The sequence below is a fragment of the Camellia sinensis genome, chromosome 14, assembly GCF_055761805.1.
Source record: "Camellia sinensis isolate YWXY chromosome 14, ASM5576180v1, whole genome shotgun sequence".
Classification (NCBI taxonomy): domain Eukaryota; kingdom Viridiplantae; phylum Streptophyta; class Magnoliopsida; order Ericales; family Theaceae; genus Camellia; species Camellia sinensis.
In genome coordinates, this window is record NC_138974.1 from 80,251,948 (window position 1) to 80,373,843 (window position 121,896).

At 37.4% G+C, this 121,896-nt stretch overlaps 2 protein-coding genes and 1 long non-coding RNA gene across 7 annotated transcripts in view; all 3 read left to right on the forward strand.

Annotated features, from left to right (window-relative positions):
* The window catches only part of LOC114266816 (GABA transporter 1), an 11,991-nt gene extending 6,809 nt beyond the window's left edge, over positions 1–5,182 (forward strand). The window contains exons 3-7 of the mRNA XM_028207753.2: positions 1,248–1,345; positions 1,945–2,131; positions 2,509–2,639; positions 3,264–3,497; positions 4,606–5,182. Coding sequence (XP_028063554.2) covers positions 1,248–1,345; positions 1,945–2,131; positions 2,509–2,639; positions 3,264–3,497; positions 4,606–4,986 — 1,031 coding nt within the window. The 3' untranslated portion in view covers positions 4,987–5,182. The remainder of the gene's footprint in view (positions 1–1,247; positions 1,346–1,944; positions 2,132–2,508; positions 2,640–3,263; positions 3,498–4,605) is intronic.
* A 74,037-nt stretch (positions 5,183–79,219) lies between these two features.
* On the forward strand, positions 79,220–121,429 carry LOC114281048 (uncharacterized). 5 transcript variants are annotated; one of them, XR_014350590.1, is made up of 3 exons: positions 79,228–79,382; positions 81,380–81,633; positions 120,851–121,429. It is a non-coding gene; the product is annotated as an uncharacterized LOC114281048 (long non-coding RNA). The 5 variants fall into 5 exon arrangements; XR_014350588.1 differs by lacking the exon at positions 120,851–121,429 and adding an exon at positions 106,466–108,117; XR_014350591.1 differs by lacking the exon at positions 120,851–121,429 and adding an exon at positions 106,535–108,117.
* Positions 91,660–93,144, forward strand: LOC145807864 (uncharacterized). Its single transcript, XM_082906834.1, has 3 exons — positions 91,660–91,975; positions 92,061–92,117; positions 92,360–93,144. The coding sequence occupies exons 1-3, from the start codon at positions 91,660–91,662 to the stop codon at positions 93,085–93,087; spliced, it is 1,101 nt and encodes a 366-aa protein (XP_082762960.1). The 3' UTR covers positions 93,088–93,144.
* Positions 121,430–121,896: the final 467 nt, after the last annotated feature.

Genomic DNA, 121,896 nt, shown 5'->3' on the forward strand with positions numbered 1-121,896 from the left:
GGCCTACAAGGGATTCCATTTCGATAATCTGAACCATTCAATATGTAGAGCTCGTCGAATATTTTATCCCTTTAAAAAAATTATGTTGATCGGATATTGATAGTTACTTGATCGTATCATATTTTTATCAACAATTTATTTTGAAAATGATATTTACCATTGACAGAAATCTGATCCGATCAAGTAGCTATTGATATCTGATCAACGTGATTTTTTATATGTATAAAATACTCGACGAGTTCTATATATTCAGCGGTTCAAATTATTAAAATAAAACATGTGATGAACCTCTATAGACTCAACAACACGTTAGTCCAACCTCAAATTGAAGAGCACCCGGCCCAATTAGAAAAACTATTGCTAATGGGTTTTTCCAACTGATTTTTTTTTGGGTGGGGCAATTATTTTGGACTCAAAGTGTGTAGGGCCACCGCCCGTGCTCGTCCAAGTGAGGATCCTCTCCTTGCAGCTTCCGTGTTTGCGCCCGTTCTTACAGGCCTTCGGGTCTATTTTTAGGCCCAATTTTAATAATCCGAACCGTTCATATTTTATGATTTATTCAGTATATCATACCTGTAAAAAATCAAGTTAATCGGATATCATAAAGCATATGTTCGGAAAACTGTTTATTAAATTCTTTAAAAAATAGTGTTTAGTTCAATTTTTCAAACACATACTTTCTGATATCCGATCAACTTGATTTTTTACAGGTATGATATACTGAATAAATCATAAAATATAAACGGTTTGAATTATCAAAATTGGGCCTAAAAGTAGACCCGAAAGCCTGCAAGAACGGACGCAAGCACAAGCTTGCAAGGAGAGGCTCTTGACTCTGCTCGTCCCCCCTTGTGTCCGCCTTTGACAGGACCCACCTCAAATCCCTATAAATCTACTTCTGTCAGTAATTTTCTCAAAAATATTGCATTATTGAGAAAATATCTAGGTGCAATGCATTCTTATGTTCCCAAGCTCAAATAGCTCAGACTTTTCAAAGAAATGATCTTTAGGTGTGAAATAAATCCCACTTTCAAGTCTTAAAGTTGATGCAGATTTTTTATTTTTTAATGTTGTTTTCAAATTATGTATTAAAAAAAAAAATAATTAAAAGTTATAGTGTAATGGGTTTGAATTATTTGCATCTGCTTGCAGTTAATTTGTATATTATTGTGATCAAGATTACAAATGGTAATTAAACACTTCATTTAATTTCATAATAATGAAAATAATGGAATTGGAATTGACAGGGCCAAGATGGGGTCGATATTATGTGGGCCCAATTCAGTTCATGGTCTGCTATGGTGCAGTTGTTGGTTGTACTCTTCTAGGTGGACAGTGCATGAAGGTCATTCTTTTCTTTTCTATTCCTTTTTCTTTTTTCTTTTGACACCTGAAAAATAAAAATAAATCAATAATACAATGTGAATATATAATAGTAAGTGACCAATTTTTGCATATTTAAGTAATTTTCTTCAAAAATGATCATATTTCTAAATTTCGAAACCTAATTTGCTCAACTTCTCATTCATTTAAGGCACCGTTTGGGAAGTAAGTTTATAGGCTTTTTTTGACTATTTTAGTCACAAAAGACAAAATAGGCTATTTTAGTCACAACAAACAAAACATCACATGCAACCTATAATCATTACACTCTTCTCTCACAAAAAAAGTTAAAAAAGCCAAAAAGTCAAAAAGTCCTTCCCAAACTAAGCTTTTTAGCCCAGGCTAAAATAGTCAAAAAAGTCAAAAAGCCAAAAAGCCAACCCACTTCCCAAACGGAGGCTTAGACATTTCATCCCAATTTCCATAGGCCACATTTGATTTTCAGATTATTTTTGTGGGGATTGAATACTAAACATGGTCATTAAATTAATTCAAATTCAATTTAGAAGTATTCAAATGCAGTACAAGTTTGAATTCTTTTATTGTTTTTGTATTTTACAGGCAATCTACTTGCTATCAAACCCAAATGGGTCTATGAAACTCTATGAATTTGTAGTTATATTTGGAAGCTTCATGTTGATTTTAGCTCAAATACCATCTTTTCATTCATTGAGGCACATCAACCTTGTTTCCTTGGTACTCTGCCTTGCCTACAGCATTTGTGCCACAGCTGGTTCCATTTATATAGGTAAATATTGCCCCTATTTCATGACGTTTTCGTTTTCGTTTTCGTTTTCTATTTTTTGTTTTTTGTTTTTTGTCTTAAAAAATATTGAAAATTAAATACCTAAATACATTTGATAAACTGTTTTACTCTTCAAATTTTGTGAAAATGAGAATAATCTGTTTACTAGTTTTTTTAAAACAAGATTTTATTTCCTCCCCATGACGACTTGCCTCTTTGACTACCTCCCTCTCCATCTGGCTAATTCGCCTCCACCAACAACTCAATAATCATTTTATGTTTTTTTGTAAATAAAAAACTGACAATGTTACAACGTGCTACGTTTTAGATTCAACTCTAAAATCTCATGTCTTATTCTCTTAATTTTTCCTTTTTGGTAGGAAAATCATCCAATGCGCCAAAAAAAGATTACTCCCTGATTGGTAACACTGAAACTCGTGTTTTCGGTATCTTCAATGCCATTGCCATCATCGCCACAACATTTGGGAATGGAATCATTCCTGAAATCCAGGTTTCTTCAATCATTCTCAACCATTTCTTTCAACAATTCTGTTGTTATATGGCACATTTTCAATTACTAATTTTAATAAGAACATGCAACAAATGCACCCAGAGATTCTTTGTTCCCAAAATTCATGTCAAACACGGACTGGCACATGGCAACAAGGATGATGCGCCTCAAAAAGACGTATAGTTTTGGGAGTTTTACTTCACCATTTTGAGGTGCACCATCCTACTGCCTAGAAGGGGCCCCAAATCAATTCATATCTTTCCAAGGACGGATCTAGGATTGAGATTTTGGGAGAACTACTCTATATTTTGAAAAATTGGGAGACTACTCTATATAATTTTGAAAGTATCTAAAAAAAATTTGGAGTGCGAACTCCTATAATTTTAAGTTATTTAAAAATTTCTAATATAATATATGATATTTTGTAAATTTTTTAGGGTGCGGCCCCAGCCCCCCCCTCCATCATTGTATCTGTCTGTCATAATGCACTTTCTTATGAAATGATGAGAATTTCGAGACACAAGTGTGTTAGAAAATAAAGATTTTGGAGACAGAGAATCCCATTCCTTTCCTATAGGATATATCTTTTGGTAAGTTGAGGGTATGTTTTGACTTCATTTACAGGCAACACTAGCACCACCAGTAAAGGGGAAAATGTTCAAAGGACTATGTGTTTGTTATGCAGTAGTGACAGTGACTTTCTTCAGTGTAGCAATTTCTGGGTATTGGGCATTTGGCAACCAAGCTGATGGTCAAATCCTCACCAACTTCTTGGGAGATGGGAAAGCTTTGGTGCCCAAATGGTTCATTTTGATGACAAATATCTTCACTATACTCCAACTATCAGCTGTTGCTGTGGTAACAACCTTTCTCCAACTATCAACTCTACCTAATTGCTAGTTGCTAAGCCTTCTTTACCAACCCTTCGTACTTTTTTCAACTTCTTTCCTCTTCAATGAACTTTTTTTTAAAATTGTCAAATTGTTTTATGTTAGACTAGACTATCCTCAAAATTTAAATATATACCACTTATACTACACTACCCCCCAAAATTTATATATATATATATATATAGAACAAAAAATTCAATAAAGATGAAAATAAGCCTAATTTTATCACAAAAGAACCTATAAAAGTTGACTTATTTTGTCGTTACCAAATTTTATTTTCAAAATTAAAAAAAAAAAATTAGGCTTGTGTAGTCTAGATGGATTTAAAAAGTAAACTATTTTTACTAGACGACCTTGAAAAAAAAAAAGAAGGTTTTATTTGTTTTTACTAAATTTTTTTTTTATTTTAAATTTCAATTTTTAGGATTACCTTGTTTAGATAGATCTAAAAAGTAAGTTATTTTTACTTAGATGACCCTCTTAAAGTTCATTGAAGACAAATCAAACGTCTGTAACATTGATTTGTTTGTCTTTACTTAACCTTTCAAAAAATCTCACTTTGCTTGGTTAGAGTTTTTCAAAAATATTTTTAAAAAAATTTTATTTTTTTATTTTTCGTATTTTTTTTATTTTTACTGAACTTTTTAAATATTTTAAGCAATTTTTATTTTTTATTTTTAGACATATCTAACATAAATATATTTAAAAAGTAAAAAATTTGTGAAAAAACTTTTTAAAAATTCACTAAATACTAAAAATACAAAAAAAAAAAACGAGAATTCAGTATATTTTTTTATATTTTTATGTATTTATTAATTTTTTAAATATTTTTTTAAATATTTTTACTTTTTAGATTATATCTAAGTAAGGTACATCTAAAAAAAAAATGCTTAAAATTTTAAAAATATTTACTAAAAAAAAAATACGAAAATTAAAAAACTCAATTTTCAAAAAATTTAATACAAAAAACTCAAACCAAACACATAATTTTTAAGATTGTCTAATATAGACAAACCTAAAAAATAACCAGATTTATAAGCACAATAATTCAAAACTAACTGCACTGTGTTCTACAGGTTTATTTGCAGCCCAACAACGAAGTGCTGGAGCGAACTTTTGCAGACCCAAAGAGCAGTGAGTTCTCTGCCCGGAATGTCATCCCAAGGTTGATCTCTCGATCACTGTCTGTCGTCATCGCGACAACCATTGCTGCAATGCTTCCCTTCTTCGGTGACATCAATGCAGTGCTCGGAGCTTTTGGGTTTTTGCCACTGGACTTTGTTCTGCCTGTAGTTTTCTACAACCTGACATTCAAGCCATCGAAGCGAGGCCCGGTTTTCTGGATACATGTCACTATTGCTGCAGTTTTCTCGACAATTGGTGTCATAGCAGCAGTTGCAGCAGTTAGGCAAATAAGTCTGGATGCCAAAAATTATAGGTTGTTTGCAAATGTCTAGCTAGAGGAATTTGTAAAATTTTATTTTCATTCTCTATATTACACTGAGAAGTGTGTGTATATATAGGCACTCTACTCCTTCATGAGGAGGCTTCACAGGACAGTTCTCTTCAACATTTACCCCAATTCATATATGGGTCAATTAAACTTTGTAGTATCTATGCATTTTTATTGTAATCTCATTTTTAGTTCATCTATGTTTATTTACAACAGTTAACCCATATATTTTAGATGAGTTTTTTTTTTTTTTTTTTTTTTTAATTTAAAAAGTTTTTAGTTTCTAGTATCTACTCAGACAGATTGGAAAAGTAAAAAAAAAACTAAAATTTTTGAAAAAATGACCCCCCAAAAAAATCAAAAATAGTTATTTTTTATTTTTTTTAGATTCGTTTGCACAAGACAATCCAAAAATAAAAAAAAATAAAAAAAATTATATTTGACATAATTTTTTAAAAATATCACTAGCTTTCTTTTTTTTTTTTTTTTTTTAAATGACTTATTTAGATGTCTTTTTTAGTGATATTATTTTTGCACTACTCAAGCCCCGTTTAAAAATTTACTATTTTAATTATTTTTTATAAAAATATACAAAAAATAAAAAGAATAATATAATAACTTACCATGATTTTTTAATTTTTTAACTATAAATCCAAATCCCAAAACCGGGCTCAGTATGCTTTAGAGTATCCGATCGCACATTTTATAGCTCTGTTTCGCCACCTCAATTAGGGCTGTGCAAAATATCGCACAATCTGCTAAAACCGCACCGATCCGCATCTATCCGCACCGTTCTAACTACTAACCGCGGTTTAAACATTCAAATTTATAATCCGTTAACCGAACTGCTCCGTTATAGTTAATACATATATATTTTTTAACCTCTAATGAAATATCAATGTAAAAATGAGTGTGATATAAATTTAAGATATGAAATTTATTACAAATTAGTAGTTATGTATATGAAACATATTGTATGTAAAATTACTTTGCGTTATGTATCTAAAAATATTATACAAATTAGTATTATATATTATGCAAATGTATGACAATTAGTTAAAATATTTTTCAATCCGCCAATTCGCCAAAAATCGCCCAAACCGCAATTTGTCAATCCGCTAATCCGCCAACCCGCCATTCGGTTTGTAAATTTACTTTCAAACCGCCCGAACCGCACCGCGCACACCCCTAACCTCAATAATTGAAGCCTCAACAAATCAAAAAGAAAAAAAAGTTACATTCGTTCACAAAAATAAAAGTACAAAAGACTGGATCATTTTTTTTAATCTGGAATGATAATTCTATTTATAATAAAAAAAATTTTATCAATTTTTAATGATATAGGAATATTTACGCACAGCAAATTAGTGGATACAATTCGCACTTGAATATATTGAATATGAAAATAATGAACTTGATGAGTGAATCACGTGCCTCCGAATCACCAGTTGGAATCCCAGCAGTGAAGTGATATTATAATGCGAGTAACACGCACACAAATCACAGTACAAAGGCCTATGTTCTTCAATGACAGAGAGATTGAAAGTACATATATTTTTACTCACAATATTACGTTTTGCTTCCCCAATTCAATTACATAATAATACGTATATTAATAAGTTTAATATATAAAGATATGGGTAACCACCCATCCTTATCTCAGATAAGATTAGATGGTAAGCTATCCTTATCTCTTAGGATAGCTCTGAATTTAAATTCAATTTAAATTTAGATGGGTCTTACATGGGTCATGAGTCATGTCACCATGGGGGTTCAAACCCGAGTCCGAAACCTGACTCGTTTACCAACATCTCCTACTCGCAAATAGATTAGCATGACGCTGCTGCATCTTTATCTCAATCTGCCCAAATTTAAAACAAACTCATACTGGCCAATGAATCATGCGACCACTGAGAATACCTGCATGTGGGAGCTCTATACTAGAAACTCGAAACGAGCCAGAATAGATATATCAACCTAAAGATAACAAAAACAGTGTCTCATGTACTGCAGGCCCATCTAATTACACCAGTCCAAAACATCTCTAATCCCTCAAAGAGCATGTTTGACCCTCTCAAATCTTGCATTATATTCACACTCAATCGCATCCCATATAGACCAATGTGAGTTGTTGACAGTGAATATATAGCAGAGTTGTAGAACTAAATGATCTTCCATTCGCCCTCATGTCACTTAATTCAAAATTGATAGTTTTCCCAGTGATGTCCCTTAAGGCCGAATCATACATGACAGTAGACAACATACCAAAGTAGCAGAACATCAATTCTTCACCGCATGACATAATTAAAGTCACAAAGGGCACAAAATAAAATGGCCTTTAGGACTCACACGGTGAGGAAACATGGATCTATTCTTTCACCTCACTAACTAGTCGGCAAGCACATGTAGTATGAACGCATGCTAAAGTGGAGTAAGTCTTCCAAAGAGTGATGTTAGACTATATACACCATACAGATCTTAGTCTAGTCACTTATAGAAGCACAGGTCGCTTTTAGCGCCTAACCCGAATTCTCTATTTGTTCGCTTTCAAAGCACCAAATGAGATCTCGCATCTAGCTATACAGAATAGGCTCACCATGGGCTATATGGGTACTACTTTCCATGGTTGATCCTTAATAGGACCTCATCTTGGCTCCAACCAAGGCGACATAAATTGTGGATATCTTTGAGCTCCTCTCAGCTTTAATCTATAAACCACAAGTCTCATCCTTGCTCGTTGTCAAGCGTTAAGGGTGATTGCTCGTGTGAGTGAGCCAATCTTGGCTGCTAATATCTAATATATTTTTTCTGTGTGCTAATTTACAAACCATATCAATAAGCAATAAACATATATGTAAAAACAAATATGAATACTGATGGTATAAATATCCCATAAAGTCAAAAGCACGATGTAAGTGTTCAACCCAATCCATACTCTTGATCGCTTCCTCTGAGCTTGTCCTGGATTGGTAACTATTCACCAACTCGATTGCATAACAGATGTCTGGTCGTGTACACATCATAGCATACATCAAGCTTCCAACAACATTCAAATAAGGTATACGGGCCATCTTTCCATCCATTGCAACATTCCATTTTCTACTAGCGGGAGATGAGAGAGCCTCATTGAAATTCTTAAGCTTCATCTCATCATTTAAACCAATCATGAATGTTTCCCTTCAATCCCAAAATGACGATGGGGAATGGTTCAATGCTTGCTTCTACGCAGTTAAGAACCTTGAGAATCATGTTCCATTGGATCCAATCTACGGACAGGAAAATCGCTCTCATTGTTCCTATGAGCTTGAGGAATTTCTTTTTCATTCTCTACTAGGCTATTAGGTGCGCCATCCTGTAGATCCTCCATCTCATAGAGGTTTACATCTCTACTTACTTCACATCTGCTAAGGAAATCCTCCTCTAGGAAATCCACATCTCGTGACTCAATTTCAGTCACACTTCCATCCGGTTGCTCCCTAATAAACACATAACCCTTAGAATGCTTACTATAGCAAATGAAGATACACTTATTTCCTCTAGGGCCCAACTTTCCAAACTTATTAGAAGCATTGTGTATGTAAGCTGCCAACCCCCACGAACGTAAATTGCCCAAATCAAGCTATTCGGCAGTCCACATCTCATATAGGGTAAAAGGTACTGATTTGGAGGGCATATGATTAAGAATGTAGGCCACAGTCAATAAGGCATCTCCCCAATAGGAAATGGAAAAATTAGCTTGCACCATCATCAATCTAACCATGTCTAGCAATGTGCAATTCTTTCGCTCCTTTACACCATTTTGCTATGGAGTGCTAGGAATTGTTAATTGCCTAATAATCCCTTTTTTCTTCACAAAGCATTTTGAATTACTCAGATAGATACTCACGCCCACAGTTATTCTGTAGAGCCTTAATGCTCTTGTCTAATTGATTCTCAATCTCATGAACATACTATCTAAAGCAATATGCTTCTGGCTTGTGAGAAATCAAATAGACATAGCCATAACGCATACAATCATCTATAAATGTGATGAAATAAGGAGCTTCATGCCTTGTCCTCACATTCATTGGTCCGCAGATGTCTGAATGAATAAGTTGTAATGGGATAGATGCCCATTTGGCTTTCCCAAATGGTTTTTTTTGTTGATTTTCCAGCAAGACAGTGCTCATATGCGGGCAAAGTGACTCTAGTGAGTGGACCTAAAAAGCCTCATCTAGCCAATCTAGTTATCTTGTCTTGTGTAATGTGGCCTAATATAGTATGCCATCTCATAGAATCACTATCACAAATAGATGCAATATAAGAAACAAAGCCATTGGCATTATTATCAAAACTAGAATCATCCACATCTAAAATCAATAAACCGTATGCAAGATAACTAGAACCATAAAAAATTGCACCTAAATAAATGCTGACATTTTTATTCTCAAAATGAAAGCTAAAGCTTCATCATGCTAACAACTAAAACTAAGTTTTGCCGAACATCTGGAGCATAAAGAACATCATGAAGATATAAGGTGCGCCCATGTCATATCTCCGGTTTGTACGTGCCAATACCAAGAACCTCTACACTATACTCATTCCCCATGTAAACTTTTCTACTTCCAACAGGCACACGGCAATAATCCATGAACCCTACTCTGCTCCTTGCAATATGGTTTGTTGCTCCTGAGTTTACAACCCACAAATGAGGAGAATGAGCAATTAATGCTTTATTAGATACAAAACATTCAATGCGAGAACACAAGTAAGGGAGTACCTTCTTCTACTCAAGACAATTTCGAGCGAAATGTCCTCTTTTGTTACAGTTAAAGCACATTACTATAGCCTCTACTTTCTTGCCACATCTCTTGCCCTTGCGCTTAAAAACTTTAGCGCCATTGAGCTTCAGTGCAACAGCTCCTAAGTTCATAGGAGCGCTTGGCTTTTCCAAAGAGGCAATACCAAACTTTTGTTTGAGAGCTTCCCACATATGAAATGCAGTTGGTTTACACACAAACTCACTAATCAAGTCATCGTACATGTTGCTTAACATGGTAAAGCACACACACTGATCTTTCTCATGCCAAACCTGTATTTCCCTTTTCAGGTTTGACCATCATTTGGTCAAGTGTGTGCAAAACCTCTTGCTCATCAAGGAGATATTGGATCTTATGGCGACAAATGTCATAGTTATCGCCATCCAATTTCTCTCCCTTAGTTAAGCTTGCCACAACTGTCTTAGCTGCCATGTCTAAATATCGAGGAAAAATGCGCAAGGGTTATAAAATATGGCAACTAAGGATGAAATTGGTTTAGTTTGGCCAGTTTTTTCATAGATTTTGAGCCGAACCAAAGTAATCAGTTTTCTTTTTTTTTGAAACCAAACAAACCACAATACACCTGTAAACCAAACCAAACCAAACCAAACCGTTTTATGTGGTTTTGATGCAGTGCTACGGTTTTGGGCCTCACATTTTAGGCCTATTTTTATCCATTACAAAAATGAATTTAGGCCTTGGAAACTAAAGTCTAACAACACTTAAGCATAATTTTTACAAAAAAATTAAATAAAATGAATTGGGCTTTGAAATCTTTGTCCAGTAAGAGCTAAAAAATTAAAAAATAAAAATGCATCTAACAAGCATCAAACATATCCGACAAACCAAACATACCAAAATATATCAAAATATATACAGTAACTATTGTTTTTGTTCAAAACAAATAGGAACCATATATCAAGCAAGGTTTTTTTGTTTTTTCAAAACTAAGTAAGAACCATATATCCATAACCAAATATTACAAACTATTAATTTTAAAAAACTGAAAATAAAATGTAGATAGAGTATGCATTTTCCAACCAACCAAGCAAAAGAGGTCCTGCCAAAATAAATAAATAAGATTATTATCATCATAATTGAATTTAACATAAAATAAAATAAAAAAATCTAAATGAATTATGCAATGTCTTACCTTTCTGACTATGAATACTCAATCTGAAAAATCAAAAGCTGAAATTATAGAAATTTGACATATTTTTCAAGCAACAAAACAAAAGAAGTCGTGCAAAAACAATAAAAAAATTCTCATAAGAATTGAATTTAACATAAATAAAAAAAATTTAGATCAAATATTCAACTTGTTACCATTGCTTTCTAACATCAATTAATGATGTTGACATCCTTGATGCCGGATCCTTCCATATGCACTAAAAAAATGAAAGAATGAAAGAAGCAAAACATAAGAAATTCAAGTGTTCAACATATAACTCTCATAAAATATAAAAGAAAGAAAAGAAGAAATATTTATTAATCAAGGAGTGTACCTGATTCAATCTCTTCCAATTCATCCAATTGATCTCTAAGACTGATTTGATATGAGGAACGTAACATATTTTGTGTACAAATGAGGGCCTCTCCCCTAATGGGTGATAAAGAGCAACGGAATGGATCAAACACATGGCCTCCCATGCTAAAAGTAGATTCTGAGGCTACCGTATACACGGGGATAGCTAGAACATCCTGAGCTATAAGAAAGATGATGCGATATTTAGTGGAATTAGCCTCCACCAACCCAAGATATCAAAATCATTATTATCTTCTTCACAATCATCCACCAAAAACTTCTCCAACTCAAATTTGTTAACCATGTTACTTTATTTCTCCAAACACATCATATACTTGGATTTCATTTTTGCTCAAATATCCATGTCATATTCTTCATCCAAATCCATTGCCCTTGATAACTCCCCCGCAGTTTGTATTTGCACACTACCACTTTGAACATTCAAAGCATACCAATCATATAATAGAAAAATACATTGTCAAAGGTTTTTTTTTTTAATTTTTAATAATAATAATAACAAGAATAAATTTTAACTAATAGAAATTAAATCATTCATTTAAACATAATAACTAATAGAAAAAAATCATGAACCTTTTGTGTGTGTCAATTTCTGACCACACTACCAAACAAGTACTCAGCTGGAGAACACCGGCAGAATAGATTAAGCTTGAACGACCTGTCAACAAAAAGATAAGATTCTGACGGTGGTTCGTCCACCCGGGGGCACTCCAACGATCAAGTCAGTTATCTCTCAAAGATAGCAAAAGTGCTTAACTCATTATTCAAAATACAAAAAGCGTACCTTAGACCCATGAGAGTGCCTTTCTTTTATAACCAACACTGACCTAATCCCAATAGAAGCCTAGCTTCAATGTACTCTGGCTCAATGCTAATCCTAAACTCCTAGTTAGATTGGGATAAACTCTCTAAGAGTCTTATCTTTATTCAAACTGAAGTCTTCTCTCATTTTAAGACTCTTGCCCCTTATCCGCTTATCCCGGATTCCAATATCTTCGTAGATAACCTCGGCCTATCCGAGATTATCTCGGTGTCATGACCAGAACACGTGGCACCTCGGCTGGCACTTCGGTGCCACCTCGGCCACGTGTTGCTGCCCAAAAAATGTGTCCCCACAACTGCCCCCTAAGTTCTATTACCTTGGCATCCTGAGGGAATGAAACCTATATCGTTTCTTCTATTTAGCACGTCGGCTAAGCTCGCTTTGTCTTTCATTACCGAGGTCATCATTTGCCAACTTAATACGACCAAGACTTAGTCTGTTTTGTCAATGCCTTAGAACCAAAACCCAAGTTTTTTCAAGTTCTTTAGCCGAGATCATACCCATAACTGAGGTCTTTGCTTCATTAAATCAAGAACTCCAAGAGTTCAACACGCATATGAGCTATTACGCACAGTATTTCAACCGTTTTTGCCACGCATCTTTCCCCCATTAGACTGTGCCTGACACGCGCCTTTAAGTCGCATTGCACCTACGTGCGCCTAGGCACACTAATTGCAATTCTGCCGCCATTCTGTGTGTTTGATCAAAAATCATCCCTCTTTCTCAACGCAAACGTCGACGTCGAACCGTAGCCGTTGCCGAGATGGGTCGTGAGATGGCTGTAGCAGACGACCTTTTCGCCGACATCCCCAACACTGTCACCGCACAACCATCACCATCCCAGTCTCAGCCAAAGTCGAAACCAAAAAGGCTGAAGAAAGCACAACCCAAGGCAACGATAACTCAGATCGACTCTGAGGACATCTTGCCGATCTCCAAAATTGCTGAGGCGGAAAAAAGTGCCTCAATTGTCGAAAAGAGGCCTGCCGAGGCCGCACCCTCTGAGTCTGATGCCCCGTGGGCTCTCCTAATTACAATTGACGACAAACCGGTCAGAGTTGGCGACAGCACCGACGATAATGAAGTCGGTGTTGCCCTCTGTACCTCCTTGCTCTTTTTCAAAGATCTCGATCGCAACGCCGAGATGAGCGAGTACGAAACCTTTGCTTTGATGTTGCAGCACTTCGTACAGGTAAGCCCTCATCACTTGGTACTCTCCACTCTCTATTTTTTTATGCTTTAGAGAGTTTTTACTAACATTTGTTTTTTTCATTTCTTCTAGGAGATCCAGCATGGCCACTCCTTCGCGATGCAAGCCTTCAACATTAGGAAGGAGTTGGCTAACAAGACCAGGGAGTCTTCTGGCTTGCAGAAGACCATCAACAAAGCAAATGCAAAGATGAAGTCTTTAATAAATCAGGCCGAAGAAGCCAAAAAAGCTCAGGACGAGGCCGATGAGAGGGCAGAGGCTGCTGAGGCCATTGCCAAAGTCCTTGAAGCAGAAAAGAAAGAGGTCGAGGCAAAAACTACCGAAGCCCAGGCCGAACTCCTTGTTGCCCTTGCCACAAAGGACGCCGAGATCAAAGCGGCGGATGAGAAGGCGTATGCCGAGGGGGGAGCCGATGTCAAGGAAGATTACAAGAAACAAGTGAAGCAGGCATGCAACAAGGGTTTCACCCTTGGTTGGATGACTGCTTTGAAAAAACTGGCTATCCCTGAGGACTCTCCGCTAAAAGATGAAAGTCGAATCGTCCCGCCATTCCCTCCTACTCCAAGCCAATCCGAGGACAAGGCTGAGTCCGAGGAGGAAGCTGAGGCCAAGAAGAATGAAGAGGTTGTTGGGGCCAAGTCCCCAAGTCTAAATAAGCAAGTCTTGGACTTGACTCAGGATGAGGAGGGTGAAGTCTCAAAGGATGCCTCCTCCCAGAAGACAAACTCCGAGGTGCCAATCGCTGAGAAGAGCCTTGATCAAACTTTACAGGAGATCGATGCTGAGCTCGAGGCTGAGAAGGCTGCCAAAAAGTCTTCTTAACTGTCTTCTGGGGCCGAGACATAGTCCGCCGTTGACGCTGAGTAGTCTGTTTTGATGTTTTTCTTTGTACCTTGTACTTTTTTCCTTACTGTTGAAACGATGCTAGCTTTAATTTGGCCGACGTGCCACCTTTATAATCTGAACAAGTATTTTTCAATGTCAGGCTGAAGTGCCTTTTCTCCTTTCTGAATACATTCTCTAATTTCTTCTTTCAGTGTGATTGAATGTTTGTCTTCCTTTTACTATCTTGTATGATTCTATACTTAGAATAACTTGCATGTCTTCAACGTACACTTTAACTGTGTAATCTTCTCGGTGTGGAATACTTCGGTTATACCCACTAACAGTTTATCTCGTCTTTGGCCTAACACTTGAAAATATTTTTTATAATATTTTCACAAGTGTTTTTTACAACTTGCCACTTCACTCTTTACTTATCAGGACCTTTGTCGTCTATTATTTCAACATAACCTCGGGTTAACTTCAACTTGTAAACTTTTCTTAGAATTTCAACAAGTGTTAAACATGACTTCGGTTTAACTTCAACTTGTAAATTTTTCTTAAAATTTCAACAAGTGTTAAACATGACCTCGGTTTAACTTCAACTTATAAATTTTTCTTAAAATTTCAGCAAGTGTTAAACCAACCTTAGCTTGTAAATTCCAACTCCCAAGCATTATTCTCCAACCCTCTGCCCCCTAATGTGAACTTAAGTTCCACTTGGGTTCTCATTAAGCATGTGGCTTTGACCTTGTCGCCGAGGTCAGATTCAAACAAAGACTGGCCGAGGTTACCAACCTTGGTCTCGCTGTTAATCTGACTGACATGTACTTAGTTCCAATCTGTGTTTGACTCTGTCGATATGACAAGTCTAGGTTAATCCAACTTAGTTCAACTCTATTATATGCAAGTATAATTCTACTCTACCATATAATAAGTCTAAGTTATTCGTCATGTTTCGCTCAGAAACATTGCTAACTTAGTTTAACTCTATTATATGCAAGTATAATTCTACTCTACCATATAATAAGTCTAAGTTATTCGTCATGTTTCGCTCAGAAACATTGCTAACTTAGTTCAACTCTATTATATGCAAGTATAATTTAACTCTGTCATATAATAAGTTTAAGTTATTCGTCATATTTCAATCAGAAACATCGCCAACTTAGTTTAACTCTATTATATGCAAGTAGGAACTCTGCCATATAATAAGTCTAAGTTATTCGTCATGTTTCAATTAGAAACATTGCCAACTTAGTTCAACTCTATTATATGCAAGTAGGAACTCTGTCATATAATAAGTCTAAGTTATTCGTCATGTTTCAATCAGAAACATCGCTAACTTAGTTCAACTCTATTATATGCAAGTAGGAACTCTGTCATATAATAAGTCTAAGTTATTCATTATGTTTCAATTAGAAACATCGCCAACTTAGTTCAACTCTATTATATGCAAGTAGGAACTCTGCCATATAATAAGTCTAAGTTATTCGTCATGTTTCAATCAGAAACATCGTCAAGTGACTGGTTAGTCAGATTACACAAGTTTAAAAATCAAGCTAAAACTTTATTATTACTTCGGCTAATAACAAAAAAACTTAAAAAACAAGAAATCTAATGATAGAAAAACTTCAAATTGCAAGTATTCCAAGGTCTTGGCAACTCTTTGCCTTCACTATCTTCAAGCCGATATGCACCATTGCCCAGGACCAAGATGATTCTATAAGGTCCCTCCCAGTTTGGCCCAAGCTTGGCCTCTCTGGGATCCTTCTTGTTGCCGACGACCTTTCTTAGGATGAGGTCCCCAACTTGGAATTTTCGTGGGTTAACCTTCTTATTATAAGCCCTGACAAGCTGCTGCTGGTATGCCCCCAGCTGAATTGCTGCTTTCTCCCTTCTTTCTTCTAGCAGATCCAGATCTCGGGCTAAAAATATATCATTAGTCCCATTCTCCACTCCCTAGGTTCTGATCCCTGGGATGCCGACCTCTAATGGGATTACTGCCTCTGTGCCAAAAGCCATAGCAAATGGGGACTCTCCAGTTGATCTTCTCGGCATAGTCCGATATGCCCAGAGTACACTGGATAACTCATCCACCCACTTTCCCTTAGCTGCTTCCAGCCTCTTCTTGATCCCATCCAAAATGACCTTGTTGAATGCTTCTGCTTGACCATTGCTTTGAGGAAAGCTTGGAGTAGAGTAATAGTTCTTGATCTTGTACTTTGCACAAAAGCTCTTGATTAGCTTACTATCAAACTGTGTACCATTGTCTGCTATTATTGCCCTTGGGATCCCAAACCTGGTGATGATGTTCTTCCATATGAAGCTCTTCACATCAACATCTCAAATTTTTGCAAGGGGTTCAGCTTCCACTCACTTGGTGAAGTAATCTGTTGCCATTAGCAGGTACTTCCTTTGTCTAGTTGCTTGAGGCAGTTGTCTGACAAGATCCATGCCCCATTGGACAAATAGCCAAGGGGTGGACACTGGGTTCAAGTCCGCTGCTGGTTGGTGTATCAAAGGTGCAAACCTCTGACACTTCTTACATTTTCTGACATAGGCTTCAGCATCTTTTTGCATATAGGCCCACCAGTACCCCTAAGTAATGGCCCTATGAGCAAGTGACATGCCCCCAATGTGGCTTCCACACACTCCTTCATGTATCTCATACAAGAAGTCTCCAACTTGTGAAGGATGCACACACCTCAAAAGGGGTCCAGTAAAAGATCTTCCGTAGAGATGTCCTTTTGCTATCAGACTGAATTTTGTCGACTTCAGTCTAATCTTGTGTGCCTCTTTATGATCATCTGGCAGTTTTTCCTCTTTAAGGAATACTATTATTGTATCCATCTAGCTTGGTCTCATCTCTACACACATTGCTTCATGCTCTGTGTTCAGTGGTTCTATGCTTGGACCTGACAAGTAGTCCACCATTATCGTCATTGCCTCTCTAGGTTTCATTGCACTAGCCAGGTTGGCCAGAGCATCAGCATGGTTGTTGTCATCTCGGCTAACCTGCTGTAGTCGGCAATTTTAGAATAAGCCTTCTAGTCTGCCCACCTCCTTTACATAGGCCGACATCCTTTCATCTCGGGCTACGTATTCGCCTGTTGCCTGGTTGACGATAGGTTGGGAGTCGTAAAAGACTATTACTTCATCAGTTTCCATTGTTACTGCCAGTTTTAATCTTGTGATCAGTGCTTCATACTCTGCTTCATTGTTTGAGGCTTTAAACCCCAAATGAATGGATTGTTTCAGTATCTGCTCGTCTGGAGATACTAGCACTACTCTTGCCCCCGTTCCTTGTTAGTTTGAACTCCCATCAACAAACAGCCGGAAGGAGTCGCCAACGTAAATGTTGCATGGCCTGAGTTTCTCTTCTTTCCTCTGTTTGGTTATCCCCAATTGGGTTTCTCCTTGTTCACCTGGACCTCGGCTCAACGGAGCCCGATGTATGATGGCGCCTGGTGTGAACTCGGCCACAAAGTCAGCCAAAACTTGGCCTTTGATAGCTATTCTGGGTCTAAATTCCAGGTCATATTGGCCTAACACCACTGCCCATCTGGCTATCCTACTTGTCATATCTCCCTGCTGCAACAGAGACTTCAAGGGATGCTCAGTTAACACCACAATTTTGTGGGCTTGAAAGTAATGATTCAGCTTCTTGAAAGCCATTACTAAGGCCAGTGTTAGCTTCTCCAAGGGCAGATATCTGGTCTCTGCATCTGCTAGGGTTTTACTCACGTACTTTTTTTTTCTGATTACTATTGCACTCACTGCATGCTCTAAACCTGCCAAGTATAAGAACAACTCCTCTCCAGGTACTGGATTTGAGAGAACTGGAGCTGTGGTCAAATACTTCTTCAAGTCGGCCAAGGCGACTTCGCACTCTTCTGTCCATAAGAACTCTGTGGCTTTCTTCACCAAGCTGAAGAAAGGTTTACATTTGTCAAAACTTCTATTGATGAATCTGTTTAGGACTGCAGCCCTTCCAGTCAGCATCTGCACTTGTTTTGCCGACGTTGGGCTCTTCAATTCTAAGATGGCCTTGATCTGATCCGGGTTAGCCTCAATGCCCCTTCTGGTAACCAAATATCCCAAGAACTTACCACACTCAACTCCAAATGCGCACTTTGATGCATTGAGTCAGAGCTGATATGTTCTAAGGATGTCAAAAACCGCCTTTAAGTCTTCCAGATGATCCTCAGGTTCCTTGCTCTTCACGACCATGTCATCTATGCATACCTCCACTGTTCTACCTATTAGATGCCTGAACATCTTGGTCACCAATCTCTGGTAAGTTGCTCCTGCATTTTTCAACCTAAAAGGCATCACTCTGTAACAATACAGCCCTTTTGGGGTGATAAATGCAGTCTTCTCCTTATCTGGGGGGTACATAGCTATCTGATGGTATCCCCTGTATGCATCCAGGGAGCTCATCATTCCATGCCTTGAAGTGGCATCCACCAATTGGTCAATCTTAGGTAGTGGGAAACTATCTTTGCGACAAGTCTTGTTCAGGCTGGTAAAGTCCACACAGACCCTCCACTTTCCATTCTTTTTCTTCACAACCACCATGTTCGATAACCATGTCGGGTAATTTACCTCTCGAATGGCCCTCGCCTCTAGAAGTTTATCCACTTCCTCTTCTACTACCTCGATATGCATCAACGTTGGCCTTCTTGCTTGCTGGATGATAGGTTTAGCCGACCTGTCCATATTCAGTTTATGACAAGTGACCTCGAGGTCAATGCTAGGCATCTCGTATGGCGTCCAGGAAAACACCTCAATGTTTGAAGAGAAAATAGCCCCCATTGCATGCAACCATGGCCTTCCTAAAAGGGCCATTATAAGGGGAGGGAGTGTCAATTACTGTGAACTCAGTTTTTATTTTCTTGGTGCCAGCTTGCACTTCCAAACTAATTGTTCCCATGGGTCATGTCGGCGTTCCATTGAACCCGACCATTGGACCATTGGATTGTTCCAGATCATCTTGATGAAGGCCAAGCTCCTTGTAACACCTGCATACATGATGTCACAAGAGCTGCCTTGGTTAATTAAGATGCGTTTCACTTTGCATTCTCCAATCTAGAGGGATATTACCAAGGCATCGTTGTGTGGATGTTGCACCATCTTTAGGTCGTCTTTAGTAAAGGACACTACTGGTCGCTGGCACTCGTCTGCCCTAGGTCTTTTCTGCCGGACCTGGTACACATGCTGCAAGTGTTTCACCTTCTGAGTCTCCTCACGTATGTCGTTCTCATTGACCTTCGAGTGAATCACATTGATTACTCGAGGTCCGCCTGCCTGCGGTTGTGGTGCTGAAGGAGGCGGTGCTGCCGGTGCCTAAGGCAGTCTTGTTTGCTCTTCCCTTGTCCTGGCCTCGTTTACAAGGTCTCTTAAATGACATTGTCTTACCAGGTCTTTCAGATGTGTCTTCAGGGCTTTGTACCCCTGTGTCAAATACCCATCTTCATTGTGGTAAGCACAGTACTTGCCAAGGCTTCTTCCCATAAATTCGCCCGGAACCCTTACTGGTGCTCTGTAATAGAGTTGATTTCAGATTTTCTCCAAGACTTTGTAAACTGGGATTCAGAATATGGTTGTGACTACCTGCGCAGCCCTTAACCCTGTCTCTTTCTTGTTATACCCGCCATTACCTCAACCTCACTTCGACGAGCTGTTTCCCTCCTTTTGTTTCGATGCCTTTGTTCCCGGCATGTCTTCTTCGGCCCTAGCATACTTCTCAATTCTGGCCATCAGTTCCTCCATACTTTTTGGCAGTGTCTTTGCCAATGATTTTTAAAGCAAACAATCATCTTTCAGGCTGTTCTTAAAAGACACGACTGCCACCTCTTGGTTGCATCCTAGTATCCGGTTGAATACCTCATAGTACCTCTTGACATAGGCCCTAAGGCTTTCATCCTCACTGATTCTCAAAGCCATCAGGGAGTCCACCCTTAATGATTGTAGCTTGTTTGTCACAAACCTGGCTACGAACATCTCGGCCAGGCCTTCCCAAGTTTTCACAGTTTCTTTCGGTAACTTGTGAAACCAGTCCGATGCAATTTCCCCGAAAGACGAGGGGAACACCTTGCAAAGCAATGACTCGTTCTCGGTGTATAGTGCCATCGAGTTCAGGTACAAGCCGACATGAAAGTTGGGATCCGACTTACCGTCATATATCTAAAATCTCGGCATACTGAACCTTTTCGGGGCCTCAAATTTGTCCAACTCTACCAAGAACGGCATTCTCGGCTTGACTGGGGAGGTTACCAGCATCCTGTCGCTTCCTCTAGAGGTAATCCCTCAGATCCTCCTTGGTCCGTCCAGGAGCTCGGCTATCACCAGATTTCAACCTCTTCGGTGCGCTACTTCCAGTGTCATTATGAGTCCTTTTGAACCTCACTCTATTGGTCGTGTCGAAACAGAGTTCCTTCCCTTGAACCTCCTGATGTTCTTTGGTGCAGACTTCTTTGGTTTGGCGTGTCTTCTGGGATTCTCTTCTCGTTGATTCTCCATGCCCGACCTTCCGCGAAGGCCGATGAGAATGTCCCTTAATCCTGTCGTGCTGGGGGGCAACATGGACTGCTTTCTGCCCTCCTTTCTGGGCATTATTCTTGGCCGCTGGAATCGGTGTGTCTTGGAACGGGAACGGTGGCTGCATGACGTTGTTCTGCATTATGAAATTAACGATCGCTTGCCAATTTATTCGCCATTCCCTTCATCTTTTCGTCCCTCCGCAGGCATCTATCTTTCCATACCTGGAGGTCATCCTCGTTATAATACCCGCTTCGGTCTGATTTCTTTGGTACATCGCCTTCCTTGCCGACGTCTTTTTCTCCGGGATTCTTATCTCAAGTTTCTTCATTGCAATTCTCCTCCTCAATGTTGGGATCAAAGTGCGTACCACTCCTAGTAGGGATGTCGTCCCCAGTCTTTTCTTTCTGTCCGTTGTTGGCCATCTATTCTTCTTTCTTTCCCACAGACGGTGCCAAATTGTGTGTGTCAATTTCCGACCACACTACCAAATAGGTACTCAACTGGAGAACACCGGTAGAATAGATTAATCTCGAACGACCTATCAACAAAAAAAATAAGATTTCGGCGGTGGTCCGTCCACCTGGGGGCACCCCGACGATTAAGTCAGTTATCTCTCAAAGATAGCAAAAGTGCTTAACTCACTATTCAGAATACAAAAAGCGTACCTTAGACCCATGAAGGTGCATTTCTTTTATAGCCAACACTGACCTAATCCCAATAGAAGCCTAGCTTCAATGGACTCTGGCTCAATGCTAATCCTGGACTCCCAGTTAGATTAGGATAAACTCTTTAAGAGTCTTACCTTTATCCAAACTGAAGTCCTCTCTCATTTCTGCCAAAAAAATATGTCCCCAAAACTCTTATTAGCAGAAAAAACATATTACCACCACTAAAAGAAAAAAATCATAATAAACTAATAACAACACAGAATTATTTCGCAGCAAAAGAATCCAAATTATACAATAATAACATTACACATGTCACAAGATTGAAAATTTGCTATGCTTGTAATCATCTCTTGCACCACTAGTGACAATTATCAATATTTAATTTAACTCTATGCGCAATTGAACTATCAGTAGAGAATTCATAAATTCTTTCTCCCAAAAAAAAAAAAAAAACTCCCACTACTTATGGCATGTTAAAAAAATGACAATAATTAATTCAACATTCAGGCATTTCAAAAAGAACAAAAAACATACTATTATGTTTAATCATGGAATTAAAATAATTAGAATATATCATTCAATGTTTTGAATCTAAATATTCTATTAATTCTATTCATAAACAAAGAACTAAACATGTTATTTTAACTTTCAAAATATGCCATAAAAGTGTTTAATGATTTCTGTAATTTTTTTGAAATTTTTCTAAAATTTTAAGTAATTAAAATTACACAAAAAGTTCAAAATAAATAATACAAAATCTGAAACAGTACAAAACTCATACCTGAAAATAAAGCATTATTCCAATAGCGTACTGTAAAAAATTCAAGTCTAGAATCCAAGTCATGCTCCCCCAAGAGCGATTTAACGCAAAAATATTGAATTATTTATATATGAAAAATATTTTATTTTTTAGAAAATTCTTAAATATTACCAGATATTGTAGAAAATGAAATTACAAGTATAACGGTACCAGTCATGCTTCAATCGGAATTATAACGAATAATATACAAGCAATTAACGCAATTTTTAAATTAAAAATAAACAAACAGAGCCTTAATTGTCATATCACCTACGTCAGCACTTACATTAGCAGCTTGCATCATCGGATTGACATCAATGCGCGTCAGCACATATGTCAGTGCGTCAGTGCACGTTAGGTCACGCGCTAGCACTTGGAAGTGTGCGAGAGCGTGGGGCCCACGCGCCATCTTCTGGACTCCATCTTGGCTTCATTTTGGCACTATCTGATTTGATTTTTCAAGGGGAATCCAATAGTAGTCTCGGTTTTTATTTTTATTTTGACAAGTCTAAAATAGGGAGTGTAACCCACTCTCTCTCTAATGAGAGTGGGGGTGTAGATTTTCTGCACTTCATCTTCTACAATAAACCACTAAAAACATAAAGATGAACCTAAATTAGGGTTTGTGATTTCTTTCAATCCATAAGTCGAAAACATACGAATAATATATGGTTTCAAAGGTCTCAAGACAAGGAATCCAAATATAAAAGTTTCATATCATGAAAGCAAAGCATGAAAAAATTGCATGTAATTAAAGTTTCAAAAATATTAAATGGGTCACCATTTTTCTCCAAATCCAACCATCCGATTTTAATGAATCTTTGCAGATAAACTCTACATAATATGAACTATAACATATATGAATTTCAAGATGATCATAGATAAATTGAAAATCATTAATTTTCTTGCATAAACACACATGCACATATTCTAATGATATAAGTACGGTTTAAATCATATTTAATGCATAAAAATACGAAAACACTCAAGATGGCTCTGATACCAATGTCAAAATATTTATACACAGCGGATTAGCAAATTCAATCCATACCTGAATATCTTGAATCTGAAAATAATGAACCTGTTGAGTGAATCACGTGCCTCCAAATCACCAGTTGGAATCCCAACAGTTAGGGATGGCAATGGAGATCTTACTCTATGGGTACCCATGGAGACCCGACCCAAAAATATGAATTTTCTCCTTTTTTTTTCTTACCCGTCGGGTCGGTTAAGTGGTGTTTTTTAAATATTCACAAGGTATGGGTCGGGAATGGGTACCCGCCCATTTCCCCCATATGTTGTGTTTATAACATATGAGGATGGGTTCTCATTCCCCATATATTATGCTTGCTTTTGTTTCGATTTCTGAGCAAAGAAAAACACGTCAATTGAGTCGAATGATTTTCAGTTGCACTTTGTAAGCAAATTCTGTTACATCTTGTTTGGTTCTAGATTTGTTAAAGGAAAGGAAAATGAAATGGAAGAGAAAATCTGCTGTTTGGTTGCTTGCATCATGCATTTTCCTCTATGACTTAGAATTGTTATATACCTTTCGTTTGGTGGCCTAAAAAATTGAGATTTTGAATATTATGATTGCTTTTGTTTTGGTTCCTGAATCAAGGAAAATACATCAATTGAATTGAATGATTTTCAGTTACACTTAATAAGCAAATTATGTTATGCATTTTTTGGTCCTAGATTTGTTAAAGGAAAGGAAAATGAAAAAGAAGAGTAAATATGTTGTTTGATTGCTTGCATCATGCATTTTTCTCTCTGACTTGGAATTGTATTACATATCTTCTGTTTGGTGGCCTACAAAATTGAGGAGATTTTGAATCTTATACTTGCATTTTTTTTAATCGTCCACGTTCTTGTTTTTTTCAATTACTAAAAACTTATTTGCTTATCTCAAAATTATATATTTGATTATTTTAAAACAATCTTTTTAATTATTTAATTAATGCATATTTGATTTTGTTGTTGAGCCAAATAAAATAAAATAAGATTGAATGTATATTTAGCTTTGGTTGTGAACCTTTAAAAAAAAAAAAAAGGTCAAGTTGGGTTGGGGAAAATTCAAACCCATTATGAGATGAAGAGGGTAGTACCTATGGGGAATGGGGGGGAAAATTATTATAGGGGAATGGGAATGGGGGATTAATATCCACCCTATTAACCCTCATTGCCATTCCCAATAATGGGTCATGTATGTAGTCTCTTTCTTTCCCTCAAAACTCAACTCTTTCCACTTAGATCTTTAGATCTACTCACCTAGATGTATCTTTTCACCTTATTCCTTTGAGATAGATTATAGAACATGCCAAGAACTTCCTTTTGATCCAAGAGGTTTGTGGTTTCACCAATGTTGAGTTTTTTCGAGTTCTACTCTTCCACCCTTCTAAACTTGAGGTAGGGATTATCCGCACTTTTTTTATGATTTTTAACTTAGTTATTTGCTATTTCTAAAACAACATTGTAATTTAGGGATGTTTGGAAACGTGACAGTGGAAAATCATTGGAAACGTGAAACTGGGTTGATATTGGTGAGGATGGTGGAGTTGGGTATGTGTTACCACTCACATATTGGAATTTGAAAAGTTTATCTTTATGGAAATTATTTATCTATCTAGAGATATCTGTTTTGGGCTATTGATGGAGGATAACTTTGATTGTTGTAGAAATTGCATGAGGATTAGGTGAATTAAAACCAATTTCTCATTTATTTACATTGAGCATTGTCGCATATTTAATACATTGTAAATGTTATTGTTTTGAGAAAAATGAGTGAATATGGGAAGTAACTGTTGCCTCATTGAAATAAGTTGGCATGTGTGTCCATGGTGAAAGTCCTAAAAACTGCGCGTATACATGGATGCCGATCTCGCGGATGAAATTTCCATGAAATGGCAATAGTAGTGCTTGTATAGCCTATATTTACATGGGTGCCGATCTACAGTTTCCTACAGACAAAATTTCCCTAAAAGGTTGTATCTGTTTGGGATTTCCAAAGTTGTGATTCACTGCCCTGTTTTGAAATTTTCATGAAACGACAATAGTAGTGCTTGTATAGCCTAGGTTTACATGGGTGCCGATTTACTGTTTTCTACGGATGAAATTTCAGTGAAAGGTTGTATTTGTTTAGGATTCCCAGAGTTGTGATTCACTGCACTGTTTTCTAATTGAAAAGGAGATGTTTTATGAATTGAGATATAAACATGTCATTACATGATTTGAAAGAGATATAAAATGTTTTGGGCACAATATTGTATATGCATTCACTTTATAACTCTGTTACAATTCATATGCTGTGTTGGATTATTTCTACTGGGCTTTAGCTCACTCTATGTGGGAAAATCATTTTTAGGTGCTAATGGTATGCCTCTGCCAAGGCAATAGCTTGGGAGGACTTGGAAGCAAGAGCTTCATTTTGTTTATTTTGTTGTATTTATTTTGTACAAGTCTAAGGCTTAAACTTTATTGGATTTACAATCCATTTTGTCATAATCAAGCAATGTCTTGGAAAACTGTAAGCCTGCGGGGCATTTCTTATTTGCTTGATGTTCATTCTATTATGTAACATATGCTATAGATTCAAGGATAGGCTTGTGAATGTATATCTGCATATGTTACTCTTTTGTAAACTTATTTGGAAACTAATGGAAGATAATTACTTACACATGAGTTGTTGTTTAATGAATATGATGGATGGTTTATTGTCTTTTATTTCGGGGCGTTACAACTTGCTATCAAAGCATAACGGGTTTGAATACTTTGGGTATGTGAGAAGTGGTTCTTACCCCAATGGGTTTATCTCGCTTGATATAGATGTTTGTATATTTGATATGCTACGTGATAACATGTTTATATGATTAGATGGGTATGGAATTTAATTTCTAAGATATTGATTGGGCCTACAGGTTTCTAGAAGTCCTGTTAGAAGATCACTTGATCACTGTTATTTCTAACTAGAACTCTAGCAATGCTGCGGGACAATCCTTATCTAGAAAGGAAGTCCGTATGTGTTTATATGATTATGTGCTTACATAGAGTGAATTATCTGTTGTCCATCACATTAGGACGCTAGTGAGTTAGCTTTGGTGAATTTGTAAATTTGCTAATCTCTGGTGTTACCTTTATTAGGATGTTAGGACGTGGTCGTAGTGATGGTAGGTGTAAACGACATGAAATGTCATTACCGGAAGAAATTTCGGCAAAAGGGGAAGGGTTTGGTCAAGCCAATGTGGCTGAACCAATAGATCATTAGGCCATAGTCGCTTTGGCCTAAGAAATGGCCAAAGCTTTGCGGGAATCCATGGACATTCTCAGAGCTAAGAATCAAGTCCAAGCCCATATTGCTGAGACATGGTTGTTCTTCTTGATGAAGGAGTTCTTCTGGTTAAATTCGGATGAGTTCTTGGGGAATGAGTGGTTAGAACAAATGGTGAAGACATTCAAGATGCTTGGCATCGAGGACGATAGGCCGAGAGTGACCTTGGCATCCTTTCAACTAAAGGGAGATGCGGGTCAGTGGTGAAAGTATCTGTGAGGGCGAATTAGAGTGACTTGGAAGGCTTTTGTCAATGCCTTCTAGGACAAGTTCTTGCCTCCCACTGCTAGGGAGAAGATGAAGGAGCAGTTTTTGAAGCTCAAACAACTTAACACACCAGTAGCCGAGTTTGAGACAACTTTCACTATCACGACCCAAACCCATCCCGATGGGTTTGGCATCGTAACCAGCTAGTAATCAGTGATTACCAAAGGCCTACTTACAGTGACACAATAAAAGGGGCTGGTGGAAGCCAGTAATAATTAAAATATGTCGTTCAAAGAGCTGTGAAATTTACATGGAACAAAACAAACTTTGATATACCATCCATATGCACAGTCATACAAATCCACGCCAAACTTTTGTACAAAAACTTATACATAACTTAGGGAATAAAATCCCATTAACAAAAACAAACAAAAGTCTTGAGACAAAACTTTGTATCACTGGATCATAATTATAAAAGAGTGAATTTGGAATCACCCAAAAGCCTAGACACATGATAGGTTTGGACCTCACCGTGAGACACAACAGTTGGCTTCACAAAATAGGATACAAGTCGAGGTTGCTAAGTCTGGTCCTGAGCTGGATCACCTTCATACATATACTAAACAATTAGTTAAAGCCCAATGAATAATCTCAACATAAAGAGGTTAAATAAACGAGATCCATAACTTATAAAAATCAAACAATGTTTCCAGATACTTGTAATAATAAATGAAGTTCCTCAAACCTTCAACAAACCTTTCATTATTTCAGCGTTTAACATATAGCGCAATACTTTCTCAACAGCATTATTAAACCCTAACAAAGTATCATACCAAACGTACATGACGAAATGAAGCATTTATCAATTATGGTCTTCAAACCGTTCAAAGTTACTTACATTTCGTTGCATAACCAGTAATACCGAACAATTATGAGCAAAACAACCACAATAGATCGAGGGCATAGGCATAACGACCACTATGGATCGACATATACATAATGATCGCAACGGATTGACAAAGACATAAAGACCACAATTGATCGACTTAGAAAAAACAACCACAATGGGTTGACATAGACACAATGACCACCATGGATCGACATAATCATAACGGAGATTTTCGAACAATCAAGCATGTGTTCACGGTATCACATTCGGTAATCAAAAGGGAATCTAATTTATTCTTATAAAAATTTCATTTCTAGGAACATATACAATTGTTCACAATATAGAGTTTCAAAGCATAACTTACTGGTTTTAACATTCTTAATCAAACACTTACCGTATCAAGCATGACATAAAATAACATAGGTTCCACAAATTAACGAACCATTTCAGAGTAATTCATATATGAAAATATTTTTAGAAAGAGATTACTCATAGTGTTTGGCCGGATGATACTTCTCGTGCAAGTGACCTGCACAACACATTCAAGCACACCATCTCAAAATGCGTTCAATTCTTTTAGTCGGTTTTAAACTCATTTGATTCATTCGTTACTTATTCATTTGTTCATTTCTATTCTTTCTTTAATTTCTTTCATGTTCATGACATGCATATGAATTTGAAATATACATGAAAACCATGCAAATGGAGGCCCGGAAGTCAGAAAATTGAAAAGGAAACAAAACTAGGATTGCCCTTAAAACAGCACATGCGGAACCACCACCGCACGTGCGCCCCGCACATGCAATTATTTTAGTAGCCAAGCAAAAACAAGGGAAGCTCCTCTGCACATGCGGGGCCTTAGGCCGCATATGCGGTCTGGGTTCAAATTCATACCGAAAATTGCTCTTGTTTTAAAACTTAATTTGTGCAATTCCAAACTTCGTCTCCATGCAATTCAAGTCCCAAAAAATTTCAAGAACACATTAAATTTAACATATTAAGCTTTAAACAAAATTCACAACTTCAAATTGAGGCTCAAATTCATGCAAAAAGTCCACTCTTGATTTTATAAACAAAATCATAATCTATGCACATTTAGCTCCAATCTTTGAATTCCATGGAGTTTTCCTCCTCAATTTACAAGAATCATGCAAGGAATGATGTGTATGGCCAAAATGAAAACCATGCATGTCCATAGTTTGAGCTAATTCCTCCAATTTAGGTGATCAAAAACTCCAAAGAAATTATAAGGCATGAACCTTGTGTTTCAAAATTCCAATTCCAAAATTTATGAGGAAAACTCTTTGAAACCTTTAAACTTCATGAAGATTATGCAAGAAAATATGTGTATAAACAAAAATATCATGAATCCATGCCATGCATGTGAAGATTTGAGCTCAATTCCTACAATTCCTTTCTTGGTTGCTTATATAAACTCTTATCCTCAATTAACATCATTAAACTCCTAGTCATGCATAATCTCTTATTGATTCAACTTAGTTTCTATGATTTCATTTGTATTATAACTCAATTACATGGAATTAAAGATGAATTCCTACCTTAATTGCTCAAATTGTTGAAGATTTCCTAGCACTCTTCCTTTTCTCCTTCTTGAGCTTCTCCGTCCTCTCTACTCTAATGTTGACTCCAACATTTCCCACTAAACCTCTTTCATTCTCCTCTTTCGGTTTAAGTTGATGAGCATAAAGGATTATTATATCATTTCTAATTATACATGATTTATGTATTAACTTAAATTAAACTATATTTATTTCACTCAAATTAAATTAAGTCTCATCATAATCTAATTAAATTAGGCTAAACTTAATTATACCAATGTAGATTAGGCTCTAATTACCTATCCAATTATTTAATTCTAACTTGTTAGAATTTCTGAATCAGATAGGTTCAATTCATCTCTATACATATCTATTCACAATAACAATACGATACAAATCAATACAATGCATATAACACATGGCACCACAATTATCATATAAACACATAATCAATGCAATCACATAATTAGCTTAATTAATTAAGGAGGTGGTTGTCACATTCACTAGCTTCTCTAGATTTGCACCTGAGCTTATGGCGACGGAGGAATGTCGTTGTATGGAGTTTGAGAAGAGGTTGAGGACTGGGTTCATTTTTAAGGTGGCCGCGTCAATTATTAGGGATTATGGATGCCTTGTGAAAGTGGCGGCTTATCTAGAGACTGTGATCCAAACGGGGAAGAGCGGATGAGGGGCTCAAGGCAGAGGTCCCAAGATGTTCAAGGGGATACTAGGGATAACAAAAGGCAGAGGGGTCCCACCCCATAGCAGTCCCAGGAAGCATAGTCTAAATCCACCTTTTCTGTGCCAAGTTCGAGTTCAAGAAGAGGTAATCAGAGAGGTTTCACTTGTTTTAAGTGTGGCCAGTTGGGTCACAAATCTCTAGCTTGCCCACAGAGAGGAGGAGGGCAATAGTCTGCACCGTCTGCAGCTCGTTCTCAGAGCCAAAGTCAAGGGAGAGGGTAGTCGCCTACCTATTATCAGTGTGGGTAGTCGATGCATATGAGGAGGTTTTGTCTCCAGTTGAGTGGCACACCTGGGGTGTCGAGTTCAAGGCAGACATAAAGCCATCAGCCTACCTAGTCTGTACAAGCCTCGAGGCCCAATCAAGGGGCCTCTTCAGCTCAATCTATGCATCAGACTTATGCTCCGAGGGGTGTACAGGGCATGTGTATGTTGTTACCATGCCAGACTTAGTGCTAGTGTCTTTAGTAGTGAGAGGTAACTTTTTGTTGCACAATTCTATTACCAATGTATTGATTGATATGGGTGTATCCCATTCTTTTATCTCATCTGCATTTGCATCGGCTTTGGGATTAGAAGTGGCTCGGTTAACATCTCCACTCGAGGTAGAGTCATCTGTTGGTGGTGAGGTTGTGTTGTATCAAGCGTGTCAAGGTTGTGAAATAGAGGTTTCCGATCACTGACTTCCTTCTGCATTTGCATTGATTGATATGTTGAGTTTTGATGTTATATTGGGTATGGATTGGTTGTCATCCTATTGGGCTGTTATAGATTGTTACCATCAGAGGGTTACTGTATGTACCTCAAGTGGTGATTGTTTTTATTTCTTGGAGCATAGAGTTGATAGAGCTTTATCGCCAGTGTGTGATCTACGTGGTCGGGGTGAGCTTAGTCTGCTTCTTGCTACATTCCTAGATGTTAAGAGTGATATGGTCCTAGTTGAGTTACCGAGGGTAGTTTGTGAATACTCGGATGTCTTTCTCAAGGATCTCACTAGTTTGCCACCTCACCGTGAGATCGAGTTCTCTATTGATTTAGTGTTTAGCATAGCACCAATTTCTATGGCACCGTATAGATTTGCACCAGTCGAGTTGAGTGAGTTGAAGATTCAACTCTAAGAATTGTTAGATAAGAGTTTTATCCGTCCTAGTACTTCGCCTTGGGGAGCACTAGCTCTATTTGCCAAGAAGAAGGATGGCACATTGCGACTTTATATTGATTACTGAAAGTTGAACTGGGTAACTGTTTAAGAACAAATATCCAATGCCTCGTATAGATGATTTGTTTGATCAGTTGAAGGGGTCTTATTGCTTTTCTAAAATAGACTTGAGATTGGGTTATCACCAGTTGAGAGTAAAGGAAGAGGATATCCAAAAAATGACATTCCATATGCGATATGACCATTATGAATTCTTAGTGATGCCTTTTGGGTTAACCAACGCACCTGCCATGTTTATGGATTTGATGAACCGGATCTTTCATTTGTTCTTAGATCGTTTTGTGGTCGTTTTTGTTGATGACATTTTCATGTACTCACCTTCTGAGGAAGAACATGAAGAACGCTTGTGGGTTGTGCTTGAATTGCTTAGAGCTCACCGTTTGTATGCTAAGTTTGGGAAATGTGAGTTTTGGCTAAAGGAAATGAAGTTCTTAGGCCATGTGGTGTTCGGGTAAGAAGTGATTGTAGATTCTTCTAAGATAGAAGCAGTGTAAGATTGAGAACAACTTAAGAGTGCCTTTGAGATTTAGAGTTTCTTGGGGTTAGCCGAGTATTACAGTCAGTTTGTGAAAAAATTCTCTAGGTTGGCCTCACCTTTGACTATACTAACGAGGAAGGGGGTTAAGTTTGTGTGGAGTGAGATTTGTAAAAATTCATTCCAAGAACTTAAGATTAGACTTATCACTGCTCTAGTTTTGATTATTCCGAAGAGGGGTTTGGGTTATTCGGTTTATTATGATGCATCTCGAAAAGGTTTGGGTTGTGTATTGATGCAAGAGGGGAAGGTAGTTGTAGCTTAACTTTTCGTGCTCTTTTCGGACACGATAGCCCTCCAGTTCGGACTCCCATAGTTGTGAATCTGATTTCAAAAGTGCAATGTGAAATAGATAAACATAAAAGAGTCCAAATCCAGCAAATCTTTTGAAAAATCGATTTTGAATCAAAAATGCCGAAAATGGACTACTTTGCCAGATATAGAGTCGCCACCTAAATGTTTTTGGAAAATTTAGGAAACCCAAGACTCATGTCAAAGGCCACTTATCCGTCATCACCAAAGTGTCTCGGCTTGGGAACTTAGGTACGGGAAGGGAAGGTCATGAATTGAGCACCTCACTCGCACGATCAAATATCGACCTCTACTAATCATGATGTAATTCTTATTTATATTAGATGCTCTTGTTCCGATTTATTAGGCTAACTTACTATGTGTTGCACACAAGTATAGACTAATTTTCAAAAATTGAAACACTTTGATTTCATGTTTGTTTTGAAAAGTGTTTGAATATGTACTACTTAAAAAAGTGAACTCATATATACATTCATCAAATTATTCCAATTTGAGCAACTAGCCTTCATCCACAGGCATTCAAACAATTTATCATTTAAGCAATTAGTCTCATGGTAATCATGCTAGACAGGGCAACAATCACACACATGCGATATGCTAAAGCAATAAAAGCTTACCTAGTACTCCAAGGCAAGCCAAACAAAGCAAAATAATTAGAAAAATGCATGTTCCTAACTAATGCAACACATGCGATATGCAACTAATAAGCTCGGCTACTAGTTATGACATTTGAAACAACTTGATAGTATGCAGTTTCAACATGTATTCAACGAAGTATGCAAACTACAATGTTTTGTTAGAATGATAAAATAAACCTCATGTATGCAAAACAAATGGATACAAACATGGGAAATGCTAAAAGAAACATGATATTCTAAGCTACCCATCATAAGTGAGTAAATAAAAGAGCGAAATGCGTAGGGTTGGAAGACATACACAAATATTACATATTGGCCTTCGCACAAGAGGGTCCGAATAAATGTCCTAGCTAATTAAGCTAATTAACTAACCTATTACACCCCCAAATGAAATAAATTAACTATACTAGCTAATCATTACAATACCACAAATTAACTAACTATTTTAGCTAATTAATTAAGTACAACACAAAACTAACTAGCTATTTTAACTAAATTAACTAATTAGTTACAATTCTGCTACTTTAAGTACAACATACTAATATTATAACATTATTTCAATGGATCTCGAGAATCGAGAGATAGTTCATACATGGATGTGGATTTCCACCCGAAAAAGCCCCCGTTTTGCTACTGGAATGCCTCTGTTGTACAGTTAGAATATTGCACTATTTTTCCACCTCAGCCTCTGCTGGAAAAAGGACACTGCCTGGCTGGAAGAAGTGGCCGGCAAGCCAGAAGTGGTGGCCTGCTACCCAGTAAAAGTGGCCTAATGTTGGTTATTTCCTGTAGCAACAGAAAACAAACAGAGCACAAACAGAATATTCTCAGGGAATGTTTGTCCACCCTGCCCCTCCTCATTAGCAAATAGGTCAAAAGAGGGGTAGGCTTGATTCGCAAGCCATTAATCGACGCAATTTCATTGCGTGATGACTTATGAACCAAGGGATACAATTTCAATAAATGGTAAGGAAAGACCAACAAAACCTCCTCCCTATCATGGATTGGTCAAGGGAAGTGGTTGATCTTGGAAACTTGAACCATTTCATCACTTACAAGTATGAAATGACCCAAGTCTCCATGTGTTCAATTAACGTCCGATTGAACACCAAATCATTTTATTATCTTGGTCCATTTTATCCTAATTTTATTACCCCATTTTAATTACCTTTCATTCCTTAGTCAATTAAGTCCAATAATGAGCTTTAAGTCCACTAATGGAGAGAAGTACCAAACCAAATGTTGTTTTAGGCATGAGAAAGAGATCATGTCGTTGGTAATGAACCCCAAAAGGGATTAAACCATTAAGCACAATATCACCCCTTTAAGCTTAAACAACACTATTTTTGGAACAACTCTCAAAACAAAGAGAAAAAACCAAGAAATGAGGGAGATTGCAGAGATGCTTAGAGGTGAAAACTAGTATGGAAAACAAGAAATAAATACTATTAACTCAAATAGGTTGGTGGCTAAGGCTTAAACCACCAGTCTAAGAGGACCATTACACTACAAGCATACTATTCAAAGCATGAATGAAGCTAATATATAAAAAAATAGTCCTAAAACAGTCAAAAAAAGTGCTAGAATGAAGACAAAAACAACTACAACAACAAGCTAAAATATTGAGGGATTAACACTAGCACACAAGCATAAGGAGGAGAGGCTAACCCCTCTATTTTTGGGATTTCAAACATGATTTTAGCCTCTAAAAAACTCTAAAATTAAGGGGTAAAAAAGCTCAAAAATAGTTGATGAGAAGATGGAAAATACAAGGGCAAAGGCCTTAGAAGCAAGGTTCAAAGAAGGGTTGTCAACCCCTCTACTTTTAATGACCTTAAATCAAAAGTTTCAGCCCAAAAATACAAGTGAAAGATAACTCAAAAACAACAAGAAAAGATGAAAATGAGATGGTACAAAAGAACGAGAATGTATACCTCATGAAGAGGAATGATCCCTTGAATTCCCAAACCACTATTTCACACTCTCAAGTGCTAAAATGTAAGCTTAAGCACCTCAGCAAAGATCCCTCCAGATTTGGTTTAGAGTGTCTAGGAAAAGGTTATGTAAGTTGCAAGAAAGAGAGAGAATTGTAGAGAGAGATTTTCCAAACTTTTGCTCTCCAAAATTTTCTAAAATCAAAATTTTTTCTAACCCCTCAAACAAAAGAGAGGGTCATCTATATATACAAATATATGAGAGACCCTCAGAAATATTCTTACAAACACAGTTGGAATGATGCATGTATCTGTGGAGACAGTTGGCCGAAATATCTGGTTTTTGCACTAGTGGTCGGCAGGCCACACTAGTGGGTCTGCAGGTTCCTAGATGCTCAGGCCTGAAAAACTACTGTTTTGGTCCAAAACAAGGCACAAGGTTTGTAAGTTCAAAACTGAGGTTCCCTACGGAGGAAGTCAAGTATTTGACAAGCGTACACATTCATCATTGAGTGATCAATCAGTGGCGCCCAAGTCTTAAGGGTTGTCAAAAATGGGGTGTCTACAGTAGTACCTTATGGTTTGTGGCAGTTGAAAACACACAAGAGAAATTATCACACTCATGACTTAGAATTAGCAGTGGTGATATTTGCCTTAAAACTCTTGAGGCATTACCTTTATGGGGAGAAATTTGAAGTATTTTTCGATTACAAGAGTTTGAAATACCTATTTAAACAAAAAGATTTGAATTTGATACAAAGGAGATGGATGAAGTTTATAGAGGATTACAACTTTGAGTTGCACTATCATCCAGGAAAGACCAATGTGGTGGCCGACGCTTTGAGTAGGAAGTCCATTAGCAGTGTAGCTAGTATTGCCATCCAAAAATGGGAGATATTGGGTGCTATTGGTGAGTTTGACTTTCATCTTGGTGATTTCGTTAAGTCAGTAACTTTGTTTACTGTAGTTGCACAACCCATACTGGTGAACCGGGTAATAGAAGCACAGAAAGGTGATCTTGAAGTAGAGACCCTCCAAGAGAAGATCTCTAGAGGGAAGATAGAGAAGGGCTTGAACGTGTATTTTGACTTGAGTGTTAGATGCCTTGACTGTCTTTTCATGCTGAAGTTGTGTCGAGAGGAAGTACTCCGAGAGTTTCACCATTCACGCCTTACGGTACACCCCGGAGGCACAAAGATGTATCACGATCTTAGCTGCCAGTTTTGGTGGAGGGGAATGAAGAAGGGCATAGCCTTGTTTGTATCGAGGTGTCTTACTTGTCAACAAGTGAAGGCTGAACACCAAAGACCAATGGGTTTGTTACAACCCTTGCCTATAGCTGAATGGAAGTGAGAGTATGTTACGATAGATTTTGTTGTGGGTCTTCTGAGTACTCAACGGGGTAATGATGTCATTTGGGTGATAGTTGATCAGTTGACTAAGTTAGCGTATTTTGTATCTATGCTTACAAGTGACTCGGTAGATTATTTTGCCGACTTTTATATTAGGGACCTTGTTTGACTTCATGGGGCCCTTGTGACTATTGTTTCGGATAGAGTGCCGAGTTTTACGGTTCGATTATGGCAAAGCCTACAGAATGCCTTAGGCACTAAGTTAACTTTTAATACCGCTTATCATCCTCAGACTGACGGGCAGTCAGAGCGTACCATTCAGATTTTAAAGGATATGCTTTGGGGTTATGTTCTTGATTTTAAGGGATTGTAGGAGAGACACTTGTCTTTAGTGGAGTTGGCCTATAATAACAACTTTCAGGCGAGTATTGGCATGGCACCGTTTAAGGCCTTGTATGGCCGACCATGTAGATCTCATGTGTGTCAGGCCGAGGTGGGTGATGCACCTATGATAGGTCCTAAGTTAGTCTAGAAAACAACAGAGAAGGTTGTGCTTATTCATAAGAGGTTGGTCACTATGCCGACCGTAGGAGGAAACCGTTATCCTTTGAGGTAGGAGATCATGTCTTCTTGAAAATATCACCTAGACAAGGTTTGATGAGGTATCGGAAGAGTAGGAAGTTGTCCCCTAGGTTTATTAGGCCTTTTAAGATCCAAAAGCTGATTGGGGAGGTAGCTTGCTGTTTGGCCTTGCCGCCACAGCTTTCTGGGTTCATGACGTGTTTCATATTTGTATACTTCGGAAGTACGGGCCGGATCCATCACACGTGCTAGATTGGACCGAGTTAGAGGTAGACGAGGATGCCTCATCTGAAGAGAGACTAGTTTAAGTCTTGCAAACCCAAGACCAAGTCTTACGTGGCAGGACAATTCCTTTGGTAAAGGTGTTGTGGAGATATCACGGGGTTAAGGAAGCAACTTGGGAACATGAGGCGGAAGTCTGTGAGAAGTATCCGGACCTATTTGTTGATGTTTGAACTTGTATCAAAAATCTTGTCATGTTAATATAATATAAACATTGTATATATTTTGGAAATGTGAATTGTATATTCGGTAATGGGCATGTGTTTATTATGGTGATGAAAATGAATAACCGGTAGATGGGTCATGGTGATGAAATTGATTTGCTATCATTGTTGTAATTGGTTTAAATACGGTATTGTTGATGATTTAAAATTTCGGGGACGAAATTCCTTAAGGGGGGAGGTTATAGCAATCCAGGTTTAGACTCAACTTATTTATTGCTTTTGAATCCGGGAAATCATATCTGTAGCAATCGTTCTTCTTTCTTTTCATGTTTGGCTTTAACTTCAAGGGTTGACACCATTCTTAGTGGTGTCGACACTACCTTCCTTTTCTTATTTTGTTCTGTTCCTAGGGTCGACACTCGTCTTGGTGGTGTCGACACCGTCTTGTTGCTGTGTTCTTGGTGAGGTTATTGAAATTTGGGGTCGACACCAATCTTGGTGTTGTCGAAACTTGTTATGTTATTGGCCTCTGGGGTCGACACTATCTTGCTGCTCAATCTTGGAATTTGCTACTGAAATATAGGGTCAACACTATGGGTTCCTAGGGTTGACCCTTCTCTTGTTATGTTCTTCTGGGTTGTTTACTGAAAAATAGGGTTGACACTACGGATTCCTAGGGTCGACCCTTGTCTGCTACCAACATTTGTGTCTCATCATTTTTTCTTCTTGAGGTTTGACACCACTGTCTCGAGGGTCGACCTCTGTGAGTTATTTCTAGATTTTTGTTCGGCTTGGGCTCTACTTTTTGGGGATTTTTGACTTATTCTTTTCATTTGACTTTGGAGCTATTATTCTATTAATACCTAGTCACTATAAATAGACCCAAAAGCACTTTTCTCTCATTAGTTACTTCTCTTTTTCCCTCTTTACTTGTGACTTCTCTCTCTTTCCCTCAAAAATCAACTCTTTCTACTTAGATCTTCAGATCGACTCACCTAGAGGTATCTTTTCACCTTACTTCTTTGAGATAGATTGTAGATTGTGTCAAGAGCTTCCTTTTGATCCAAGAGGTTTGTGGTTTCACCAATCTTGAGTTTTTCGAGTTCTTCTCTTCCACCCTTTTGAAGCTTGAGATAGAGATTTTTCACACTTTCTTATAATTTTTAACTTAATTATTTGCTATTTCTAAAACAGCATTGTGATTTGGGGATGTTTGGAAAAATCTAGGGTTTTGGTTTAAAAATCAAAAGAGGGGTTTTCAAATGAATTCTTGAAAATGGTTGTGATATTGGAAATGAGGTTGAATTGTGATAAAATAGTTGGTTTTGATACTTGGAATTGATTTTGGAAGAAAATAGGTTTTGCCCTAAATCTCTCAAATGTTAATTTGGTATAAACAAATGAAATTGATATTAGAAATGTGAAATTGGGTTGATATTAGTGAGGAAGGTGGAGTTGGGTATATGTTATCACTCACATCTTGGAATTTGAAAATTTTATCTTTATGAAAATTATTTATCTGTTTAGTGATATCTGTTTTGGGCTATCAATGGAGGATAGTTTTGATTGTTGTAAAAATTGCATGAGGATTAGGTGAGTTAAAACTAATTTCTCATTCATTTGCATTGAGTATTGTGGCATATTTAACACACTGTAAATGTTATTGTTTTGAGAAAAATTGGTGAATATGGAAAGTAACTGTTGTCTAATTAAAATAAGTTGCATGTGTGTCCATGGTGAAAGTCTTAAAAACCGCACATATATATAGGTGCCAATCTTGAGGACGAAATTTTCATGAAAGGGCAATAGTAGTGCTTGTATAGCCTACGTTTACATGGGTGCCGGTTTACGGTTTCCTACAGAAATTTCTGTGAAATGTTGTATTTGTTTGGGATTCCCAGAGTTGTGATTCACTGCCCTGTTTTGAAATTTTTGTGAAACGAACAATATAGTGATTGTATAGCCTACGTTTACATGGGTACCGGTTTATGGTTTCCTACGGATGAAATTTCTATTTGTTTGCGATTCCCGGAGTTGTGATTCACTACCCTTTTTTCTATTGAAAAGGAAATATTTTATGAATTGAGATATAAACCTGTCATTACATGATTTGAAAGAGATATAAAATGTTTTAGGCACAAGCATTGCATATGCATCCACCTTATAACTCTGTTAAGATTCATATACTGTGTTAAATTATTTCTACTGGGCTTTGGCTCACCCTATGTGGGAAAATTATTTTCAAGTGCTAATTGCCTTGGGAGGACTTGAAAGCAAGAGTTTCATTTTATTTATTTTGTTGTATTTATTTTGTACGAGTCTAGGGCTTAAACTGTGTTGGATTTACAATCCATTTTGTTGTAATCAAGCAATATCTTGAAAAACTGTAAGTCTTTAGGGCATTTCTTATTTGCTTGATATTCATTCTATTAAGTAACATATGTTATAGATTTAGGGATAGGCTTGTGAATGTATATCTGCATATATTACTCTTTTATATACTTAATTGGAAACTAATAAAAGATAATTATTTACACATGAGTTGTTATTTAATAAATATGATGGATGATTTATTGTCTTTTATTTCGGGGCTTTACATAAGAAGATGTTTATATATATATATATATATATATTTAATGTTAAGTACTATATTTTAGTATTTTAATATGGGTGGAAAGGTAAAATCCATCCCAGCAATGATTTAGACCACTAATTTTGGTGCTCTAATGGAGCACTAATGACATGGCAATGAACAAAAAAAATAAAATAAAAACAAATCAAGATCAAAACATCACATCACTGTGGGTGGAACCCACTGCCAACTCATTAGAGCTATCTTTAGAGCTCAAAAATTAGAGCTCCAAAGCATTTTTAAATCCATCCCTACCCCCACTTTCTTATCGGGGAAAAATTCACGAGGGACTAGAAGGGAGAAAAATTATCATCTCTAATTGTAAGCCCGTGGAGTCATCATGTGTCTTACTCTGGAGATTTAATTTTTTATTTTGTTAGTTTTTGTGTATAAATTATTTATTTAAAAAATTAAATGTAATAGTCATAATGCTTTTTATCTTTGTCTAAAAAAAAATAAAAAAATAAAAAAAACAAGTGAAAACCCGTACTATGCACCGGATGTGAAAAAATTAATAAAATATGTTTATATAAAATAGTATAAATAGTTAGATTTTTGTATGTAAATTATGAAAATTAAAAAAATATATATTGAAACTTGTAATTTAAGTTTTATAATTTTATCACAATTTATGTGTTAATTTTTAATTTGTCACAACTTTAATAATGTAACTTTTAATCCCTTTGCTAAAATTGTAAATTTGGGCGAATTGAACCCAAACAACTCGAATTATGCCTGTAAATTTTTAAAAATTATGCAACATAATTTTTAATTCAGTGATAACTTATATAAAATTCAAAATTTTGAATAAATTTGAATGGACTTGGACATAGACATCAAATAACTTGAGCAATCGAAACAAAATTGTATATATAAATATAAAAAAAAAATTCTAATTTATTTTTTTTATATAATAAACAAGATTAATTAAAAATTTAATATTAATGAACAAAAGTAAATACACGTTTTAGAAACAGATCATTGAATAAGTTGATATTAAAAAAAGTACATTTTATAATGGCATAAAATAATTTACATATGATTTTTCAAAATTTATTTTTAATTTAAAAATTACAATAAAATATTTAAATATAACAAAATTAAATTTCTACGTAATAAAAGTATATGTATACAAAAGAAGGTAAGAAAAAAATTTAGAATGATATTGTCATTTGATTTGAAAATAATTGTAGATGACCAACAAATTATCACCTATAACCTTCATTTTTTTTAAATAAAAAAAGATATTTCATAAACCATAACTTTTATTAGAAAAATAACATTTATTTCTATTTGTTTTAGCAAAAGTCACTTTTTTGCTATTTGAGCCAATTTTTTTTTTTCATTTTTTATGTTAGTTGTTTAATTGACAACTAAGATTAAAAAAAAATTTAACAAGATCTACCATGTTTCACAAGTACTAAAAAAGTATAGATGAATAATTAGTAAAATGTTTGAGACCCACAAAAAAAATCCATAATTGTATCCACAATGATGTGGTATAATATGTGTCAACTCCCGATTTGCTATACACTCAATGACATGGGGCCCGACTCCCTTGCCACATCACTGTGGGTGAAAGTGTGGGTCTGTAACATTGCTGGAATAATAAATTATCACATGTAACTCCCATTTTTTATTATATAAAAAAAAATAAGTTTCACCAACTATCACTTTTAATAAAAAAAAATGTTTATTTCTATTTGATTTTAACCAAAGTGAAGTCTTAACTATTTAAGCCAAAATTTTTCTTTTATTTTAATTTGTTTAATTGACAATTGAGATAAAAAATAAAAAATAAAAATTAATAGAATTCATTATGTTTGGCAATTGTTAAACAAATCATTTATTTTCTTAATATTTTTGTATTTTGTTAAAAAAATAATTGTATTGAAAATTTATTGTTTAAGTCATTGTATTTTAGAAGGACATAATTTTTTTTTTATAAAATTTAAAATCAAAAATGACAAAAAATAAAAATATAAACTTTTAATAGTAATTAATAATTTGAATATGTGTATTTAATATTATATTATGTTTAGACCAATAATATTATGACACATATGAATATTGATTTCATTCTAATTGTAATAACATAATTTAAAAAAAGAATTTAAATTTAAAATTTTATTTTATAATTTAATAAAAGATGCATAAATTGAGGAATGAATATTGATCTTATTCTGGTAACATTATTTAAGAAAGAATCTAAATTTAAAACTTTATTTTAAAAATATATAATTAATATATAAACCAATATTGTGACACATATTAACAAAAATTAAACAAAAAAAAATTTGCAATTTTAAGTTTTAACATACCTCAAGACTCAGACGTCATCGATTGAGCGCTCGGTGATTGCACATGTTGTGCTCGTTCTGAAGTTTCGGAGTTTCAGCTGAGAGCCTTACCCCCGGACCTCGGGACCCTTTTGTGCTTTGCCTTAGTTTGCAAACCAGGTCTTGTTTTCTCTTCCCGAAGGGAGGGAGAGGTCTCGTAGACCATCTTTTAGTGGCGGTAGGCTACTTTTCGTGGTCGTAGGCCACTTTTCCCGTTTGGAGACCAGTTTTCGATTTTTGGAGCCGTCGGTCGTGCGCCTCGATTTGGGATTGCTTAACTTTCTCCGTTTGGCATGGTTTTTGGCACACACCTTGTTTCCTCTGTATAGAGGGACACTGTGGCCCGGGAGACCGCCTTTGTGGTCGCACACAACTTTCGATGCTTAACAGCCTATTTTCAGGGCACCCGGCTGCGCGTTTTGACTCCCGAACCCGCGTTTTGCATCCGTCTTGGTTCGTTTTTGGCATGGACCTTGTTTTCATTGTTTGGAAGGTGGTACAAGTGTGGGAGACCACCTTTTCTCTTTGGAGACCACTTTTTCCCTGCCGGCCGGTTTCTTTGTCAGGTAACTGGTCTCCCTCATTTTTGGGCCACAATTGCTGGTCTCCCACCACGCCACTAGCTTGCATTCAGTTGGGAGACCACCAAATGGACTGGACGACCACCTTTCTTTGACTTGATCCTTTTGAACTGGTCGGCCGACCACCTGAACTGGTCGGCCTACTCCCTCCAGTTCCGTCTCTGTGAGTTGTTGCCAGCTGTGCCAGCTGGAAGGCACAGAATGTATATGTATGGAGGATCTTCAACCTTGGTTTTTAGCTTCTTTAAGAAGCTCGGGTCCCTTTTGGCTATAAAGGAGAGCCTCCCTCTCATTTGTAAAGGTTCAGATTTTGTTTGAAGGCAAAACATATATATCTCTCTATACCTCTCTACTTTGGTCTCAAGTGTGCCTTGTTCTTGCACTTTTGCACACCACCTCATAGCCTAACACCTCCACCATTGCTTTGAGGTCCTTGGAGGTCATTTTCAGAGGTTGAAAGTCTAGGTTTTTGGTCTCAAAGTTGCTGTCTTGCTGAGCTTCAAGGGTAACATACTCTTTCCCTCTTTCTAGCATTATTTTGATCCTTCTTTTAGCTATATTTGCATGCATATTTGAGCTTTGTTGTCAACTGAAAAAAGTCCTGTTTTGAGGTCCTTTTGATGTTTGTTTAAGGTCATTTTGTTGTTGGGGGTCATCTACCCCTTTGCATGCTTTATTTAGCTTTGTTTTGTGCCATGCAATAAGGCATTCGAGCTGGCCTTTGCTTGGCCTTCCTACCAATGAAATCCAGTGGATTTTCAGTGGTGAGAATATGGTTTTGAGGGCCAAAATCAGAGAGGGGTGACCCTCTCTCTTGTTGTCTTGTTTACTAGCATTTTTGGCCTATCAAAGGAGCATACATTTGCATGTTTTCAAAGCTTGGTTCAGGCCCTTTTTGGTGACTTTTAGGGCCTTCCTAGGCTCTGTCCAGAGTTCGTTTTGTCACCTTAGGTGTGCCTCTTGCATGTGTAGAATAACCCTTCGTATAGCCTATCAAAGGAGCATGTCATTCTTGCATGCATTGATCATGTTTCAGTGGATTTTTGGGCTTTATTTGGCATGTCATGTCTGACTTTTTCTGGTTTAGTGGCCTCTTGAATGCTTCATATGCTTGTAGTAGTGTAATCCATGTTCACTAGCTCATATTGCATGTTATTTTGGCCATGTTCTAAACTGATTTTATTCATTATTTAGGCTGCCTTAGCTCTATTTTGAGGTCTCATGGTCGAATGATGCTTGCCATGTATGCTTGTAGTGTAATACCCTTGCTTAGCTTCGAGTTTTGGAGCCTCTTGCATGCTTAACTTGAGTTGTTTTCATGTTTTGGCATCATTGAACATGTTATTTCAGAGCTTATACTTGTGCCATATTCCCATGTTTTCCACTCTTTAAATGCGTTTGAGAGTTGTACTTGTATGCCTCATTTTTGGGCTATTGCATGAGTTTCATTTTTGTGTATTGCGAGCCATCATTTTAGTTCATTTTGCTACTGTTTCAGGTCTGCATAGGGACTTTTTGGGGTTGGTTTGGTCATTTGGGCATCGCTTTCCATACATCTAGTGTAATGCACTTCATTAGTTTCGATAATTGTGCCATCCAACATGCATCGGGTGAGTTGTTTGCATGATTCGGGACCATCTTGCATGCCATTCCAGAGCTGAAATATATGCCATTGTGTTCCATGTTTCATCCTTGCCATGTTCTTGGAGAGTTGTGTCTTGTGCCCTTGGCTTGGAGCCTTTGCATTGTGTATGTTTGTGTGTGTCTTGTCACTTTGATTTCATCATCCATTGACCACTGATTTGGGTGTGGCCGAGGCCCATCCATCTTGGTTTAAGTCCATCTTGCATTGTGTATGCCTTATAGTCCCTGTTATCGCATGTTTGATTATTGCATTGCGCATGCCTCGTTCATAACATTGCGTACGTTAGTGCATTGTGTATGCATACCATATAATCCATGTGCGTTGAGTATGCCATTGATTAGTTCATATCATTGTGTATGCCATTTGCATGCTTGCATGTCATCCTTTACATGTTTACATCATTTAGTCGCATTACATTTAAGATTGCATACTAGAGTTGTATTTTGTACATGCCTTGTCATTCTATTTGTTGCATTGTGTTTGGAGTAGGGTTTAGTCCAAACACGGGAAACGAGAGACGTTTCGCACTCAAAGTGACGAAACGTGCCTCAATTCCCAGTCGCCGACACTCTTGACCATCCATGAGGGAGTTGTTGGTTTTAGTTGCTTATATGTGCATTCATGTCCTATTGAGTCGTGCAATTCGACTCCTCGGCCATCATGCATCGGGATGCGTGATTGGTGGCCCAAGGATCGAGGACTACACTCCCTAGAGCTTATGCAATGATGGGGAGAATGGTCGGGTACACATATGTTGAAAATACCTTGCCTTCTCTCTCTTTTGCCTTTGTTGCAGAAAAAGCAGAAACTAGGAGAATGAACTGGTCGGCTGACCAGGTTTTCTGGCAGGCCGACCATCTTTTCTGGTCTTCACCACCAAGGGTGGTCGGCAGGTGGTCTCCCTTGTCCATAGCTTGGTCGGTAGCCTTCCCACAGCTTCCCTGGGTGGAGTTTCATCTCTCTGGAGTCTCGTGCAACTTTCTGAAATCAATTACAAACAAAGGCGAGTCGAGGCATCGCGATGGATTTCCCGACAAGGCGACTCGAGCATGCATGCATCCTTTATCATTCGGAACAGAGTCGAGGCAGTCCATTTCATGTAGCTTGCATGCTAATTTATTTACTTCCTTAGTTTAATTTATTAATTAATTAATGTTGTGTAATATTTAGCTGTAATTTGTTATTCATTTCGGTTGTGTAATAATTAGTTTAATTAGCTTAGATTAGCTAGTGGGTTCTGTATTATTTATTCGGACCCTCCGCGAGAGGGCGAACTTTGTAATAAGTGTGCGTGTGTGTGATGCATGTCTTCCAACCCCACGTCTTTCTCCATTTTATTTACCAGCTTATGATGGTTAGTTTTAGGGCATGTTTCAATTAGCATCTATATGTTCGCATGCTTGCACTCATTCATCTGTATTGCATGCACCGGGCTCGGCACATCACGCTAACTGCATCGTATTTCAATTTCAAGTTGAATACATGTTACCTGTAGCATCTCATATGCCATCTTAGAATAGCCGAGCCTATCTTAGTTGCATTCTTGCATGTGTTGCATTAAACATCTCAGCATAGTTAAGATTCATGCATGTTTTTTAATTAACTTCTTTCTTTGGCTTGGAGTACTCGATAAGTGTTTATGCTTTAGCATCCTTGCATGTGTGTGAGTGACTGCCATGATAGCATGCTTACCATGAGGCTATGTGCTTATGTAATATAACTGCCTGAATGCCTGTGGGTGCAGATTGGGTTGCTTGAATTGGAATAATTCGTCGAAACCCGTGTTTTAGCCTACTTGTGAGTAGCAAACTTCAATCCATTTTCAAAACAAACGGATATGCGATGCTTTGTTCCAACTTAGGCAATCCAGTCTATACTTGTATGCTATGCGCATCACATAGTAATTCTAGGCTAATAAACCGGAATAAGAGCACATGTGTTTTCAAAAACTCGATATCATGCTTAGTAGTGGCCGATCTTCGATCGGGCGAGCAGGGGTGCTCATGAAATGACCTTCCCCAATCGTACCAAGTTCCCGAGCCAAGGCAACTTTGGTGATGACGGACACGTGGCCTTAAGGACGAGTCAGGATTTCCTAAATTCTCCCAAAACAAAATATTTAGGTGGCGACTCTGTATCTGGCAAAGCAGTCCATCTTTGGCACTTCTTTCTAAAAATCTATTTTTCAAAACGATTTGCCGGATTTGGACTCTTTGGTGATTTATCGGTCTCGCATTGCACTTTGCGGGATTAGATTCGTAACCGTGACATTTGAGTCCGAACTGTAGTGAGCCCCAATGAACAAAACGGGATTTTCCTGAGACGTTCGGGGACTTCTACAGTTTCTGGCGACTCTGCTGGGGATTTAGAGAACTTGACTCGAACTTATGATATCTTGTTTTGACTACACTTATGTGTTTCTTTGCATTGCATTTGCATTGTTGCGCCTAGGACACCGTGTTTTCCATCTGCTATTCCTGAACGGTTTGCCGGAGGCTCGCTTTTATAATCGTGCCATAAGGCTGACCGGTTACGGGCTCTGCCACGATGGGAACACAAACCCCGGTTTTTACCGGGGCACCTTTTTTGACCATTCGACCTAGTGCATATTCGGAATCCATAGTGACCATCCCAAACTAGGACAGGTTGCTTACCCGATTATAGGTTGTTTGAAACCGCTGCGTGCATAATGAAACCCTAGCTCCTGACAAAATAGGACAGGGAAACCATACCCCAACATAGGGGTGTTTTGGTTCTCACTTGTTTGCTATGTGCTTTTAAATTGTGTTTTTACAGGAATGCATGCATCAGTTTGCAAGTTTGGGCACCAGGCCTGCGGGCACCAGTATTTTGGGAATCAGTTATCTGCGGGTATCAGATTCAGATTTGGGGGCAGTAATTTGGGAACAATGATTAGTGTTTGAGAACAGTGTATCAACTGCGTGTTGTTATACCCGACTGTGTGTTGTGTTTATTTAAGTCGTTATGCTGTCCATTTTCGTTTATTTATTTCCTTATTATGCTTTATTTATCTTTTTGCTAGGTTTAGCACAATTGCTTCCAACCAAGCAGATATTCCCCAAGCACTCTGGACTAGAGGTCGTCGACTCCATCGATCTAAGGATCTGGTAGACGGACAACCAGTGTTCTATTCCTTACCCCCAGTTGTCAGCCAGAGGTCGAGAAGACGCAGTGTATCAGTACCGAGATTGCCAGATCAGTGGTCTTTGACCAGTCAAGTTAGGATTCCCGAGGCTACTCCAGAGATAGACATACCGGCAGTTCAGTTAGATCAGGGCAGCATAGCAGGAATGGAAGAAATGATGCGTCGGCTCCAAGAGAGCATGAGAACCATGCAGGAGGACGCTGTCTGTCAAGCAGAATTTGCCAAACAGCAGGCCGTCGTCATGGCCCAACAGGCAGAGCTAATTACTCGGCTATAGCAGTAAGCCGAAGCCTCAACTTCACACCAAGCTCCTCCTACACCAAGAGTTCCAATACCCGAGGAGACGACGAATGTCGAGAATGTTCAGGAGGATACAGACATCCCAATAGGGCCGGCTCCACCCCCGATTCTACCTCAACTATCCAAGGCACCAACTCCTATCAATCAACCGGACTCTCCCTTCGAATTCAAGGTGTACCCCACGGCTCTAAAAGTGAGCAAGCTTAAAAAGTTATTCAAGAAATCTCAGGGTGTGAAGTACATCCCGGACATCGAAGATGGGTATACCGACACAGCCGTGACGCTGCTGGACAGATTTAAGATGCCACATATTGACCGCTTTGACAGGTCCGGGGATCCCATGGTGCACTTATGGTTGTTTTCAAACATATTAAAGCCGATGGGCCTCACCAGACTACAGAAGCTTTCTTTATTCAGCCGGACCCTGTCAGATGTGGCGGCCATCTGGTACGCAAAACTGGAAGACGATGTTAAGAGGAATTGGGATGAGATGGCCGAGGTTTTTGTCGCTCAATACTCCTATAATACACAGATCGAGATCACAACCCGTGATCTCGAGATGACTAGGCAGGAGCCTAAGGAGAGTTTTTTTGACTTCGTAACCCGGTGGAGGGCCAAGGCCTCAATGATGACCACTAGGCCCACTAACAAAGATCAGATTCGGATGATTGTGCACAATCTCCAGCCCAAGCTTATGCAGAAAATGATTGTTCTCGCCTTCCCCACCTTTTTAGATTTACATGAGATAGGGGTACAAATTGAGGATGCTATGAAACAGGGTCTGATCGACCAAGACAGAGAGCAACCCAAGAGAACCTTTAACCGCAACACCAATACAGGTACAAGCAATGCCGTAACTGCCAGAGCTTCAGAAGTAAGCATGGTCACCACCACTCCCCCCCCTCCCCCAAGAACCCTTGCGGCTACACCATTCACCGGTGCGTCCGGTAGCAACTCACAGACAACCAAGTACCAACCCCGAGGCTAAAGAACCTTCACCCCATTATATATGCCCCTGTCCAAAGCTCTGGGGGTTTTAATCAGGAAAGGGCACTTGAAGCCCCTGGAGCCGCGACCATTGCCAGAAACACTTCCCCCCTTCCATAATCCAGCCAAATATTGCGTCTTTCACCAGCAACATGGTCATGACACCGACCATTGCTTTAGATTGCGTCACGAGATTCAGGATCTCGTTGACAATAGGGTGATTGTGCCTCTAGAGAAATCCATTGTCACGACCAACCCTCTCCCACCACACAACCAAGCTCCACCTCCCAAACGCATCAACTTTATCCAGACCGGGGTCATGTCATACGACCCCAGCATATATATCACCCCATCTCACCTACCCAAGCCAGAGGTGTTCCTTCCTGACAGCATTGACTTGTGCATGTTAGACATCTCCCATCCCCAACCTGAACCAATGGTGGTGGCTGTCGAAGATAGAATATGGATGATTTCAGAGGAAAGTGGTACTGTGGATTTAGGGACCGAGGAATTGGAGAGCTTTGCTGAGGAGGTGTACAATCCGAGTGGCTACATTGCGTCAGCGTGTCAGATTAGGCCAAATGTGGAATTGCCGGTGGGGGCAAAAATCTGTGTACTACGGGGGGATGGACTTGATCAGAGAATAGATGACTTAGCAGTTCTAGAAGGGGACATTGCTGACCTTCAGATTTTCAACGAACAAGATTCGGGGGACATGACAGTCAACTAGTTCGATTTTGAGGAGTCAGCAGAGGTCACAGGGTGGCTTGATGACCAACTAGATATCGTTGAAGAATCTCAACTGGAAAAGGGCCCATCAGGGGCAAGGACATCAATTGTGCCCGAAAAGGCCAGAGATCAGAATACATCGCCGGAGAACGCCGGTGCCAAGAATTTCGCTTAGGATATGGGCATTTTGAATACAGGGAATGTTGAATAGCAAACTGTATTGACGCAGTTGGAACTAGAAGGAATCGAAGACTCTAAAAGAGCCAGAAAAGCCAAGGCCCCTGTAGGGACTGAAAGTGCTGTGTGCAGAAGAATAGAGGGTGTTGCGAGCATATGGACGGAAGGTACTGAGAGTACAATGATAGTTGCAACGAAGCCGGACAGGTGGCTGTCGGCTGCCAATGGCATGTGGTGGGAAGACGATGACCTATGTCTTGCCCACACAGACGAGGATTGGGGAAGTAACCAGCCGGATGATACCTGGTATATTGGTGAAGTTGACCATATGACTAGGAGTGGGCAGTATTTCAAGCCCCCTCACCTAGATCAACTAGAGGCGTACGGGAAGGACAAGGAGTCGGAGAAGCAGAAAGAGAAGTTACTTAAAGAAGAGGCCGTGTTGAAGCAGTTGAAAAAGATACAAGCAGACATCTCCATCTGGGGACTGCTTATGGCTTCACGTGTTCATAGACAAGCTGTCCTATCGGCAATGGACAAGGCCAAACTCTTAATAGACACCACGCCTGAACAGCTAGTGGGACTAGTTTTTCCGGGAGGGGCTTCCCCGATGTTAACCTTTTCCGACAAAAAACTGCCGCCTGAGGGCGCGAATCATAACAAACCGCTTTACATCTCTGTGGAATGTAGAAGCAAATAGATACCGGTGGTTCTTGTTGACACAGGATCCGCTATTAACGTGTGCCCGTCAAGGACGGCATATGCAATCGGGTTGAAGCCCGCAGACTTTGTGCCAACAGCCCAGGTGATAAGGGCATATGATAACACAAGTAGAGAGGTGATGGGGACTGTGAAAATTCAGACCCGGGTTGGTCCGAGACAACACGAGATTGACTTTCATGTCCTGGACGTTCCCGCGACCTTTAACCTACTTTTGGGGCGGCCGTGGCTGCACCAGGTAAAGGCAGTTTCTTCCACCTTGCACCAGATGTTGAAATACCCCCATGGGAAGGGGGTGGCTATTGTTTTCAAAAATTCGTCAATCCATCCGCCGCCAGAAGTGTCTACACCAGTTTTGGAAATCGAGCATGGCATGGAGGATGTGTTCCTGTCAGGTTTTACCCTAGCCGAGGCTCAGGTCGTACAGAACATCTTAGCTACCAAGGAGGGGGTGTATGTCAGCGCTTAATCAGTGTACCCCATGAACAAACTCCAGCATATCCCTGGGATGGGACTGAGAAGAAGTGGCCGGAAGGGCATCGCAGTATCGGCCGAAGTGCCGCACTACCCACATACCTTTAGTTTGGGTTATCTGCTCACCAAGGAGGACTGGGTGAGGAAAGGCAAGGAGATGGCTGGGAGAGCCAGAGCGAAGCAGGCAGGGAAGCCTTTTGAGTTGATGCACCGACCCATCCAGGGTACCCTAAACGGACGCTTCGTCTGGGAGGGAGAGGACTTTCCATTTTGTGGCTTCCCAGAGCCATGGCTGAATAACGAGAAGAGGCGCTTGCCGGGGTTTGAGATCTTCTTTGACCTGCAGTTATCTAGGGATGATGTTGCCGAGGAGCAGACAGACCCATCAGCCGAGGTTGAGCAGAATGGGAAAGTGGATTCTGAGAACGTCGAAATCGAAATGGGGGTAGCACTGGCTTGTCTACTTTCAGATCCTCCGATCGTACAGAAGTGCTTGGGGGATAACTTCTCGGTGTCCATGATCGGGAATGAAACGGCTGCGAGCCCACCGTCAAGCATTTTGGATGCATCCATTGCACCCTCTTTCATCTGCCAGTACGAGGAGGGATTTTTGTCAAGCAGCACCGGGTCAGGCAGTGAGCCGGAATTTGATTCCACCGAGTCTGTGGAGTTAGAATCAGGTTCCAGCTCGTCTGAGTCTGAGTCCGGTAATCCTGGGGGTGAAAACCTGGATACCACAGTCCTGTCTAGGTCGTCTTTTTCTTTCTCTTTTGAGTTTGTTGTAACAGAGGAATCGGACGATTTGGATGTACTTAATGAGAATGGAATGGCTGTGGTTTTTGAGTACTTTTCTGTGGCTTTAATTTATTGTATTAATCAGGACTTTCAAAATTTTGATGAAAACGACGAGGAAGAAATTCCTCCGATTTTACAACGTCTAATTGATCAAGAGCAGGAGAGATTTGTTAAACCCTTGGTTGATGAAATCACTACAGTTACTGTGGGCACTGAGGAGGACCCGCGGCTGGTCCAGATCGGGTCCACGTTGTCTTCGGAGGAGCGCAAGCGCTTAGTCGCTTTATTAAAAGATTTCAAAGATGTTTTCGCGTGGTCCTACGAAGACATACCTGGAATCGATCCTGAGATTGTACAGCACCGGATCCCTCTTGACCCCGAGGCCCGACCCGTTAAACAGAAACTCAAAAGGATCCGCCCGGACTGGGCTCTCAAGATTAAAGAAGAGGTCACCAAGCAAATTGACGCAGGGTTCCTGCTGGTATCTGAGTACCCAACTTGGTTGGCCAACATCGTTCCAGTGCCAAAGAAGGATGGCAGGATTTGGTATGCGTGGATTTTAAGGATTTGAACAGAGCCAGTCCGAAGGATGACTTGCCTCTACCGCATATCGATGAGTTAGTGGACTTCACAGCGGGGCATGCATTGCTCTCATTTATGGTTGGCTTTTCAGGCTACAATCAGATTGTGATGGCACCCGAAGACCGGGAGAAGACTGCTTTTACCACCCCGTGGGGGAGCTACTGTTATAGAGTGATGCGTTTGGGCTGAAGAATGCTGGAGCTACATATCAACGGGCCGCAACCACAATATTGCACGACATGATCCACAAGGAGGTTGAGGTGTACGTGGACAACATGATTGTCAAGTCCAAAGAAAGAGAGAGTCACTACACTGACTTGCAAAAGTTCTTCCAAAGGATCAGAGAATTCCGGTTGCGGTTGAATCCTCAGAAGTGTACGTTTGGTGTTACAGCAGGAAAAATGCTGGGGTTCTTGATTACACAGAGAGGTATCGAAGTCGACCCTTCCAAAATCAAGGCCATCTTAGAAATGCCACCACCGAGGACTGAAAAGGAGGTACGAGGCTTTCTGGGTAAAGTGTAATTCATAAGACGGTTTATTGCTAAATTAACCTTGACTTGTGAACCACTTTTTGGTCTCCTAAAGAAAGGAAAGAAGTTCCAATGGGACGGCCGATGCCAAGTTGCTTTTGAACAGATCAAACAATACTTACAGAACCCACCTGTGTTGTCACCGCCTGAGCTGGAAAAACTGTTGATTTTGTACCTTTCAGTGACTGAAACTACAATGGGCTACATGCTTGCACAGGAGTTCGAGGACAAGGTGGAGAGAGCTATCTACTACCTGAACAAGAAGATGCTGGATTACGAAACCCGTTACACTCCGCTGGAAAAGGCTTGCTTAGCCTTGGTATGGGCTACCAGGAAGCTGCGGCACTACCTGTTAGCTCACTCTGTAATGTTGGTTTCAAGATTAGATCCCATCAAATATCTCTTCGAGAAACCAGCACTTACGGGTAGGCTAGCCCGTTGGTTGCTTCTGCTTTTCGAATTCGATCTGAAGTATGTGACTCGCAAGTCAGTAAAGGGGAGAGCGGTAGCGGAGTTCCTAGCCGATCACCCAGTTGAGAGGGATGAAGCAGTTGAGTACTTATTCCCAGACGAGGCTATTTTGCATGTCGAAGATGAGTTTTGGACGATGTATTTTGACGGAGCATCAAACCAGTACGGCTATAGGATAGGGGTGTTGCTGATAGCACCTGACAATTCCCGTATCCCTCTAGCATTTAAACTCCGATTCAAAGTCTCGAACAATGAAGCAGAGTATGAAGCATGCATTGCTGGTTTAGAAGCAGCCCTAGAACTAGGGGCAAAACGGTTGGACGTCATCGGGGACTCGAACCTTGTTGTATCCCAAGCTAAGGGAGATTGGAAAGTCAAAGAAGAAAAGATAAGAATGTACCACCAGACCTTGGACCTGCTGATTTCTCGGTTTGAGAAACTGAACTTTGTTCATCTGTTAAGAGAAAACAACAGGTTCGCAGATTCATTAGCAACTCTATCCTCTATAATAGACATCCCTTTTGGAGTCCGGATGTGTCCGATCATCATTGACCAGAAGTTTGCACCAGCCTACGAGTCAATCGCTTCCATAGAAGAGGTTCAAGATGAGAACCCCTGGTATTACGATGTCTGGAACTTCTTAGAGAAAGAAGCATATCCACCAGGGGCAAAGGCCAAAGACAAGAGGGCAATCCGAAGAATGGCTGCTCAATTCATCATCTGCGGAGGAAAACTGTATAAGAGAGGTCATCTGGAAATGCATAAGCTGTGTGTTGAGACTAAAGAGTCGAAGTGCCTAATAGAGGCCATCCATGAAAGAGAATGCGGAGCACATATAAATGGGGTGATGCTAGCCCGAAAAATCCTCAGACAGGGTTACTACTGGTCCACCATGGAAGAGGATTGTATTGGCTTTGTTTGGGGATGCCACAAATGTCAGATCCATGCAAACCGCATGAACATCCTGCCGTCGAAGCTGTACAACATGACTTCGCCATGGCCATTTTCAGTTTAGGGAATCGATGTGATCGGGGCTGTCACTCCAAAGGAGTCCAATAGGCATGAGTTCATTCTGGTCGCGATAGACTATTTTACAAAGTGGGTTGAGGCCCAATCTTATGCGGTGTTGAAGGCATCACACGTCGCAAAGTTTATCAAAAATAACATCATCTGTCGCTATGGGGTCCCGAACGAGGTTATCTCAGATAATGGTTCCCACTTCAAGAAGGAAGTGATTGACTTGTTGGAGAAATACAACGTGGCTTTTCATAAGTCATCCACATATCGGCCGCAGAACAATGGAGCAGTTGAGGCCGCCAACAAGAACATCAAACACATTTTGTAGAAGATGGTCGAAACCTACCGGGACTGGCCAGATAAGCTGCCATTTGCTCTGTGGGGCTACCGGACGTCAATTAGAACTTCTACCGGGGCGACTCCATATTCATTAGTTTATGGGATGGAGGCCGTTCTACCTATTGAAATTGAGGTTCCATCATTGAGAGTGCTGGCTGAGTGTCAGATAGCCGAAGCGGATTGGTAGCAGAGCAGATTTGAAGAACTCATGCTCTTTGATGAACGAAGACTGAAAGCACTATACCATGTTCAAGGTTATTAACGCAGAATTGCCAGGGCTTTCAACAAGAAAGTCAAGTCCAGGAATTTGAAGGAAGGAGATTTGGTGCTCAAAGACAGCCGAGCTCCCATCCACGACCTTAGGGGCAAGTTCAGACCTAATTGGACTGGTTTTTACATCATCAAGTTTATCTGGTCGGGTGGAGCTGTCGTTTTGATGGACCTAGATGGCCTAGAGTTCTCACAACCAATCAACATGGACAAGTTGAAGAAATATTACCCCTGAGTGGCTCGCTAGGCCAAAAACCTGAAAGGGCGACCTAGGCAAAAGTTAGAGCACAGAAAATTTGAAATTATAAAAACTGAGCTCGCAAGGTTGAAAACCCGTAAAGGGCGGCCTTGGCAAAAGTTAGAGCGTAAAAGGTGAGGGTTAATACACGAGCAAACCTGAGCTGTACTACGTAAGGCTTGATTCCCATCTTTGGGATACGTGGACAACTTCATCCTGAAGTCCAACCACAAGCACTTCCCCGATCAACTTTGTCTATTTGATCATTTCGGTCATCTTTGTCTATTCAGCATTCAAGAGCTCGGTTGTGATCTCCGGTGCAGTGCTATTCAGACTAGGGGCAACTTCCAGTTGCTGGGATCCGGGGTTGTGTATCTTGGTGACAGATCTCAAGCGTGTCCAGTTCTGATCCATATCGAAAATGGTTTTGAAAAGTTTTAATAAAAGTTGACTTTGCTTAAATTAATCTTTTTACAACTTAGACCATTTTTGGACCAAAGCGGAAAATTTTCAGTACCCACAACCTTCAATTTTATTAATTTCAATACAGAGTTCTCCCGCTTTTGCATACAAATTGAAGTTGCTTTTCATTACATTCATAAAGAAAACTTGAAAGTTCTGATTAAAGCAAATAAATCCGGGGCATAGTCAGGTGTTCCGGCGCCCCCTCCCGGAGCTAGTCGAAGCTTCTGATGTCGAGCTGGGTCCAATCTGTGCCTCTTCATTGAGCCAATCTATGCACTTATCAGACAAAGTCCAACTGAAAATAGGAGCGGGGGCCAAAAGCTCTCTAGTCCTCCATGATGTGGCATACCGAGCAAGCTGCGTGCCTCGGACCGAAAATACAGCTGGGTATTCTATCCCCTCTGCCGGGCAAATCTGATCATGGCAAACTGGCGCTGGAACCGGAAAGAAAAGTAGAACACGCAGTGTGTCAGGCCAATCAACTAAATCCCAGGCTGCCGGGACATGCTGTAGCTCATTGCCGGTGGATTGAGCCAAGGACAACGCCAAGCAATACGATCTGCGGACAAACTGCACATCCAGTCGAACCACCATCCCTCATCAAGGGCATCGACTAGACGTCGCCGGAAGAAGTAGCCGCGAGCTGAGTATGCTGGGCAAGAGTCCACAACCTGCAATTTGTCCATCAACTACACTTGGGGAGGGATGAAAAACGAGAGATTAAAGAATAGAGAGATGTACGATGTGAGAAAAGTAAGAAAAGGGTTTTGAGAGAAAAATCAAGCCTGAGGGTCGAGTGATGTAAGCAATATATATGTGAGGAAGGATGGGAACATTACTTGTAACAGTAGTGGACTCCCCGCAAATCTGGTCGTTTCCCGGTAATGGAAAGCATCCAAGCCCATCAACGTCTCGCCCAAGGACATGGCAATGCAGCTCTTGCCATCTTTCAAGCCTTGGGCAACTTCGATCAGGTGAATGCTAGACCCGCTGAAGCCTGGGGCAAGCAAAAAGTGAGATAGCATGCACAAACAAAGGGCATGACACTGAAAGCCTTGCCAATGATGGTCACCGCGGTCACCGGCATCGGAAAACCGACAAATCAAACTTGGAACATCCAAAATTCCATCACAAATCAAAGATCGAGCGTCGTGCATAGTGAGCCCACACATTTGTCCTAAGGCTTAGGCGTGGCCAAAGCGAAGCTGGGGCAAGATTTCTTCGTCACGCTCGGATTCCATCAAAGTTTGGAAATCTTCGAAAGTAGGATACACCTTTTGCCTGCCAAAGCTAAAGATATGTGTTACCGGATTCCGAAACCTTGCCGCGGCATGGAGGAATGGAAGATGTAGCAGAGTGCGACTCAGCGTGAATAGTGCATTTATGCCGAAGCCCCGAAAGTTTAACTTTTTCGAGCCGTCTAAAGTAGCAACCCAAGCTGTGAGATTTTGAATGAGAAATGCCCTCATTTTGATACAAAACTGAGATGGAATGAAAGAACCACGAAGCTGGAACTTTTATAGAGGATAAGGCACTGTTTGGAGGACATGTGTCGAAAATTTGGAGGTCGCCGGGCCAAGTGGTCGGCCAACCACTTTTTCTGGTCGGCTAGCCTGTTTTTTGGTCGGCCAACCACCCCATTGGTCTCCAAGGCAGAAAGCTGGTCGGCCAGCCTTCTCTGGTGGTCGGCCATGGAGAAAAGTTGGTCTTTGGTCTTTTCTTAGTCTCTAGAAGGGAGCTCCTAGCATTTCCATGTGTTGGGAGTGTTGAAGGTCCGTGTTCACCTCTGTTTCAGATGCGTTCCGTCGCCCGATTTGTCAAAAATGCGTTTGCTTATCGAGTTGTTGTTGAGTTTTGCTTATTGAGTCATTGAGTTTTATTTATCGAGTTGTTAAGTTTTGTTTATCGAGTTGTTAAGTTTGCTTATTGAGTTGTCGAGTTTTGTGCATCGAGTTACTACTCTTTGTTTTATCAACATTGTCATGTTTTGCTTATCGAGTTGTAAACTTGCTAAGGTTTTGTTGTTTCTTAGCGAGTTAGTTTGTTTAGTTTGTTGCATCGGTTCACTACTTGACCTGGTGATATACAATGCTCATTTTTCATTCAATCTCATTTTTGTGCAAAATGATGTGATGCGATGCTAAGAATACAAAATACAACACTTTTTGAACAAAAAGTTATTTCATTCCATCATGATCCTTTTGTTACAACATCTTACAACAGGGTAAAAGTTTCAAAGAAAATAAAACTGCCTAAAAGCTAATGTGCTACAACTACTAATAATAAAAGAAAATAAAGCAGGAACATCTGCATCAGCGCTATCAAGTGCAAGAATAGGAGGCCCTCTTCGTCCTCTTCGGTTGAGAAGTCCCTGCAATGCCCACGCCAGCACCATCGTCTAAATCAGAGCTGCCGTCGTCAAGATCCTCTCTGGCGTTATCTCCACTCTCAGAACCGGAGCCAGAGTCATCCTCTCTGCCCGCGGATGTTTCCGACTGAGGATGCGTAGACTCCTCCTCCTCGCTAGACTCCGGATCATCTCTGATGGGTGCTCTACGCCTGCCTCGGCTGCGAGTCGAATCCTCTCTCCTAGCTCATCGAGAAGGCAGGGATGGCCCAGCCTGTAGCGGTGGCATCTGAAAAAGAAGACAATTTGAATACATTAGCCAATATGTATACCAGATGCAGAGACAAGAAAACTACATATAGTGGGTGTATGCAGATACGGTGTATGAATGTGGTGTGTGTCAGATGTGCTCTACACATACAGTCAACCAATGCAGTGGAATGTTCAGTTTCAGTATGTCATCAGAAGTATGATAAATACAAGGAAATTGAAAAGTACCGAAACACCAGCAATAAACAGCTGCGTCTCTCTCCGCAAGACCATGCCCTCGAGTGAGGTCACCAACCCAAGCACCCTATCCATGTACTCTTTGAGAGGCTGCAGATATAAGTGCAAGTCATCAGTGAATGAATGAATGTCCAAACATTTGAGTGATAAATCAAAACTGTAAAGCATACCGGTGGCGAGTCAGGGTCTCTAACGTATCGGTGATCAGGCAATGAAGGCTCCAATGGGATCGGGTAAGATGTCCCGTATCGCCATCCTGTCAACTCAGTCGAAATATCTGGCCACCCAACGTGCTGATAAGTCGGAGGAATCGGGGGAATCTATCTAGCCCCACTCCTCGATATGCCGGCCCTTCTAGTTGAAGGAGCATCTGCAGCCTAGGCTCGAGCTGACGATGATGCACCAGCAGCCCTCGTCGCAGGAGTACGGATACCTGTCAGTGGGGGCATCAGGTACGTATGGCGGTAAGTCACGTACTCAGCCTCTTCCATGTGAAGAATCGCATCAGTACCCAACATAGCGACGTTGACCTCCTCGGGAGTGAGTCCCTCAGTGGATCGCATGTCATCTGGAGGTGCTGAGGGGATACGCTAATCAGGGACGCCCATTGTCTGACGCATGAAGCGATCCCCCAGAAACCAGGCCCTGCCAACTGGCCCCTCAAATAGAGTCCTGTCAAATAAAGTCCTGTATAGAGAAGAGTCCACCCCCAGGGAATCGGAAACGGATATCTCCTCTCAAGGGCGCTCAGGGCTGCTAAGTGATCTACGGATAACCAGTGCATCAGCTGATTAGATATCGTCAGTATGCAAGATGAATCAAAGTTGAAAACATAAAGAACTGAGAATTCTGAATTACCTCGGTCGCCCGCACCGTATCAAAGAACTGCCACAAGTAGAGCAGAGTCTCCCGAGCCGTCGGCCGGCACCGGCCCTCAAATACGTGAGAGTAAGGAATCACAAGAGGCAGCTCCACCTCGAGCTTTGGGGCTAGCGTCGGAAAGTATGCGTAAACCCATAGCTGTGGAAAACAGGGCAATAGCCATCAGAATACAAAATGTACAGAGAGTACAGAATGTTAAATGCATAATATGAATACAAAATGGAGAATACAGAATGCTGAGTGCAGAATGTAGAATACTGAATGTAAGGTGTGCCGTGTGCAATGTACAACTAATGAAAAACAGGAATGTAAATCAAGAAGGCAGAAAGTACCTCCCAGGCTCTCCAGTAGCCACCAACTATGTTCCTTCGCCCGCGGAAGGTTGCACTCATGTAACAGTAAAGGGTAGCGAGGCCGGCGCCACCTCAGTCATACTGGCTGACCTGTGATAGGTCCACTAAAGCACTGAGTAAATACAGTCCAACCGTGTTCCCCCTGTCGGAGAACAAAGTGGTCCCAAGAAGGAACATCAAAAACCCTCGAGCGTACTGCTCTATCTTCTTGAGAGTCTCGGGCGTAGTCCCCCTATACTGCACGGGAAACCAGGTGTACCTGACTCTACCCGAAGATCTGTCAATCGGCGGGCGAGCTCCCAGCAGATGAATCCATGCCGCGTCCCACTCGTCCATATCTGCGTCGTAGGGAATCGGTCGGCCGGCCACATCAAGGCCAGTCAGTATGGTAAAGTCAAACGGGGTCATCATCATATCCCCAGTAGCCGAAAAGTGGAACGAGTTGGTGGTGTCCCATCATCTCTCCACAAGTGCCCCCATCAAGGCCCTGCTCGCTGGGTAACGTGATAGCCCCGCGCAGAAGGGTCCAAATCCTGCCTCGTCAACCATATGACGAACGGTATATGGGAGCTCCACATACCACTCCCTAGCAACGATCGAGCCATAACCTCGCGTAGAACGAGAAGATACCTGCATTCAGAATTAACAAATGTATTCAGTTTTCAAAAATAGATGAATGAGCAGCGTGCAAATGAAAATAGATGAACTGTGTGTTCAGAAATAAAGTAAACATATGGACTGCGTGTTCAGTATGAGCTGTATGCAAATCAAATCAGATACTGTGTTGTGGACTGCGTGTTCAGTATGAGCTATATGCAAATCAAATCAGATACTGTGTTGTGGACTGCGTGTTCAGTATGAGCTGTGTGCCCGAAAATAATGAGCTGTATGCCCGAAAAGAATGTGCTGTGTGCCCGGAAAACGAGCTGTGTGCCCGAGAAGGTGCTGTGTGCCTGAAAACGAGTTGTGTGCCCGAGAATATGTTGTGTGCCCGGAAAACGAGCTGTGTGCCCGAGAATGTGCTGTGTGCCCGAGAATGTGCTGTATGCCCTGAAAACGAGTTGTGTGCCAAAGAAGGTGCTGTGTGCCGAAAAACGAGCTGTGTGCCCGAGAATGTGTTGTGTGCCCGAAAACGAGCTGTGTGCCCGAGAATGTGCTGTGTGCCCGAAAAACGAACTGTGTGCCCGAGAATGTGCTGTGTGCCTGAAAACGAGTTGTGTGCCCAAGAGTGAGCTGTGTGCTCAAAATGAGCTGTGTGCCCGAGACAAAACTGTGTGATAAGAATGAACCGTGTATTCAGAACAAGCTGTGTGCCAACTTAACAAAATACTGTGTTGTGAGCTGCGTGCCAAATAAGCAGAAGTATGGTGTGTGAATGTGTTCAGAACGAGCAGATAAAAAATACACAGCAAAGCATAGAATGTGCAGGAAATGCAGAATACGTTGCAGAAAATGTAAAAGTGAAGTACGTACCTCTCGTGCCTAATGAGAGAGATGAGACTCTGGCTCCCGTAGTAGCAGATCAGTGGGTGCTCGTTGATCGAAGTCAGTGAAGTGATAGAAAGTGGTTAGAGGTAGGACGCCTGAGGATGATACCTCTTAAGGTCAAAAGGCCGAACTCTCGGAGGCAGTGACATGATGTCCGGCTCACCCCCGGCATGTAGAGGACCTCCACCATGATGAAAATGATCTGCCATCTGAAGAAATCTACAAAAATGAGCAAAATGAACCAAAATTGGAAAAAGTCAACAAAAGTCAACTCTCGGGAAATAAAAAAGTCAACAAAAGTCAACTCCCGAGAAAATGTTTCAAATTTCAAGACAAACTTACCTCAAGTGGTGAAAATGGAGAAAGAAGCTCCGAAATCAAGTTTTAATCGGTTCAAAATGAAGAGAACTGAAAGTTTTTGCGAAACAACTTTGCGTGAGACGTTGGAAAACGCGTATAAAGCGCAGATCTGAGGGAGAAAATGGTCTAGGAAGGAAGAAGGGCTGATTTCGGACTTGGAGTTGTGAGCAACAGTGTTTGGGATGTGTGTACTAAAAGATCCAAGCATGAAAAAACAAAACTGCCCCGGATTTAGTAAACCGATCGACCGACCAGATTTTATGGCAGGCCGACCACCCTCTGAACAAAATCTGGTTGGCCACTAGCCTAGGTGGTCGGCCATCCTCCTGGATGGTCTCCAAGGTCCCTTTGTTCTCCTTGTGAATTTTGGTGATGATTGGAGTCCCCGGCTCTCAAGAAAGTACAAGAAAAGTGCACTTTTCGGCGCGAAATGCCTCTGCTGGACCTTCAATTCAAGTCTTCGACGTATGGCTCGTCATTGCTCGCCAAGAGCAAGGTGTATCCTTTTTTAGTACGTTGCGACCCCTCCGAGAGGTTAATCGGAGGTCGCGTTTGAGTTGTTCTCTTCGAAGCTTGCACTTCTTTACTCAGCATTTTGTTTCAAGCATGCTTTTGAAGTTGTACTTATCTTGTGTTGTTTTGCACACCACTGGCATTGTTATGCACATTCCACTGGCATTGTCACGCATCCATACTTAACTTGCGTCGTCACGCATGTTTCGCTTGCATTGCTATGCGCTTTTCTATCAACATCATACGTATCCGCGCTCGATATAACGTTGAACATGTGTTGCTAACTATATTGTACCTGTTAAGTTTCTCTCTTTTACAGGCACGATATTGTATGTACAGTTCATTCGAGGCTGGTGCGACCAGACGATATTGTATGTATAGTTCATTTGAAGCTGGTACGACCAGACGAACCGGACGGAATTGTATTCTCCGTGTGAGACGTGACGAGAATTGTACAATTCTCTTACACCTTTTCTGCGTGAAATATAGTTTGATTTATATTCGTTCAAAACAGTCGCATTCATTGTGTATGATTGCTTCGTTATAGTTTTCTTTGCATGATCATAAGTTATGTTCGGTCTCGTGCATGTCTTTTACATTCTGTCCCTGCCTGCGGGCACATCTCTTTGATTATCTTGCCTGTTTATCTAAGTCTTCGCCGTTGTCAAAAATGGGTCGTCTCTGGGCTTTGACATTCACTCCCGTCACTTATGACTTTCGAGTTCTGTCAAAGAGGGACAACTGTAGACTCCCAATTTTTGACCGACCTCAAGACTCAGAAGTCATCGATTGAGCGTTCGGTGATTGCGCATGTTGTGCTCGTTCTGAGGTTTCAGAGTTTCGGCTGAGAGCCTTATCCCCGGACCTCGGGACCCTTTTGTGCTTTGCCTCGGTTTATGAATCAGGTCTTGTTTTCTCTTCCCGAAGGGAGGGAGAGGTCTTGTAGACTATCTCTCAGTGGCCGTAGGCTACTTTTCGTGGTCGTAGGCCACTTTTCCTGTTTGGAGATCAGTTTTCGGTTTTCGAAGCCATCGGTCGTGCACCTTGGTTCGGGACCGCTTAACTTTCTCCGTTTGGCACGATTTTTGGCACACACCTTGTTTCTTCTGTCTAGAGGGACACTGTGGCCCGGGAGACCACCTCTGTGGTCGCACGCCACTTTCGATTGTTAATAGCCTATTTTCGAGGCACCCGGCTGCGCGTTTTGACCCCTGAACCCTCGTTTTGCATCCGTCTTGGTTCGTTTTTGGCATGGACCTTGTTTTCATTGTTTGGAATGTGGTACAAGGGTGGGAGACCACCTTTTCTGCTTGGAGACCACTTTTCCCCCGCCGGCCGGTTTCCTTGTCAGGTAACTGGTCTCCCTCATTTTTGGGCCATAATTGCTGGTCTCCCACCACACCACTAGCTTGCATTCAGTTGGGAGACCACCAAATGGGCTGGCCGACCACCTTTCTTTGACTTGGCCCTTTTGAACTGGTCGGCCGACCACCTAAAGTTGCTGGCCGACCACCTGAACTGGTCGGCCTACTCCCTCCCGTTCTGTCTCTGTGAGTTGTTACCAGCTGTGCCAGCTAGAAGGCACAGAATGGATCCTCTATACACGTGTATGGAGGATCTTCAACCTTGGTTTTTTGCTTCTTTGAGAAGCTTGGGTCCCTTTTGGCTATAAAGGAAAGCCTCCCTCTCATTTGTAAAGGTTCAGATTTTGTTTGAAGGCAAAACATATATATCTCTCTAGACCTCTCTACTTTGGTCTCAAGTGTGCCTTGTTCTTGCACCTTTGCACACCACCTCATAGCCTAACACCTCCACCATTGCTTTGAGGTCCTTGGAGGTCATTTTCAGAGGTTGAAGGTCTGAGTTTTTGGTTTCGAAGTTGCTGTCTTGCTGAGCTTCAAGGGTAACATACTCTTTCCCTCTTTCTAGCATTATTTTGATCCTTCTTTTAGCTATATTTACATGCATATTTGAGCTTTGTTGTCAACTGAAAAAAGGCTTGTTTTGAGGTCCTTTTGATGTTTGTTTAAGGTCATTTTGTTGTTGGGGGTCATCTACCCCCTTGCATACTTCATTTAGCTTTGTTTTGTGCCATGCCATAAGGCATTCGAGCTAGCCTTTGCTTGGCCCTCCGACCAATTTTCAGTGGTGAGAATGTGGTTTTGAGGGCCAAAATCAGAGAGGGGTGACCCTCTCTCTTGTTGTCTTGTTTACTAGCATTTTTGGCCTATCAAAGGAGCATACATTTGCATGTTTTCAAAGCTTGGTTCAGACCCTTTTTGGTGACTTTTAGGGCCTGCCTAGGCTCTGTCCAGAGTTCGTTTTGTCACCTTAGGTGTGTCTCTTGCATGTGTAGAATAACCCCTCTTATAGCCTATCAAAGGAGCATGTCATTCTTGCATGCATTGATCATGTTTCAGTGGGTTTTTGGGCTTTATTTGGTATGTCATGTCTCTGACTTTTGCTGGTTTAGTGGCCTCTTGAATGCTTCATATGCTTGTAGTGTAATCCATGTTCACTAGCTCATATTGCATGTTGTTTTGGCCCTTGATTCTAGCATATTTTTGCCGTGTTCTAAACTGATTTTATTCATTATTTGGGCTGCCTTAGCTCTGTTTTGAGGTCCCATGGTCGAATGATGCTTGCCGTGCATGCTTGTAGTGTAATACCCTTGCCTAGAGGGATAGATTGTGAAACCCTGTATTTTTCTTTACATTTTTTTTTTTAAAAAAAATACGGGGTTTCACAATCTATCCCTCTTAAAAAAAAAAATTTCGTCCTCGAAATTTAAGTTGTCCTTGGATTTTGAAAAGTTGTGGGTAATAAATGGGCAAACTCTATTATTAAATTATTAGTTTCCAGTCTTAACTCGTTCACATCCTCTCTCATCTTCCATTCAATGCTTTCGCCTCATGTTTAGGTCCTTTGATGTACACGGTTGCATGAAGCTCTTGTGATTTGCAAAACTTTCAAATGGTTCATCGTAATGACCTCATTGCTTCAATGTGAAGCCCTTTGCTCGAGAAACATTCGCACACTTGCTAAGGATTAGTCTTGTTGATTGTCCTGTAGGCTATTAGTGTCATTCGTCAATTTGTTGTGGTCAGAAAGCCATTCTATCCTCCTTAAACAATTACAGCGTTCCATCGAATGCATTGGTCATTTCCTTCTTTTGGTGGCCACTGATTACGGCTTAGTGTATGGACAATCAATCTGTGTCCCAGATGATGTCGGTGTCAAATATCTTCATGTCTCGAGGTTCGAGAATTCAAGTACACAAACAATTCGTAAGGGTTTGCATACCAATTCTAGTGATCTAACACACTGCAAATGTGAAGGAATAAGATGAAAAACATATAACCAAAAGTTTTAAGACTGGTTTAATAGAAATTTTCGTCGTGTAGGTTTTGATTACAAACGAGTCACACCAAAAGAGTTCTAACTGGTAACTCTAAGCCCAAGGTTGGTACAAAAGTAATAAGGATAATAGAATACAAAGTGGCTATAACAACAATATCAATTAACATAAAGATCGGATGTATGACATTACAGTTTTGGACTTTCTTGTAATCAAGATCATGGAGGAAGTGACTAAACTAGATATCTAACCTAAGACTACGTTGGCCCTACGTGTGTCAAAATAAATATCCAAGATTTGTTATTGAGTAAAGAAATTGCGACTGTTTACAAAATTCTAGTACTAGATAGGATAATCAAGGCTAAAAGGTTGTCAATTTAACAATGGTGGAATTGGGAAAAAAAAAGAATGGTAATGACTTATTCTTGAAGATGAACAACATCAACCAAAGGTTATATATATGAGATAGGAAAATGATGATCAACACAAAACTTGTAAGAATAATTGTGACCTCCCCCCCCTTAATATATATGTATATATATATCTATATTGTATCTAATAAGCAAGATGTCTCGTTCAGGATTAAACCCACTCCCCTACGTAGGTGATCGTTAAATCGTTTGGAGTTGAAACACCTGACGCGATGATTAAAAATCTGAAACATGTTCTCCTGAGTCAATTTTACTATGCTCGAAATCCGAATAGCGTCCTAAAGTTGGTCAAGAAAAGTTCATTTTCAATGTCTTTTAATTAGCAAAACAGATGGTGTATATCATAATATAACCTAGTCGGGGCAAAGTTATTTCTAACCGTAGGCCGAAACACGTGGGTAATGTAGATCACATAAGTCTATTCTCCTAAGCGTGACGCTTAGCTCCAATTCAGATTAATTCTCTTCAGATAATCCTTAAGGATTCTGTACTAATGCTCTCGGGTGCAAAAAAGTTAGAGTGACTACACCAATCATCACTTTTACAACAGACTCCTCAAAACTTTTTTTTTTTTTTTTTTTTTGTAAGGAAAACTTGAACCAACAGTCTCAGATCATCTAGAGTCGCAGACAAGTTAAACGCAAACTAGAGACTCCTAGTTCACATGATTTGCATACGAGATCTAATCGAGTTTGACCTTCTAGCATTGAAGCTACACTCATAGGTGTTTCTAATCGTTCAAGCTCTAATCCCAAGATTCACACAGTTATAGTAGAGAAGAAAGAGTATGACGTGGCTACGACAATAGCATAACTAGCATAAGAATTCAAATGGAATTTGAACAGACGGTACAGTCGGATGACATGATAGTTTTGAACTTTTAATAGGGTTAAGATTATGGAGCTGGTGACCAAACTAGATATTTGAATTGAAATTGTGTTTGGCCATACACATTTCAAACCAAACACCTAAGATTCTTCACCCTGTAAGGATTGAAAGAGTGCAACCAGTTTTCAAGAGAACAACATACAAGATACAATAAACATGGGTAAAAAATTGCCAATTGATCATCTTAAGGCAATACTTTGTCGAATTCGAAAGGTTCAATGAAGATAGAGAAGTGATGATTTTACATTCGACAAATTTGGCGTCAAGCTAGTTAGGATCAAACAAGGATAGTTACTATGATTAGCATAAAGCTTTCATAAACTATGAGTTACATAATTCTATTCCCTCTAACACATGACACTACTCCTCGAAACGCAGTAAGAGACGTGTGCTTAAGTCTACCCAAGGTCTCAAGGGTTTCTAGACCTAAGCTCTGATACCATGTTGTAACGCCCTAAATTTTTTTGAAATATCAAGGGAAATTAAATAAACAAAATGACTTAATAAATCAAAAAGTTGACATCTTAATAGGGTAATCCAACTCTCGTACATAACCAAATGTCCAAATAACAAAAGATAAAAACATAAAATTATCCAAATACAACATCAAATGAAATTTTAAAGTCCTTAATAGCTATTATATAAAATAATATAATTTATTCAGCTCTACTCGGGGTTTCAGGTCAGCCAAGGCTCTACGTTAGCGTCGACTCCATTTCAGCATCAATTATTTTCTCGCCAAGACCTGGCATAAAACACCAGGGCAACAAAAATATATGCCATGAGTTTTGCAACACAGTAAGAAAACATAACCAACCTACCATTTTTTTTAAGAGAAAAATAATGAGATTATAAACACAAGATCATAATATAATTGTAAACATGAATTACAACCATTAAAATAATTTCAATAATTTTAATAAATTAGGTGACACTCGAAATCTCACCAAAGAGATTGACCTTACCAACCACTAAGCATGGCAACGGTTAATTTGAAACCCTCCCTTAGTCAAATATTTTAGTGTTACCAACCGTAACTACCAGGGATGCCCACGTTCGGAGTTATATACCCAAGTAGTAGCATCCGTGGTCTGCCCCAAGGAAACGGTCTGTAGGGGTACGTAACCTCCCTGTGTGCCACCGGTACATCCACCCTTATTCCAAAACCAAATACTGAAAAGGGTTCAAATAAGTCTCGTGCCATCTTAGAGTTTCGCAACACAATTTACGTGAGAATTCTCAAAACCAGGGCTCACCCTGAACAACCGGTATTAACCATCAATCCCTTGATTTCATACACTCTTTAAAATCAGAACTCACCCTGAACAACCGGTATTAACCGTCAACCCTTAATTTCGTACACTCTTTAAAACCAAGACTCACTCTGAACATCTAGTATTAACCGTCAATTGTTAACTTTGTATATGCCGTTAATCATTTCAGTTAATTTTGATATTACTCACAAATAATTCCAATTTTTTTATCACAATTGATGTTATACTAACTCATTAAAATTCTCATCATAAAATATTACACATATCACACAATAATAAATAAATGTACAACATTTAAATAAACAATTTATTTAAACCATGGTATGAAATAATAATTTAGATACAGAGAAAATAAACCAAAGTCACACACGTGCATGGATCTTTAATTTACAAGATTAGACTACCACAATATTAAATAAACCACAATACACCCATATATGGATTACTAATTTACTATATTTGATGAATTGGACCAACACAATAACTGATTTTTATCTGAATAAATAATTGAAGTCATGATCTTAAACCTGTCTAGAAATTTTCAGGTTATACCTTAGGTAATAAAAATTATAAATAAATTATTTATACAGTTCTAAAATTCGTGAAAATGTACAGAATATTCAATAAATATGTTTGGGTCATTTTTCAGAAATAAATTCCCAAAAATAAGTTATAAATAATTCTGTAAAATTCCCAAAAAGTTTATGACACAGATTTATCACATTTCCTTAAATTAATTCCATACTTAAATTTTATAAATAAATTCCATGATCTAAAAATTTATTATGAAACTAGACTTCTCAAATTTCATTTTTTTGCTTAGAAATTATCAGATTTGGTTTAATATAAAATTTTTAATGATTTTTCAAACACATAATAAAATCTGTTTATAGCTCCAGATTTGGTTAAAAATTTGTATAAATTCGTACAAAACTCAATAATTGTTGAACAATTTTGTGGATGAACTAGACATCATTATCAACAATTTTATAAAAGAAATCATCTTCAAATTTTGAGTATAAAATTGTCTAAAAATTAGTACAACTTTCTGGCAGATTTAAAGGGCCAAATAACATCTTCAATAATCTTTTTAATGGCATAAACTACACATGCAAGTCCAAATTCGATGTACCATCATAAATTTTCATACAATTATAAATAAAATTCTATCTACAAGTTTAGATATTTTATCATATGTATATAATTTGAAATTTTCAAATATATAAAAAAAAAAAATGAGAGGGTTGAGAGGGTCTTCTTACTATGTTAGGTTGCTAGCGATTTATCATCCGAATTTGATTTATGATTCTGATTGAAGATATGACCGTCCTGACTCCATGATCGTCTTGCTGAAATTTCACATTAATCGGACACAATCTCACCGTTGATCTTTCATTGGATTCTTTTAGAACCTTTAGTTGTTGATCGTCATGTTAGACTTAGAATTTGAAAGATCTAACCCCAAAATGGATTCTACACGTCGAAAAACCCAAAGTCATAGGACCACTCGATTAACCTAAATGTGCTAGGATGCACCGTAGCACCATGAGCCGAGAAACACTGGATAAAATTTAGTTCATCTTCTCCAATAGCAGTAGCACGCACGAACAGAGAGACCTAGAAATTTAGTTTCAATGTCCCCAGTTCAAATACTTGTATCTTCTTCATTGTAACTCCATTTTATCTTATTTTTCTGTCATTGGATTCACCTCACGGCCTAGTTTTTGGTTCACTACTCACACGCCTTGTTCCATCTCTTTTTGCATGCCGTCGGATCTCTAAAATTTGACGAAAAATTAGATTTTTTTCCTACCATCTCGGACATTTCTTCGAACATCTTTCGGACTCCGTAACTTTCTTAATTCTTAACGATTTTACTTCATTCTTTCGCCAATCTCTTCAACTTACTCCATACTTCATCTTACATGACCTATTTTTCTCAATTCTTCCCGGAATGGATGGTTTTGGCATGCCGAAAGTAAGCCGAAAACCAACTTTTGAAATTCAAAGTGAACTTCTCTAACTTTGTTTCTTTCTCCTCCATCTTCCTTCTTCTTCTCTTTCTTCACCTACAACACTTTGTGAATGGTGGTTCTAGATGATAATGGAAATAGGTGGTGGTGGTGGCGGTCCGACGGTGCGCCAATGGTGGTGAAGTTCGGGGGTTGGTGGTTCGGATGGTGATAGTATGGGTTGAGGCCATGGCTATAGAGGTCAGGGGAGGAGGAAAAACATAGATAAGGAAGGAGAAAGAGAGTTTTGAGAATGAGAGGTGGAGGGAGAGGGAGAACCGAGAGGAGCTCAATTTATGGAAAAGATGAGGAAGAGTAATTGAAAAGAAATTAAAAGAAAGGATAAAAGAAATGGAACACCCAGTGGTATTGCATGTCCACCACGTTTTTGATGTATAAAATGGTTACACGTTGAAGGTGGAAAGTGAGAAAGCCTAGGGAGCAAGCCCATGGTTTTTTTTTTTGGATTGGGTTTTAGTATATAAAAATATTAGGTTTCAATGTAATTTGACTACAAAAAAAAAAATGTGAAGAAAAATATAATAAAAATATCATACCGTTCAGAAATTAATATTGAGTAATAAAGTCAAAAATATTTTATTTTATCTTATTTTGAATAACTTTTCAGTATAAAAATATACAGACTGTTAAATTCAAAAAAATTGTGAATAATTACTTAAGAAAATTAAAATATATATATTATTTATTTATTTATTTTTATTTTTATTTTTAAATACGGGGTTTCACATTGAGTATGCCATTGATTAGTTCATAGCATTGTGTATGCTATTTGCATGCTTGCATGTCTTCCTTTGCATTTTTACATCACTTAGTCGCATTACATTTAGGATTACATACTAGAGTTGCATTTTGTATATGCCTTGCCATTCTATTTGTTGCATTGTGTTTGGAGAAGGGTTTAGTCCAAACACGGGAAACGAGAGACGTTTCGTACTCAAAGTGACGAAATGTGCCTCGATTCCTGATCGCTGACACTCTTGACCATCCATGAGGGAGTTGCTGGTTTTAGTTGCTTATATGTGCATCCATGTCTCATTGAGTCGTGCAATTCGACTCCTCGGCCATCATGCATCGGGATGCGTGATTGGTGGCCCGAGGATCGATGACTACACTCCCTAGAGCTTATGCAATGATGGAGAGAATGGTCGGGCACACATATGTTGAAAATACCTTGCCTTTTCTCTCCCTTGCCTTTGTTGCGGAAAAAGCAAAAACCAGGAGAATGAACTGGTCGGCCAACCAGGTTTTCTGGCAGGCCGACCACCTTTTTTGGTCTTCACCACCAAGGGTGGTCGGCAGGTGGTCTCCCTTGTCCATAGCTTGGTCGGCAGCCTTCCCACAGCTTCCCTGGGTGGAGTTTCATCTCTCTGGAGCCTCGTGCAACTTTCTAAAATCAATTGCAAACAAAGGCAAGTCGAGGCATCGCGATGGATTTCCCGACAAGGCGACTCGAGCATGCATGCATCCTTTATCATTCGGAACAGAGCCGAGGCAGTTCATTTCATGTAGCTTGCATGCTAATTTATTTGCTTCCTTAGTTTAATTTGTTAATTAATTAATGTTGTGTAATATTTAGCTGTAATTCGTTATTCATTTCGGTTGTGTAATAACTAGTTTAATTAGCTTAGATTAGCTAGTGGTTCTGCATTATTTATTCGGACCCTCCGCGAGAGGGCGAACTTTGTAATAAGTGTGCGTGTGTGTGATGCATGTCTTCCAACCCCACGTCTTTCTCCATTTTATTTACCAGCTTATGATGGTTAGTTTTAGGGCATGTTTCAATTAGCATCTATATGTTCGCATGATTGCATTCATTCATCTGTATTGCATGCACCGGGCTCGACGCATCATGCTAACTGCATCGTATTTCAATTCCAAGTTGAATACATGTTGCCTGTAGCATCTCATATGCCATCTGAGAATAGCCGAGTCTATCTTAGTTACATTCTTACATGTGTTGTATTAAACATCTCAGCATAGTTAGGATTCATGCATGTTTTCTAATTAACTTCTTTCTTTGGCTTGGAGTACTCGGTAAGTGTTTATGCTTTAGCATCCTTGCATGTGTGTGAGTGACTGCCATGATAGCATGCTTACCATGAGGCTATGTGCTTATGTGATATAACTACCTGAATGCCTGTGGGTGAAGATTGGGTTGCTTGAATTGGAATAATTCATCAAAACTCGTGTTTTAGCCTACTTGCGAGTAGCAAACTTCAATCCATTTTCAAAACAAACGGATATGCGATGCTTTGTTCCAACTTAGGCAATCCAGTCTATACTTGTATGTTGTGCGCATCACATAGTAATTCTAGGCTAATAAACCGAAATAAGAGCACATGTGTTTTCAAAAACTCGATATCATGCTTAGTAATGGCCGATCTTCGATCGGGCGAGCGGGGGTGCTCATGAAATGACCTTCCCCAATCGTACCCAAGTTCTCGAGCCAAGGCAACTTTGGTGATGACGGACAGGTGGCCTTAGGCACAAGTCAGGGTTTCCTAAATTCCCCCAAAACAAAATATTTAGGTGGCGACTCTGTATATGGCAAAGCAGTCCATGTTTGGCACTTCTTTCTAAAAATCTGTTTTTCAAAACGATTTGCCGGATTTGGACTCTTTGGTGATTTATCGGTCTCGCATTGCACTTTGGGGGATTAGATTCGGAACTGTGACATTTGAGTCCGAACTGTAGTGAGCCCCAATGAACAAAATGGGATTTTCCCGGGACGTTCGGGGACGTCTACAGTGGGCCGAGTTAAAGCCGAACCACTATAAATTTGTTTGCCTCTCTCTCCCTTATCTCTTTATTTTATTTAAATTGCTGTAACTATATTTCATATTTTCACTGTGCTAAAATCATTAACTGACATAGTTGTTACAACACTTGTTTGAATTATTTTTATTTTATTAACTATATTTATCTATTGTGCTAGTCATAATTTTTATTAGGATATTATTAATTTTTAATTGTAAAAACATAATTCACCCCCTCTTAGGTTGTCTTTTGGGTAACAGTTTTGTAATTATAATAGTAAATAGATTTTGTATAAGATTTTGAAACTCTTATAATATCTCTTCTTAAAAATATTCTTTTGTAAAATATATAAATAATCTTAACGTCATTCTTATTGCTCCTAAATACAAAAATTATGATTTAATTATGATAATTTTAAATTTGTCTTTAAATCTTATAAATCATGGGATAGATCATTATAACTTTAAAGTTATATTTTATCAATTTTAAATTTAAATTAATAAATTGCTTTCCATATTTAGTGATCCTCAAATTTGAATTTTGAAATGGATTAGTACACTTTTCATTTTTTTTAGATTTGATATACTTTACATTTGAAAGTCATAAATCAAGGGATATTAATTTTTATTTATTTATTTATTTATGCTTGGATAAGAGCTAGCCAATAGAAATTTTTAAAAAATTTTAAAAATCAAAAAATTATGAAATTTAGATTGGGAACTTAGAACTCCTACAAGACTTGTGGGTTAGAAACCTCTTTTCCTTATATAATATATACTAGCCGCAACCCGTGCTATGCACGGGAATGTATAATTTAAATAATTTATTATACTTATTTTTTTATTATAAAATAAAAAATTCTTATAAATTTAAAATATGATAGGGAGTTGTAACTAACAAATATTTTGAATATGATAACTATCTAATACCTAAATTCATACATTCATTTTTTCCATAAAATTGTCATTTGAAACATTGATTATAAAATTATCTTAGTCCAAGTAGGTCATTTAGGAGCATAAACTGTATTTCTATTGGACATTATTATAGTTTTAAAAACGAATAATGTAAAAATGGGTACTATTACAAATAATATAAAAATGTAAAAATGAATATTGCCTAACCAATTGTGACGTTGTTGATAAATGAATGCAACTCGAATCTTAAACGCAGAGTTTGAACAAAACTTTATGCCCAATATGCAAACACTAAAAAAACTCGATGGTATGTCAGAATATACAGCTGAAGTGTGAAACATTTGAAAAATAAGATAGAAATGAAATTGGAGATCATTATCAGATCGAAATAAAAATTTGAAGATAATTATTAGATTAAAGATTAAAATAAATTTTTTAAAAAAAGGATCATATGAAAAATATAATAAAAATAAAGTTGGAGATAATGATAGGATTGGGGATAAAAAATAAAAAAATAAAAAATTTAAAAAGGAAGAAATAAGAAATAAAGATAAATGAAGATACTGGAGAAAATTAAGCAACATAAAATATCAATAAAAAGAGATAAGGAGTCTTAGATAATAAAAAGATTTTAAAAGTAAAAAATTTAAAATAAAAACAATATTAAGAGAAAGAAATGTTTTTTATTGGAGAAAAATAAGGATGACGAAAAATTAAAAACATAATTTTGAGAGAGCGACATGTAGGAAATAGAATCTTAACTCTATTTAAGAATTGAGTATTGAGACTTTGAAAATTTTGGAGAACACACTATATTTGCTAATATGTAAAGTCTAGATAGATATATGCATAGGTAAAAAGATAGATATCAAATCTAATTTGAAAAGTAAAGATAAAAGTAAAATAAATATCCTACAAAAAAGAAGAGAGAAATGTGGGAATTTGGTTGCTGATAATCAAAATTTTAAAAAGATAAGATATTTATGAGTGATTATGTATTAGTAGAAGATAATTTAATTTTGTTTGTTATATCAAAACAAAGACATATATATTTTCTTGAATAGTAGCAAATAAACTTACTTTTTTAATAAAGTTTTAATAGAATAAAATATATTTAATTTTTAAATTGCATGCTTGATGATGATTTTTTCAAAAAAATAAAATAATAATAATACATTGATAGAAAATTTTAAAATTAATGGTAGTCAATTGTTATCATCATAGCCTACAACAAGAATTTTGGATAAAATCATGAATAGCCAATAGAAAATCAACACTTAGGAACTTAAATTTTGAAAAAATTAAAAAAAAAAAAGGAAGATTCAGAATAAAGTATTGGAATTCCTCAAATCAAATAGTTAGATATTTTAGCTAATTTTAAAATTTAAATATTAAATCCAGTAAGATTATGCCATGTGTGTTAATTCAAAATTTATATAATACACTAATAGATTTGAGCCACTTTATTTTTTAATATTGTAAAAAAATTCAAAATTCAAAATTTTAAATTAGATATGTTTAGATAGAATTTAAAGATTTTAAAATTTTAAAATTAAATATTGTTAGGTGTACCAATCACTTTAGGCCAAATGTATTTTTTATTTTTGCAAAATTTTATAATTGAGAAATTGTGTTTAATGTTTTGAAGTTATTGTGTGTGTGTGCGCGCTTAATTGGATGTATATTGGTTGCAAATGATCAGAAGAACTCTCATTTGAGAGAGTTTGAAGGAGCAAAGGTGAGATTAACTTTATACAGAGCTGATCTTCTTGATTTCAAGAGTTTATGCGAAGCCATTAATGGGTGTGATGATGTGATAGACATGAGATAAAATAAAATAAATTATATTAAATTCAAGATTTGATGAGTTTCGAATCTGATTAAATTGAAGAACAAACGCAAATCACAAATTAAAAAGTAAGCAAGTCCAAATCATGCAAAATGTAATAATGAAGAAGATGAAAAGATGTGTATGAATTGAAAAATATTAGAAAAAAATATATATACACACAAAAGTAATAGACACTGGAAAAATACGTATAAAGTAAGAAAATTAGGAGCATAAAAATGGAAAAAATAAAAAGATGTGTAGATGAACTGAAAAATATTGGAAAAAAATATATGCACACAAAGTAACAAATACTGAAAAAATGCATATAAAGTAAGAAATAATATTACACTGACCTTGTAATGATTTTTACAGATCATCAAACTTACAAAATATAACAATGGTGAGGATGAGTTATTTTGAAGAAAGTTAAATAGATGAGAGAATGATTGAATGTAATAATGGAAAAGATAAAAAGATATGTAGATAAACTGAAAAATATTAGCAAAAAAAAAATATACACACAAAAGTAATAAACACTAAAAAAATGCATTTAAAGTAAGAAATAATATTAGGAGCATAAAAATGAAGAAGATGAAAAGATATGTAGATGAATTGAAAAATATTGAAAAAAGAAATATATACACAAAGTAACAAACACACACAAAAAAAAAATACATATAAAATAAGAAATAATATTACACCGATCTTGTAATGATTTTTCCAGATCATCAAACTTGCAAAATGTAATAATGGTGAAGATGAGTTATTCTGAGAAAATAAAAGATGGATAGATGAGAGAATAATTGAATTTGATTGGAATAAACTAAATAGAGAAACGTATGTGTGGAAGTAGTAGGAGTTATGAGTTTCTTTTTCTTTTTCTTTTTTTTTTATTTTTCATTTTTCATTTTTAAATTGAGATTGAGAGTGGGATAGATATTATTGTGGCTGATAGATATAGATGAATATTTTATTATTTTGAGACAAATATATTGTGGGTGATGGATATGGATCAATATTTTATTATTTTATATTTTATATAGGAAGAAAGAGTGAGAAGGCTTGAATGATATGAAGGGAAGTGTCACGTAATATTTGTTTTTCTTCAAAATTTTGAGAAGTTAGGATTCAAGTTTTGGAACCTTTTGACTTAACAGTTACATTTGGTTATATATATAGTATAGATATAGATAGATAGATAGATATAGATAGATAGATTAGATGACAAGTATGTTGTCATCTAATTATTAGGTCATAATACTTTGTCTTTATAGTAAATATAAAATAAAGAATTAATTACTTAAAAGTTCTATTTACAAATGTTATGGTAACTCGAGTCTTATCTTAGATTTTTTAAACTAGTAAGTCCTATTTAGTAAAACTAAAAATATTATCAGTTTTTTTTGTTTTTTAAAACTAAGAATATTATCAATTTTACAAAGTAATGTTTTAGATAATTTTTTCACTAATTGATGAAAAAAATAGAGCATGAGATTAAATATTTTTTGCCTTTCTACTTATTACTTTGATTCAATCATCTAATAAAATCGAGAACATTATTATTTTTTCTAGTTTTAAAACTGAGAACATTATTAATTTTTTCATTTTTAAATTTTTTATTTTTTTTTCAGTTTTGCACATTAATATTCCATCATTATGCTCTTTTAATTTTTAGTCTTGCACAAAAAAATAATTCAATTTTTTCAAAAACAAATATTAGTTTTTTTTTTTATTTTTTATAGATTATCATAAATGATGAACAATTATTATTTAAAGAGCAATTTCGATTATTAAAAATTTAATTGGACTTGAAGGTCCAAAAAATCTTAATTAAGACTTAATGGAGTATAAGTTCATAAATTAGAATTTGTATGTAAATGCCCCTATAATAAAATCACCTGATTATAATTATCAAATTAATTTATTTCTAAATTGATGATTTATATAGAGAAACTAAAATGATAAACAATTTAAATAATCATAATATGACCTATTATGACCCAATAATAGGACCAGCTATGCCATGGCTTTCTTTAGGAGTGATGGCTTTCTTTAGGGGTGTGTTTGATTGGGGGGATTAAGAGGGGGACTATTCACTATTCGGATTGCTTATTTAAAGGAGTGACTAGTCCATCGTTTTTTTTTTTTTTAGTTCGCCGGACATGGAGTCCGGCCGGACTCCTTGTCTCCCATATGGGGGATTATACTATCCCGAGGGAGGGGAGTGTGAGACAATTTTGGGAGGATTATTTACTGTTGGAATTATGTGGTAAAATGACCATTTTGACCCTCTACTATTTAATTATGTATTATATTTAGTAAAATTCAATAAAATTTAAATGTCTCAATTTAAAAATAAAATAATTTTATTTAACTTTTTATTGATGTTTTGTTTATTTAATTTTTAAAAATAATTTTTTATAGATATTTTATTGATGTTTTATTTTAAAATTTTGTTTGTATTTGATTTAATTTCATTATTTAAATGTTAATAGATGTTTTATTTAATTTCATTGTTTATTATTATTGTTTTTAAAACAAATTTATTTAAAATTTTAATTAAAAAAATAACATATATTCTTATTTTTATTTTATTTATTTTATTTAAAAAATAAATTTATTTAATTGTGTAAAAAATAAAATAAAATAATTTTTTATTTAATCTAGCTAAAAATAATTAAAATATTAAGATATGTTTAATATTGCTATTACTTAGTAAATAATTGAAAAAGGGTAAATAGTCTTTTGTTCATTTATCATATCCAGTCCGTCCAACTAAATGTTGGATTTACTAAAAATAGTCCTTTTTAGACATCTAATCCTACGAAAAAACAAATACAGGATACATATCCAATTCAACCAAATAGTCCGGGGGATTCGCAGTCCCATGACTCAAATCCGATAGATTCTAATTCCCCCTTATTCAGTCCGTCTAATCAAACACACCGAAGTGATGGTTTGGAATATTCTAAATAAGTGTACTTTTTGATTTTTGATTAAAAAAAATGTGTAGAAAAGTAGAGAAAGTTGATAGAAAAGTAGAGATGAGATATTGATATATGTTAATTGATATGACCTAAATAAATGTACGTATGCAAAAAAAAGTATATTTTTTTAGTACATGTCAAATACTTTTTGTCTTTTTTTTAGTTTGACTTATTTTATCTTATGTTTTTTTAAAAATAAAAATAGAATCATTTAGACGAAATGAGACTAAGAATAAAATAAAATAAAAATAATTTATTCAAAATTTTAAAAATAATTAAAAAAAAAGTAGCCAAAGAAATGAACTTAAACCTCGGCAATGGGCTTGTCCGAACCCAAAATTTAAGGCCCAAGCCCATGGCTTCAAGTTGGACTTGGCCATATGAGCTTAATTTCAGCTTTAATTTGAGCTTTCTTATTAAATTCAGAAAACAATTACGAAAAAAATTAAAACTCATAACACAAAATCTTGAAGTGCATTACAATAATTAGAGTAGAATATTAAATCAAGAAAAACAAGAAATACACTTTATTTCTTAAAATACATAATTACATTCATTATGATTATGTTATTAAATTTTATGCATCTTTAATTTCATAAAAATATAGTTACTACTTTCACAGTTGGGGTGCTATTACTGTGCTACTCATTTATTTTTATCAATTTTAATTTTATTTTTTACTAAAACTGTATATGTACACAAAAAATAAAACAATTGTGATAAAGATTTTCACACATACATGACCCTCACAATCCCTATTTTCATCCCAACCACTCATACTGTGAGACCTACACATACATGAATGGATTCCATACACATCAAGGGCCCAAATTAAATTGGGGTCATGGAACCCTAAAAAAAGGATCTCAAACATTTCTGAAAATAAAAATAAGTGTTAGAGAGAGAGAAATTATATCTATTATGGCCAGCTCATGAGTCCAACCCATATATTTAAGGTCCCGATAAAGTGGGTCTGAAAATTGGCCCTCCTCCTCTTCTTCTTCTTTTTCTTCTCTTTCCTGTGAATTATTTCTTGCTCTTGGAGAACTTCCCTGAAGATCATGTAGGTTAGTTTACTACTCACTCTCTTTTGTTCTTCTCTATTCTCTCACTATTTTTTTTGTTCCTTTTTGTTGAGGTTTCTCTATCTTTCTTTCTTTCTTTTTTTTTTTTTTCTTTTCTAATGCTATGTTTGGTTAGGGATTTGGTAATGCTATGTTTGGTTGGGGATTTGGGGAGAGATTTGGAAAGGGAAATAGAAAGGTAGGTAAAATATGAATAAATTATACCTATATTTCACATAGTTTCACGCGCCTTTTCTCTCCCCTTTCCAAATCTCTCAACCAAACACACCATAAGTGCATGAATGGGAATTGGAGTTAGTTGATTTTATGTCATTCAGTTAAGAATGTGGGTTTTATGGTATTCTGCAATGTGGGAATTATACTTGCAATGGCTATTTGCTTGGAGAGAGAGAGAGAGAGAGAAGAATATTGGCATGTTTGGGTTTCTTCTTATATTTGCTGCTTTTGGGTCTGATGTGAATTGCTCTTATTCTTGGCTGGCCTAGTTCTGTTTTTGCCCAAGTTTTATCTATCTCGAACTGACATAAAAAGAAAATAGAAAAAAAAGAGAGACCCCCCCCCCCCCCCCCCCTCTCTCTCTCTCTCTCTCTCTAAGCCCAAGAATACTCACTTCATTTTGTGCGTGAAGTGTTTGTTAAAATGTCAAGCTGAGACTATGTTTGCTATTATAACTTACATACCAAGACATTGAATAGTTAAAATTTGAATTCGTAGATATGTTATGCCAAAGCTATTTTACGTTGAAACCTTGTATTGGATTATCGATTTGACTAGGCTTTGGAAAGAAAAAAGTAATGGTTTCAAAATTCAAATTCCAACTCAAATTCATAATCCAAACACAGCGCTTCAGGTTTAGGGTTTAACATTTCACTTATCTTTTTATTTTTCTTTCCAAATTTCTACCCAAATTCATGATTTAAACACAGCCTTACATGTCTGAATTATAGATTTGGTTAGGTATTTGGATAGAGAAAGAAAAAGGCGAGTGTAATGTAAATAAAATATAAACTAAATTTTTTCTTTATTTTCTTGCATTTTCATTTGCCTTTCTCTTTTTAACTCTCTACCCAAATTCATAATCCAGATACAACCTTTTAAAGAGTTTGGTGAATGCATTTCAAAAGTAGGCAGGCCAACCTTTATTTGATAAAAGTTCCCAAAACCTGGTTAAAATCAAGCCAAGATGGAGGTTGGTTTTCACAAATTTAGAGAACTTAATGAAAGTGGACCTGGTCCATTTTTTAGATTTCCCAAACAAACTACGTAATGAACTAAATTGTTTTTCATTCTTAATTTTAAGAAATGATGACTATCATTTCCCTCTTATGTAAACATTGTCTTGTTCGTTTCATCTGATGAAATTCTGCCCAAAAGTTTTGTTCGTAAAAAATATTGATCTCATTAGTTCCAAATTCTTAAGTTATACCAGATTGCTTCTATAGTCTTTGAATATATAGAGGTCTATTTGTGTTGATATCATTACCAAAATGGAAGTTTAAAGAGGATGAAATAGTGAAAAATAAAAATGTAATTTAGGTCCTTTACTCTAATGACCTTATTGAAGAACAAAAATGTCTTTCTGGTTTCAACTGATTGTTAACTGCCCAACTGTGTCCACCTATGGTGATTCTCTTTCTTGGCTGAGAGTTGTTAGCAAAAAAGTAGTTCCCTTCCACCAATGCTAGTAAAGATATTTCCATGGCGTCATTCAAGACATCAAACCCTAACCCTACACTCGGTGATCCCCTTTCATGATGTAACCCAGGCAACACTCCTGTGTATCTCTCATTTATTATGCCAATCTTAATCCCAGAAGGAAGATATACTTATGAACCTCCATTTTCACTCACCTCCAAAACCCTTAAACCCAATAACGAGAACAAGGAAAAGAAGCAAGGGAATAGTCAAAACAAAGCTTCATTGAAATCAGAGAAAGTCTTAGATTTTTCATTGAAATCAAATCTACCCTTTGATTTCAGGTACTCATACTCTGAGACTAACCCTTTGATTGAACCCATTGGGTACTGTGAACCACCAAGATTCTCTCCCTTTGGACCTGGACAGCTCAACCGGAAATGGACCAGCACTTATGCTCTGGCCGAAGAAGCAATTGATTTGCTATAGGTAGAACAACAACGACGCGAGGTTCTTGGTGGACAACTCTCCAAAGAAGAAGTTGCTGTGCTTGTAGAATGGTTTCGTCATAACGATTGTTCTCAACAGATTAATTTGGGTACTCTCTCTCTCTCTCTCTCTCTCTCTCTCTCTCTCTATGTATATACATGTACGTGTGTGTATGTGCTATATTCTAATTTGATTTGCCTCTTTCCAGTTCAATTTTCTGAATGATAAAGCTATACAACTTAGGGTTTGATTTTCATTAAAAAATTTATTAGTGACAATTTGAATTCATGTGGTTCGATGCATGATGCATTATTTTTGCTGATTAGTTAGACTGATGGAATGTGTGAGTATAAACATGTATAAATTTCACATATTGGCTCTTGTTGTCAACCAACTAGTGTGTTTGCTCATTGAATCAGGAAACTGAAGTAATTAGACATTTATTCTATCGAGATCCTTGATTTTAGTCGTACTTTTTTTTTTGGTTTTCTATGTACAAAGAACATAAAATATGTTTATTTTTTATTCTTTTTATTTTTTATTTTATATAAAAACTACAATAAATAGCATATTTTGTATACATGTTCTCAAGAACATAAAAAATCAAAGAGTAGTGCTACTTTAACCAAGAAGTTAAAGACTTATTTTTCAAGCTTAATGATGTAGTGCTCTATTAAAATATTGATAAATTACAAATACACCTCTTGAAATTTACTTCAAATATATATTGCCCTTTGTGATTCTGAAAATTACATCTCGCTCTTTTAAGTTTATAATTACATTACAAATAACTCATTTGTTAATAAATCATCAAGTTAATTAATTGTTTTTAGGAAAATTTAGTCTAACATCATTCTTCAACTTTTAGTTATGAGAGAAGTGTTGTAGACACAAATTTTAAAACATGAAGTCTTTCAACACATTTCAAAACTTATGTTACAAATGTCCACTGTTTAGTTTTTGGATTAAACAGTATTGATTATTTGAATAGCAGGTTCTTATTTCCAATTTGTATTTCAGATCGTTAATTACACATTTTATACAAATGAAACCTCCGATTAATGAAGAACAAAATAAACAACAAAAGACAATTTAAGAAAAGTAAATATTTTATTGAAATTGTTATGGGTTTTGAACCCTCGAATACAAAATACGATTCTTGGGTTTAGAACCCTTTACCTATTCATCGCCATTAGCGTAGGCTCTTGAGTTCTCTAGGATTCTCTTTTTCTTTCTTGTAACGATTTCTTTAGCTCTTAATTTCTCTCTCTCTCTCTCTGATCTTTTCACTTCTGATTTTCTCATCTCTCGTCTTGTGTGATGGTCCTCATATTTATGGAGGGCCATCAGGTGATAGGAATGCTTCATCTTCAATTTGAATTTCAAATTGAATGATAGCGCCATTTGAATTTTGAATAATAGCGCTATCTGATTAATCGTATATCTGATTAACCAGATTGATCTTTGGGGTTTCATCCTGTGTGGTGTCCTTGTTGTAGGCTCTACAGGTGTCATCTTTTGTAGGCTCCATGTGTCACTTGAGCATCTTGAATAACGTCGTTGAGATACAACGTCGTTTTATTTACGTACTTCAACGGATCATATTGATCTTTTTTTAGGAAGTGATTATCTACAACCTTCCTATCATAGGCTCTATACGTGTCATAAATTTAGTTGAAATTTATGTGCCAACAAATGCCTCTCGCGACTTGCACAAGTGAATTTTCTTAACTGTGCGAGTCACGATAATTTGGCACTTTTATCTGGATGATCTTTAGGTCTTTGATGGGATTATTTTTTTGTTTTGGTCCCTGACCCTTTTTTTTGGGGGGGTGGTTGACGGCTCTTTTTTCATGGGCCCTTTTACTTTTGTTGCATGGGTCCTTCTTATGGACTTGACTTTTTTTTTATTTTTTTATTTTTTTTTCAAGGGTCATGAGTAAGGTCCAAGATTTAATTGGGTATTTCCTTTTGTGGGCCTCCAATTTGCCACCTTTTTTTTTTTGCAGTAGAGATTTTTTTTTTTTAGGCCATCATGGATTTTTCTAGATCATCATGAATCTTTCCTCTTCTAGGCCACCATTTTTTTATTGGGTCTTTTCTTTTGTGGACCTCCAACTTGCTACCATTTTTTTTTTTTAGGCCATCATAGACCTTTCCTTTTCTAAGCCATGGATTTTTTTAGACCATCATGGACCTTTCTTTTTCTAGGCCACTATTTTTTAATTGAGCCTTTTCTTTTGTGGGCCTCCAACTTGCCACTATTTTTTACAGCAGATTTTTTTTCTAGGCCATCATGGATTTTTCTGGGCCATCATTTTTAATTGGGCCCTTTTCTTTTGTGGGCTTCCAACTTGCCACTTATTATTTTTTTTAGGATTTTTTTACAACATATATATATATATATATATATTTTAGGAATTTGTCTAAATGGAATAGGATGGATTGGCATTGGTAGGATTTCTAATCCTACACAAACTCTTACTTAGTATTTCAAATCCTACCTAAACTCTTGCTTATTTGAAGTATTTTAAGAGAAAACTACCTCCTTTCTTAAGCAAGAATTTTTTGCTTTATAACACCTATTCATGCATACAACCCACATATTTTCCCTGTAACTTTTTTTTCCTCCCAGCAGATTGTTTCCAGCAGCCTCTTTTTTTTTCTCTGCAAATTTTGTGGTGCATATTAGGACTTCATTATTTTAGTATCTTTCCAGCAGCAATTGCTCTCTGAGTATACAAAAGATACAACCCATTTATTTTCCCCGTAGCTTTTTTTTTCCCAGCAGATTGTTTCCAACAGCCTCTCTTTTTTTCTCTGCATATTAGGGCTTCATTATTTTAGTATCTTTCCAGCAACTTTCCAACAGCAACTTTCCAGCCATTATCTTTCTTCTTTTTCCAACAAAAGTTGTTCTTCTTATACTTTAAAGAAGACACAAAAGAATCTCTTCAAACTCCTTTAAATTAGGTATGCTTTCTTCTCCATAAAATATTTTCTTTCAGCATGTATATCACCATGTGACAGCCCTTTCCAAAAATTTTTACCAGAACCTAAGTCCAAGTAGTCCCAACAAAGACCCTTCTTGAAAGGATGAATAACCTACTGCCTTGTTTCATAACAAAAGCTGTGGCCTCTTTTCTTTTTATTATTTTATTATTTTTATTTTTACTTGAACAAAAAAACCTGATGCCTTTCCAGCAGATTTTTTTTCCTAGCCCAAAGACCTTTTTTTTTTCACAGTTTAATCTGCTCTCTTTTTTTTTTTTTACCTTCCAGCAGAAATTTCCTTCTCCATGAACCTTTTTTATAACCCATGAAAATTTCCATGAACCTTTTTATAACCCATATGAACCTTGTGTATAACCTGCTGCAATTAGCAAATATGGCCTAGAAATAAAGAGAGCCCATTTTTGCTAGACAACAAACCTAAAACAAAAAACTGCGGCCCCTTTTTTTAGCTGCTGCCCCATTTTTTTTAAGCTGCTGCCCCATTTTTTCCTTGCTGCTGCTAGTCATCAGACTTTTTTTTATATGATGGCAACAAAGACGGCCTATTTTGCTAGACCCAAATACTCTAACAAACAAAGACCATGTAAAAAAAACAGCAACCCCTTTTAGCTGCTGCCCCTTATATATTTTGCTGTTAGATCATGAACTTAACTAGCCCAAATAAAGTCCTTGCCCTATACAAACAAAAGAACCCTCTTTTTTTTATAAGCAGCAAGAATTTTTTCTTTCTTTTTTTATTTTTTAGTTTTTATATTCTTTTGATAGAACCAACCAACACAGGTTGCTTTGCCTATCATTTGGGGAACAAACTATCAATTTATTTAGCAAATTTTTGCAAAGACAGGCCCTTTTTTTAACAGCAGCAACCTGTTTGTTGCTGTGTTGTACAACAAATTTTTTTTTTTTAAATTTTTTTTTTAACAATTTTTTTTTTTTTTAAGCTTGCTACCTTTTGTTTTATTTTGTATTAGTAGCAGCCCTTTGTACAATTGGCCAAATTTTTTTGTTAAAAGTCAAATCAGCCTTACCCTCTCATGATTCATGCAAGTGAATTTTAATTGTACGAATCATGATGACTAATTTCCTTTTTTTTTTGGTTAACGATTATTTCATGTCTTTTTCCCTCTTTTACAGGCAACCCGCAAGGCGTCAGAGTTTGTTTGCTGGTATCATTGCCCCTTCTAGCCTAATGGCAATGAGTGGCTTGAATCCTTGGCAGTGATTGTGTCCTTTCACCCCAATGGCTTGAATCCTTGGCAGTGATTGTGTCCTTCACCCCAATGGCTTGAAACCTGAATCCTTGGCAGTGATTGTGTCCTTCACCCCAATGGCTTGAAACCTTGGCAGTGATTGTGTCCTTTTACCGCAATGGCTTGAATCCTTGGTAGTGATTGTGTCTTTCACTCCAATGGGTTGAATCCTTGGCAGTGATTGTGTCCTTCACCCCAATGGCTTGAAACCTTGACAGTGATTGTGTCCTTCACCCCAACGGTTTGAAACCTTGGCAGTGAATGTGTCCTTCACCCCAACGGCTTGAGTCCTTGGCAGTGAATGTGTCTGTCACCCCAACGGCTTTAATCCTTGGCAGTGATTGTGTCCGTCGCCCCAACAGCTTGAAACCTTGGCAGTGATTGTGTCCGTCACCCCAACGGCTTGAAACCTTGGCAGTGATTGTGTCCGTCAGCCCAATGGCTTGAAACCGTCCGTCATCCCAACGGCTTGAAACCTTGGCAGTGATTGGGTCCGTCACCCCAATGGCTTGAAACCTTGGCAGTGATTGTGTCTTTCACCCCAATTGTTTGATTTCTTGGCAAGGGGCTTTCGTCACTTTCTTTATATTAGGACATTTTGCCTCAACTAACCTCTTATTTTTTTTTTTTTTTTTTAGGAAGCATGGAAAAGACACTTGAATATCTTCAACATGACAAGAGGAATGTATTGGATAAATCTGGTTTGAAAATAATTTGGCACAAACTTATCACTGCTTTATTGTCACCTACCGAGTTGGACCCCTACATCCCTTTACATACGGCTTCTGAAGACTTGGTCTATACAGGAATTCGAAACTGCTGTGAGATTCTCGAGAAAGGGCATTCCAAATCAATCGGTTCATTCACTGTCTCAATCCTCCGTCCATTTTCTGAAGACCTTGACTGCTCTGAATTTAATAATCTTCTTAAGATAATGAAACATGAAAAATTGAAGTGGGATAATTCTTTTAATGTCCGCGGTATTTCTATCCATTTGCAATCCCCTATATGGGTTTTTTGGTTGAATGATGTTCTTTCCACATTTGCCCCTATTTTGAAGAAGTGTGGGATTTATGCTGCAATCTATGTATCCCAATTTGCTTATGCTAGGAATGTCGCCCTGCTCAAAGGATTCTTAGAGCGGTGGTCACCCGACACCAACACTTTCCACACCATTTAGGGTGAACTTGGGATCTCTTTATGGGACCTTCATCGTATTAGTGGGCTCCCCATTCGTGGTGAGTTTTATGAAGAGTTCACCCCTTCCAATGACATTTTATATTCGTCCCAGATATCCAAGGCATGCCGTGGGCTTTTCAACATTTATGCCAGCTCTTCTCAATCCAAGAAGTTTAACCACTGGACTTTCAAATTCATTGATGAATCCCCAACTTCGTGTTAAAACCTACCATCACCTACTACACCTACCACCACCTACTACCACCTATTACACACCTACACCTACCACTACCACCTACTACCACCTACTCCACTACATCTCCTATATAAGGAGCCCCTCACCATTTGTAATTAATAACATACAACAATCAATAATACAATCATTTCTCTTTATACATTAAATTTCTACATGATATCATAGCAGGTTTAGAACCTACTATTTTTTGCTTCACCGGCGGGCGGCAACCTCACCTTAGCCGTCCGCCGGACCTCAACCTAGTCCGCTAGAATTTTCTACACATACCTTGAAATTTCTTCGAGTCCACCACCTGCACGCCCTTCGAGTCGCTGTCAGACACATACACAACACCAACTTGATCTTCTCATCCAAAGCCACCCCAGGTAGCCTTGTTTCTTCAACAAACCAAAGGCTACCAGTGTGCACATTGACTGCCATCACAGCCCCGACCACCACCACTGACCTGTCCCAGCTCCGGCTGCCGCAGACGTCGCGACCCAACCACCGACCAGTCCCCCGCGTTGTGACCGCCGCAGCCGTGTGATCCAAGCTGCTACTCACCATTGCTGCTTCACTTCAGCCTAGCGACCTCAGAGATTCGAGCATACTGGATCTCGTTGCACAGCCACCGAAGACCACCACTACTTGCATGCCGCCCGTCGTCCTAGCCTAGGCCCCGCCGTCGGCCTGCGACAGAGTCACTCAAGGCACTGTCCTCCGCGCGACCACCCTAACTCGCGCGGCCTGCCCGCTTCGCGTCTGACCCATGCGGCAGTTTATGGAGTTTTTAGCTCAGTTCTGATATGGCTACTAGTCATGCCCAGTGCCCAGAGAGAAGTACGGGCACGCCACCATTACAGTGTGGACTGTGTCGTGGCCATCACTGGTCCACCAGACCCAACTTCTTCATATCATATCACCCACTCACTTCTTTTTCTTATGAGGCAAAACATTTTTAATATTTTTCCTCCACCCACTCTCTCTCTCTCATCCTTTTTTTTTGAAAACACACTTTATTCCTCTCAATGTGCTGTTGCCAGCACCCATTATAGAATATATATCTATTATAAAAATAAAAATAACAAAAAAAAAAGGTTACCCACGTGATCACCAATGCACTTTCCTCTCTTTGGTCCCTTTTCTTTATCACACTTCTCTTTATATCTTTTATAAAGCTATACTCCCTCCGTCCCATAATATTAGTCCCTTATTCCATTTTTCATTGTCCCAAAATATTAGTCCCTCTTCAAAAATCAAGTACAAAAATAATATAAATTTCCCATTTTGCCCTTCTTTTAAATTCATAAATAATATAAAAAGTACAATTATGACATTGATATTCTCAAAAAAGTGTACTATCAAAGGGTAATTTTGGAAAACCAACTTTTTAAAAGTACAATAATTGTACTACCAAAAAAAGTTGGATTCCCCAAAAGGGACCATTATTTTGGGACGGAGGGAGTATCTTTTTTTTCCACCGCCTCTGCTTTCTCCCTTAATATCTTATTATTCTTATTATTATTATTATTATTATTATTAAAAAAAAAAAAACAAAAAAAAAAAAAAACAAAAACAACAAAAAAAAAAAGAAGCAGAAGAAGAAGAAGACGAACTGCACACCAAACTCATTTTATTCATATCAGGGGATCAACCCCGATCACAATTTTACACCCAAAAAAAAAAAAAAAAAAACAAAATAAAAAAAAAATAAAAAAAAAAACAACAACAAAACACCCACATCCACAGGCAGGATTTCCTTCTCTACTCTGCCGCCGGTCTCTTCTTTTTCCCTCCGTCCTGGGCGGTCCTTGACGGTGCTGCCTCTGTGCTTCCTAATCCACCAAGCACATTCACTCCCCCCTGCTCCTCCACTGCAGCATATGGCGGACCTCCAAATCGGAACATCACGGTGGCCTTCCGCTTCAGCTCCTTATTTTCCGCCTTTTGCACACTTATCTCTGCTCGCGCATCCTTATACATGCGTTGGAGCAGAGTCAGTTGGGCGTTTAACTGCTGCACCTCATTTGTCCTACTCTGCAGCCGGTGCGACAGGTTTGTGACCGCCGTCATGGTCTCCACACATGACTTCAAAGTATACTGATTGGCCTCAATATCCGTTTGCACCGCCATTTTTTGCTCCACCGACCGCATCGGAAAGTTCAACGGAGCAAAACCAGAGGCGCTTGGTTGAGGTTCACTGGCCACCGCACCAGTTATCTCTCTTGTTGACTCGTTGAGGTCGGGAAAGAGAGTGAGCAGACCACGGGACGAAGAGGCCATATTCTGGGTAGCTGAACGGGAAGACGAGGCCATGTTATTGGTTGCTGAGTGTTTCCGAGAAGGGTTGGTTACAGAGTGTTTACAGAGTGTTTCAAGATTTGCAGCTCTTAGCGACAAGCTCTCAGAGAACGAAGAGGTTCCAACTGGTTTGTTATGCTTCCAAGCCTCAGCCTCCGCTTCGGTTTATAAAGACCATGATGAAGAGGCAGACACGCGCATCATGCGCCTCTCGGTGCTCGCCGACAACTTGGACGCGCCTTTTGATGGCACGTCTTTTGATGGCACGCCTTTTTATGGATTGGGCACGCCTTTTGATGGCACGCCTTTTGAAAGATTGGGCACACCTTTTGAGGGTGCGACTTTTTAGGGGTCCGACAAGACTCTGTAAACTGTCCCGACATTGATTCCGGTTAGCTCCTTCATGGGTCCGACAAGACTCAGTAAACTGTCCCGACATTGATTCCGGTTAGCTCCTTCATGGGTCCGACAAGACTCTGTAAATTGTCCCGACATTGATTCCGGTTAGCTCCTTCATGGGTCCGACAAGACTCTGTAAACTGTCCCGACATTGATTTCGGTTAGTTTCTACAAGGGTCCAGCACGAGCCAGTGTCTTCTACATCAGTCTGCCATAAACATACAGTCTTCTACAACGGTCTGACACGACCATACAGTGTCTCCTATCCATTTTTTATTTTTCAGATTATTTTTTTGTTTTGTTACTCTCTCCAAACTCAAGTTGGTTAGTTCCTATCCCCCTTGAGTTTACGGGGGCTGTTAAAACCTACCATCACCTACTCCACCTACTACACCTACCACCACCTACTACCACCTATTACACACCTACTACTACCACCTACTATCACCTACTCCACTACATCTCCTATATAAGGAGCCCCTCACCATTTGTAATTAATAACATACAACAATCAATAATACAATCATTTCTCTTTATACATTAAATTTCTACACTTCGATTAGTGGTTTTCAACGAAAAGATAGAATTCCTGATGATGTGTATCTTTCTGGTTTTTTGGCGAGCTGGCTTAGCGGATTTGTCTTCCCTCACTCTTCCGGGGAAATTCATCCAACGACCTTTCATGTAGCCACCCAAATGGCAGGTGGAACCTTATTTAGCCTGTCCATCCCCGTCCTTGCATACCTCTATCATTCTCTTGGTAAAATGGCATCATCATCTTCACCTAGGAAGGAAAATATTCAGGGTCCTTTTCATTACCTTTTTGGATAGATTTCATTATATTTTGTTAAGACTTACTCTCATGGGGATCCTCAGTCGATTTGTCCGATTTCTGATACTCATTTCATGCCATATCTTGGGTTTATTGGAAACTAATCAGCTGCCCAGTTTTTTATTGATAAATTTCCATTTGTGGACTCTCTCCTAACTTATCGTACGGAGTGTCAGTTTAGGGCTCTTACCCATGAAAGTGAACCTTCAGGCGTTCTGGTCGACTCTGAAAGGATATCACCGTTCCACCTTGGCTATCTTATATCTTTGAGGCAAGGGATTTTAACTTTTAAAATGAGATTTAATTTCATTTCTGAACCGTACTCCCCTAGCCGATATGGTCGTCAATTTGGGTTTGCTTAAGCGTGCCCTACACCGCTTAATGTTTCTTGTCGGCAGCCCTCTGAGTTGCTAAATTTTATTACAACTGGCGCCATATGCTACGTTGCGGTACAAAAGTCTCATTGGAGTTACCAGGCTCCCGATCTACTTCTTACGTAACCATGCCTTATGCCAATTGGTGGTTGGGAACTTCCTTTATCGTGCTTCAATATGTTACTCATACCCAGACGAAATCTTCACGCAAGAGAAAACTGGATATGTCAATTAAAGACCGAAAGATGAAGAATCCTTCTTACTCTAGAGCTAGGTCATCATCTTCACCTATTGCTCTGGAAGCATCATCACCTTAGAGAATGGATAATAGTCGACGACTTATTGCTCCTTCTCGATCTAGTTACTCGGTTTCAGATCTCTTTCATCTTTTCGAGGATATGTGTAATTCTCAATTTAAAATGAGATTTAGCTTTAAGCAAGTAGATTCTGGTCCTCAATTTTCTAATCTCGCAAAGCTTTTTCCAGAGACTATGTTTATCAGTGATTGTACAGGAACTTCCCAGCCCACCGTAGCGCGACCAAAACCCCAATGGATCAATTTTGCACATACTTGTACTCTTTTCTTGAAGATAAAGATGAGAATATGATTCAAGAACTCTTTGAGGGAGATGGGTATGAATTAATTGCCTTGGGTCGTATTCGCATTAAGAGTGTTGAAATTCCTTCTCCTACCAAATCTTTTGATTGTTCTCTCAACGAAAGTAGCGAGAGTAGCGAGAGTGAAGATGAGTTTTATGACTACACCCCTCTTTTAAATGGCACACCGACTAAGATGAGTAAATTGCCCTCAGCAAATATAGCTTTTTCTTTTCCTTCAAACGAGTCATCCAAGCTATTGGAGAAAGGTATAATTTTTTTTTTTTTACTTTTTATTTATTTATTTAATTTAATTTTATTATTATTTTTTTTGAATACCTTTCATTTTCTTAGGCACTGTGCCTTGGACTTCCCCAGCTGCCTTGCATATGCCATTGGCTACCTTTAAGGGTATTCTTATTCATTACTTGTATCTCATTTTATTTCATCATGTATACATACTCAAGGAACTCTTTTCTCTTTAGATCATGCCACATTGCAAAATCCGTGGTCCGCTTGTGGGAATCACAACTTGTCTTCTCCCCCACCTAAGTCTCTTCAAGCCATACACCAAGATATACTTCATTCATCTATATATATTAATTGTTTTTACCTTCTACGTTTTCATTGAGTATCTCCTTATATTTTCACAGAAAATACTTCTGACACATTGAAAGAGACAGACGAAATTACTTCTGATATGTCAGAAGAGGTCCAAATTCTTGCAGACTTGCTTGAAGCAAATGAGGTTAACAAATTATTTGACAAACTTGAAGCACCCTTTGCTCCATCTAGCCTTCTTTGGGGAATTTCCTCTAATGAAGCAGCCACCCATATTCAGAAAGGTCTTATTATTTCTCTCCAATCAATGACGGATGTTAATGGCATGATTGCTGTAGCAAACAACGTTTTCGTGATTTTGAAGAGTTTGGGTGTAGACTTCATCTCCTTTTACGAGAAGGTGAAGATATTCCTTGGGTGCTTTGCTTTGAAAACCCAACTTGCGGATTCTTCAAACTTGTCTACTGTAGAATTTGAGGCCCAATATTACGAGAAGAAGCTTCATTTCGACAAAGTTTCTGGCAAACATGAACAGTTGTCTGCTTCAATTATCAAGTCGGATGAGCACATTGCGGGTCTTAATCAAAGGATTATTCAAACCAAAGTGTTACTCAAACAAATTGAAGAGGAATTGTCATCCACCCAAGCGGAACATGCATCATTTATGTGTGATTTTGCACAAGCTTCCGAGAATGTTTCTAAATCAGAAGAAGACGTGCAAACTGCCCTGAATGTTTTGAGCCAACACAAGAAGAAGAATGGACAACACAGTGTTGTAGAACGTGCCTTTGAAAGGGCTAAGGCTTCTCTTAATGAATGAATGCACTTTTATATATTTTTTTATTCATCCGAACATAATGTATTTATGAAATTTCGCTCAGTGATAGATTTATTTGTTATATGAAATTTCTCAATACAATACATTGATTTGTCTTATTTTAGCCGTTCACAGTTTATACTCTTGCGGGCCAGGAGTATCCAATGTTTTATAACTTTAGATTTCAGTGAGGTACCTTAGATTTCGGTGGGATATTTTAGCAGTTTAACCACATACAATACCGTTGGTGGTTTTTGACTTTTGTTTGGCCGTACACAGTTTATACTCTTGCGGGCCAGGAGTATCCAATGTTTTACCACCTTAGATTTCAGTGGGATATTTTTGCAGTTTAACCACATACAATACCGTTGGTGGTTTTTTACTTTTGTTTGGCTGTACACAGTTTGTACTCTTGCGGGCCAGGAGTATCCAATGTTTTACCACCTTAGATTTTGGTGGGATATTTTAGCAGTTTAACCACATACAATACCGTTAGTGGTTTTTGACTTTTGTTTGGCCGTACACAGTTTATACTCTTGCGGGCCAGAAGTATCCAATGTTTTACCACCTTAGATTTCGGTGGGATATTTTAGCAGTTTAACCACATACAATACCGTTGGTGGTTTTTTTTTTTTTTTTTTTTTCTTTCTTTTGCCTAGGCCGTCCTTTCGGGTTTTCAACCTAGCAGGCTTTTTTTTTTTTTTTTTCTTTGCCCTAACTTTTGCCTAGGCCGCCCTTTCGGGTTTTCAACCTAGCAGGCTTTCTTAAGGGTAATATCTCTTCAAGAACCTTGCATTGGTTGGGGGAATGATTCTGTCACCATCCATCATTATCAACAAATAGGCCCCATTAGAATAAACCTTCTCAATCACATATGGTCCTTCCTATTTGGGCTCAAGCTTTCCTTTGGTTCTTCGTGAGACTATTATGGGTGTTTTAACCATTAGTACCAAGTCTCCCTTTTTAAAGGAACGAAGCCTCACTCTTTTATTGAATGCATTTGCCATCCTTTGTTGGTAGATCTCCAAGTTCTGTTGAGCATACAACCTTCTTTCATCCAGGGTCTCTAGCTCAGCCAACCTCACTCTTGCACTTTCATCTTCTGTTGAGGACTCTTGTATTGCCACTCGCAATGATGATATTTGAACCTCAAGTGGTAACACTGCTTCTCCTCCAAAAACCAACGAATAAGGGGTTGCTTGAGTAGGAGTCCTGTGCGAAGTCCGATAAGCCCACATAGCTTCTTGTAACTTTTTGTGCCAAGCTTTTTTGTTCTAATCCACAATCTTCTTAAGAATTTTGCACAATGTCTTGTTGAAAGCTTCTGCCAAACCATTGGCAGGTGCATGATATCTTGATAAATGGTTGTTTTTGATTTTGTACTTGACAAGTAACTTGTTCAAAGCATCACTCCTGAATGGCTGTCCACTATCCATGATGGTACTTTCTAGAATCCCGAACCTGTAAATGATATGGGTTCGGATGAACTCAGAGACAACTGTGCTTTTTATATCCTTTAAAGCCACGGCCTCTGTCCATTTTGAGAAATATTCAGTTGCAGCTAGGATGTATCGATATCCTGCTGAAGATGTAGGTACAAAAGGACCAATTATGTCCATACCCCATGCTGCAAATGGCCAAGAACAAGTTGTTAAATGTAAAGGCTCTGGGGGTTAGTGGAGAAAGTTCCCATGGAATTGGCAGACTTGGCATCTTCGAGCATAATCTATGCAATCTGCAATCATAGTCGGCCAATAGTATCCCAACCGTTTTAGCTGCATATGTAATTTAGGACCACTTTGGTGTGCCCCACATACACCTGCATGTATTTCTGCCATTACCTCTTGAATACGCTTCTTGGCTATACACCACATGTACATTCCATCCAAAGACCTTTTGTATAACGTTCCATCTTTCCACAGGACGAATTTGGTAGCCCTGCATATCACTTCAATTCTTTTTACTTTATCTTCAGGTAGCCTACCATGTTGGAGGTAAGCAATGAATGGTTCCCGCCAATCCCCCTCGTCTTCTCCTTTCGTGGTGACGACCAAGATTGGAACCAAGTCAAAAACTTCTTTTAAAGGTTGTAACACCCTTTTTTTACCTACTGTGATAGTAATTGTTTTGCTATCTGGTAGGGTGAGTGATGCAGCCAAACTTGCAAGTGAATCAGCTCGAGCATTTGTTCTTCTCTTCACGTGGAAAATATGTGTTTTCCTGAATTGCGAAAGCAATTGATCAACCCTTTCATGATACGGGATGAGACTTGTTTTCTTAACAATGTATTCTCCACGGAGTTGCTTTACCACCAGTTCCGAATCTCCATAAATTGAGAGTTCTTCAATAGGAATTTGTAATGCCAATTCTAATCCAGCAATTACAGCTTCATGTTCTGCCTCATTATTGGAGCATCCTTAACTTAGGCGAAAGAATGGGTGATTATAGCATTATCTGGAGTCACAAACACAATTACAATTCCAGCTTTATTGTTTTTAGGATTTTCTTGCTTCTTGCCATCTGGACTCCTTGAAGCTCCATCAAAATACATCTCCCATCCTTCCTAAATTTCTACTTGCATAACTTCTTCATCTGGTAAATCAGTTACTAGAGGTGAGTCATCAGGTATAGGATGTGCTGCCAAAAAATCTGCTAGAGCCTGCCCCTTTACAGCTCTTTGGGGAACATATTCAATTGCGAATTGTTGGAGAATTATAGCCCACTTTGCAATTTTCCCTGAAAGTATGGGCCGTGAAAGTATATATTTCAAGGGGTCTGCTCTTGATATCAACTTGATGTCGTGTTCCAAGACATAGTGCTTTAGTTTTTGCAAGGTGAACACCAAGGCAAGACATGTCTTTTCGATAGGAGAGTAATTGACTTCTGCCCCAACCAAAGTACGACTCAAGTAATACAAGACATTTTCTTTCCCATGCTCATTGTGTTGTGCCAACAGTGCCCCTAATGAACCATCCAGGACTGTTATGTACAACAAAAGTGGTTTCCCTTTAATTAGGTTCATGTACTGGAGGCTTCAAAAGATACTCCTTAATACTATTAAAAGCATTTTGGCACTGCTGATCCCATTCAAATGGAACACCCTTTTTCATCAATCTTGAGAATGCCAGGCATCGACTAGCCAAGTTCGAAATTGTAGACACAAATTTTAAAACATGAAGTGTTTCAACACATTTCAAAACTTATGTTACAAATGTCCACTGTTTAGTTTTTGGACTAAACAGTGTTGATTATTTGAATAGCAGGTTCTTATTTTCGATCTGTATTTCAGATCGTTAATTACACATTTTATACAAATGAAATCTCCGATTAATGAATAACAAAATAAACAACAAAAGACAATTTAAGAAAAGTAAATATTTTGTTGAAATTGTTATGGGTTTTGAACCCTCGAATACAAAATACAATTCTTGGGTTTGGAACCCTTTACCTATTCATCGCCATTAGCGTAGGCTCTTGAGTTCTCTAGGCTTCTTTTTTTCTTTCTTGTAACGATTTCTTTAGCTCTCAATTTCTTTCTCTCTCTCTCTGATCTTTTCACTTCTGATTTTCTCATCCCCCGTCTTGTGTGATGGTCCTCATATTTATGGAGGGCCATCAGAGGGCCATCAGGTGATAGGAATGCTTCATCTTCAATTTGAATTTCAAATTGAATGATAGCGCCATTTGAATTTTGAATAATAGCCCTATCTAATTAATCGTATATCGGATTAACCGGATTGATTTTTGGGGTTTCATCCTGTGTGGTGTCCTTGCTGTAGGCTCTACAGGTGTCATCTTTCGTAGGCTCCATGTGTCACTCGAGCATTTTGAATAACGTCGTTGAGATACAACGTCGTTTTATTTATGTACTTCAACGGATCATATTGATCTTTTTTTACGAAGTGATTATCTACAACCTTCCTATCATAGGCTCTATACCTGTCATAAATTTAGTTGAAATTTATGTGCCAACAAGTGTACATAATTTTTTTTTGTAGACTAAGGTCCTTCACCGACACCCATATAGCACACCCACCTTCTCATTCTCTCTCCTCTCCCCCGCCTCACCCACACCTATACCCATACCCATACCCATACCTAGACCCACCGAAATCGTTGTCGAGGTGGGTGACGATGGCTCAGTCAATGGCCGACAGCAGCGCCATTGATAATGAGCTTGTGTCGTCCTCGCTTAGGCCATCGCTTCCATCATCTATGTTGCCAATGAGGTCGAAAAGGATAACCCATAGAGTTGTTTATGGGTTTCATTTGACACTTGGGCAGGTGAATTAGGGCTATTTGATTGTAAGTGTTGTCATTTTATTGAATTGCGTTAGTGGTAGAGAAGAGGGCTATCATGGATGAAGGAGAGGAGCACATTGATCTTAAGTTCAAAATCTATGATGGAACAGATATAGCTCATAGTACCTAGGCAAACCAGAGAAAATTGGTTAGAGCCCAGAGAAATTTGTGAGTAAACCAGTGAAATTTCAAATCACATAGAAAATTTCAAAACACAGACAAAATCAGAAAAATCAAGTAAACCAGAGAATTTTTAAAACACAGAATTTCTTTGGATTGAAATTTCTCCGAAAAAATGTTGAGGGATCCCAACCACTATGAAAATATTATATGTTTTTTATCCTATAAAATCTTAATATCAGAGATCTTAAAAAAAATTCCCTTTGTTTTTAATGATACTAGAAATATATTTCAATTAACAATTCAAATAATTTTATTGTTATATAGGAGAATAATTAAAATTTTCATCTTTCTGTTAATTATGTTAAATAAAATATCTTTGACAATGAGGTATTTGTAATTTCCAAAATTTCAAGGGATAATCTATATTTTAAGTAAACTTTAAGTATATTTGTAATTTACTTTAGAATAGTTAAGTCAACTCTCTCTCATATTTTTTTTAATCATCAACCAATCATTTATTTTACATTATATATCACCGGGTCTAGAAAGTGAGTTTATAAAATATATTTGTATATCATTTTTCAAAATGAAAACAAGTATAGTAAATTACCAAAAGGGGGGAGGGGGGGGGGAGTGGTCGAAGGTGATTGTCGCAACGAAGATGGAAGGGTGAGGGTGGTAGGAAAGAATGAAACTTGTTTTGAAAATAAGTAGAATCACAATTTTCTTATTTCCAGAAATTCTAAGAATTGTAGCCAGTTTTTTTTGAAAGTGAAAACAATTAGCAAACGTGTTTTATATTCCGATTTCAAAAAATCTAAAGCTAAAGAAAAATAAATAAAATAAAAATCTCATCATTCAAAATTTTGTGAAGTTAGTAAATGTGTTTTTTAAAAGTGAAAACAATTAACAAATGTGTTTTTTATTCCAATTTCAAAAAATCTAAAGCTAATGAAATTTTTAAAAAATTAAAAAAAACTCACCAAACGAACCCTAAGATTTACAATCCCAATTAAAAATAAATTTGTAAAGTTACCACTCTATGATCAAAATTAGGAGGTCAAATATCAGGCTCTCGGTCTCCTAAAAAACCAAAAATGTAATAGAGAAAAGAAAAAAAAAATAGAGAAAAATTTGATCCCAATATGAATACAGCAAATCAAGTAACAAGAGCACATAAAAATAAATAAATACATAATAAGCATTCTAAATGTGGTGGTCATTCAATAGGGTTAGAGCTCTCTCCTCCCTCCCTCACTATGTGAGATAATTTTCTTTCCAATAGCCAAGTTTTGTGTCCCCAATACAAACTTTTGGGATGTGTGCAATTTTCCAATTGTTTCCACCTTCTCTGTTCAGATTGGAAATCAATCCATCAGACATATCAATCAAATAAAGAGATTTAAGATTAGTTAGATGTTCAATGTCAGAGGGTAACTCCTCTACCAATTCGCATTTCCGGATAAGTAACTCTTCAAGATGAGGCATCGAGCCAGCCTCCACTTTCACCCATCTCAATCCTTTAAATCCAACAAGGTATAATCTCACTAGTCTTTGAAATCCACCAGCCTTGAAGCACAATTCTTCCCCTACATGTGTCTGAAGAAGTTCAAGTTCAACCAAATTGGCCAAACCTTGAAGGGATTCCAGTGGATCAACATCCCTTAAATTACTCCATGCTAAAGTTACTCTTACCAAGCTGTGCAGTGAAGGTATCCAATGTGGTACCTTATGTAAACTTCCTTCTAGGTTGAGCATTCAAAGAAGTTGAGGTGGTGAAGAAAGAGAATCTAGATCAATGATTTCGTTTTCACCTGTTGCACGAACAACCAATGAGCAAAGGTTACTTGGCTTCTTAAGGGACAAGCATAACGCCCTCCCATGTTCATTTCTCAGTTTTTCAATATGTAATTTCCTTAGTTGAGTCAACTTCCCTACCTCTCCTAGCAAAATGGTCCCATTATCATGGTTTGTTTCAATACAACAAAGTTTCTGTAAGGATGACAGACTTCCTATTTCCGCCGGGGCTTTGAATCCACAATAGTCTTTAAAACAAATTGAAGGAATAGGATCTTGTATGTAGTGATACAACAAGATATGGCGAAGTTGTTGGAGCTTGAGGATATCATCAGGCAACTCAGTGACGTACGTTTGTTTAAGGTCCAATGTTTCCAGGTTTTGGAGCTTTCCAATCGACTTCGGTATTATTTTTACCTTGGTTCCCCTCAAACTTAAATACCTGGGTTGAAGTAGTTTCAAAACTTCATTTGGGAATGTCTCCAACAAGGCACCTCTCAAGTCTAGCACGGTTAGCAGCCGTAGACCGTCACTTGACGATGCAAGCATAGACAACTTGGACAGTGAATCTGTTGCATTGAACATAAGCAAAGAACGAAGTTGAGTGAAATGCTTGCTTTGTTGTGTATATTCCCAATGATTGTTGATTGATAAGCGCCGAACCTTTTTGGGCCATGCTTTGCTTTGTTCACCGGCTAGTGTCACGATGTTTTGCTCTCCTGACTTCAAAACAATAATTTCATGCCAAAGGTCATGGATGTGATACGTTTTGACCCTTCCACCTGATCTCATCTCTGCCACTTGAACTAAGCTTCTATTGATCAACTCATTGAGGTAGCCGTCGGCAACTTCTTCTACCGTCATTCCTGCTTTCATTTCTACAAATCCTTCTGCCACCCATAACCGAATCAATCTCCAATGGTCAATCAAACAATCCTTCGGAAAAACACTTAGATATAGAAAGCAGAACTTCAGATAATGAGGTAAATCAATGTTACTGAGTGACAATATTTTGTTCATGCTTAGGAGTTTGTCATTTCCTTCTAGTTCTGCACCAAGGCTGCGGTAGATCTTATCCCACTCATCTACACTGCTCTTATCCTTTGTTGATAAAAGACCACTAATTGCCACAATTGCAAGCGGCAATCCCTCGCATTTATTCAAGATGGCTTTTGAAAGTCCTTCCAAGTGTGAAGGGCAAGAATTCTCCATAAATGTTTTCCTGCAAAACAATGTCCAGGATTCTTCGGGAGGCAAGGTTTGAGGATTATAGACATCACCATAATATTCTTTACTAGCGAAAGAGGCTATATCTGCATTTCTAGTTGTCAGCACTACTCGACTGCCACAATTGCCAATGGGAAACACATATCTAAAAGATTGCCACGCATGAATATCCCATACATCATCAAAAACAAGCACATACCTCGTTCGTTGGAGGAAAGCATTAATTATCCCTTTCAAGCTGTTGGTATCCATGCTGTCAATCCCTTGTGGGACTGGTTGCTTGATTTCTTCAAAAAAGTTGTTTGATGATGCCTTTTAGGAGCACCTCAATCTTGAAGGATTCAAAAACAGTGATCCAAACAAGGCTCTGGAAATGATTCTTCACAACTGCATCATCAATGAAAGATTTGTTTGAGAGAGAAGCTAGAGAGCAAAGAGTGAGAGAAGCTAGAGAGCAAAAATGTTTCTGTATTGTGTATTCTGTTATTACAAGAGAAAGGAACTCTCTCTTTATAGAGAGAAGAAATGTACATTGGATACCAAATGATGATCCATTACCACCGAAAGCAGAAAGGAAAAGAGACAGCTATACAATTAGCAAGAAAGCTATACAATTAACAATATTATATTAACAGCCCCCCGCAAACTCAAGGAGGGAAAGCATCTACCAAGTTGAGTTTGGAAACAAGATCATTAAAGCGGCCAGGAGGATGAGCCTTAGTGAAGATATCAGCGGGTTGATCGACTGAAGCAATAGGAAGAAGATGAACAGTTCCACAAGTAACATGCTGGCGAATGAAATGACAATCAATCTCAATATGTTTGGTGCGATCATGAAAAACATCATTGTGAGCAATCTGAATAGCACTCCGATTGTCACAGTAGAGAGGGGTAGGAGTAGATGAAGAAACTCCCATATCAGCAAGGAGCCAGCGAAGCCAGAGAAGTTCCTGAGTAGTATCAGCAAGAGCTCGGTATTCAGCTTCGGTGCTAGAGCGGGCAGTGAGAGATTGTTTTTTGCTACGCCAAGCAAGAAGAGAATCCCCTAAGAAGAAGCAGAATCCCGTGGTGGAGCGTCGATCCGTAGGATCCCCAGCCCAATCAGCATCGGAAAAGGCACGTAGGTCAAGAGAGGAAGAAGCCGAGAAGTGAAGACCATGGAACAGAGTGCCTTTGAGGTAGCGAAGGATGCGGAGTAGAGCAGTATAGTAGGGAGTGCGAGGAGCCGACATGTACTGACTGACAATGTGAACAGCATAGGCAATGTCAGGACGAGTGACTGTGAGATAGACAAGACTGCCGACGAGCTGGCGATAAAGAGTAGCATCAGAGAGAAGAGTGCCATCGAGAGGAGTGAGACGAATCTGAGAATCAATCGGAGTAGAGGCAGTTTTGCAATCAGTAAGACCAGCACGAGCCAGAAGATCGGATGCATATTTGGCCTGGGACAAATAGGAACCAGTAGAATCATGAGAGACTTCAAGGCCTAAGAAGTAGTTAAGAGTACCAAGGTCCTTCATCTCAAATTGTTGGTGGAGAAATTGTTTGAGGTGGAGAATACCAGCTGTATCATTACCAGTGATAATCATATCATCCACATACAGAAGAAGAAGAGTAGTACCATGAGAAGTAGTCCGTATAAAGAGAGCAGAGTCATAGGAACTAGAGGTGAATCCGAAGTCAAGAATGGTAGAACTGAACGTAGCAAACCAAGCACGAGGTGCTTGCTTGAGACCATAGAGAGCACGCTGTAGTTTGCAAACCTGATGAGGTTGAAAAGTGGACCCAGGTGGAGGTTGCATGTAGACCTCCTCAAGAAGATGACCATTGAGGAAAGCATTTTTGACATCCATCTGAAAGAGCCCCAGTGGCGAGCAGTAGCAACAGCAAGTAAACTGCGAACAGATGTAAGCCGAGCAACAGGAGAGAATGTCTCCTCATAATCAATGCATATTCTTGGTTAAAGCCCTTGGCAACAAGACGAGCTTTGTAGCGTTCAATAGAGCCATCAGAATGTGTTTTGATTTTGTAAACCCATTTACAGCCAATTGCAGTCTTGCCAGGAGGAAGATCAACAAGATCCCAAGTATGAGCTTTATCCAAGGCATGGAGTTCATCAGTCATAGCTTGCTGCCAAAGAGGATTAGTACAAGCCTCACGATAGGAGGTAGGTTCATAAGTAGAGAAGGCAGCAGATCCAACAATATAATCACGAAGATGGATAGGAGGTTGAGTTACCCGGCGTGGTCGACCCGGAGGAGGATCGGTGAGAGGAAGAGCCGGTGGAGAAGGAGGTGTGGTAGCAAGAGGTAGACCTTCAGGTAGAGCAGGCTGGACAGGATCAGGGGTGAGCAAGGGCGTCTCGATGGAGGAGGAACCTGTATCAAAATCAGCAGAGAAAAGATCGATGGAAGGATTAGTAAATAGTGCAGGAGTGGAAAGTTCGGGTAAGTGAAAAGAGGATAGCGAGGAAAACATTTGGTGTTCCCAGAAAACGACATGACGGGAGATACGAAGACGTTTGGAGAGAGGATCCCAACAGCGGAAGCCTTTATGTTCAATGCCATACCCAAGAAAGCAACAAAGACGAGAGCGAGGTTCAAGCTTGGTGTGTTCATGGGATTGAAGTAGAACAAAGCAGGTAGAGCCAAAAACCCGGAGATTGGCGTATGGAGGGGGAGTGCCATGCAGACGTTCAAAGGGAGTTTGATTATGGATGACAGGTGTAGGAGCACAGTTGATAGTGTAAACAGCAGTGAGGGCAGCTTCGCCCCAAAAGTTTTCAGGGCAGGAAGAAGAGAGAAGGAGAGCGCGAGTAGTGTCAAGAATATGCCTATGTTTCCGTTCAGCGCGGCCATTTTGCTGGGATGTGCCAGCACAGGAACGATGAGGCAATGTACCATGATGCTGAAGAAAGGAAAGGAAATCTGAATCCCGATATTCCATAGCATTGTCAGAGCGAAAAATTTTGATGGTTTTGGAGAATTGGGTGTGGACCATTTGTGCAAAACGATAATAAATGTGTTTCAATTCAGACCTATGTTTCATGAGAAAAAGCCAAGTAAACCGGGAAAAATCATCAATAAAAACAACAAAATAGCGGGATCCCCCCATAGTAGTAGTAGGTGAGGGTCCCCAAATGTCCGAATGTATAAGATCAAAAGGTGCAAGAGAAACAGAAGTACTTTTATTAAATGATAAAGCAGGTTGTTTGGCAAGTTGACAGGGTATACAATCGAAATTATCGGGAATTACATGACCCAACTGTCCACTAGAAACCAAAGACCTTAAGCGATTAACAGAAATATGCCCTAAGCGACAATGCCAAAGATGAAAGGGAGATAATGAGGAAGTAGATGTAGGAGCAGCAATTTGAGGAGAGGCAGGAACATGAAGGTGAATGAGTTCATAGAGACGTCCATGCTTACGGCCGATCCCAATAGTCTGCCCTGTCTGAGGGTCCTGTACCAAACAATCAGTAGCAGAAAATGTGACAGTTAGACCAAGTTCACATAATTGACCAATGGAAATAAGGTTTAAGGTAAGAGCAGGGATATGATAAACGTGAGGTATGGATAAAGAAGAGGTGGAAACAGTACCAACATGACGAACAGACATGAGAGAACCATCAGCAGTATGTATTGAGAGAATATGAGGAGAGGAAGATAAGGAAGAAAAAATAGTAGAACTGGAGGTCATATGATTACAACAGGCAGAGTCAAAATACCAAGAAGAGTTACCTGGAATGACAGACAAAGCAGTAGGAGGAGGTGTACCAGATGGGGAGAGAAGCTGTTTGAGCATGGCCTCTACATCTGTTGGAGAAAAGCGAGGGGTAGATGGAGTAGGCGACTCAGAGAACCCGGCAGAGGTGGCAGTGTCAGTGGGATGAGACTGATTCCCGGAAGCAGCAGCAGCAGTGTGATGAGACTGATTGCCGGAACGGTGAAAGTTTCCCCGGGAAGAGCCACCGCGAGAGGAGTGGCTATTGGAGGATGAGCGAGAGGGATTGCGAAAACAATCCTATTGCAGATGGCCAGGACCAAGTTTGTTGCAGTAGCGGCAGGATCTGACGGGGCAATGGACCAGGAGATGGGTTGAAGGAAGGCCCCGATTCTGACAGTAGAGGCAAGCAGTAGTCCGCTGGGGAAATGATGGCCGGGACGGAGGAGTGGCAAGAACAGAGTCCACATGATGAGTTTGAAGAGTACCGAGACGAGTCTCCTCGGAGAGCAACTCAGAAATTGCTTGTTCAAGAGTGGGCAATGGATGGCGATGAAGCAGAGAGGCACGTACGGGCTCAAAAGATGAGGTAAGAGCCATGAGAAATTGCACCAACCTTTGCTGGTTGCGATGGATAGTAAATAAAACGGCATCTTCGGGGTCATGCCATGCTGGTTCGGAAAGAGCAAGCTGATCCCAAACAAAGTACATTTGAGAAAGGAAGTCATTAATGGACTGAGTGGATTCTTGGCGCATGCGGTGAAGTTGGTTCTGAAGTTGATATTGATGGGCAAGATCAGTAGTCTGGTATCGTTCTTTCAAAAAATCCCAGATGTCTTTCGCAGGAGTAGTTACAGAGTCAAGCTGAAAGCGGCCAAATTGAAGACTGATAGAGGTAATAGATGTATTACGAAACCAGGTAATGATTTGGTAATTCTTACTGTCCCATTCCTCAAGTCGGTCTTCATATGTAGCAGTATGAACAGGAGTTTCAGTAGTGGCACTGTCTTTTACTGGTTTAGCCACATCCCCGGTGACAATTCGCCAGAGCTTCTTGCCTTTGAGGAAAGAGGACATAGCTTGGGCCCACAGAACATAGTTTGAACCATTTAAAATGACGGAAATGGGATGGGAGGCATCATGACGATCCATAATACTAGTTGAGTAGGGTTAAAGTAATAGAAATAGATCCGTAGGAGCAAAATTAGGTAAAACAGAGTGTACCAGTGAGTCCGGAAGGTCGAAAATAGCAAGGAAAGGTATGCTGGACAGAGATGATGTCAGCAATGATGTCAGCGGCGCACGTTAGCAGAGTGCAGGGAGGAGCACGTTAGCAGGAAGGCAACGGCGCACGTTAGCAGACAGGCGCAGGCGCGGCGCACGGTAGCTGGTTTGGCGCACGCGGGTGCACACTAGCAAAGCGGCGCACGGTACGCGTACGGTAGCAGGCGCGGCGTATGGGAGCCGCGGACGTGTGGGCGCGTGTGGGCGCGTGGCGGAAGTGAGCGACAGGAGTTGGCGCGTGTGGGCGCGTGTGAGAGTGGTGGCGGTCGTGTTGACGCGCAGAGGCTAAGGGCGGCGCGTGTGGGCGCGTGTTGGCTTTTCTGAGAACGGGCTTGGTGCCGTTGGACTCAGGAGAAAATTTCGCACAGGTTGATGTGCTCTGATACCATGAAAGATTTGTTTGAGAGAGAAGCTAGAGAGCAAAGAGTGAGAGAAGCTAGAGAGCAAAAATGTTTCTGTATTGTGTATTCTGTTATTACAAGAGAAAGGAACTCTCTCTTTATAGAGAGAAGAAATGTACATTGGATACCAAATGATGATCCATTACCACCGAAAGCAGAAAGGAAAAGAGACAGCTATACAATTAGCAAGAAAGCTATACAATTAACAATATTATATTAACAATCAATGACCTTTTTAACCAGTGTTGTTTTGCCCAATCCGCCCATTCCTGATACGGAAAACACCTTGAGTCTGGGGTCTTCATGCACCAACCACCTAATTAGTTGCGATTTGGGCTTGTCAATGCCCACAAGCTCAGATTCATTGAGTAGAAGGGCATCGCCACGATAATCATGCCATACCGTGTTAAGACCAGTGGACCTTGAGCTTGAGCCTTGCTCTAACATACCATATCTTTCATGGTATCTCTGACGTCCCTTCGAAATATCGATGATTCTGGCCTTCATTCTTTGAACTTCCGAAGCAATTTGGTGACGAGCTTTTAAAGTCTTAATAAAGCAAGAAACCTTACAAAGAAAACTGCAAAATCCAGCGCCATGATGATGTCCGAGGCGAAGCATGAACAACTCAAGAACATCTCCAATGTCGTACGCAGCTTCTCGGACTTGCTTGACCCATATTTTGAGTTCAGGGTTGTTTTCTTCCATAGCATCAGCAGCTCTGAGGAAAGCTGTCATGCGATCGAATTCATCTCTGATGTATTGAATCTCATCTTGAACTCCAGTCAACAAATTGGCCTCTTGTTGGAGGAAGGGTGTGAAGTTGGCTAGTAGATGGAACACTGCACTCTCGGCCATATTTTTTTTTAAATTTGTTTTGTTGCAGAGGAGTAGCTTTTGGTTGGTTGGGTTTGAAGGTAGGAGGAAGATGAGAAAATAATGATGGTGGTCTGAACTCTGAACTGAGTTTGTGAGTAAAGGTGAGTAGTGAGTTTGAAAATTGGGGATTTGTAATGCTTAAATTCAATTGGGGGTTTCAGTGATCAATGTTGGGGGCATTTACTCGTTTTGTTGTGTGAAATCTCATTTTTCTTCCTTCCTGTAGAATTTGTTCTTGCGGTTCACATGGAGCCGTCTTGCTTGACCAAATAAAAAATAGAAAGAGACAAGAGTGGGGGTTGTTGTTACTGCCCCCAATCAAATTCAAGTAATAACACAACTTGATGGGAAATTCAATTGTATGCATTTTTTTGTTAAGATTTTTATGTCTTTCATTATGATTTATTATGTTGTTAGTTATGATATAATATATTGATTATGTCATTATTTTAATTATAATTAAAGAATTATTTGATTATACGTAATGTGATGTTTGATTATAATTATTTTTTTAATTATGCTATCATTTGAACATAATATTTAGTAGTTTATTTAAGGAGTTTTCAATGCATTAGGCTAGGGATGGCAGTTGGGATCGTACCCTATGGGTACCCATGGAGACTCGACCCAAATATATGAAAATTTTTTTTTTCTTACCTGTCGGGTTAGTTAAGTGGTGTTTTTTAAATATTCATAGGGTATGGGTCGGGGATGGATACCAGCCCATTTCCCCCATATGTTTGTTTATAACATATGGGGATGGATTCTCATTCCCCATATGTTATGCTTGCTTGTTTCGATTTCTGATCGGAGGAAAACATGTCAATTTAGTTGAATGATTTTCAGTTACACTTTGTAAGCAAATTCTGTTACACCTTGTTTGATTCTAGATTTGTTGAAGGGAAGGAAAATGAAATGGAAGAGAAAATATGCTGTTTGCTTGCTTGCGTCATGCATTTTCCTCTCTGACTTAGAATTGTTATATACCTTCTATTTGGTGGCCTAGAAAATTGAGATTTTGAATATTATGATTGCTTTTGTTTTGGTTCTTGAATCAAGGAAAACACATCAATTGAATTGAATGATTTTCAGTTAAGCTTACTAAGCAAATTCTGTTATGCATTGTTTGGTCCTAGATTTGTTGAAGGAAAGGAAAATGAAAAGGAAGAGTAAATCTAGTGTTTGATTGCTTGCATCACGCATTTTTCTCTCTGACTTGGAATTGTATTATATACCTTTTGTTTGGTGCTCTACAAAATGGAGGAGATTTTAAATCTCGTACTTGCATTTTTTTTAATCTTCCACGTTCTTCCCCAAATTTTTTTTTTTCAATTACTAAAAACTTATTTGATTGTCTCAAAATTATATATTTGATTATTTTAAAACAATTTTTTTAATTAATTAATTAATGTGTATTTGATTTTGTTGTTGAGCCAAATAAAATAAAATAAGATTGAATGTATATTTAGTTTTGGTTGTGAACCTTTAACCAAAAAAAAAAAAAGTTGGGGAAAATCCAAACACATTAGAAGATGAAGAAGGTAGTATCCATGGGGACTGGGAAATGGGAAAAATTATTATAGGAGAATGGGAATGAATGCGGATGGAGAATTAATATTCACCTCATTAACTCTCATTGCCATCCCTGCCAATGGTACAGTGATACTACAATGTGAGTAACACTCACATAAATTACAGTACAAACGCATGTGTTCTTCAATGGCAGAGAGATTGAAAGCACAAATATTTTTACCCACAATATTAGGTTTTGCTTCCCCAATTCACTCCCATAATAATACGTATATTAATAAGTTTAATATATGGAGATATGAGTAACCATCCATCCTTATCCCGGATAAGTTGGGATGGCAAGCCAAGATGAGATAGTATGCTATCCTTATCTCTTAGGATAGCGAATTTAAATTCAAATTAAATTCAATGGGTCTTACATAGGTCATGAGTCATGTCACCATGGAGGTCTAAACCCAAATCCAAAACCTGACCCGTTTACCAACAAATAAATTAAATGTAAGAATAGACATTTTAATAAAATAATCATTCCATTCACTTTCGCTCTGATAAGCCAAACTCTACTTTGAGTTGGTGTTTCTACTCTATTCCATTTTATTTTATGCCTCTCTCTTTTCTCAGTAAGGAGACTATTCAGTTTTATCTTTTAGAGTGCGATTTGATTATATAAGATTTTATGTTTTTTGGCTATAATTTACTTCACAAGTGTTTTATACAAATTAGTTTCGCTTTATAATTAAAGTTTCCACTATATTTTTGAGTTTCTTATCATATATAATTGTAATTTTCATATATTTAGGAATGTGATTGGTTCGGTATGATCAGTATTTAGGTAAAAAAAATTTACCGAACCAATAATGTCAGTTTTATTATTTTGAGCACCGATACAGACTGCTTTTCCCATCAAATCACATCGAATCGCTCGGTTCAGTTTAATTTAATCGGTTTAGGGCCTTTCAAACTTGAGCCACTTTTTAGTATAGTCACTAATTTATACAAAAAAATATTAAACACCACTTCAAACATGTAAAATCCATCCATTTAATAAATACTTTTCAATTTCTAAATTAACAAAAATACAAAAAAAAAAAAGAAGAAAAAAACTAAAGTTTCAAGAATAATGTTGAAAATAATGACTTACAGTTAAGATTATATATAATAAGAGTTTGCAAACTTAGATTATAGAAATGTTAAGGTTAATTAATTAATGTTAATAATTTATTATACTTATTAATATTATTATATTATTAAATTTATAAATATGTATATATTAAATACAATATTTGTTGAAGTAGTTGGTTTCGGTTTAGTTTGGTACACAAGATGCTTGAATTGATATCGAACCGAAAATCGAAAAAAATCAAACTAAAAAATTGCACAGTCTGATTCTTATTTTTTTTTTAAAAAAGACTAAATATAGCTGGTCTGGTTAAATCGATTTGGTCGATCTTTTTGATTTTTCCTACATCCCTACACATAGTTAACTCGAAAAAGGAAGAATGAAAAACATATTTAGTATACATACCTACATGCATATATATATATATATATATATATATACTAGCGTATGCCCATGCCTGAAGGCACAATATAAATCATATTAAGATTAAAATATAATAGTAATCCCAATACTATTTAAATTTATTTTTTAATTTGATAAAATCACAAATTTATTATAAAATTTTGGAGTTCTCGCAAAATTCCTCACGAAAACTTGTTTTTGCTTATATAATAAATAGCTAGATAGATAGATGTGCCTAGCATACATACAATTTCCATGGGCATACATACAATATTGCTTTTGCTTATATAATTATATGAAAATTGTATGTATGCCCATAATGTCCTAGTGTATTATGGGCATACATACATTGTAAGGAAATATGTGTAAAATATATTGAACAAAAAGGAGAAAATAAAAAAAATAAACAAATAGAGAGAAAAATAAAAACAGAAGAAAATAAAAAAAATAAAAAGAAAAGAGAAAGGAAGGGGGAACATAGGATCATGAAAGGAGGGGTGTGAGAAAAGGAAAAAAGTAAGAGAGAGAGAGAGAGAGAGAGAGAGAGAGTAGAAAATGTATATGTAGAACATTTTTTGAAAAATATATCTGAGCCATTGTTTTATAATTTGAACAAATCTGAGCCATCTAAAAGTCCTAATAGGACAAAAATATGTTGAAGATTTAAAAATCATCCTGCTTTATTAAAATACTAGCATATGCCCGTGTCTAAAGGTACGGTATAAATAATATTAAGATTAAAATACAGTTATAAAAATATATTTAACATACTATACTCTATATGAATAACTTACAAAGCAAGACCATAATGAGGAGTTTACGCAAACTATATCTATAATATTCATGAACCCAATTAAATTCCTTCAAATCTTGAAAATAAGACTGCCTTATTGTTTTTCAAAACCTCAGTTAATTTATTGTGATGTAGCATATTAAAATTCAGATTATGATGATTCCTAATCAACTAATAAAGTGTTATGTGATATTATACCAAAGCACACAACATAGAAAAACTAAACACTGTCCAAAAAATGTAAACAAATTAAAACCCATTTAAAAAATAAAACCCATCAAGTATTGATTCAGATCCAAAACCTTTTAAAAAATTAAATTCATTTAAGAAACATAATGTTAAGATTAAATTGAATAAATTACATTTTAATCCAGATGATAAATTACATTAAACTGGATAAATTACATTTTATCTAATAAATATCAATCTATTATTGCAGATTAATCTATTATTGCAGAACATTTACAAATGATAATATTAAATTTTTTAAAAAAAATCATACACTAAAAGCAAATTGAACAATTTAATTCCCAATGGAAGCCAAGCAACATATTAAAGAAGTAGGATACCTTTAATGGTTTAGCAAATTTTCTATGAACAACAGCTCATTAAAAAATAAAAATCAAATAGAGAGAGGAGCACTAAAGATTTAGCCAATTTTCTTATTTGTATAATCAATTTTACTCCCCAAAATTACTATATGTAAGAGAGAGAGAGAATTCATATTAAAAAAATTTAAAGTAAGACCTACCAAGTACCCATGAGCTTCTTAAGACTCAGCACACAGATTGCAAAGATGTATGTGTAAAAAATGTTTTCCTAGAACAATATCAATCATCTGTGAATAACATAAACCCTGGGAAATCATTCTGAATGGGTTCAGTTGATTCATCCATAAGACCATAAAACTAAACATTTCTCTCAATGCTGAACCACGGAAATTCAGGTGTCTTCTAGGCTGTCTAATTTATTATTTCTGGCAATTTTACTGACATAAAGAATAAAAAGCATGATACTCAAATTTTGTTTTCTTTCATTTTTCTTTGCTTTCCCAGCAACCAAACAGTAGTTTTGGGCTAACAACAACAGGATATTAGAGAAAGTGAAGAATGAGAAGAACAAATATCACAATAAAAACCTAACTTCAAGTCAAAAAAATTCAATTAACTCAAACCCAGATCTAGATATCTAATAATAGGTCATTTTCATCAAATAAGCATGAAATTGTATAGATTTAAACAATACCCAGAAACAGAAAACAATAATTTCAAAGAAAAAATATGATCAAAATCTAGAATTGGCAAGAGAATGAGGATAATTATTGGGCAATGAATGAATATCACCTTGGAGGTCTTCTCTGGGATTAAGATTCCAGCATTGGTCTTGGATGGAGGAATGATTTACAATTTTTGGTTTTGTCTAGGCTAATGAATCTAGTGAGGCAGAACCTTGATGATCTGTGTCGTACAAATCTAGCAAGATAAAATTATGGAAAGAAAGCCTCTTATCTAAGCAAAATCAACAACCCGCCAGCAAGCTAAGATATGCATATACATATATACATATATACGATCAATTACATGCCCAAGATGACTACTAAAATGGAGCATATCCAGTTGACAGAGGGCTTGATCACGGTGAGGATCTCAAACCAAAAAATTAGCAGTTCAAAAATTTTAAAAAATTAGCAGTTCAAACCAAAAAAAGGTTCCAAACCAACAGATTCTAAGTTTCATTAGCTATCAAATACTTTTCCATTACAAAAAATCTAACTTTGAATACAATTTTTTTTTTTAAAAAAAAAAAAAAAAAGAAGCATGGAAATGGTTAAAAAAAAAAACAACCTAATGGAACAAACACCCAACGATACAAAGTCATTTATAAAAGAAATATGTTTAATATGTTTAAAAGAGTCATACGTGCTCCACTTGAGCATTAGACATATCAAAATCTTCAAAAAAAGGACCACTTTAGAATATTTAAAGAAAGCAACTAAGGTGTCTACAGAAAGTGAGGCCATAAATACTGCCTCGTATCATAGCAAGTATAGTGCCATGCCTCGTTAAAGGTATCATCACGTAAACAAAAGATGTTTTATGGATGTTCAGCTATGCAACTGCTCATAATTTAAAAAAATAGTCCCTTATTCCATTTTTAAAAAAATTTAACTGCTCATAATTTTTTGGCTTGTTAATTTACTGTCAACTGCTCATAATTTTTTGATGATACATTTTCCTTTTTATTCCATTATGATGATACATTTTCCTTTTTATTTTCAACATGTGTACATGTAGAATAACCTTTAAAAGGAAAATCACTTTATAACTATTATTACATTCTAGGAATCACCAAGTTGATGGTCCTCCAAAGTGATCATGAGACCAAATATGATGTTTTCATAATCCTGTTTCGTGTGTCATACTGATTCAATATTACAGTTTCATATATATATATATACAAACACACAAACACAAGTCACTGTTGGAAACCTTATTCATATCCAAATGCATGTAATGTGAAGCACATAATGATTTAGTCGAAGATTCAAATGGCTCTCTCTCTAAACTCCAAAAAACAAACTAATTCTGTTAGTCAAAAGATATCAGACAATTATATTGTTCAATATACCACAGGAATAGGCAATCAAATCAAATCTGCATTATTGACAAAATATGGACGCTAACATCCATCACAACTTCTTGCATAAAAAAATTTATGCAGTAGACAACAACAAAGTAAGATGGGAAGCAAAAATGCAACTCCTCAAAACAACTCCTCTTCATACATTCCTTTTAAATCCATAGCTTCATACATCTTTCTTAATATCATAACTGGAAAGAGACATGTAGTTAAAGTATAATGTCAAAAAAAATTCAAAAGAGAAAAAAGAAAGTTCATAGAGATACACATATAAAACCCAAAAATCATGGCCTTATTAAATATCGTAAAGATCTTTGGTGAGATTTCTGAAAACAAATGCCAAATCTTCCAAACAGGAAAGACCATCTTTTGCTAAAAGCAGAAAACACAAACAGGAAAGACCCACTGAATTTGGAGCCAAGAGTCTTTACCTTAATGTGAAGAGTCCTTTTGATAGCAATCAAACATAATAAACAGAGTGATCTTTACCCTGACCATACATTTCAAGAAGCCAAACTTTATTAATAAATCAATCAAACTCGCTAATTTGCTGCATAAAACCTTCAACCTTGCTAGCAAAAGAACATTAATCAATTGAAGAGTCTAAGGAGCCTCACTGAAACGTAAAATACAAAATGTCATATTAAAGTATTAAATTCGGATGCGATAAATTTGAACATACATATGAATATATATCTACATGTGGAAATTGGAAACATTAAAAAAACAAAGCGCACATTAACTACAATCAGTAATAATACTGAAACAAAACACTTGAGTTGGCTCCACTCCTGAATACTTGACGTAGGCAGCATGAAATCTTTTCCACCCCATTCAACATGCAAAACTATACTCTTCTTAAATCATATCTAACCAAGTTTTTTTCATTACACCCCATTGTATTATCTAAAGCATTTTTGTTGGCCTCTTAGCAGCTTCATCTAAAATTAAGTTGACCACGTTGCAATTCCAATACTCAATAAAATGAACAGCAATTCCAAACTTCTTCAATTAACACTTGGAATTCAATACAGCATTTTGCAGAGGTATAATAAACAAAATGTATAAATAATTATAATTAGGACTTAATCTAGAAAAACTAAGGGTATGTTTGGTTTGGTTTTGAGAGAGTAGCTTTTAAAAGTTATTTTGGGGAGAGAGTTTAAAAATTTCCCGACAGAGAGAAAATCTGACCTCACAACATTTGTATTTAAACAAACAAACAAAAAAGAGAGGAAATTTTTTCTAGATTTTGAATAACAGTATTTTAAACAATGAAATGTTGAATCAAATAACCAAACAATCTCAATGTGGAAAAGAGAATAAATTTATAACAGTATTTTAAACAATGGAAGGTCGAATCAAATAACTCAAACAGTCCCAATGTGGGAAAGAGAATAAATTTATGATACCCATTATAAAATATATATAATCACAGAAGATCCGTTTGAAGTCCACAAGAGGTTTGATCAATTTTTGCAGAGAAAACCATCAAGAAAATATCAAAGATTTGCAAAAATCCATTACCAGCATCATCATCAATCAGGATTCATGAAACCCAGAAAACTCATTCAACAGAATAACCAATTAAAAAAAAAAAAAACTAATCTATACTATTAAGCCAATGAAAAAAAAAAAAACCATATTTTGTTAAAAGTAGAAAACACAAACAGTAAAGATTCACTTAATTTGGAGCCAAGAGTCTTTACCTTGATGTGAAGAGTCCATGTGATAGCAATCGAACATAATAAACAGAGTGATCTTTACCTTTAGTTTGAGAAGAGTGAGCGAAGTGATCAACTCGAGACAAACTTGGAGAGTGAGCGAAGTGAGTGATCTGTTTGAGGGCAGTTTCGGGAAGAAGAAAATCTAACAAACAAACAAAAAAGAGAGGAAATTTTTTTTTGGATTTTGAATAACAGTATTTTAAACAATGAAAAGTTGAATCAAATAACCCAAACAATCCCAATGTGAAAAAGAGAATAAATTTATAACAATATTTTAAACAATGGAAGGTTGAATCAAATAACCCAAACAATCCCAATGTGGGAAAGAGAATAAATTTATGATACCCATTATAAAATATATATAATCGCAGAAGTTCCATTTGAAGCCCACAAGAGGTTCGATCAATTGTTGTAGAGAAAGCCATCAAGAAAATATCAAAGATATGCAAAATCCATTACCGGCATCATCATCAATCAGGATTCATGAAACCCAGAAAACTCATTCAACAGAATAACCAATTTAAAAAATAAAAAAAATAAAAAAAAACTAATCTATACTATTAAGCCAATGAAAAAGAAAAAAAAAAAACCATATTTTGTTAAAAGCAGAAAACACAAACAGTAAATATCCACTTAATTTGGAGCCAAGAGTCTTTACCTTAATGTGAAGAGTCCGTGTGATAGCAATCAAACATAATGAACAGAGTGATTGAGAAGATTGAGAAGAGTGAGCGAAGTGATCAACTCGAGACAAACTTGAAGAGTGAGCGAAGTGAGTGATCTGTTTGAGGGCAGTTTTGGGAAGAAGAAGAACAGCCAAATGATTTGGCTGCAGAGCAGTTTCGAGAAAAAGAAGAACAGGGAGGAAGAGAGAGAGATAAAGAGGGAATAGGGTGGGTGAGAACAAAGAAGGGAGAGGGATAAAAATAGAATGAAGGGGGACATGGGCAAGTGGGAAGAGAGAAGAGAGAGAGAGACACAGATAGAATAAAGGGGAGATGTTGGTAAGTAGGAAGCTTACTTTTTGGGCGGGAAGTAAATGTAGATATATAATTAGGATTGATATATATTTAAGGGGGTCATCTCAACCGTCTATCTAAATACACAAATGAATCATGATCATTAAAATGTCATAATAAGACAATTGTCTCTAGGATAAATTCAAAAACCTTCTTCCCTTATTATATAGATGTTGAAGATTCATATGAGGTCTAAATTTACAAAGTCTATCAGGTATTCAATATATTTAAAAATAATAATTAATTGTTCAAATTCATTATTTATAATTTGTGGACTAAAAAATTCATTAATATAATCTCCACTATACATAGTAAAATCTGGCTCCTAATTTTGGGATCGCAGATTTTTCTATATAATATGAATAAAAATATGTGAACAAAAAGGAGAAAAAAAAATAGAGAGAAAAATAAAAATGAGAGAAAATAAAAAAATAAAAAGAAAAGAGAAAGGAAGGGGGAACATTGGATCATGAAAGGAGGGGTGTGAGAAAAGGAAAAAGTAAGAGAGAGAATTTGGAAAATAGAATATGTACATATATGATATTTTTTGAAAAATATATCTCAGCCGTTGTTTTAAAATTTAAATAGATCTGAGCCGTTCAAATGTCCTAGTATGACAAATGTGTGTATGACAAATTCAAAAATAATCCTACTTTATTTTATATATTATATATATATAGTTCATTTAAAATGATGTGAAAATGATATTTTTATAATTATAAGTTGTAATGATAGTATTTTGGCATGAAATAAAGGAGTTAGAAAATACCAAATTATTGTGTATAAAAACTTTTTGGCTCAGGCTTCTCTCCAGTCCGAAATCGAACTGGAACATGTTGTTGGGCCTTTGTGAACCTACCACAAAATTCATATCAATAATCTGAATCGTTTAATGTGTAAAGCACGTCGACTGCTTTATTCTTAGAGAAAACACATTAATCGGATATCAATGGCTACTATATCAAATCATATTTATGTCAACAATTTACTTTTTGACAGAAATGTGATATAATCAAGTAATTATTGGTTTCTAGTCAATGTGATTTTTTACAGAGATGAAATACTTGATGATTCCTACACATTGACACCCCTCACTGGGTAAATTAACTTGACACCTCTCACATTTTAGAAATTACAATCTCCTCCCTAAGGTTTAAAGTAGGATTATCAATTGCCCCCTCGGTTAGTATTAGTTGGGAAAAAAATTAATTGAAAAAAAAATTTATTAGTAAAATTTTTAAATTTCTATTTAAAAACCAACGTAAACTCATTTTTTGAATTTCTCAAATTTACAAACTGAGACAACTATTTATAAACCAAAAAAAATATCAAACAAGTTTTTATGACCGTTTTTAAAATTTTTGTAAATATAAATTGAAAACTGAAAACTGAAAACTGAAAACTGGAAACGAAATGGTTACCAAACAAGCTTCAGATGGTAGAAATGTCGTAAAATTATCAAATAATTAAATAAGATATCAACATAAGAAATGACTTATCAAAAGATTCTTAGGTTATGTATGGTTTGATTTTTAGAAAAAAAATTTAAAAATTAAAAATTAATTTGGTTAAGAAATAAAAAATAAAAAATAATTATCATTTTTATATAATTTTTATCTTTTGAGTGGTTAGAAATAATTTTTTGCAAATTAAATTGAAATAGCCATACGTATGTAGATAACCTGCCTAAAAAATAAAATGGTAATTATTTTTTATCCTTAAATGATAATTATTTTTTATTTCTTAACCAAATTAATTTTTAATTTAAAAAAAAATTCTAAAAATCAAACCATACATACTCTAAGAATCTTTTGATAAGTCATTTCTTGCGTTGGTAACTTATTTAATTATTTGTTAATTTTACGACATTTTTACCATCTGAAGTTTGCTTGGTATCCATTTCGCTTTCAGTTTTCAATTTATATTTACAAAATTATAAAAACTGTCATAAAAACTTATTTGATAGTTTTTTTTTTTTGTTTATAAATTGTTGTATCAGTTTGAAAATTTGAGAAAAAAAACACAAATTCAAAAAACGAATTTACGTTCTTTTTAAACAGAAAAAAATTTTACTAATAATTTTTTTTTTCAAATATTTTTTTTTTTACTTTAAACCTTAGGGAGGGAATTGTAATTTTCAAAATGTGAGGGGTGTCAATGTAATTTACCTAGTAAAGGCAAAATTGGTATTTAAAAAAAAATAAATTGCCGAGGAGAAAATCCGTAATGAAACTTTAAATCTCAGTGAAGGAAATGTAATTTTCAAAAATTGAGGAGAAAAATTGTAATAAACATAAACTTCAGGGAGTGTCAGTGTAATTTATCCTTTAATTTTTTTTTTCAATATATTTCATGCAATGCATTGCAAGTTATATATTTCAATGCGTTGAAAATCGTGCTCCGCACCATGTTTTGCTGCTAGTAATATATATAATGCAGATTGGCCGGCAGAGGGGAATTATGTCCTTTCTCTTTAGAAAAACAAAAAATTGTTGCATTTTAAAGTTGCTTCTTGTTTTTCCTATCCGTTCTCTTATTAACAAACTTATTTTATTTGAGAGGTGTCAAAAATAAGGATTAAGATTTTGTGCAATAATCTTGAACTAGTTAGTTGATTGTATTTTGAGATTTAAATTGCATAAAGAGTTGGTCAACCTTAATTTCAGACAAGTAGATCATCATCATATGACTCTATTTGGGATCAACTAAAAATTTATATTTTTTATTTTTACTGAATATTTATAAAATTTATGCTTTTTTTTTTTTAAAAAAAATTTACTTTTCAGGTTTGTTTAGTTTAGAAGGATTAAAAAAAAAAAAAATCAATGACATTAGGCTTCTTCTTTTTTAATCTTTAGTTGACCTTTTTTTTTTTTTTTTACTTTCTAAGTTAGTCTAGGCTAATAGAATCTAAAAATATAGCTTTTTTGAATACTTTCTAAAAAATTCACTGAAAATTTTAAAATATATATCTAACAAAAAAGATATTATAAAAAACAATTGCCAAACCTCACCTATAGGGCAAAGCCAAGTTTTTATTTTTTTTATTTTTTTTTGAGGGGGGGGGGGGGTGAAAAAAAGTTTTATATAAAAGTACAATTAGTTAATGAAAATAAATATTAGTATGAACATTAAATTATGAACATGATAGGATAAAAAAAAGAAAAGAAAAGAAAAAACCATTAAAAAAGTTATTTTATGATTCATATTAAGTGTACATTCATGAGAATATGTATTTAGTTTTTCTTTAAAGTTTACTAGCCTATTACCCATACTATGCACGAAATAATTATAAATATTTATATTTGTTTTAGATTTTTTTAATATATAAATTATGTTTTTTAAGATTTTTTATAAAAATAATTTAACAATATTATCATTAGTTGAAAAGGATGCTGCAGTAATTATACACAGATTGTATCTATAATTATTTATATGAGGAGATTTTAAATGCTGATCAAGGGATTTTGACCAAATCAATAAATGCAAGCATGTGGAAAGACATGTGAATTGAAAAAAAGTTAATAAATGCTGATCAGGGGATTTTGAATAAATTAATAAATGCTGAGTTTTTTTTATAAATAAAAAATTTTAAAAATTCAGATTGAGATATTGAAGCTCCCACAGGCATTGGGGGTTAAAAACTCCATTTTGCTAAATATATAGTATAGATAGATGTTATCTAATTACAATAATATTTTTCTCATAATAAAAAAAATAACTTTTAAAAAGAAACCATTAAAATAGTAAATAAAAAGATTATTTAGAACTATTGAACAAACTACAATCACATTTTTCTTTTTGTGAGTTAACTTCAATCATATTAAAAAAAATCAAATTATAAACAAAAAGAGATAACTTCAATCATACAAATCACAATTTTTTTAATTCTATTTAACTACAATCATATTTTTCCCATAATAAAAAAAAATTGAAAAAAAAACCATTAAAATAGTAAATAAAAAGATTACTTAGAAGCATTGAACAAACTACAATCACATTTTTCTTTTTGTGAGTGTTTATGTTTATCTAATTTCAATCATATTAAAAAATCAAATTATAAACAAAATGAGATAACTTTAATCATACAAATCACATTATTTTTAATGCTATCTAACTACAATCACATTTTTCTCATAAAAAAAAATAATTGAAAAAAAAGAACCATTAAAATAGTAAATAAAAAGATTATTTAGAAGTATTGGATAAACTATAATCACATTTTTCTTTTTGTGAGTTAACTTCAATCATATTAAAAAAAAATCAAATTATAAACAAAAGGAGATAATTTTAATCATACAAATCACAATTTTTTTAATGCTATCTAACTACAATCATATTTTTCTCATAATAAAAAAAATTGAAAAAAAGAACCATTAAAATAGTAAATAAAAATATTATTTAGAGCCGTTGAACAAACTACAATCACATTTTTCTTTTTGTGAGTTAATTTCAATCATATTAAAAAATAAAATTATAAACACAAGGAGATAACTTCAATCATACAAATCACAATTTTTTTAAGAGAAAATTAGTCTAAGGTCCCTCTCCCATTTTTAGTAATGGAAGAGATCCACAATATTATTTTATGGTGTCTAAGATCCCTCAACTCCCACACTTATATATCACAGAGAAATTTGATTGAAATCAAACCTCAGCTTCCCACTTCTCTCTCTCTCTCTCTCTAGAATACATACACAAATATATATATATATATATATATATATAGCTTCAATGGCGGTGGAGCTGGATTGAAAAGCATGGAACATCTGATTCATATAATTTCTCATCAATCTCAGCAAAGGCAACAACAACAACAATAACCTTCTTCGAATCAATTGGATTGCAGAGAACTCACTGATTTCATTGTTTCCAAGTTCAAAAGAGTCATTTCAGTTTTGAACCGAACTGGCCACGCAGTTCCGCTGTGGATCGCCTTGTGCTCCATCGTCTTCCTCCTCGTCTCTTCACAATCAGACTCCGATGCTAGCCTCTGTGGCTTTAGCGAGCTAACATCTCCAATTGCAACCTCAATTGTTGACTCTGACGCCAACCGATTTTGTTCATGAACGTTGAAATGGCTCTAATATTTCTTGGTTTCTACAGGAAACTAGAACCTAAATCAAGAAGCTTGCTTTGCTGGAAGGCATCTAAAATGACTCGTCGGAAGGTAATGTTTTATAAATTTGTTATGATCTCACAGCAAATTCCAGAAAGCCCACTATCTCTAAGTTGTAGAATGTGTAGACTATTTGAACTTTCCACATTTAATATCTTGCAAGTCTTGTAAAGGGCATGATATGTTTAAGCAGTGTATATACCAGCCATGATTAATGCCAGGCAACAACACAATCGTCGTATCTCATATAACTTTATTCATGGAATCTGAATACAAAATATTTCAACAATAAATTGCATAAATATAGGCTTTCTAGGAAAATTTCTTTATCGTCAGTTATTGTTGATAGAGGTCTTCACTGCACAAATGTGCGAGTCTGCATATAGATATGGTGTTAACTAGGAGTGAAAAATGCACCGACTAGACATGAGATATACAAATGCCTTGAAGGAAAACTAGAAATGTGAAGACGCATATGCACAAAAAGTGACAAATATTCTAGTGTTTCATCCCTATAATATGTGGAAGCTTTGGAAACCAGAGAATTTCTTTGGACCAAACCAGATAATTTCTCTGGATCAACCCAATTTTCTCTGAAGCAAAGCACTAGTTCAATCCAGAGAATTTCTTTGGACCAACCCAATTTTCTCTGAAGCAGAGCACTAGTTCTCATTGTTGTCCAGAGAAATTTGGAATTTTCTCTATGATGTATCTAGAGAAATTTGA

Excerpts from the sequence above, each read along its gene's own strand:
- LOC145807864 (XM_082906834.1), top strand. The coding sequence starts at position 91,660 with ATGGATCAATTTTGCACATACTTGTACTCTTTTCTTGAAGATAAAGAT. Across the intron at positions 91,976-92,060 it reads ATCCAAGCTATTGGAGAAAG|GCACTGTGCCTTGGACTTCC; the intron begins GTATAATTTTTT and ends TCATTTTCTTAG. Across the intron at positions 92,118-92,359 it reads GCCATTGGCTACCTTTAAGG|AAAATACTTCTGACACATTG; the intron begins GTATTCTTATTC and ends ATATTTTCACAG.